At 47.8% G+C, this 127,247-nt stretch overlaps 5 protein-coding genes across 8 annotated transcripts; all 5 read right to left on the bottom strand.

Moving 5' to 3' along the window:
- Nucleotides 1-9,698: 9,698 nt before the first annotated feature.
- On the bottom strand, nt 9,699-16,428 carry TXN2 (thioredoxin 2). Its single transcript, XM_054278015.1, has 4 exons — nt 16,352-16,428; nt 15,694-15,878; nt 14,572-14,695; nt 9,699-9,847 (listed from the first exon to the last, which is right to left on the bottom strand). Exons 2-4 carry the CDS (start codon nt 15,876-15,878, stop codon nt 9,731-9,733), a joined length of 426 nt encoding a protein of 141 aa, XP_054133990.1. The 5' UTR covers nt 16,352-16,428; the 3' UTR covers nt 9,699-9,730.
- Nucleotides 16,429-17,273: 845 nt separating this feature from the next.
- On the bottom strand, nt 17,274-26,046 carry FOXRED2 (FAD dependent oxidoreductase domain containing 2). Of its 2 annotated transcripts, XM_054274992.1 has the most exons (9): nt 26,005-26,046; nt 24,998-25,543; nt 23,304-23,555; nt 22,608-22,877; nt 21,754-21,920; nt 20,950-21,115; nt 20,208-20,449; nt 19,201-19,371; nt 17,275-18,426 (listed from the first exon to the last, which is right to left on the bottom strand). In XM_054274992.1, exons 2-9 carry the CDS (start codon nt 25,519-25,521, stop codon nt 18,164-18,166), a joined length of 2,055 nt encoding a protein of 684 aa, XP_054130967.1. In that variant the 5' UTR covers nt 25,522-25,543; nt 26,005-26,046; the 3' UTR covers nt 17,275-18,163. The 2 variants fall into 2 exon arrangements, with proteins under 2 accessions (XP_054130960.1, XP_054130967.1); XM_054274985.1 differs by lacking the exon at nt 26,005-26,046 and having other exon boundaries at nt 17,274-18,426; nt 24,998-25,569.
- A 273-nt stretch (nt 26,047-26,319) lies between these two features.
- On the bottom strand, nt 26,320-33,741 carry EIF3D (eukaryotic translation initiation factor 3 subunit D). 2 transcript variants are annotated; one of them, XM_054274161.1, is made up of 15 exons: nt 33,664-33,741; nt 33,232-33,365; nt 32,978-33,023; nt 32,464-32,600; nt 32,284-32,369; nt 31,726-31,798; nt 31,475-31,590; nt 31,135-31,267; nt 30,411-30,558; nt 30,052-30,182; nt 29,521-29,606; nt 29,165-29,294; nt 28,543-28,685; nt 27,491-27,771; nt 26,320-26,480 (listed from the first exon to the last, which is right to left on the bottom strand). In XM_054274161.1, exons 2-15 carry the CDS (start codon nt 33,352-33,354, stop codon nt 26,467-26,469), a joined length of 1,647 nt encoding a protein of 548 aa, XP_054130136.1. In that variant the 5' UTR covers nt 33,355-33,365; nt 33,664-33,741; the 3' UTR covers nt 26,320-26,466. The 2 variants fall into 2 exon arrangements, with proteins under 2 accessions (XP_054130136.1, XP_054130145.1); XM_054274170.1 differs by having other exon boundaries at nt 31,475-31,587.
- A 14,707-nt stretch (nt 33,742-48,448) lies between these two features.
- Nucleotides 48,449-100,262, bottom strand: CACNG2 (calcium voltage-gated channel auxiliary subunit gamma 2). Of its 2 annotated transcripts, XM_054279369.1 has the most exons (5): nt 99,957-100,262; nt 99,267-99,412; nt 53,258-53,341; nt 49,464-49,604; nt 48,449-49,041 (listed from the first exon to the last, which is right to left on the bottom strand). In XM_054279369.1, the coding sequence occupies exons 2-5, from the start codon at nt 99,406-99,408 to the stop codon at nt 48,506-48,508; spliced, it is 903 nt and encodes a 300-aa protein (XP_054135344.1). In that variant the 5' UTR covers nt 99,409-99,412; nt 99,957-100,262; the 3' UTR covers nt 48,449-48,505. The 2 variants fall into 2 exon arrangements, with proteins under 2 accessions (XP_054135344.1, XP_054135335.1); XM_054279360.1 differs by having other exon boundaries at nt 99,267-100,262.
- A 15,112-nt stretch (nt 100,263-115,374) lies between these two features.
- On the bottom strand, nt 115,375-124,563 carry IFT27 (intraflagellar transport 27). Its single transcript, XM_054273418.1, has 8 exons — nt 124,464-124,563; nt 120,780-120,859; nt 119,664-119,723; nt 118,959-119,018; nt 117,908-118,025; nt 117,483-117,592; nt 117,180-117,281; nt 115,375-116,558 (listed from the first exon to the last, which is right to left on the bottom strand). The coding sequence occupies exons 1-7, from the start codon at nt 124,495-124,497 to the stop codon at nt 117,183-117,185; spliced, it is 561 nt and encodes a 186-aa protein (XP_054129393.1). The 5' UTR covers nt 124,498-124,563; the 3' UTR covers nt 115,375-116,558; nt 117,180-117,182.
- Between the last annotated feature and the right edge of the window lie 2,684 nt (nt 124,564-127,247).

Below are 127,247 nucleotides of genomic sequence, written 5' to 3'. Positions count from 1 at the left end.
AGCAGCTCTGCACCTCAGCAGGCACAGATCCTCCTTCCCATTATTGTTGGAGAAGATGTTTACAGTCAGGTTTAAATCTGGTCAGGTAGCTTCTTGATTACTCATTTCTCAGCTATTACTTTGCTTCAGTAACCCTGAAGCTCAGGGAGACAGGGTGTACCAGTCAGTAGCCACGTCTGGAAGACAACAGAAATCATTTTCTGCTCTGGTGATGTTGCCAGAGGGCAACACACCACTGCTGTGATGTCATGAGCATGAGGCACAGCCTTCAAAGCATTAAAGAAACCACCCATTACTGAAGGGGCCAACAGGTGTTTTTGAAGGAGGCAAGTGAAAAAGGGACACCTCAAAACTTTTATCTGCTTGCTGTCTTGGGGTATGGTAGGCAAAATGTTGTGTAACTGTGAATCAGCAGTGCCTTTTGAAATACTGGGATTGTGGCTAAATGAGCAATCCCTCTGGTGTCTTCATAAGTCTTGGTACTGTGGTGTTGGTGGACAGGGCAGGGTAGAGCCAAGGCTGGGCCAGTGACTGCCCCAAGCTACAGAGGCAGCAGCTGCAGAAGAAAGCCCTGAGGTGCTGGTTTTTAGCTGGCCACATCCACTCCTCATTTTACTGCAAGAACTACATCAAGTCTCCGTCATAAGGAGCTTTGGTGCTGCAGCTCTGGGTGCTTGGATGCCTGACACAGAAGGGAAAGGGGTGTTAGGTAAAGAACTCCTTGGTGTTAATCTCCAGGCTGGAGCTGTAGTCTTACACAGAAGAGGAAAGGAAGCAATGTAGTTTGCTATGGGGAATGGAGATGTAAATCTAGGCTAACAGAGGGTGAGGTGCTTGAAGGTCTGACCCAGATCAGAGCCAGGCAAAGTTTGTTCCCCAGCTATAGAAAATTATTACAGAAATGCAATAAAACAAGGTTTTACTATAAGTCAAGGGCAATAATCACCAGCTGTTTATGTCACCCAGCTCCCTTTATTCTGAAATAATTTAAGGACTGCTTAGGTGGCATGAGGAAAAGATATTCAGGTCAGATTTGAAAGGCAGAATTTGTTTCAGGGATCAACATCTCCTTTGGAGACCCTTTTGTAAATACCAAAAAGCAAGGCAGAGAGGTGAAATACAAACTCAGCTGATCTTCCCTATCAGCTCCACATCTGGATCTGCAGGATCCAGCTAGGATGCCCTGGGATGTGTTGGGACAAGAAGCTGTGTCTGCACCACAGCACCACGTGTTAGAAGGCCCAAAATACGTGCACAGCCACCATGAGCCATGGACCTTGTGCTCTGCCCAGGCCAGGGTGGCCAGTCCTGCCCAGCTTGGCAGCCTGGAGAACCTCACCAAGGCTTATCTGGTTCTGTGCCCTCCTCCCTCCCCGACGTATCCCCAAGGCCAGGTTTTCCTGCTTCACCCCAAAGGCTTATTTTCCTTATTTTAAAACAAACAGAGTTGTGTCTGTTTTGATTTCTAGAAGAAGGTTAGAGGGAGGTCAGAGCTGACATCTGGGCTGGAGATAACATTCCCGTCTAATTAGCAAGCCCTGGATAATGAGGGCCTTCCTGTCCCATCCCCCTGCCCTGATGTGCTAAAGGACAGCCAGCTCAGGCTGGTGCAGAAATGGGGCAAGAGAACACCCTGTAGGGCGGCTGGTGTCCCCAGCCCAAGCTCCTGGGCTGCTGATAGGTGCCCGTGGGCAACGGCTGGAGGCTGCTCCTCCTCCATCTTTATGAGGACACCATCATTTATGAGGTGCTCAGCCTCTGCAGATTCTTTCCAAGGCAAAGGCCATGGCTTTCCAGATGCTGCCATTCACCTCTCTGCAAAGCAGGGTTTATGGATTTAGACACCTTGGGTACTGCCTGTGCTGCTGTGCGTGTGGCAGGAGAAGGCACCGGGAGACACAATATTGGTGGGAGACAGATGAGATGAGGACAGTGAGATTCCTGAAGCATGGCTGGGCTATCTGCTGCTCTCCCCTCAGCGCAGGGAGCTGTACATTGGCAGCTCCATCCCTGCTCTCAGGAACTGGGTCATTTATCAGGGCAGTGCAGCCCGCTGGGCTGACACGATGCAGCTGTTTGTGCACAGCAGTCCCGCAAAGAGGAAGCGGCCACAGCCAGAGCCAGCTTTGGCTGGGGTGCTGGGCTGGGGGGGAAAAGGGGCAGGAGTGCTGGGGAGACCCAGTTTGTGAGGCTCCTGCAATCTGCAGACACAGCCCCCTGCAGCAGGACAGGGAGATGCTGGAATAAGGCCTGACTCAGCTGACAGAAGCTCCTCGGCTGAATCACCCGAACGCCGTGCCTTCCCTGCAGCTCCCCCGCTGCGGGCTGCCGGCGCTCTTGCAAAACCCTGGGACATGACAGGCACGGGCAAACGTGGCAGGGCTGAACTGCAGCCAGGAGCTCTCCAGGTGAGAATACACATGGGCACACCTGGTCCTTGGAAAACCCCGGCTGACACCCCTTTAGCAGAGCCAGTGACACACCAGCCTCCTTGCCTCGTCAGCTCCATGGCAGAGGGATTTGCTGCCAGCAGCCTCAGATTCCGCCCTCAACGGAAATGCCACAGCCTGTTGATTCCTTGGAGGGGACGTGACCATCATTCCTGGCCTCAGTATAAAACCCCAGGGAGGGAAGGAAAAAGGAGGCAGGGAAACAGGGCTTGGGATGTAACAGTGGCAGACCTTAGGCATCATGACCCCAGCTGCAAGCTAGAGAAATGAGGCTGGGAACAGTGCCCTTGGGTCAGTCATGTGCTGCTGGCCACCACAGGCTGGACACAGTGTCACAGGGAGGCACAGCATTGTGGGGGAGCAGCAGAACAGGGAGATGACAGCAGCCTAAGGAGTTTGCTTGCAGACATGGCCACATGGTGCCAGTTTCTGTGCTGGAGGCTCCAATGAGACCAGCAGTGACGGGTCCCTCACGTTCCTGCATCCTTTCATCTCAAGGATGCTGCCAGCTTCTGCCTTCGTGTGCGATGCCAGACAGATTAAGAAAACCCCAAACGTGCTTCCTCCTGAGAGCTGACAAAAAACTGAGAACAGAACTTGATCCCAGGGTCAGGGAAAGGGGAACAAGAACTAAACAGGGTTCAGACAGGTAAAAGGGGGTTGGAGTGCTGGGCAACTGCACAGTTTAGCATGAGAAATACAGTAGTAGGTGTGATAGCAACAACTTTTAGTCTTTCCTGAGCTCTGTGAAAAGTTTCCATGCTCTTGCCAGGATTTTAGGATGAAGCCCATGGGACCTGCCTGGCTGGGAAGGGGAAGCTGGATCTCCTCAGGTAGCAAGCTGAAATAGCTTAGGCTGAAGGATCAGCCCCTTGAGAACAGACCTGGCAAGCAAGAAGGAAGAATGTAGAGTTTTTTTCTTGTAGCTTCCTGCCAAAAACTGGCATAGCCATAAACACAAGTGCTGAACAATAAGGTCTCCTGTCCCAGCAGCTGCTAAAGCTGTCACCTGGGAAGCTTCCTGCAATCAGCCAGTGGTAGGACAAAAAGGAGCTCCCACATGCTTTCCTGCAATTTGTCATATGTCTGATCTCTGTTCTGCGCAGTGCCTGTCATCCTCCCTTCCCCCAGAGCCATCTCATGCTCCAACAGGAGGATGTGATTATGAAGACCAACCTCTGGCTCATTGTTCAGCCTTGCTTCTCCAAACAGCAAGAAGTGCTTCTCTTTATGGCTTCTGAGTCACCCTATAGCCTCTCCTCAGAAAGTATTTCCCTTGGGCTGGCTCTGCAGGCACTGGTGGATTTCCCTGGTGCCTCAGAGATCCACAGCCCTCTGCAGATCCTCTCTGCCTGCCACGTGTTGAAGCTCCAGGGCTTACGGTGACCGGAGTTGGCAGGAGACTGCCACTGGCTTCCTTTTCAGACCACTGCACCCTTCCAAGGCGTTAATCTCTGGGTCTGAACAGTGCCATGCTGGATCTCTCCTCACGGGTAAGTATTTTTAGAAAGTTTGAGCTCAGACTATGCAGTCACTTCTGAGCTATGCCAGGACAAAAAGAAAACAACCACTTCTGCCTGAACAATACCAGCACAGAACAAAAAGCTACTGTAAATGAGGTTTTTCGGCATCACTCAAAACTAGCCAAGCTTTGAAAGATGAAACTTGCAGTCAAAAAAATTGAAAGAAAAAGGTTCCTAATGAACAAGTGAACAGAAAGGGCTTTGACAGTTTACTTAAAAAGCTGGATTAAAGCAAAATGATGTTATATAAATACCAGCGGGCATGCTGGAGCTTGCATCACTCCTCCATCCCGTCCGCTGTGACAGCCAGAGCCAGGGCTGCGTTTGTTACCTGCTGCTGCCTGTGCCATGGCCCCGTGGGTAAAACCACCTGCAGGGAAAGGAGCCCTGCAGTCCCTGCGCCCTCGGGCGCTGCCTGTGGGGAAGCGTTATTGCCTCACCATGGAGCAAGACAGCAGCCCCGGGGCACAGCTCCTCTCCTTCCCAAGGCCATGAAGCTCCATGTGCAGAGCCTGCCGGGACAAACACCCTCTCACTGACAGCTGTGTGGGGCTGCCATGGAGGAGCTGCAACCACGCGGGTGACCAGAGGTCACCATCTCTGGAAAACACCGAAATCTCTGATCCATGCTGTACCCCCTGGATGACTTGAAGTCAGTGTTTCTGAGGACTCTCACTGCAAAAATTTCCTGTTTTTCAGGAAATTGCTCAACCACTTGTCCACTCGTAAGAGAGATTGAGCCAGAGTGCCTTTAGCAGCAGAGTGAAAGAAGCATGGAGGGGCTCAGAAAGGTACAGGGAGCTCAGCCTTGCCTTGGGTGGGAGCAGGCTGGCCCCTGTCCTTTTCTATCAACAGCTGCAGCTGCTGGGCACATCTGTGAGTCACAAAAACTCCTGGCACTCTTCACAACAGAGAACCAGAGTATGGGAGTAGATAAACATGTATGTATATACACATACACCTGTAGGGACCTACCTTATTTCATGCAGGCCATGGGGAGAACCCATCCATTTTAGCGCATTTTTATTGTGACTTTTGGATCAGGAGAGCCTAGGAAGTCAATGTGAGGTGGGAAGTTGGGTGCTGCCCTGTCGCCTGCAGCTTCCAGCTGTCCTCCACCCTCAGGACACGAGCGGCTCCAATGTCCGCCTCTGGCCTCTCCCTTGTAGGCTGTTTCCCTGTCTCACTTCCCACCCTTGGGCAAGGGACCCTTTGCCACCAGGAAGGCAGCCACAGGGTTTCTCCTCACTACATTCCCACTGGGATGTGGGCCGACCCATTTTCAGTCTATCCCTGTAGGCCTCTTGTTTTCACCCATTTGGCTCCTCTGGTCTAAGACATTCAGGGTTTCCCCTGCTGTTCCTGCCTCCATCCTTCCCTGGCTGGTAGAATGCACAGAGAGAACAAGCAACCAAGCACGCTCAGCACAGCCTCTGCCTCCAGACTGCATCTAGCCTGGGACTACCACTTTCCTGAGAGCTGCAGTCTTTGGTTTTTGCCTACAAAAGGTTTTAAGGGGAAAAGTGTTGCCAAAGTTACAGAGCTGCTGAGGCAGAGAAACCACAAAGCTCACACAGGTACCCCACATCCTTGAAAAAAACAGGACATGGCAGAACATCACCCCTATGTGGTGATGGACAGTGTCCTGATTTAGACTGGGACAGGGTGAATTTTCTTCCTAGCAGCCAGTGCAGTGCTGTGTGTTGGATTTAGTATAATACTGATAACATACCAATGCTCTACTTCTTTCTAAGCAGAGCTTACTTTAAAGCAAGGGCTTTTCAGTTCCCTATGCTCTGCCAGTGAGAAGCTACACAAGAAGCTGAGAAGAAGTGTGGCCAATAGAGCTGATCCAAACTGGCCAAAGGGATATTCCATGTCATAGACTGGTGGAGTTATCTGGAAGGAGCCAGTCACTGAACAGGCTGGGCATCAATCAGCCAAATGGTGAGAAATTATGTTGTGCATCACTTGTTTCTCTTGTGTTTTCTTTCTTTTTGTACTTTCCCTTTTCATTACAAGTATTTTTACGCTATTCGTACATTTTACTTTATTCAAATTATTAAACTGTCCCTGTCTCAACTTCTGGTTTTGCCTTTTTCCCCCCAATTCTCCTTCCCATCCCACCAGGAGAGGTGTGAGTAAGCAGCTGCCTGGTACTTAGTTGTCAGCTGGGGTTAAACCACAGCTTGAGCCTGGGTGTGTTGCAGGGGCAGGTAAGGAGGACAAGAGACTGTGTAACAGGTGATCTAGGCTGGTTTTGGCTTGGAAATGAAGCCTATGGTAGCTTTATCTTATCTTTTTATTGACTAGACTATTGCAGCTGCTGTTATTCTTTAACTTGCAGGAAAGTCACACCAAACACCTGCTACCATTTAAGCTCTGAACAACACAGAACTTAACATTGCTGCTAACAGCCTTGCAGGGCTGGAGAATTTAACTGCTGATTCTGTCTCAATCCTATAATTACTTGGATGAGAAAAATGAGGTGTGTGAGGGGAAGCTCAGAGTGATTAACAAACTGTTTGGGCCAACAGCCTGGCTGGGCTGGTGAAAGGCCCTGCCTAAGGCAGTGTCAGTGGGGGCCATTTCCCTGTTGACACGGAGCTGGTCTTTGTTTTCTTCTTTGCACAGGAGAAATCTTATTTGTTGATAAAGCAAGGGATCTACTAGTGAGGCTGCCAAGGTCAGACCTTACTGGAGACAAACTGGCCCAAACTATCCCCTTCAGAGAACCATATATACACAGCCCACTGTGTGCTGCAAGCCAAGCAACCTGAGTTTTCCATCCTCTACCAGTCCTTGAAGCTGGTCTTGGCATAGCACCTCTAGTAGAGAAGACAGCAAAGCTCTCCCTCCCTCCTTGCAGATATTCACTGAGCCAGAGCAGCTGGAGATGAACTCGGAATTCAGCAGGCAGGCACAAACATCTTCGGGAAAGGAGCAGCTGTGTTAGGGCTTGATACAAAGTGTAAAGCCAACAGAAATGAATGGAAAACCTCTGCTTGCCTGGAATCAGGCGCCTTGGACAAGGCTGTGAGGACAGAGGCACTGTGCCTGACCCTTGGCGTTGGCTTCAAAACATGCATGGGGAAGAGACGTGGGCTTAGCTGAGCGTTGCTCCCCTTGGGAAGGCACTGATTGCCATGTACTCTTAAAATAGAAACGAGGAACATTAAGAGCTGAGAAAGCTGCTGTTAAATAGACAGGCTTGGGTAGGAGAGAGCAAATGCTTGACAGATCAGAGGAGGATTCAAAGTGCTTAACTCCAAAAGGGAAAACAAACTTCATCCTCACTGGAGAAACATTCTCCCAGCTGACATGGAAAAAAACAACTACTGCTGAGGAATTACCCATTGCTTCAGCTCCCTTCAATCAGGAAAGGCCAACATCACATTCAGGTGCCATGAAAATTGCTGTGCAGCCCCTCTTTAACCACTACATAAATACACTGCTGGCACTGCTTCCTGCTTGCACCTCCTGTTATTAACACCGCTGTGGGAATCCCTGAAGCCTTCTCCAGCAGTTGGCAAACAGGGAGCTGAATTAAAAACCTGGCAAAGAAAATATCCTTCTGCTCTGAGTCCTGTCCTGTGGTAGAAACCTTGCAGGCTACTTGAGGAATCTCAAGCTGTCCCCAAACCCTTCCTCCTACTGTCCACCTGTTACACTGTTCTGAAGGATTCCCACAAGGCATCAAGTATGTGGGTCTTCAGCATTTATCTCAAAGAAACAGTTGTGGCTTTCCCATAATGCACCCTAAAATGTGCTGGCACTTTAACAGCTGAGTGACACTTCAGCTCTGCTTTTCCTTAGAAGGAAGCAATAAAATAACTATTTTACACTGCCCCTTAATCACACAATGCAAAGTCACTGTGTTTTTTCCTGTTCTGTAGGATGGTAAGGCAAGAAAGTTCATTATTGTTGGGTATGTGACGCTGTTCCCCTACTTTTCCTGCTTGTGCAGGAAAATGGAGAGTCTTTACTAGAAGTGTTTACTGAGCAGGAACACTGAAACTGCAGGGGAAATTGCCCAGCCTGAAACCCGAGGAGGTCAGGAGCAGCACAGCCTCTGTGATCTCTGGAATAAAATGAAATGCCAGTTTTTATTGATTGTAACTGACCAACAGTTCTTTACCAGATTACATTCAAGTGACATCACCTCTAGTAGCGTGCCAGGGGTGAGGTCAGCCCAGCCCCAGTGGGAGGCACCCACCTCAGAGACCAGTACCACCTTGTGCTGTGGCCCTGGCTCCAGGGGGACAGAAGCAGGTGGGAGCAGTGATGCCAGCCAGCTGCACTGCAGTTGCAGCAGGACTTGGATCACCTCTCCCCTGGTTCCTTCAAAAGTCATAAACTGTTACTGCAGAGGTGCAGAAAAAAAATTACCTGGCTGCTCATATACCAGGGAGGTAAAATGGAGCAATGCCAAAGCAGATTTAAGACTGACTGAAGGAAACAGAAGCTGTGGTAAAAAAAAAAAAAAAAAAAGGTAAGCTTGTACATAGTTATTAGGCATTTACAATGTTCTCATGCAGCTTAGATAAGCAGCTGGAATTAAACAGTACAGTAATCATCAGTGCTGGTGCTGTGCTCTGCCTGCAAGCTCAGGAGGAGGCTGGGAGCGCTTAGAAGCCAGGTTGACAGGAAACAGGTGTATGTGAGGAGGAGGAGGAAGAGGTTAGAAGGGCTGAAGGCTGCTCAGATAGAAGCCCACAGCTGGTACCCTTAGTCCAAAGGTCAGGGCAATTGAAGTCAAAAGGCTGCCTTCTGGCAGGGCTCACCCGTGTGGCCACATTGAATTATTCACGACAGGGAGAGGGAGACTCTCAGCTCCACCGACAGGGAGGGGTGAGAAAAGCCCAGGGGGAGGGAGCACAGCTCAGGTTCCCTGTGTGCAAGGAGTTCATCTGTGCGTGAGAGGTGAGTCCTCCCTCTGGCCCCCTGCATCCAGCAGCACACAAAGGGGGCCCTACAGGCAGCACTGGAAGTCCCATGGAAGGAATACCCTACTTTGTTTTCAGCACATTACCTTTTAGTAGGGATCAAGTCATAACCTGCACTTTCACAACTCATCATTAGAAACTGTGCTGCTGATACTCCCAACTCACCTCTCTGGACAGACAGATTTGTGAGAATCGAGTTTTATTCTCCTGGCTAGACAGTAGTGACTGATAAAAGTTCTCTACCGCTGCAGACAAACAAAAGGAGATCTATAAAATACTTCTCCCTATTTTCTCTTATTAAATTATGGTGGGAGCCCATGGATTTGTGGAGGAGTTGTACCTGTCCCATCAACACAAGGACAGAGGAAGAAAGAGACAGGTTTCACAGACAAGGCAGAGGCATTCTCAGCTTTAAAGGAACCCACCCAGGGCAGGTATGTACCATCATCTTGCAGGGAGCAGCTGCCCTCTGCTCTGGGCTATCAGATGTGAGGCAAAGACAAAAACATTCCTCCTCTTAACTCAGCAGCAGCAGCAGCTCTGCACGTCAGCTCTTGGCTGATAAACACAGGTTCCTAATTCCAGCCACATTCCCCGTTTTGAGAATAAGCAGCCCTTTGCAACTACTGCCGCTCATGAGAAGGGGGAGAAGGAGGGAAGGGTTACAACATTTTCCATCTCCTAAAAACACCAAAACAGAAGAAACCCCCGGGTTGTACAGGGCAGGCAATTGACCTGCCCACAGCCCTCCCAGGCAAGGAATGCACAACATGGACGTGTCCAGAGGCAGGGGTACAGCCACCCTTTTACTTCAGGCTCCAATGAGTTTCTTGAGGAACGCCTCCAGCTGATCCTCGTCCTTTATGCCCACAAATTTATCCACAACGTCTCCGTTCTTCATAGCCAGCACAGTTGGCACTGCTGACACCTGGGGCAAGAGAAACGGGGAGACAGGTGAGCAAAGCCTGCAGGAAGCCACCTGCCCCTGGTCTCCCAGTGAAGTCTAAGGACGTGGCTACAAGGGAGCTGAGCACACACTGCTCTAGGGTAAGATGTCCACTCACAAAACAGGCCAGCTGAGCTCCGTGTTCCCCCTCTCTGCACTGACTTACACCACTCTACTGGGAGATAAGGCTGAGCTGCTTTCTGAGTTTAAATAAGACCCAAATGTTTAAAGACAAAACCACAACTCATACAAAAACAATCTCCAGTACAAAATCTTCTTCTCCTCCTTCCCTTTTGTCCTCTCATAAACGAACACACCTAGGACACATCTCAGACATAATGACCTTTGGACATTTTATGGCCAGAATAGCATGAGACTGGACCTGTGTTCTTCTCCAGACAGGACTGGAGCTCTAACCCCAACCCACCCCACCACTGCACAGGCAGATTTCCTGCTCATATTATGGCAATGACAATCCCCTCCAAGCCTTCTTCCTTTCCCCAGTTCTGTTTTCAGTTATTTAACTGGTCACAAACCAGTGGTCATTCAGTGCAGATCCCTGATGATTAGGTAAGAAGTGAAAAAGTCCCTCTGACCAGAGCTAGCAGGCAGCTGTGCTGCTCTGGGCGCTGCATTTTTAGCTCAGAACAAAGTTTGCTGGGAATTATCCAAGAGAATAGTGTTGGAAATGACAACATTCCCCAGGGACTTGCTGGTTGACTGGTGACAGCAGAAACCCCAGGGACATGACTGAAAGAAGGAACAACCAGAGCTTGGAGAGCTACAGCAATGGAAGATCTGATCACATTTCTGACCCCACAGCTTATCTCTGCAAAGTTTTCCCCCCAAAACACATCCTGTCCTTATCTTGCCCGCTGACTCTTCTCCAGCCTGCAGGGCCTTCCCGTGTGCACTGCCAGCCCTGCTGCCAACAAAGATCTGTAAATCCCTCTGGAAACCCATCAGAGGGCTGGCTTTTCTCCCAGTGGGAGCCTGAGATGAAAGGGACATTTTGTCTTCCCTTCCCACCCGGTCCCAGTTGGGCAGTCCAGCGTGGCTCCCCACAGTGTCCTTCAGGGCTCGTGCAGTCTCATCTGAAGGGATGGGAGCGTCGGGGCTGCTCAATGCACAATCTTCAGCTCCTCCTAGTGACTGCAGGGAGCAGATCCAGAGGGCTTGGGCCACCGATGGTGCCAACACATTCCCTTGTGATTTTGTGAGAGAGAAAAGATGCACTGCACTCAGCTGCTCCGTCCCTGAGAAGGCAAACCTCCACTGAGCCTCCCTCTGGTTTGCACAGTGGGTTAATATCCAGCAGAGTTGCTCCAGTCCTATCCAAAAAAACAAGCGCTGGCCCCTGTTAGGGCTGGGGTGAGGAACAGGCAAAACTCCTGGAAGCTCTACTGAGAAGCAGCCAACACCACGTTGCCAGGCCCTGCAGGCTGACCAGCGCACCCACGAGTTTCACATGGCCTTGATTCCTCTGTCTCTTTCCCTCTTTGTGCAGGTGAGCAAATCCAAAGAAAGAGTGGAAGGTCTGGGGCTGGTGCTGCAGAGCCAGATGAGAACTGGGGGCACAGAGCAACTTTCCTCTGCTCAGAAAACACGATGTTTTTGTCAGCTTCCTTCCTGCCAGCTGCAGTAAGGGCAGCCTATTAATGGAGCATGTACTTTGTTTTGCTGGTTGAGAAGCAAATATCATGGGAATTTCTAGAATGCAAAGTTGAGGGCATTTTTTCTTTTTTTGGGTCCCATCTGCACTGAACCTAAACAAACTTTACTCCTCCCTGAAGAGCATTTCTATAGAAAAAAATCAGTCTGCTTTTGATTAGTGTTGACCACAGATAAATAAACAAACATGCCCATCCAGGTTATTTGTGGCAACACCCATACCAAGGGAATTCTCCCCCATCTGAAACTTTTATACAAGCTCAGATGCCACACAACAGAGCAGGGGGAAGTATTTCACCCAGGCCTCTGAGTGAGGAGGTAACAGGATGGAGCTCCACTGATGAATGACCACCTCTGTACCCAGTGGCTCTCCTGAGCTGCCCACCCACAGTGGCCACAGAAGGGGCTGCCCTTTCCTGGTCACCACACACAGAGGCAACTGGCTAAGGCAAGAGATGAATCTAAAGAATTTTAAGAGACTGCAGATAAACAAAAGTATTTCTTCTCCCTTTCTGCTCTTGGGGCGAGAGGTCAGGATCTGGCTGGAGCAGTGGAGAAAGGCCACAACCAGAGATGAAAGGTATTTGATAAAACAGGGAGTCCCCAGAGAAAACACTTTTGTGCTGGGCATAACCGGACAGGGAAGGGCACAGGGGACATTCCTAGTTGCAGGAAATGCATCCGTGCTTTGTGCTAAGCTGGGATGGCCAATAGCCAAGGGCTTGTATAAAGGAATGTGCCAGCATTCCTCAGCTCTTCCAGGGGGCCTCCCCCTCCCACTGCCTCCCTCTGCACCCAGGAGGCTGCTCAAGAGGACATTGTGCAAGCAGGCAGCAAGCTGGGGGTGCGTGTGTGCGGGGGCAGGGGAATAAACATGGATGGAGTGAGACTTCCTGGCAGCTAGTGAAGGAGTTGTGGGGGTGGCATGGACACTGAAAACCCCAAACAAAGACTTCCTCAGCGTGCAGACATCTGATTCCCTAAAGAATGACTTTAAAACAAATGTTTTCTGATTCCCTCTAAACACCACCTGTGGTTTTCCTGATCTCTCACAAACGCTCTGGTCCCTCTTTGATCTCAACTTAACTGCCTTCGCATCAGCCCTTACATTTCTCCTTACATGGTAACTTCCCAGAAGATGAAGCAAAACCAAGCACATGCTCAGCACATGAACAAAACTTCTGCCTCAGAAAGAATGCTCCAAACTTTGAAGATCGGAGCACAAAATTCTCCCATCCCCCTACCTGTCTGCAGCTATGGTATGTGCAGACAGTCTAAGGACAGTGTTGTAGCCACGGGGATAATGGCCAAGACAAGACACACACGCATCACTCCAAAAGTGGAGGAGGGCTTCTTGCAAAACAAAAACTTCACCATGTTTATAAATAAGGTTCCTGAATGAACTGCTAGAAGCTAACCCTTCCCTGCAGCCTCAGCCCTACCTGCACACAAACACACAGAGCAGGCAGTGCTCCCTCAGCACCCGTGGGGAGAGGACACCCAGCACATTATCAAAGCTGCACAACTTGGGACTTTCAGCCTTTTCACAGACCTTTCTCTGCATGCACTCACCCTGCTTGTCGTTTTCCACTCATCTGAGATTATCCTCTTGTAATCTCAGCTCATTCTCTCTACTGGAAGGTTTGGAACAATACATGAGTTGAGCTAATAATCTCTATTCTCTTCTCCTTAGCATGGTTGCTACCAGAGCTTTCCCTGCATCTATTAGGATTTACACACTTTCAGATCATCACTAAAAACACCTCAGCCTCTTCAACTTCTCACCAGCACCCTCTGAACTATGCAGGATTTTGGGCTTTCAGGAGCCAGCAGCCATCTTCCTTGGCCTGGGGTGTATCTGCCAGCACGCCTCCACCCTGGAGAGCACCCTGGAGGCTCTCATGCTGAGCTTGTGGGAACGGCAAATCATGTCTGTGGCCACCAGCTGTGTGGGCACTCCACCACAGCACAGCAGAAAGGTCTCCCTGGGGAAAGAGTGGGAGGGAACAAGCTGTTCCCGCTTCCATCTGCTTCTAGCTCAGCAGGGTGCAGGAACGGCATCTTCTCCAGGCTCAATAAATTGACAGCTTGCTCAGGAGACAGTTCACACTTTTCAGGGCGGTTTGAGGAGCTTGCTGTGCTAGTTGTCACCCTGGGAGCAGGACTTCATCTGCAGAGGGGGAGCAGATCCATCTGCATGATACCCAAGTGAAAATGAGGCATGTTTTTCCCCTGTAAAACATAACAGCAGGATGCCCAAACTCCATGGGCAGAGTGGTTGTTTGCAAGGAGAGACAACAGAGGCAAGCGCGGCCCTCAGAGGGGCTTTTGTGTTTCTTAAACTACCTAACTATAAATAAATGAATCATGTAAACTAAAGCCATGACCTTCTCCAGTCATTCTGCTTTTTCCTGGGAGAAAGGCAGCACAGGGAACACACCCAGCAGTAATGTCACACACTACTGTAAGCACCAAGGTCCTCCCCTTTCAAGAGCAGGATGTGTGCTCCTGTTATTTTTTCTGACCTGGCTTCTACCTGTCCAAACAAAACTCACTGTGTCTCCTTGTGCTGCAGCTTAAGGATGGGGACGTTATGACCCAGCTCAAGATACTGAACAAGGAAGGGAAAGAGAGGACAGGCTGGCTGCACAAAGAACCATGTTCAGTAGCACAGCAGAGTGGGGTTTGTAACTTCGCGATCTTGCCCTGCACCTGAGCACCCCAGCTGGCAGCAAAATGCCATGTGTACTCCAGGCTCCTCGAGGCCAGGGAAGTGCTTACCCTCACAGCCACATGCAAGGCCTAGAGACACCTCCCTGCAGAATCAGAGGTGGGGATGCTGGGCACGACCAGCAGAGCTGGAGCAGAGCCAAGCAGCAAAATCCACCTACTGACAAGTGACCCAATGGATCAGGAACCTGTAGGCTCTGGGCTTCCCCTCCCCTCCCGTGCTGCTGCTGTGCAGGCACTGTTCTCCTTAGGGAGGCACCTCTGCACTGCCAGCCAAACAAAGTCTGTGCTCTTCCACCTCGTACCTCGTACTCGATGGCGAGGTCTGTGTGATCGTCAATGTCCACCTTGGCCATCAGCACCTTCCCCTCCTGCTTGGCCACCAGCTTCTCTAACCTGGGGCCCAGGATCTTGCAGGGACCACACCACCTGATGGAACAGGAAAAGAGAGGGCGCATTAGGAGAGGCAGGTGCAGCCATGGAAGGCATGCTGGAACATCAGTGCCTTTGCCACCACTGCTGTTCCACTCAAGAGCCAGCCTGGAAATACAATTCCTGAACCACGGCTTAGAAAAACACTTCTCTCACAAAGGAGCTGTCAAAGGTTAAGGAAGCTCTGCATCCAGCTTCAGGCTTCAATCAATTGTCCTCTCCTCCCTGGATGATCCCAACTAGTGCTCACTGTGCTTTGTCACTTGGTTTATTTAGAGCAGAAGTTTTTTGGCTGTTTTGTGTTCTCTTTGCACCAAATCAGGTGTAACAGGCTCACATAACAGTAACTGGAGTACTATGAAAATACGTGAAAAACTCAAAAATAATCAGTTAATATTGTTAATTATCTTCATCAGTTAAGATAATTGTTAATAGAGCAGATAGCATCTAGGAATATTTTTACTGGCAGGTGGATCACAGCATTTTTATTGATGACAAATGCTGTCATTGGTGTCACATGGCTGTTATTAACACATAAAACATTTGCTATAAAGAGCCTCAAAACCATGCAGCTTTAAGAAACATGGAATGATACACCATAACAATGGTGAGGCATAGCAAGTGCAGAGCCCCCTGAGGACATTGCATCCATGAAGCCAAATAGGGCAGATATCAGAGCTTTTTCCTGAGGAATCTTTTGTAGGATGATGCAATACTGGGGCTGGGGTGACACCTGGAAGGTGCAGCTGTGCCACGCTGGGGAACGCCTTCCTGGCACTGCTAGACAGTGCTGCAGGGTGTAGCTGTGAGGGGAATCTTCATGGATTGAGCCTGACAGCAGAAGCATCTTTCAACACTGGACTACACAGCTTGGGAAGCCCTCAGGCATGCTCCTCCATGGTGAGCCCGGAGTGCCACCACATCAGGAAAGTCACAGGGATACACCTGCACGGGTGGTGGTGGAGAGGGGTGCAAGAGCCACGAGTGGAACTTACTGCGCATGGAAGTCCACCACAACGGGCTTGGGGCTGTTCACCACCCGGTCCTGGAAGTCGCTGCCATCCTGCACGTTGAAAGTGTTCCTGCGGCCGGCTGAGGTGCCAAAGGCCCTGCCGTGGGATGGCAGGGGGCCCCGCGTGGGGAGCGCCAGCAGCCGCTGGAGCGCCAGCCTCTGGGCCATCTGTGGGGAGAGTGGTTGGTGGGGCGGGTGCACCCCACGGCTGCTCCCCCTGCAGCAGCGCCCCGATCCCGCCCCCAGGCAGGAGAGAACCTTATGGGGTATGACGGGATTGCTTCCTGCCCCCTGCCCAGCCCTGCCCGCTCTGCAGCTCCAGCCCAACGGGCACGGGGCTGCCGGCTGGAGCCCGCCTGCTCCCCGTTCACAGGGAGACAGCCCCAGGCACAGACTCCCCGTTTCGCTCAGCCCTGCGGAGCATTGCTGCCCCCACGGCCCGTTCCCCCCCACCCACAGGGCAGAGCCAGGCCCGCTCCGACACCGCGGGGCTCCGTCAGCCCTTGTGCAACAGGTGGCACAGGGCCCAACGCTGTGGGGGAGAACGGCCCCAGAGGCCGGTGCCCCGTTGCTCCCCGAGCCCGAGAGGGCAGGGCCGGGAGGGCCTCGCTGCACCCGCCGGGCCCGCGGCCCGCCCGCACCTTCGCGGCGCGGAGGTGACCGGACACACCGAGCTGACCCGCACACACCGAGCTCCGGCCCCCCTGCGCCGATTGGCCGCCGCCGCCGGAAGGCTCTACGGACGGGCCGGCCGCCCTCGCAGCCCACTGGCAGTCGCCCGGAGGGCCGGGTAGCTCTGATTGGCTGCCGTGCCTGTCCTTTAGGCCGCTTCGCCCCGCCCCCGGAGGGACGGTGGGATGTGTCACGTGGGGCGGACCGTGGGTGCTGATTGGCGGCGGAGCCCTCCCCTGGGCGCGCTGGCGCAGCCCGAGCCGCGGTGCCGGTGGCACAGCCGGTCCCTCCGGCTGGCGGCTCTCTTCAGCTGGAGGCTGGGCAAGGGGCTGCCAGCGTCACCTGCTTTAAGCTTTCCTGGCACTGCACAGCTCTACAGTCCCCCCGACAGCAATTAACTCCGTTCCACAACGCGCCCGCACGGGACGGGCACCGGGAGCAACCTGGAGCCCTGCACTCAGGGGTGGCCACAGACCAGCGGGCCCATGCCACCCTCTCCAGCTGCATGCGAACAGGCACTGCCTTCCAGCAGCAGCATTGCCTGCAGAGCCCAGCATCCTCAAAGAGAGCAAGAACTCCCCTGTCACTGCCTTGACCTCTTCTGCTTCCCTGCCTCTCCAGGGAACTGAGGTTTTAGGGAAACAGCAGCTGAATTCAAAGCATTGGGAGAGCTTTAGGTACATGTAAGGTACAGCCTCCCCTCAGTTTGGAAGCAATAGTGTGCATTTTGCAAGAAGCTAGAGAGTTGGAAAACGTGTGGAGATAAAAGCCTGTTCCCTTCATCCCTCCTCTATTTCCTAGAAATCACAGGGACATCATGAGGTCAAGCTCAGAACTGCTCTTGCTTTGCAACTCCAGGCCCATGGAAGGAGTCCAAAGGGAGGTGACAGCCAAGCATATGTGGCTGACAAGGGGAGCAGTAAAGTGCAGACAACCTCCCCGTCAGTCCCTCTAAAATCTCAAGGTGACTGGAGGGGAATAAAACAGAGAAAGAGCATTTTAACAACATCAAACTTTCTTGATGGGACATAGTGCAAATAGGAGAAATATTGGTCATGCTTTATAAAAGACAGGCTAACCTTCTAGGCTGCTTGGTGTGGGAGAAAAAAACCATGAGGACAGCAGACCCAAACTCTGTAAGTCTGTGTCCCAGGTATTCCAAGCAAGCTGCTCATCTGTTGTGGAGGAAAGAGTCTCTTGTAGTGTTCTCTAGAAATTATAAATTATCTGACCTATACAGCAACTAAAAGAAAATAATCTTTCCTCACTCAAGCTACACAACTGCCCTAACTCAAATGCAGGAAAAATACCAGGAAGTTTGCCTGGAGTACCACTTCAGGATTCAATGCAGAAAAAAATCTTCAAGTATACACAGCATAGGGCATCCAAGGACCAGAGAGCCACAGGCTGTGAGCAGGCCATCTCTGAGGGGGACGTGACATCTGAAGTTTCCCAGGCATTCCTGCGCTCACTTCTGTGGCCTCTGTACATCACTGCAGATCCTGGTCAGTGAGATAAACACCAACACCATCTTCAGGCCACTCTGAACTCTGCAAGGACAACATGGGAACCTCAGCATCGCTGGGTTTTGGTCCCTCAGTCCTTCGGAGGATGTTGGTCCTCTTTGTAACAGCAAGATCTGAGCAGGTCTTTGGCAACTGACGATCAGTGGGAGGCATGGGGATGGAAAAGGGATGCTGGAAAGGGCAGAATCCTGCTGTGGATCTCTGTTACAGTACTGTCACGAGAGCACCTATGGATTTCAGTGTGCAGCAAAAAGGTTAAAGCTCATCCTTGGAATTAACAAGATGCTGCAGAGGACGAAGTGGTATCCCATGATCTCTCATCAAGTGCTCCTGTGAGCCGTGGTGGCTGTCAGGGGGTCTGTCACCCAAGTCTGTGTGAGTGTAATCCTGGAGCAGCCCAGCCTGTACCGCGTGCTGCCGGAGCTCCTGGCTCCCCAGCAGCCCCTGCATTTGAACGTACCCCTGCTGGCAGGAGGGAGGCAGCTTCTGGTGGGTGAAGGCAAATAGGAAACAGGACTCTGCAGCGGAAAGGAGCAAAAGTTAGAGTCAGCAGAGACACCCTGTAGGGAAATACTCCCATCAACTATCAGGGACTTGTTCAAAACAAAAGGCAGAAAGGATGAGGGAAGATGGCTGGAGTTTCCCACTCACTCCCCTTCCCTGGGTGGCAGCACAGTAATTGATGTACTTCTGCAGAGCTCAGGAGATGCAGAGAGGGATCCCCAGTCTGCACACTGAGAGAAAAAGGAGCTGGATTTGAGCTTGCATCCATCTGGCATATTCTTTGTGCTACAAGATGGCTTCCCTCTGTGTGCCATGTGGGCTTCCTGCAGGAGGGTCCCACACCAGTGTTAATACCAGGAAGGGAGGCAGCAGAGGCTCTTCACCTCTCACATCACAGCACTCCCATTTCCCATGGGAAAGCAATCCAATCACCGGTACACGAGAGCTAGTTCACAATGGCACAAAGACATGTTCAGATAATGAAGAAGAAAGGAAAGCTGCAGCTAAAAAAAGGATTGAACCCAACCTTATATGCCTTTCTCTAAGTCCTGGCATGCCTGGGCCAGTCTTCTTCTAATGGTGACAAGAGCAAGGACTCTTTGGGAACATACACACAGAACAGCACTTTGTACCATCTGGTGAGTGCCTTGAGGAGGTGTGACTGATGGTGAGACACAAGCAGCTCACCGCAGGGAGATCTCAGCTATTTGCATACGAGATCACTCCTGTCCCTTGTTCCTCACATTGCTCCTCCTCTTCCTGCCACTTCGACCCTGTGCACAAATTACCTGCAAAGAAATTGCGCAGGTCGGTGCCGAGGCAGTTCTCCAAAAACCGCCTCAGCGGCAGGATGTGAGCATTCGGGGCTGTCCAGTCTGTCAGAAAGTCCTCCACAATGTGATGGATGGCATTTGGCCGGGGCAGAGGCCAGTCTGGGGGATGGAGTCTCATCTCACGCTCTGCCAAGAGAGCATTAAGGGAGTCTCTTAGAAGCAAAATGGCATTAAAAAGAGCTTGGGGAGTGGAAAGCAGCTGTGACAGCTGTTTCCGCTTTTGTCCTGACCTTTCAATCCATTACTTTCATTTGCAATCCCCTCTGCTAGCTCTGTCCTCAACAGCCCTGCCACTCCACAGCTGCCCTCTGTCCCTGTCTGTAGCATTCCTGTCATTTCACTCCCATTCCCCCTGGGCAGGGACTGCCAGATGGGCTACGTTGTGTTTAGTGCTGCTACCCATCATGCTGATTTCCGAGAAGGCAAGCTGGACCCTAACCCTAGGTTTCTGGAGATGAAGATTTCAACACTCTCATTTCCCGAGGAAGTCTACCCTAAGCTTGCTTGCTGCTGGATTGAACACTCCTCTTCAAATCCTTGCCTTTGGCTGCCTCTATGTCTGTGTGACCTCTCAGACCTGGGCCTGCCAGAGAGCAGCTTTTTCTTTGCAGCAAGATGGCCAAACAACAACACCCTCATCTGTCAGGTTCTGCAAAATTCACATAGGGTGCCAGCCAAAGGGAAGAACTGTTCCTCTTTTTGGGCATGAGGAAATTTCCAGCACGCCTGTTTGTTCATATTTTCAAACGTGAGGTCTCTGGTACAACCCTCCACGCCCCGTATCGGTCTTACGGATGGAACTTTCTTGCCAACTCTCAGCTTCCTTTTCAGCTCATACTGTGGTGGGAGGTGTCTCACAGGAAGGGGGAATAGTGCTTTCAGGTACCACCCCCACCCTGGCTCTGATTTATCTTTATCCCTCTTTGTTTTGGTTGTGTCACACAAGTAGCAGGAAAGCTTACCTGTTGGGAGGTGTTTGTAATAGTAAATAACAGGATGTAAAAAGTTGGACTGCCAGGCATGCTGCGCCTCCCCCACAGCACGGTTGTAGTAGAAGACATCCTTGTCAGCCCCAGAGAAATTCCTGCCATACTCCATAATGATGACAAAGAGCCCATTGCGAGCCTTTCTTCCCGTCTGCATTTCGAGCTCGGCCAGGACTCCAACAGGGTACTCTTCCAGGTATTCAAATGCTGTGGCATTCCTGTGAATTGAAACACCACTGGAATTTTCCACCAGAGAAAGCCAGCTGGGATCCAACCCACCCTCAGCTGGTCAAGGCTAAAGCCAAAAAGTCATCAGATAGTAATTTTGTTTGGTCATTACAAATCTGAGCTGGACTTGATGCAGAGCTTATAAAGGCTGCAGTTACTGTTACAAGACACCATTATTTTCCTAGATTATGGGAGTCTCTCTACAGTAGCACTGCTCAACAAAGTTGTTTTCCTGGGGTCAGTAAAAGAGTACTACACTTCTGAGCCTAGAGGGAAGGTCTGGACCATTTCAGCCCTTTAAGAGGGAGAAACAGAGTGCACAATTGGGCACCAGTTGGAGCAGTAGTACAGGTTTGGGGTGGCTACCTATGCAATGGCAACATCCTTAGGCAGGAACAGCACAACTGGTGTAGGGGCAACATGGGAGGCAGTGGTAAAGAAACAGAAATGAAATTATGGAGCGCAGTGCTGGGAATAATTACTCACTCACTCTCTCAGCAGTATGATGTCAGCCAGGACACTGAACATCTGGTAGAGGCCTGAGGCCTCATTCACCCTCTTGATGATGGAATTGGTCAGCTGTGTAATAGGGTAGACTGTGGATGGCCAGGGGACACCATGGTGACGGTTTTCCAATAGGCGATGGACTGCCCGAGCTAAGACATGAACAGAAACAAAGACGGCTTATTTAACAAGGCAAGCTCATGCTTTAACAAATCCAATCTCTGTGCTGCAGCAGGAGGCAATAAACAACCTTTACAGCTCCTCTGAGCTCAGGATCTCCCACCCCAATCGCCAGTAACTGCAGTGGAGATGCCCTCAGAAAGCTGATGTGATGCTAAGTGGTGGGGGAGGGGGTGGGGGGGTCCTTGGGGGTATTTCATTACTTCTCAGCAGTCCTTTAATGATAAGGATGGGCACACACACATAAAGAAGGAAATTCTCTCTACTGCCCACAGCTGCTGGGTTTTAACTCCACAGCACAGACCTCTCACCCACAGCCTGTCACAAGCCAGAGCGTCTGGCAGGAAGAAATCTATTGTGTTACATAAATAACAGACAGCGGGCAAGAGAGATACAAGACAAAACAAAGACAGATAACCAAAAACTTCATATATGACCCCAAGTCACTTCTCCTCCACTTCAGATGATGCAGCTGCAGCTTGACTGTGTTTTGTCCTTTTTATTGCCAGAACAAGACTAAGGGCAATCTCTTCCCAGCAGTAAGCTATGGATTGTTCCTTTGAAGGGAGGGATTTCCACCTCTGCCCTTTCTGTACACCCCAGTACTCACTTGTATACCGGAATCCATGGATGAAGCCCCCAGCAGATTTCCTGAAGTCAACTGAATGGCTAGCAGTGCCAAGAACAAAGAGCCCCCGAGTGCCTCTAGACTCATAGCTGGGTTTGATTTGAGGATACTTCTTAATATTCCCTTTTCCTGGCATCATTCTCAGGGATCTGATATGGAAAAGAGAAGAGCAGGCTATCAGGAAGGACAGGAGTAGAAAAATAAAAAGGGTTTCTGATACACATTATTTTGCAGCCACTGCAAGATTCTGCTTCATACCCCTGCTGCCTTCAGTGGAGTTTACTACTAAAATGAGGATCTTTGGAGGGTGTTCATCTCAAGATAGCCCTGGACAAGGTCTAATTCTCAGCTGAGCCACTAACAATGAATTTTGGAAGACAGTGACGTTAGCAGTATCATTTTCAACTGCAGGATGTACCAAGGTGGAATGAAGGTTGCATCCTCAGGGAATTTTTTTTTTCCTTGACAAAACCTTTTTGTAGCAATCTGCACCTTTATCATCCTCATTTCATAAAAAACCCCCAAACATTGCTAGCCTTGTCCATGTGATCTGGCAGGTCAGGATGTTAAGTTCTAAAGCTACAAGCTTTTCTGTGTCACTCAGGTCTCATTGCTCCCATCGGCACAGCCTCAAAGCCTGTTGGTCAGAGGGCAGTGACACACATTCCCACTGGGACACAGCCTTACCTGCAGGATAAACAAAGGACTGTGCAGCAGCTCAGAGCACATGGAGGTCCAAGCAATGCTGCCAGGAGAAGACCTGTTCTTCCCTTCCTCCCTACCCAGGCCCTTCATCCTAAATACCTTTTTTCATGGAGATCCTGGTTCTCCCTCACCTGTTATAGATAGAGAAGTCAAACTTCCAGCCCAGGCAGCGGATGACACGGTCGTAAGGTGCGCGGGTGGCAAAGTTGTCCAGTTCATCCTGAGGGAGGGTGATGGAGTCGATGCCTGCACTGATGTTCCTGTTCTCCAAGTAGAACCGCAGCGTGATGTGCAGCTTTCCCTTTTTGTCCTTAACGATAGCCAGATCTTCCAGGTCGCCCTCCAGAAGCCCATCCAGAGATTTCAGCTGGTAGGTGTCCAGCAGGCCATTGTTAATTGCTCTATGGAAAATACAAGAATGTAAAGAAAGGAGATTCTGTCTTAGCTTCTAAAAATGGGATAATTCATCAGGCATCCCAACTCCTCTTCAGTGTAAGGGTTACTCCCAGAGTCTCAGGGCTCACAGGAACAGCAGAGGTAACATTGCCTGGCTGTCCTTGCAGGATGTAGCCAACCTCCTAACTTTCCTCTGTAACTAGAAGCAAGAGAATAACTTGAGAGCCAGTACATTTTAAAGATTATAGTTTCCAAGCAGACATGTTTCTATTTTAGGTCCTAAAAAGCTCTCACCAAGCCTCTGTGTTCAGCAAATGCAACCTGGATTGCTCTAAAGCAAGGACCTACAGAAAGCCCCATGTTTTCCCTATGGCCCCCATGACCAGAGCACCAGTCCAGCCTGGTGCCTGGGAACAGGAGCAGTTCCTTACCTCAGATCCCCGACGTAGTGGGTGGCCCAGGAGAGGCGCACACGGGAGCGGCTCACCATGTGGATGAAGTTCGTGACACCCAGGATGTTCTCTGCTGTCTCGAAGGCCGAGTTCCCTCGGCCCAGGATCAACACGGTTTGGCCAGTGAAGTCCTCCGGGTTGATGGACACGGTCTCGTAACCCTCCACATACTCTGAGCCAGGAAAGTTTACCACGTTGGGAACCCACGTCCCAGCAGCAACCAACAAAGAGCTGCAAGAACAGGGATAGCACACGGAAATGCAGGAATTTCAGGAAAGGGGCTCCATCTCCTCATTCCTTCCTCCTCCCTCCTCCCACTGTGGAAGGTGGCTGCAATGTGACCCCCACAGTGACACTGGACCAGCTGCACAGGCCATGGTTTCAAGAGAAACCTCTACCTAGCTTCAACTAATGACATGCTCCTCTCTTCCCTATCCTCAGGACAACCAGGAACACTGTTATATATAGCAACAGCCAGTGTGGGTGCTGTGTACATATGCATCTCCCTCGCCTGTTCATGAATGCAACTTCTACTCGTATGAACTCACTGACAGTATCACAGGTTGATTATACGTTGCATAAAAATGACTTGGATTTAAAATTTGAGTTGACATTTGGCAGAGCAGAAGTCATTTTTAAGACAGACAGGAAATAGTTTTGATATTTTGAAATGTAACTGCCAGTCATAAAAATACATTAGCAACATCGCTAATTGTTAACCCCAAAAATAACTACAGTGATCTTTTTATATCACTCCATAAGAGCTTTTACTTGACTCTTGAGGAAGTTTTTGTGACTTAGATGGAAGCACCAGGCGGCTGAGGCAAGCAGCACTGCCTGCTGTCCCAGCCTTGCTTACACAGCGTCCCGAGAGCAGCTCGCTCGCGGTACGTGGGTGTCCGGGATTGCCTTCTGTCCCCTCGGAGCCTGCCAGCAGCACACCGGCAAGTGACAGCCAGCACGACCTGCTGTCGTAGAGCTGAGACTCTCAGGAGAGGTGAGAAATATACTCCGTATGTTCACACGAGTAACTTCAAGGTTTTTAGGAACGGAGCTCAGTGGTGGTACGGGATACACACACGTAAATAGCACGAGTGGAAGGGGAATTCAGCGACCAGCAGCCCTGAGGGTTATTCTCACAGTCCTTGCCCCTCCCCAAAAAATTCCCCACTTTCCTCTGCTTCCCTGCTGCCTGTTCCAGCTCTGGGCTAACCAAGGGCTTCACTTGTCTGGGACACACCCCTGAGCACATGCGGGAAAACGGGAGCAGGATGTCACTGCTCTGACTCAATCCAGTTTGTAATAAAGGCAGTGCTGGCTGTGAGTACAACTGAGTTACTTTTTTCACAGACAGCAATTATCTAGTGATAAAACAAAAGTGCCTTCAAGCATAGTTATCAAGGACAGACGCTGCAGTGATGACCATGGCAGCCAATTTGTGTCTGCCCTCGCAACCTCCTTAGCTGCCCAAACCAAAACACTGCTCGTGAAAGGCAATGCCTTCCCAGGAGCAGTTATTCCACCCATCTGCCTGCCAATTCCTAAAAAATGTTTTCTGCCCCTGATGGTGATTAAGGTTCTAAGAGGCTGTGAAATCTCCATCCTCAGAGGTACTCATGCCTCAACAGGGCAAAGCTCTGAGCTTAATGTCAAGCCCCAGGTTTGTCCATTACCTGCACTTGTAGTTCTTCCTGTCCTGGTCGGTCAGGAGAAAATAATGGCCGTTCCAGGCCTGCTCATTCTTCTCCAATGTCACATGGATGATGGCTGTGTTGTACTGAACCTGCAGCTTCAGCAGGGAAGCAAAGTCCTCCAGGTAACGCACCATGGCGTCAGCGTTGGGGAAGAAGTCGCGAGAGTAGCGTCGGAAGAGCAGCCGCCGGTCGTGGCTGAGGAGCGAATTCCAGTCGTGGCGGAGGTTGAACTCGCTGTTGGACTTGCCCGTGTACTGCTTGTTGATGCTGATGAGTTTGCGGTGCCGAGGGTAGAGCGCGAAGAAGCTGCCGGGAGCATGGCTCCGCTCAAACACGATGTAGTCCCGGCCGGCTCTCTGGAGGAAATAGGCCGCCTGCAAGCCCGCGGGCCCGGCCCCGATGACGCAGTAGTCGTGGTACAGGAACGCGGCCCCACTCACCGCGCACAGGCCGCTGGCGTACATGGCCAGCCCCAGGAGCGTCCCGCAGACCGCCGGGGCCATGGCAGGGCTGGTGCAGCCGGCCCTGAAGGGAAGAGGACCGGGAGGCATCACCCCGGGGGCTGCAGCCTCCCCACAGGAGACCCCCGACCGCACCTGTCTTGGCCCACCGCCGCCCAGAGCCGGCCGCCATGACGCCCCCACACAGCGTGGGGAGTTGGAGCAAGGCCCTGCTCCCTGCCAGCCAATAGCAGCTGGAGTCCTGGACCTTCCAGCCAATGGGCGCACAGCGGCCCCGACCACACCACACAGGTGGCAAGGTGGGGCAGCACCTGTGGACTGCTGGTCGCGAGCGCCTCTGCGCCTCACCAGCCAATGGGGACGGGCGGCGCAAGCCCCCCAGCCAATGGGAGAGGGGGTGCCCTGCGCTGCCCTCACTCTCCCGCCAATACGGTCCCGGCCCTGATGCCCCCGCCCCCGCCAAACGGCGCACGAGGCGCAGCGCACGTGACGCACGGGGCCGCGGCCGCCCGCCCGGGGCCGTACCTGCACCATGGAGCTCCCGCCGCTCCGCTCCGCTCCTCCCGCCCGCTCCCTCCTCCTTCCCGCGCCGCCCCGGCAGGGCAAGGCGGGGCGGGCACGGCGCTGCCTCCCGCCCGCTGCGGGGGCGAGCGAGGGGGGCGGCGCGCTCCCCGCGTCACGTGACGCCGCCACCGCCGCTTCCCGCCGCCGGCACCATGGCGGCGCGCGCACCACGTGTCCGGGGGCGGGCGGCGCTTAAAGGGGCAGGCGCGGGACGGAGCCGTGACCGCGGGGGACACCCGAACCAGGCACACACACACACACACACAGAGAGCGCCGGCAGTCGGCAAAATCAACTTTATTCCGCTTTCCCCCGTTTATGATCGATGTGCAGCACAGCCGGGGCAAAGGTACAGCCACAGCCCAGCCCCGGGACTGGGGCTGCCCGGGCACTGCAGCCCCTCCCCTCGGTGCTGGTTGCAGGGTTCAGCTCTCTTCCTCTGAAAAAGAAGAGAAGCAGAAATTAAGCGAATGCAGCTGGAGGAAGAATACCCCAAAATTAAACCCTCGCTGTCAAGGAAATGCCACAAGGAACACAAAAAACCAAGGCTGTCACTTTGGGAGATTCACCCCACCTCCAACTGTCTCCTTGCCTGTGTCCAGCTTCCCAACAAACCTGCCCATCAGCCAAGACCACACACTCGTCATAAACAATTTACATTCCTAAACAAATTACGCAGCAGCCCAACTAACATTTCCATAATAAAATCCAGAGCAGCCGGGCTAAGCTTGCAGCCTAAAAATAATCTGGGAGATATTTTTCCTATCACAGAATCAAGAGCTCTAGGATAAATGGTTTTCCTCTGTCAGTGGAGCACATACAGATCTCACATCAGAGATGGTTTCAGGCAGCAAAGGGAAGGCAGCAGTTCTCCACTGGGCACCGCTGATGCTCCAAAACGCGCAAACAGACCAGCCAGTGATTGCTCAGCTTCAAGAGTCACTTCAGAAAAGCCTTCACCACATTACCTCAATTGCGCTCTGTCACCACGCGTTTGCAATGTGTCACCTTATAGTCACTGCCATTTCTAAAACTGCAGTCAAAAAATATCCCAGTACCAACAGAAATCAGCACCCACCCACTCCTGCAGACCTTGGGGCTGCTGAATGAAGGGCTTCTTGGCAGGCTTCATTCTGCCAGGCAGTGCTCTGGATGTGGGACCTCCCCCCAAACTGCTAAAATCAGTCCTCATCGAGTATCTGTACAGAGGCACAACATCTGCATCGCCAACTCTGCGCTGTTCTTCTTCCAGCTGAGTACTCCCAATGTCACCCACACCTTTTCAACAGAGTCCCATCCTTGGGACCACACATTCTCCAGCCTTGTTCCTCTCCTGCCATTGCACTGGTCAGATCCGACCCTTTAACTCTGGTCTTAATCATACATAACTCCATTTCATCCAGACTAGAACATCACTTTAAAGCATAAAGCACCAAGTAGGCTACAAACCTTCCTCTTCCTCTTCTTCCTCCTCATCCTCCTCATCTTCATCAGAGCTAAAGGTGCCATCAGGCAAACTGTAGATGCGGATCACCTGCTTGTTGGGGTCCTTGAGGATGAGGTACTTCCCCTCATCCAGCTTCATGCAGATGTCAATGACACATCGCAGGATGCCCCAGGCGTTCTCTATGCTCAGATTAATCTGGCTGGCAAATTCATTTGGCTTGAACTGCTGTGTGCCCAGGATCACGTGGCGGGCAGAATCCTTCACGTGGTAACGGGATACGTACCTAGGGGGGCAAGAAGAAACCACAGGGGCATCAGGAGATTACACCCAGACAGCAGAACAACAGCAAGAAAAGCAGTGTGATCATCTTATTTTTGTTTTCTGGGCTGAAAAATCCTAATACTCCAACACTGAAAGCTAAGAGGATTTCTTGGCTACAAACTGTCAATCTACAATGCACCTGGAAATCCCCAAATCGGATGGAGAGGTACAAAAGATAAAGAAGAATTAGCCCCACAGATAAAATTAAGAAATAGCATGATTAGCTGGGAGTTTGGAATGAAAAAGACAGAAAAGAATCAATTCTGTGTCTGTGGATGGAACTGAGCGTGGCAGAATCGCTAGAATTCATTTAGCAAAAGCCTCTTGTTCATTACCTGCAGTACTCAACTGATTTTAAGCAGACAGTTTAAAAAAAGGTGTGGCTGTATCTCCCCCCACCACCTAATTTCTCAGTTACAGGGCACTGAGGATCTCAATCAGATTCCTGGCAGGCACCACAGTCACTGTATTTATTTCCCTTGTTGGTGACCACAGCAAAGAGGCTGAGAGCCCACACAGGCCACCTGTCCCTCGTGTGTGGGTCAGTCACAGCTGGATGCTGAGAGGAAGCAGCTTACACCAAGGCTGGTGCCCTCACCACAAGCTTTCCTTTTTTGGCCACTCAAACACTGGGTGATTTTAGCATTACTTGTTCTGTAAACGCTTCACTCAGCCATACACCAAGTTTAATACTAGAAAATGCACCTGGAAGACATTTGGTGTGAACCCTTACCCGAGTTTAAGGTACTCTGATCCAGCCAGCAGTGCACAGCATGTCCAGCGGGCCAGCTTGTAGCTGTTGTTCTTCAGCTCCGTGGCAATGACAGCCCCTCTCTGAGAGTCCAGCTTCTGGCGCCAGTCCACCCCATTGCAATACTGAGAGGAGAATCAGAACCAGGGTCAGCCTGACAAGCCAGCAGCAGCCATCCCTTCAGCCACCTTGTCATCACATAGGGAAGCTGTCTAGCCTATGGTACCACGTGAGGGAGTGTGAAGTGCAGCCTACAGAGAAAGCTCTTGCACTGGGAAGGGAGAAATGCAAACAGCTGGGATTGCTCAACATTTGTGGCACTGGTTAGAAGGGGCAGTTTGTGAGGGAAGAATTCTAGAGAACCGTAAGAACAGACTGGCTACTATGCTGAACACCCAGGGAAACAAGAGGGTTCAAGCCAGCTACCTCACATTTAGAGGAGAATCTCATCAGCATGGCTTGTCCACCAGAGTTATGCTCCTTAGTGGAATGTAACACCCGGGGAACATGGCCAGATGTTTGTCTCATCTTCCCTGCTGTACCTGGCATGTCAGGCAGCAGTGAAGCAGTTAAGAGCTAGCTTGGGGATCCTGTTCTTCCTCACCCTCGAATCCCACTCGTTCAGTGTTTTGATGTTGATGAATGACACTTCTCCATTAGCTCCTGTCATCACTCCATCGTGCTCACAGCGGACAATGAGATCTATATCATCTCCCAGCTTCCACCTTCGGTACCTGCCAATAAACAATCCAGCTGGTTATTTCTGACCTTTGTTCTCTTCCAGATCCATGTAAGCATTCAGCAAAATCCTTTCCTCCTTTATCTTTTCACTGTGAGGTCATCCATGGATCCCTCTCAAGGTAAAGCCTCTATCAATAACACTCCCAACCTATATTGCCTCCGTGCCACACTGACATCCTGCCCCCCTGCCAAATCTGGGCATCAGAAATATCAACTTACCTGTATGCAACAGAGGCTACTTCATTTTTATCCATGTCATCCTCCACAAAGGGGTTTGGGTTGGGAAACTTGTACTTCTCCTTTCCCTGAAGATGAAAACAGCAGAGCATGTTAGGAGACAGCTTTCCTCTATTGGAAAAATATTCTTTTACAGCAACAGTAGCTGATTTCCCTTATGTAGAGAAACACCAAAACATTAAGACAGCTGATGAAAGCCTCATGCCCACATTAGTCACAGCACTATAAGCAGTACTTGTACTGGCACTTAGGCTTCATTAAGTGTTCTGAGAAGCCTGTCTACATCATCAATGGGAGTAGGATGATTTCTCTGTGAAATCAAGGTGAAAACCTTTCAACAACAAAGTCACACTGCTCACCAGAAATAATCCCACCTCTTTCAAAACTGAAAGACCACTGGTATAACACAACTGTCAATTAAAATGCTTCTGTTCTGTATTAAAGCAGCCTCAATGAAGTCTCCTCTTGAGACTCTGGAGCACAGACCCACTACTCATCACAGTTCCACCTTACCATCCTCAGACACTGCTGGGAGAAGTTATGATTGATGTAGGTAGCTTCCATGGCCAGGTTGCGTGGAGAATTAAAAGAGTTGCCTTCTTCCTGTGGTGGTTCATTGGCTGTTTCACTCACTGTCAGGAGGTCTGGGAAGAAAACCAGATGCAAATGGTTATACGTGGGGGAGTAACTATGTCAGTTTTAGTGAATTTCTAGCCCCACATCAGAGCAGATCAATACTGAAGTTCCCCACACAGCTATCATACATACTGCAGTAATAAGCTTGTTCAGGAGGCTCAGTGAAGACACCTAAATAAGCATGAAGAAAATTAGACCCTACAGCTGCAGAAATTCCTTTCAGGACTTTTTCTCACCAAAATCTGAGTTGTCCCTCTTGTCAAAGAAAAGCTTGGATCCAACTCTCTGGACAATGATATCCCAGGAATAAACAGAACGAGTGCAGCTCATCAGTGTGGCCAGGATGGCATCTGTGGCAAACACATTCCCTTGTGTCTTGGCCAGCTGTGAATATAGAAGGAGGATAAAACTGTTTCAGCAATAAGAACAGATATCCCTTCCCTAGGTAGGACAAGAAGTGCTAGCAAACCAGATCACTGACTTCTTCTGCTGTTCTGACTGAGAAAGCTGTACTGGTGAGTACCCCATCGACTGCCAGCAAAGTGTAAGGTACTACAGAGCAATCCTGGCCCACCCTCACCCACACAAGGGGAAAGTAAGAAACTGCTACGAAATATTAGTTCTGTTGGAAAATGCACAGCTTCTCACTGCAAATCAAGTCACAAAAAAGAAATGTCTGAGCCTTCCTCACCTTCAAAAGCAAGGCCCAAGGATCATGTTTCTGACCTAAGTTTTCTTCTCAACATACCTCAAGTACTGGTCTGCTTGCCCTTCCAGAATTTTAGCTTTTCCTTAGCCAGTGTTCCTACCTCTGCATTAATCTAGCTCTGCCTTCTACTTCAGAAAAATACTGGTACCATTAATGCTGGTACTAATGCTTCTTGCTTTTGCCCTTTGGTCTGATGGTGACAGCTGGTCTCCAACAACAGCCCACACTGAGTTTCACAAACTGCTGGATACCTTTCGGATAACTGGGTCATCCGTAGTGGTGACGGTATGGAAGATACGCTTAATGCTCCTCAGGAGCTTCTCGTTCCTTGTTGTAATGCGGTCGAAGGCTTTGTCGTAGTACTCTAGGGCTCCACAGCACTCTCTGCAAAGATAAGAGGACCATCTGGATACCCCTCTTACAGATAACACCACCCATGACCCACACAGGGCCTGCTGGGTGTTCCTTTACCTCCCCTTGGTTTTGGTACTTCAATGAGAACATTGGGACCAGGCAGGAGACCCCTGAGCTCCCGCTTTCCAAAAATCCCGTCACCTCAAGGAGCAAGCAAGGGCTGTCTTAGGAACTCACATGTCCTGTGGCTCTGACACCTCCAGATAGCGCATTTTCATCAGTCGAGGGAAATCCATCTCCTCCTTCACCTCCCAGTCGCTGCGAACTTCAACAGAGGAGTCACGAGGTTTCTGCTGCGCGGCCAGAGGGGGGACACGTACAGAGAGAAATGGAGACACATCAGGATTTGTGCGAGAGGAGCTGCCCTGTGAGTGCAGCCACAGAAACCTAACCATCAGAGGGGGCACAATGCTCATCAGTTTGTCTACCTGTGATTTCTGGTCCCACTTCTGCCTCACTCCAAACTGCTTCTGAAACTTCTTCTGTAGGCGCAAACGATCTCTAAAATGACAAATGTGAGAAAAGCCGTGATTCCTATATGCCACAGCCACTCTTCCATTTCCAAACCACTACCAGAGGAGCACTGCTTTCAGACACTGAGCTGCTGAAACATTTGTTGAGCCATCTGTTGATCAAGACGCCCAAGGCATTAAGAAGTCTGTTCTTTGCTCTGAGCAGCTCTTTATATAGTTCTACCTGAAGACTGTAATGCAGTCTATCCTTTTCAGAAAGGATATTCTCTCTTTAGAATGCCACCATTACTTTCTAAATACAACTAAAAGATTGTCCTAAATTATTAGGCAGCCATTTGAAATCCATGCATTCAAGTACTACTGACACTAGAACAATACTGGACTCAAAACACCCTGAAATTCTTTGCTGACTGTTTGCTCCAGCAGATTCTGTTACTGTAAGTTTGCAAATTCATCAACAGTGTGTTCACACACTCCAACCCGAGCTCAGTATGCCCATCTCTGCAGGCTCACCTCTCCTTCTGCTTGGCACTCTTGGGCAGTGTCTGCATGCTGAACTGCAGCATGTTCCGACGGTCCTTGTCTCTCCGAAGGTTTCTCTGCAGAAATGACAGAAAGAAAAAGGAACAGATCAATTGGGAAGAATCCTATGGGGCTGAAGCTCCCTCTGATCCCATCTCAGGGACACCCTACCTGTGCAAACCTCATGCGGTTCCTCTGGTATGCCGTTTTCTGCGTCCGGGCCGTGTCCACCAGCTGGAAGCTGGTCTCATCCTCCTCGTGGAAATAGGCATATTGGCTTCCACCACCAAACTGTGACGAGTACTTGTCTGGGGACAAAACAAAGCAACTCAGCACCAAGGTCCTAAGGAAAACCCCTGATGCTTTGCCTCTTTCTCTCTCCATCTGCCTTCACCAAAGTCTGATATTGAAACTAGGACTCCTGCCTTATACCTGCACGTCTACTCCCCCTCCACACCTCCCGTACAAGCCCAGGCAGTACAAAAACCCAGAGTAAACCAAAAGGACAGGGAGAGTCCCACAGAGCTCTCCCAAGGGTAAAGCACACTTCCTAAAGTAAGCTGCCTGTCTTGCTGAGGTGTGCAGGTAATTACAGGGTGGGTATGAGACGTGAAAGCAGGAACGACGCTTGGAAGGAAACTTTGCAGAAAATAAACCCCAGAAACAGCCAGCAGACCACACGTACTTGTGTATCTTTTATCCTGGTATGTGGCTCCTGTCCAATCGGCCACCTAAGAACGAGCACAAACAGTTAAAAGTAAGCATTAACACAACATATGCTCCATGTCTAATCCTTTTGACTCCCAGCTCTGCCTGCCAGCCCTGCAAGGTGTTCACAGTGTGTCAGGACACGCTGCCAAGGGTGCCGGAGGAGCAGCCAGGGTAACAAAAGCGAGCACGGCAGGCAGTGTGCAGGGGGGCCCAGCAGGGCCCAGGTACCTTGCCCAGGCGGTCTCCTTTGCTGAAGGGCTGGTAGGGCATGTCCTTGAACTGCTCGGGCACAGCACACGGGCCCCAGCCGGAGGGGTTGTCCTGGATCACGGGTGCCACAAACTTCGCCATTTTTTAATTTTCTAAAAATGAAAAAGTGAAAAAAAAAACTCTCAAACACTCAGCTGCTGCATGGTGTGGCACCGCGACCTGAGGCCTTGCTTCGGCACAAGCCACCGCCAAGGGAAGGCGCCTCCGCCAACCAGGCCCGGGGAGGAAGGAAGGGTCCCGGTGGGCGCTGCGTGTGCCGGGGAAGGGCGGGGACGCGGCCCCACCGGAACCGGCGGGAGCGGCGGGGCGGGGCCGGGGGGTCTCGGTACACGCGGGAGGTGCCGGCGCGGCAGGCGAGCGGCTCTGGTGCGACCCCAGCGCCTCCCTCACCTGCGCGGCCCCGGCGCGGCCCCGATGGCGGCGGATCCAGCGGCGGATCGGGAGCGGCTCCGGCGGCGGCGGCGGCGGCGGGCGGGGAAAGGGCCGCGCGCAGCCCCGGCGCGCCCTTAGCGTCAGCGCCGCGCGACGGCAGCGCCCTGCCGTAAAGGCAGAAAACCGCCACCCCCGGAAAAGCGAGCACCCAGCGCGGCTGCCGTAAAGCGACAGCGTTGTCGCAAAATGTCAACTATTAAAAAAAATTTCTTAAGAGAAGTTGTTCTTTAATGTTTGATCTTTGTGTACTTTCAACTCTGATCAACAAAGAAAGAGGTTTAATGTGTGGAATGGGAGCTAACAAACAAGCTCCAAGTGATGTCCAGGTGTGAGAAAGACGAACTACTTGACAGTAGAACTGCCTTGTTAAGGTTTAGGGATCAACGTTTTTCAGTGACCTCAGGGGAGGTTAACAAAGCTTGGGAAGAGGGATGTACCACTGATAGTGGACACGAAGAATACAGAATTTACAAGCCACAAAGACATTTGGCAGAACCTCCAAGGTAAGGAAGAAACTAATGAAGACAGCTCAGCAACTGTGCTGAATCAGCTCTAACAGAGAAAAAGGTAATTCTGGCAGAGGGAGATCATGGCCACTGACCCAGGAAGCCACCATCTCGAAAGGAGAGACACACTGAGCATGCAGACTAATTAGCATGAGCAGGGAGAGGCCCATTAACCAATAGAAGACAGAATACTAATTTAAAAGATACCTAGGTAACTTGTAGCCAACGGTCATTAATGCCTTCGTTTGCCAAAATATATAAAGAGTGAGAAGTTTTGGTAGATGTTGTGCTGGCTTTGTGGATTTGCCAGCTAGCACCTCTTTCTATGCAGAACTGTAAATAAATCAAATATCTGGATTATGTGTGTGGATTGGCCTCTTGCAGACTGGGTGAAGAAAACAATTTTGGGACAACACTGTCATTTACCAAAGTTTCGTTCCTGCTTAATCGCCACTTAATAGAGAAAAAATATGCAGGAGTGGAGGAGAGTATTGTTAAGGATAGTGTAAATTTGCCCTACTGATTAAAATGCTTGAGTTTGGCTTTTAAGTGTAAAAGCTGGGGGTGAGGTGTGACAAAAGTCATTCACTTTGTACCCAGATGTCATAAAGAGGAGGAAAACTTGGCTTTCTGTATGTGCTGAAGGCTCAGCAGAGCACAGCAGCTCAGAAAATGGTGGGGTCAGAAACATCTCCAGTGCTAATGGTGGCTACACTTCCTGGAACTGTGGAACTTCTCTTGGCAGAGGTATTCAGCCCTATGGTAGGAAAATGCCTGTTGGGAATCGTTTTGGTGTCAATGACTTGCCTTTTTGGTTTTTTTTTTCCTTTAGAAAAACTTGAGTTCAACTTAATTTACAAATCATGTATTGGAAAAATATTGATCCTCAGCTTAGTCAAATACAGATTTCAACTATTAATGTGCAGTTCCCATCTGGTTAAGTTTGCTGTACATACATATGATGGAGTTACTGTGAGGTCTGGTTGGTAAATTCTTGTTTTCCCAGATAAAAATGGAGATAGAAGTTAAGAGATTACTTTGATAGAGAACAGACTTACAGGACTCTGGACAAGAAATATGTCAATAAAATCACATGCTAGGACAGGAAACATGACTTAATGGTGTGCTTCTTCCTTTTCTCACACACACAACTTCTTAAAATAAAAATTCATTCCAAACTCTGCAATGATGCTGTGGAAAAGCAGGTACTTTTCAGGCTGTAGTTGTATGATCATTCAACCAGCATTTTGTTTTTAGAGGGTGTTACAAAAACCACTTGACTTTGAGAGTTAAAGATGGGTGAAGAATGGGAATTGCAGTTGCCCTTGCTGTGTTCACAGTGTGATATTTGAGCTTTGCCATTGTCCCTGATGGCTTCCTTGGACCTGCTGGAGGCAGACCTAGGGCTGGAAGTTGGATTCAGCCCTACAGCCTCTCTAGCAGACCATGAACCAGTGATTTAATACAGCAGTGCCTTGCGTCCCTGTCTCTGTAATTGGGTTAGTATTTCTTCTCAGGGAATGAGGACAATAAATCATTAAATCCCAAATGTTCTCATGCCAGAGTGATTGAAATTTTCTCTACCCCTAAAAAGAGCAGGATCTGGTTTACAAATCTCTTCAGCTCACAGGCTAAAAAACTCTTTAGAGAATTTTACTGAGTATCTTTTGCCTAGGAAGAGTCCAGATCAATATTTTCCAGGCAGAGAGGTTGTGCATTTTCTTCTTTATTTTCCACTTGTGATTGCTCCTCGAGAAAGAACTGAAGCTGCAGCGGTCTTTGCTTTGACAAGACACCCTGCCATTAATCACAAGTGGGATTATTAAAGTGCCTCTTCCCGCTAGCAAAAAAAAAAAAAAAATCCACTTATAGAAATACAGTTTATAAAATACAATTTGTAACTGTCTCACCTAAACAGCCTTTTTGGAGACAAACATCATTAGAGCTGGAACTGCCTGGCTTGTCACTTGCAGAGGCTCAGTGGGATGCCAGCTCCTCAGTGCCTGTCCCTTGTGCCCCCAAACTGGCTTTGTGGGCTCAGAGGGACTCAGCTCAGGAGATGGTGAGGAAAAGAGGAAGAAGTTCCAAAGAGAGAAATAGACTTAGGAATGAAGGAATGAAGAGAAATAGACTGATAAAACAAAATCCTGTGCTTTCCTCCATTTCCTCTTCATTCCCGGGCCTGCGTGAGGTGCATGCAGAGAAAGTAGCGCTGCTGCCGTCTACCAGAGATGGCAGATCATGTGCAGCTTGGTGTCAGCCCTTCAGATTTCCTTTTCTGGTGACACAGTTGGATATAGGTGTGGATTGGAGGAGATGGCATGCATAGGGAGTGGCTAGTGCCACTGGGATAAACACTCCCCTGGGCATGAATCCAACCTCCCATTTTCTTAGCAAGGAGAAGAAGAGTTCTATGAAAAAAAGAATCCAGTTCTTAAGCAGGGGAGATTTTCTGCCACATTTAGAATCATAGAGTGTTAAGGGTTGGAAGGAACCTTAAAGATCCTCTAGTCCCAGCCACCCTTGCCATGGGCAGGGACACTTCCTACTAGACCAGATTGCCCAAGGCCTTATCCAGCCTGGCCTTGAAGACTGCAAGGGTTGAGGCATCGACAGCTTCCCTGAGCAATCTGTTACAGTGTCTTCTCACCCTCACAGTGAACAGTTTCTTTCTAATATCCAGCCTAAATTTCCCTCTTTCAATTTGTAGCCATTAATCCTTGTTCTATGAGTACAGCTCTTGATGAACAGCCCCTCCCTGGCTTCCTGGTAGTCCCTCTTCAGATACTGGAAGGTTGCTATGAGATCTCCATGAGACCTTCTCTTCTCCAGGGTGAACAGAACCAACTTTCTCAGCCTATCTTAGGTCACATTTCCTAGGAGAGGGAGCAGGTCTGTCCTACTTCCCACTTCACACCAGGCACTGCACCTCCCGTGTCCTGCTGGGGCCCTGCAGCTCCGTGTGCCTCTGTTCCTGTCCTGCTGACCCCACACTCTGCTGATGCTGCTGCAAATAGTTCCCCTCCTGGCCTCTGGTTTTCATGAAAGGCACGTGAAATACATTGCTTCCTGGAAAAATACTCCAAATACACTTGCCTTGCAATCATTTGATCCTTGATCCATAATTTCAGTTCATCAGTTAATTAATCATTTAATCAGTTAATAAGACTAATCACTCTTCCCTGCAAGATGCTCATGAGAACAGCCAGGATAAATTGCTCCCATCTGTTTCTCTGTTCTTGTCTCCCACTTCTCTGGCTTTGGGCTCTGTGCTGGTGTTTGCAGGCCCATAAAACAGGGACTCATTCCAGCACCTTAGATGTTCCAGTCCAAAACCTTCTCTGCCATCCATCTCCTCTGCAGTTTGGGGCTCGCTGGAGAGCTGTCACCCCATGAGCTGGCGCTGCGTTGAGCAACCTCCTCCTGCTGAGAGAGGATAATACACAGCTCAGGCCATGTTAGCAGGGGCTTGCCAGGTTTAAGTGAAGGAGAGCATGTCCAAGCACCCAACCTGTTAGGGACCTTTCCTAGAAAATAGATCACCTCTGCCTTGAAAAAGCTTTGGAAAGCCTTAAGACGGGTTGCTTTCCAGCTTGTATGATGGTGCTTCCAATCAAAGAGGCAGCTGAGGATTGGAAGACTAATGTTCACATTAAAGCACCATTTTCCAGTAGTTCTTTTTCTCATTCTTACAAGAAATGCATCAAAAATAGACAGTTGGGTTCCCGTTCCTCACTAAAGACCAAACACACCGTATGCCCGTGCCATATGCTTAGTCTCCACTGCCCCGTGCTTCTTGACAAACCCAGAAACCAAGGGAAATAGTCTTCAGCCTCAACACCTTCCCACTGTGGGGAACCCTGATGTTCACACACACCTCCTCAGGTCAGGTTCCTCTTCCGCAGTCATTGTCACCATCTTTAAAGCAGCAAAGCTTACTCCTGGCTCCAGGGCTTTTGTTGTAACCTATTTTGGCCAAGTATGAACTGGCTCATGCCCCAGACTGATGTTCACAGGCTGGGAAGCCCTCCTTCCTTCCCTGGCCCTCCCCTTTGCATCCTGTCTTTTCCATGGCACTTTTATCTGCCTCCTCAGCCTGCTGTTCTCTCAGGCCAGGTCTTTGCTGCAATGCTTGGCCTCCTTTCCAAGAGCTTCATTCCTCTTGCTGTTGTCCTGGTTGCTGAAATATAAACCTGTCCTCTTGTCTGGTGGTTGCTCACCAGCTTCGTCAAGGAAATTCTTGGTTGGATTTCCAGGAAAATTCTTGATTGAATTTTCAGGAACCCTGGAAAAATGGCCACGAAACAGTGTTACAGTGTATGTGCAGTGAATCTGATTTTTAATTTGCTGCCTGTGCAGTCTGGTGGGGCTGGGAGCAGGTGGCACCTGGCAGACTTGCTGTGTGTGTTCAGACCAGCCCTGGCTGTCCAGTAAGGTCCACACAAGGAATGTGCTGAGTTTATTGTTCTTGGTAGCAGATAGTGCTTTCACTGTGAGGCTTTTCCCCTCTTCCTCCTCCTGCTGTGCTGAGCTCTCCCTGACTGCTGGGCTGGATTGTCTTGTTCTCACAGACAGAGAGAAACTGAGCAAGGACAGACTTCCCCTTCTTAAACCACACCACTTCTGTAGGCTGGGCTCAGAGCTGTCTGCTCCTTCCATGCTACCAGGAAAAACCACAAAATTTGGTGTATCCAAAAATTGTCTTTCTGTGAATTAGTGCTGTCTTTTGCCTTTTTTTGGCTATTTTTGCCACCAGTGTCAGACCTCTCCCAAGGTTTCTGTAGCTTTGACCCCCAGGGTCTGGACCACATGAATTGCCGAAGAGGCAGTGTGTTTGTCATGCTGCATCCTCACCCTTGGCTGCTGAGCACTGCCCTTTCCAGAGCTGCAGAAGGAGCCCAGGGCCTGCTGCCTCCCCTCAAACTGTCAGCAAGATTGTCTCCTTTGATCTGCACTCAGTGCGGGATTTTATCCTAGCAGCCAACAGGCTAATTCCACAAGTTTATTCTACAAAGCTCAATTAGAGCAGCTGGCGCCAGCAGCATCCCTGCTGGCTCCAAGCCTGCATCAGGAGAGGAAGGCTGGTGTACTGGCTGGGGTATGAGCTTGGGAGTCCACAGGCTCAGCTGCAAATCCCTGCTCTGTGGCTGTTTTCTAGGCCACACCAGTGAGCTTCTGCGGTGGGAGCTTGTCACTTCCATGCTGTGCAGGGAGGGACAACATTCCCTGCCTGACTGGAGGAGATACAAGCTATGGTGATGGGGAACCATGTCAACAGAGGCTGCTGCTGCTGGGAAATGCTGCATAGATCCAGCCAGATCTACAGCAGGGAGGAGGATGTGGCCCTGGGCAGTGGAAGGCACACAATACCTTCTCACCACTGAGTTAGCAGTTTGCTTTTCACCTGCTGGAGCCACGCTCTGTGCCCTGTGATTATCCAGTGCCTGAGTCGTATGCTGCACTGGGCAACATGGGTTTTCTTCACAAGGGCCCTTGCCCAGCACAGAAGCACTCATGGTTATTTCCTTCAATATCATCAGTGTTAGAGTAACTTCCATGGAAAATCAGAATCTTCTGGGGCTAAACATGCTGTGCAAATGCTCTTGCCTGGCTGGTCTCTTCTCTGGAAGGCTTAATGTTTATGCCAGCCAGGAAAAGAGGTCTAAGCAGAATATCAGGAGGCAGAAAAAGAGTGCAAGCAATTTCTGCTAGGAAACACAGTTGAACCCTATTTGCACAAGACCTACTTTCAAGGCAGTAAGGAGCCAAAAGCAGATGCTACCTCTGTATAACATACTGTTCCCTTCCCAGGGACTGTCAGGAAGGTCCCCACAAAAGAGAAAGGCAGCAAGGGATAAGCAGCAGCCCAGCAAGTCCATGGTAGCCATTCCCTTCTCTGCTCCTTGGTAAGTCAGGGACAGGGCTGGCCGACACGCTTGTCCGCGGACAAATGTGCCTCTTGGGGTACAGGGAGTGCGGAGGGTACAGGGAGTACGGAGCCTCGGGGCCATTCCTTCCTCTCCTTTTGAGCAGATTTCAGCGCCATCTGCTCTCTTCTGTCTTTGGAGGAGTCAGCCGGGTGCTTTTGTCCCTTCTGGCAAAGCTGTGCTGCGTATGTCCCCCATTGGGTGGCAGGTACCCCGAGGCAGCTGGGACGGATGCGCACTCTCAGCCTTGCTCCAGAAAGCTCCCACTGCAGCAGTCCAAGGTCTTTCTTTCTCTCCTTTTTCCTGTCTGCAGCCTGTTCCTCTGGATCAGGCACTTCCCAAGGTCACAGCTGACTCCCAAGGTCAGGCCTAGGCTTTGTACTTGGCCCCTGCTGTAGGGGATGGGAAGGGATTTGGGCTGGGGAGGAACCTTCCCTTCACCCCTTTTTCCCCAAAGGATCCACAAGCAGCACCAGATACTCGAGGGAGAGTGGCAAGGGCAGAAGGAGACATGGGGCAGCCATGGGGCTCCCTGTCCTTGGAAATGCTTTTGGAATTACTCTTTTCTCTGCATGCATGAAATATTACCCTATTAAACACTCCTAGATGATCCCTGGCCAGGCACCAGTCAGAGCTGCAGATTTTAGAGTAGAAGTGGGGGGATTTGCTGATGATCAGCAGCTTCCTGGGCCATGCTGTCTCCTACCTCATGGCCACACCAAGCTCACACTAAGAGCTTTGCTGTCTGCCCTCCTCTCCTAAAATAATACCTGCCCCTGTGCTGGCTGGAGCCCATCACGGATGGGTCTAAGCCGAACCCCCATGTAAATTATGTCCCTGCGTCCCCTCTGAGATGCTGTCAGGAGTGGGGGAATGAGGGAAAGCAGGTAGTGAGGAGCCCTGGAAGAGTGGAAGAGTCCGCTGGCCACCCCTGTGCGCCAGGGGGACACCGGGCAAGGGTCCCAGCGCTGCATCTTCCCTGGAAGCTGTGGGGCTGCTCCAGCTCCCGCACAGTGCGGCTGTGAGGCTGCGCTGCTGTGCCGGGCTCGTCCCACGGGATGGCACTGCCTGCTCAGGAACAGGCAGCCCGGCCAGTGCTCCTGGCAGGCATAAATGCAGCAAATTAAACCGTGCTGGCAGATTCTGATTGACAGGTCCCTAGAGAGCAAAGTCCCTTGTTTTTTCCATCCCCGAGGGGATCAGGGGCAGCAGGAGGAGCAGCAGCAGAGAAAACCCTTTCCCGAGCCCGGTACTTTGCCCTTGTCGATCTGTTTCTGGGACTCAGCCCGCAGCCGTGCGTCTTGACCCCTTTGCTGAAGCCGCGGGTGTCGGCCAGCCGGCTCCTCCGCTGCGGGCTCCGCAATGTCAGCCGCTGACCGCTGCAGAGGATGTGCCGAGCCCGCCGGGGCCCGGCCCTCGTGGTGTGCATCAGCCGCGGCACCCTCGTCGCTCCGAGCCCAGGGTGCAAGGCCCGGAGGTTTCAATAAAGGGCAGGCGAAACGAGGCCAGCGGGGTTTGGCGTCATTCGCACGTTACTCCTCTCCACGGTGTAAAATTGGCACAAGTGACAACGCTCTGCCAGAATGGTTCACGTCTGTGTTGGCTCTGCCAGAGCCAGGTCAAAGCTGGGATTTGCAGCCAGGAAGATGGAGGCAGTCACCCAGTTTTTGCTGCTGCAGTTGTGGGAAGCAGCATGGCCCATTGGGGTGTCCTGGATCCTCTGGCAGGGTTCTCAGTGCGGCTCCCATGTTTGGCAGGTCCTCAGCACCCCTCTACGGGCCAGCGGTGGATGGCTTGAGTAAGACATAGTCACCATGGACACTGGGACATCACAGATGTCCTCCCTACCCTTGTGGGCACAGATCCCCAGCTAAAGGTCTTTTTATGGCCATGTGTGGTGGCAGGACCCTGTTCCCTCTCGGGCTGGAGGGGAGTTTCTCATCTCCTTGGGGCATCTTGGTTGCACAGCTACACTGGAGCTCTGTGGAGCCAGCAAACTGTGGTACAGGTATGCTTGGCTTGATCAGAAGTTCTGTAAATGCCCTGCCTGTGTGAGGAGCTGCACACCGCACAGCAGCTTATGTGTGGTCCAGCTCCATGCCATAGCTTAGTGTGAGGGGTGACTTGTTCCCCACTCTTGGAGGTAAAACTCAAGCTGGTGGCATTTAATTCACATTTGCTTAATCTGCATAGGTCCTACTCAAATTTTTTCCTCCATCTGCCACTCTTCCTTACTAAAACTGTTGCCTCTTCTTTCTGTCTCTCCAGAAGATGTCCAGAAGAGCCTGGGGAGCGGAGGGGAGAAGGCCCCAGCAGCTGGAAGGCCCCTGGGAAGGAGATGCCAAGATGTCTGGACCCACCTCTACCTTTGGGGATACTTCCAGGCCATTCAGATAGCCTGTCCTTTGCTATCCTTGTTCCCCTAGCAGCTTTAGTTATGTTGACTGTACCTCTTCACAGACCCTCCTCCTCCATCAGCTCTGCTTCTCAAACCTTTCTGTGTCCTTGGCCTCGGTGCTTGGCGTTTGAAAGGCGAGCTGTGTGGCTGTCTCCTTCCCCCGTGGCAGTCCTCACACACAAGCAAGACAGCAGGCTTGCGTGTCTGACGCTTGGCCTCTCTCTGTAGTCATCTGGCACTAAAAATTATCTGCAGAGAAAAATACTGGGCTCCATACCTGGGACTTAATATCCTCCCTCACCAAACCATAATTACTAATTACCACTCCTGGGTGTTTAAACCATTTGAATGATGCAGTTAAATGCCCGATGTTAATTTAATAGCCAAGTATCTGGGTTTCCCCACATGAGGAGCTCTCAGAGTGTCTCCCACTGAAGCAAAGCACAGCCAGCTCTGGCTGTGGTCCATATGAGAGAGGCAGCAGAGGAGCAGCAAGCACATGTTGACAGCAGACCCACACACGTGAGGACCTGGCCATTACTCAGCAGCAAGTGCTCCCTTGCCCCACACCATCCCCCAAAGGGAGCCCCCTCCCCAGCCATGCTGTGCCTTCATGGGATAGAAGACCTGGCACTGCTGCCAGTGCAGCCAGCATCCCTTGGGCACTGCAGGCCCTCTGGAGCTCAGATCCTTTTCCAGAACCATCCTTGCAAATTGCTCTGTCTGAGTAGGGCAGCACTCTCTCTGGCAGATGCCCTGCCTGCCTTCTACCCATCCCTGGCCAGCATTTGAGAGTGTGTCCTCAGGTTTGGAGGGGCACTGTCCAAAATCATCCCTGTGCAGGGCCAGACACTGCATTCCTCTGGCACCCGAAAGCAGGGAATGACCATTGGCCCCAAAGAGGTCACGAGGCCGGGACATGACAGGGACCTGGCTGAAGGCATTGGACCAGACTCTGCCTGCTCCATCTCCACTCTGGCTGTGTTGCAAGGGGCCTGCTGTCTCTCCTTCCCCACTGCTGGGACTTGGGACTGGGGCAGGAACTTTTCCAACCCAAATATTTTAACTGACCTCTCAGTCACGAGGCCTCAGTGGCTCAGTGCTGTGGAGGAGAGGACCCTGGTGCCCTGCTCACCCCTGGCATACTCAGGGCCTGCCAGAGCACACAACCAGCAGTGGGAGAGGCAAGCATGTGGAATGGGGAGCACTGAGAACTGGGAGGGGAGCAGGAAAACTTATTAGGGTCTCTCACCTACCTATGTGTTAACGTGACTGGGGAGAGATGGGGAATGAGAGCTTCTGCCCACGCACAAGTCGTTTGCTTTCGATGCTGCCCCTCTAAGACATCACTTAATATGACATTAATTAGTTAATGTTTGCAAAGTGCTTTGAACATGAAAAGTGCTGCATAAGTGCTGAGTATTAGTACTAATTATTATGGCATGGAGGCTGGCACAGTCTGAAGAGAATTCCCCACACCTAATTTCAGGCTGGAGTTGCTTCGCTGCCTCATCCCCGACAGAGAAGGGGAGAAACCTCTGCGCCCTACGAGGAAGTGCACCCCTCATGGAGTTGTGTGGAGGGGGTGAGCTGTGCATGCCCTTGACTCCAGGCAGGATATTGTGTGGGAAGTGTAGCCACATCTCCCCAGTGCCTCACTGGCACTGAGGAGGATAAGGGAGCACGCTCTTGCCCCAAGCTCTGAAGCAGGCCAGGATTGGAAACATCACAGGGTGGATGGAGGATATGCAGGGAGGTTCCTTCAGCTTATCCCACCCATGCCCAAGCAGGAGCACTCAGCATGGGGGGAGGCTTCAGAACCAGGCAAGGAGATGAGGAGGAGGTGAGAAGGTTTTGGGGTCTGTGCACTGGACGGGGTGGGAAGACAGGTGCCTTCTAGATGTGCGTGTGGCAGGGCCAGGAGCTCCCTGGTGTCCCCCAGACAGGCTCCTGGCCTGCTTTGCTGCCTCTCCCCTCCCTGTGCCCTCCTTCTTGGTGAGGACGCTGCTGGGAAGGGTCCCTGGAGGAGGAGCAGAAATGGGTCGGCGGGTGCCCCCAATACCTTGGCAGTGGAGCATCCTGCCAGCTGGAATGCTGGGGTGGGTGTTAGGTGCTGCCAGGGGCCCAAAGGAAGGGGATGAGCTGGAGGAGCTTGTGCTAGAGGGGATGCAGTGAGGGCCAGAGTGGGGACCCACTGGTGCTGCCCAGGGGATAGAGATGCTGAGCACAGGTATCAGCATCTCTATCCCCTGGGTGTGAGGTGCGTTGGGCAGCGGGGAGAACTGCAGTGCTGTGATCGCACTGCGACCCAGCAGCGCCTGCTGGGACTCCTGCAGCCAGCTGTGCCTTCCTTGTGCTGCCAAATCAACTGCCCTGCTCTGACCTGCTCATTCAGCTCGAGGGCTCACTTGTCTGCTGTGGGTCACACACAGAGAAGCTTTGTCACTCAGGTGGCTGTACTCCCACGTCATCCCTCTGAGCTAGCAGTCACGAAGTCTGATGGGGATTCTGGTCTGCTTCAGAAAGGCACGGAGGGTCTCACGGGAAGTGAGAGCCCAGTGCAGGGGGAAGGGAAGCTCATTGGTGACACCCTTGCTGCCAATGGTGAGTGGGAGGGGAGGTGCCTCGTCCTCTTTGTGGGGATCTTGCCTCCCTGCTCTGCTGCCGCCTTACCTGTTTCTGGGTCTGCATCTCCAGCTGTAAGTTACTCCCCCTCTCCAAGCTCCTACCTGAGCATTTCTACCAGGCACCCACTGCCAATCCAGCTAGTGAGGAAATTGCCATGAGTGGCTGAACAAAACCCCAAAACAATGCTGGAGTCACTTTCTTTTTCCTTTTTGAGCCCTCCAGTGTGTATGAATTCTGACCTTGCTGGCAATTCTCGGCTTGCCATGAAAGCCACTGTTTGCAGTAGGAATTGCAGCATCAGCCTTTGTGGTATCTCCACCCCAGGAAGAATGGCACAGGAGGGGAGATGCTGAAGCTAAAGAGAGGCTGGAGCAGGTGTTTTGGAGGGCAGCAGAGAAAGCCCATGAATGACTTGAGTTTACCCACACTTACTTAAAAAGTTTTGGCAAAACACTCTTTTCTTGCCTCATCCATTCCTGTATCTCAAAGACTATCTTGAAGCAAGCCCATCCTCTGAATTTCCAATGAGGATGAAATTGTCCACAGCGGTACCTTCTCTTGCTGGGTTGTGAGGTACTCTTCAGGCACTACAAATCCCCCCCCAAGTAAATCCACGTAAACGAGGACCAAGTTATAAAAAAAAAATCTTTATTTCATGTACCAGGATTTTTTTTGTCATTTTCTCTTTTTAAAATTTTTTTCTTTTTAACAGTCTGAAAAAAACTCACGAAATAAAGGAAATGGAGGTTGGTTTCTTGTACTGGTTTGAGCTGGACATGAGCAACACTCTGGGGAAAATTCTTCCCCTCCAGCCCTTGCCTCCTGCCCACGCTCTCCTGGCGCCCTCCCGCACTCTCCCCGTCCCTCCTGGCCCCGGGGCGCGCTCAGCCCTGTGAATGCTCCGCAGCTCCGAGCAGTGTTGGGTGGGGATGGAAACCCCAAGGCCACCTTCCCTCTACGCTGGAATATGGGGACTGGCTTTGACTTGTTCCTCGGGAGGCTTTGGAGGGGGTGAATATCCCCTGTGAATCGTTCTGAAAGGGCTGGGGGGCCACGGGAGGGGATGTCATTAGTGGGGTGGGGTCCGAACAGCCAGCCGAGGCGCTCGCTGCCGCCTCTCGCCCCGCGACGCCGTTTCTGGGGTGACCCCGTCCCTGTGCTGCCCCCGGAGCGGGGAAGGGGGTGAAGCAGCAGCGGGTCGGGGAGCGGGGAGGATCTGGCTGCTTTACAGCAGAACCCCCGCTGGGACCTGGAGCGGGGACTGCGCAGCTCCTAAAACTGGAGCAGCAGGAATGGGGACGGAAAAAAAGTCGAAAAGTGGGTCTGAGCTGCCGAAGGGCTCAGCGGCCCCATCCTGCAAACTCTCGGCTTTGTGCCTGCCCCGGTCGCTCCTGCTCTCGGGGAGCAGCCCCAAAGGGCTCCTGTCCTGACCCCGGGCTGGCCGCTGTCTGTGGGTGTCACAGGGGCACCCCATCACCCCTGTGCCACCTCCCCTCCCGCCTCCATCGGCAGGGCTCCCGTGGAGGGAGCGGAGCAGCATGGAAAGGAAAGCTGGCACCCCGGTGTCCCCTTCCCTCCCTGAGGGGCGCCAGGGAGGGAGGGGGCGGCAGCCAGGGGCCGGGGGACTGGGAGGCCCCGCTGGCCTTGCCCTGCTGCTGTGGAGGGCGCCATGGCCGTGGGGGACCCCCAGGAGGAGGAGGAGGAGGGCGCAGCGCGGCGGGCGTGGGGACACCCGCTGGCTTGGCGCCTCTCCGGCACGGCTCGGGGGCTCTGCCGTGGGCACCGGCAGGGGCGCGGGTGGAGGCCGGGAGCCTGTGGCCGGCTTTGGCTCAGGGTGTGCTCACCGGGCCCAGGCCAGGACGGGAGCGGTTTCAGGGGCGGCTGGGCGGCCTCACCGTGCCCCTGCATGGCTGCAGCCCCGCTGATGCGACCCAAGGGGGATCTGGGCAGATTTGAGGGGTGCATGGCCACCCTGGGGAGCCTCTGGAGCATTCACAGGAGAGCGTGCGCCCACCAGGGCAAGAGTGTGTGAGCATGGACACACGTGTGCGCGAGTGCTGTCCCCCCCACAGCATCCCATGTGTGTCCCCCCCACAGCATCATCCCCCTGAAAGGATGGGAGCCCCGGCTGCCCTCCGCCAGCCCCCCCCACCCTCTACCTGTGCCTCCCACACAGCTCCCTGCCGCCTCTTTTCTTTTTGTTCACAGTTTAAAGCTGAAGAAAACAAAAATTAAAAGAAAAAAATACTATCTGTTGTTCTTGCAAGTAAATCCACTTATTATATTTACATTTATTTATAGCTGTTGTTTTATTAAAAAATTGCCACTTTATTTTTTTAAGAAACCTCTTTTGTCCTTTTTTTTTTTTTTTGTCTCTATGTGTGTGTCTTTATTTACTGTGTCTGCTTGTTTTTTGCACTGTCACCGTTAACCCCAGGGTCCCCAGGGCAGGGGAAGTGGGGACCCCCCTGGGGACACTGTGGAGGGTGACTCAGCATCAGCTCCTGCGCTCCCTGGGGTCACTTTAAACCCCTATGGATCTGTGGAGGATGAGCAGATCCCCACGGATCCCAGGGGAATGGAGTGGATCCCCGTGGGTCTCAGGGGAACAGAGCGGGTCGTGGCTAACTCCGGCACCCAGGATCCTCCATAACTGGCCCGAGGACACCAAAGTCACTGGCAGCCGAACCCCCATCCCCTGTTCCCCAAGAAGCCTGTGCTGGGTTAAAGGTAAGTGGGAAACAAACCATAAAATAAAAGAATAAAACCTCCCAAAATTAAAAAAGCTGCCTCCTCCTCCTCCTCCTCTTCCTCCCACTTGATTTATTGTCATTTGTTATTTCTTTGTTCCCTTTTATTTTTTAATCTGTTTTTATTAAATGTTAAAATAATGGTACATGGGAAATCATGCATTTTCTTTTAAATTTATTTCTATTTTTTAAATCTCTTTCTCTCAGTTTTAAGGATTTTCTTTTTTTTCTTTTTTCTTTTGCTTTTTTTTTAAAGATTTTTTTCACTGTTGTCTCTTTCCTCATGTTTCCTTTTCGTTTGTTTGTTTTTTTTTGTTCACTCGCTTGTTTGTCTGCTTATCTGCTTGTTCCTTCGTTGTTGTTGTTTGTTTTTTTTGTCAGTTTTTTTGTTTGCTTTTGTTGGTTTTTTTTGTGGATTTTTTTTTTTTTTTTTTTGCATTGGGAAGGTCCCCACTCCACCAAGGGGCGCTTCCACCTCCTCCTTCCCCACCCCCCTGCTGCCCCCTGCCCCCTTCCACCCTCCCCACCCTGCAGCCCACCCCCGTCTCCTCCTGCCCGTTCCTGCCCCATTGTCAGCTCCTGGCGACGGCTTCATACCGGGGTGGTCCGGCGGTTGGCTGTGTTGGTGTGGATAGAGTCCTTGTTCTCTTTCTGGATACAGTTGTGAACCTGGAGGAAACTGTTATCCCTGTCGGAGTTGTAGGTGGCGGTGGGGGTGGTGCTTGCCTTCAGCGGGTCCCTGGTCAGGGTGTACATCGAGATCTCTGTTGATGGCAGGGTGTTGAACCCTTTGATCCCGACGGGAGAGGCATCCCTGGAGTGTGAAGGCTCGGTGGAGCGGGAGCTGGAGCGACTGCGTCTCTGATAGCGGTACCGGTAGCTGGGGATGCGGGTGATGGCAGAGGACTGGAGGTAGTCCGTGGCACGAGCGTTGGCACGCAGCTGTTTGTGCCGGTCTATGAACATGTGGACAGCCAGCACTCCCACCATCTCGGCTATAATGAAGGACAGGGCCCCGAAATAGAAGGACCAGCCGTAGGAGTAGCTGTTCTTCTTGGAGTCACTCTTGGAGGGGTCTCCAGCGTTGGCTGATATGTATACGATGATGCCAATTATATTACTCAGACCTGCAAGTCATCCGGCGGGGGAGAGAGAAGGAGATGTCAAGAAGGTCACGCATGGCAGTGGTGGGTCTGAGGGGTTGAATCCCCTCCTGGATGGGCAGTTTGCCTTGGCAAAACCCTCCTCATGGGCCTGCCACTTCCCTGGACCACACTCCCGGTCCCTGAGAGATGTCAGATATTAGAGAAACTCTCCCTCTGTCAGCTCCCAAGCGGGAGGAAAAGCCTCTGCCTGCCTGCCTCTGCTGGGTGAGCAGGCAGGATGGAGAGGCGTTCTTGTGATGCTGCTTTCAGCCCAAATAAGATTTAACAGGGCTGGGAAATGCGCACGCTCCTGCCTAGGCAACTGTACCCCAATGTCCTGGCTGGGCAGCCCCCCAAGCCCTGGAGCCCACCCCCCGGACATCAGGCCCTGTGCACCCCTTTACCTGCAGACACGAAGAAGATACCGGCACTAAGGATGATGTTGTGTCGGGTTTTGTAGAACTCGCTGGCTGCAATGCAGAGTCCACCCATGAAAAGCAGAATCACACTCAGGATCGGGAAAATACTAGAGGCTCTAACAGCCCCTGCAGAGGAGAGAGGGAGGGCAGGGCAGAGAGAACAACACAGGTGTGAGAGAGAGGAAAAGGGGCATGGAAATGGCACCGGAGCGAGGGGGACACGCAAGCGCGTTTAGTGGGTGGGGGTGAAGGGGAGAGGCAGAGGGCAATGTGCAGTAGGGGAGTAATTTAAGGAGAGATAAAGGCATTGGGGGATGGAGGGAGGGAGGGAGAGAGAAACAAAGTGTGTCAGAAAAAGAGAGTGGTCCAAAGCAACTCTCCCATGCCCCGGCCACTGCTGCTGCCACAAAGCTGGTGGTTCTGCACGGCGAGGCAGAGGAGGCTGTGGGCTGGTGACTGGGCTGGGAGCCTGCCTGCGTTGTCTGTGCCCCCTCACACTGCTTTTTCCTTTGTTTTTGGGGGGACTGTGGGCCGGAGAGGGAGCCCAGGCACCATTCAGCTTCTCCTTCTGCAGGGCTCTGCTGCTCAAGCCTGCACTTCAAAGAACAGCAACCCAAATGCTTCCTGCAGAGCTGCTCAATCTCGAATCCTCCCAAAAGGGCATGAGCATCTCAAGGAGATTTTTTTTTTAGGGCTGAGAAGGAGCTCGTGGTGCCATGCACTGCTCTGCAGCTGCAGTGAGGACTGAGAAGAAACAGTCCCAGCCCTGTGTGCTGAAATGCGGGGCTTAACCTAGTGATTAAATGACTGGGCTGCTTCCAGAGGGCAGTGATGGTTTGGATGTGCCAGCTCCCACACACGCACACTCTCCATCGGTCGATATGGGAAGAGCTCAGCCAGCAGAGGGCAATGGCATAGATGCACAGATGCGCGTAAACGCTCATATGTGCATGCAAAACGTACCCCAAAGCTTCTGGGGGGCCTGACTCGTGTTCCTGCAGTGAAAGGCCACGTCTGTGTGTACGCACACCCACACACACGGGCACACACGCACACACTGCTCGTGGGCGGCTCGGTGGGAGCCAGAGCTCTGCCTGAGTCTGCGTTAGGAATATTCCAATTTTTTTTTTAACTAGGAAGGCCTTCTCTCCTCCCTTCACAAGAGAAAATAAGCTGTTAAAGTGTGAAATGAAGCCTTGCTTGATAAAGAAAGGTATCAGACGGGCTGGTGCAATTCTGCTTGTGGAGCAAAGATCTGGGAGGGGGGATGAAAACTAATCCTTCCTTGCCTGCAAGAATGAACCCAATGAAGCAAATGTAGGACTTTTCCCTAAGTGAGCAGAGATCCCATTTCAAAGACCCTGTTGGCCTCTGGATCCTGCTAGGTGCAATCAATCAGCTCTTTGAGGGGGGCCTAGCCCACTGCTTGTGCATGGGGAATGCAGAAGGCAGGGAGAACCTCTTTTGCTTGCTTTCCAGCTCTGCCTGGCTGTGTTTCAGGGAACAGGATAACAGAAATAACCATCTTAATAGCTTCTGGAAAACAAGGTGGCATTTGACGATGGGAAGCTTAAATGGCAGGAAGAAAACGTCAAGCAGACACCCACTGTTGAGAGGCTTTCTAGGGGGATGCTTGGTCAGTCCTGCAACCTGGTCTACATCAGTTTTATCTGTGTCTTAATTCTGAAATTCACGTCTGTGGGGAGAACACAAAGTTGCTGACTGACATGGGAAGCTGCAGGTGTCATGCAATGGAGAAGGACAGCAGTCTTCCTCAGCCTTTCAGGAGGACCATACCAGCAAGAGAGGAGGAAAATATCATCCAGCCTTCCTGGCTCGAGAGCCTGTGGCCTAAAGAAAAGGGGCTGGTGGCATATGCTCCCTAAACTCAGCTGTGTCTGCTAGCAAGGAAACACAGGGATGCTTCTGCTTCCTCTCTGATAACAGGCATTTGATTTCAAAAATCCTAAGACACCTTATGTGGATGGCTGGCAGAAATAATGGCTAAAACCTTCTAGCCAGGCCATGGACCCTGCTCCATCACTGTCCTGGTCCCCTGGGGCATGAGGGAATTGCCTACTCTGACACAGATAAACAACTTCCTAGCTGTTCCTGATGGCACCGCCAGGCATTGCCCATGCAGGGCACCCAGGGACTCCGGTTTGACAGAAGTTCTGGGAAGAAGCTGTTCAGTGGGGTCCTTCTTCAGGCAGGTCTAAGCCAGCAGAAATCCCAGCTCCCTCAGGAATGACCCAAATCATCCTTTATTGACTTGCCAAATCCCTCTTTGAACCTGGTTCTTTCTTAAAAAGGGCTCTACCCTGGGGACACTGTCAGGTCCTGACATTGGGCCAATTTTTGTCTTCAGATCTTGTTCTCTCTGAGGGAACAAACCCATCCTTCTTGTGATGTTTGGCCCCTTCCCCAAACTCTTTTTTCTGAAGTGCAATTGATGCTGCAAGCAGCTTCTTTGCTCCCAAGCAGCTCTGCAAAGGCTGATTTGCCCTCGGAGGCAGCCTGCAAACCTTTGGCATCCCTGTGCCAAACCGGATCAAACCTCTGTGTTCAGCTCTGCTGTTCAGGGGCCATGCAGCAATTAAGAGACCAGTGCTGCAGAAAAGCAGCTGAAAGAAGCAATCTCCCTCAGTTATTTACAATTTACAGTGGATGAAGGACTGTTTGAGAATCCAAGAGGAAGCAGCATAAGATCTTTCTCTTTTCACATACAAATGAGCCTCAGAGATCCGAAATTATCTCTCTCATCCCTGCCGCAGGGCTGGGTTTCCACATCTGGCTTGGAGCACACCCGGATGACAAGGAGCTATTCTGAAAGACTCCCGGTCTTTGGAAGCCTCTGATGATTAACCTTGGAAGGTCAAAAGCACTTATCTCAAATTTCTGTTGGGAGAAGATCTCATGATGTCAAAAGACATTGGGCTTGTGGAGGGAGGGCAGGATAGCAAGGTGGAGACCTAAAAGGAGTGTTCCCTGTTCAGCTGTGCTGAAGGAAGAGTAAGCACCTACCTCTAGGGTGGGTGGAAATGCTGGTTCGGGAGGGCAACCAGGCAGGGCAGTGCATGATGTGGATCTGTCCTGCTGGCCAGAGTGCTGCTGTGCAAAGCTGTGTGAGCTCCACTCACACATCTCAGGTGGGACTTGGAGCTCAGACTAGGTCTCATTACAGACATGCCTTGTGCCTAGGGTTCAGCACCTCTCCTAGGGGCTCTGGGTGAGCACCAGGTCTTTCCTTTAAAGGGCTCTGGCTGTCCTGCTGCCTGCTCCCATCACTAAAACCAGCAAAGGTCAGATCTGCAGCCTCTGTAGGGAAGTGGTGTTTGGGGAAAGGTGAAGACAGCAATAAGAGATCCTCAGACAAAATCCAGCTAATTTCTTAAATCTGGTGCCACCAGAGTATCAGATAAGGAAATATAAACTTTCTCTGCTTTAGGAGGACATGCACACTCACACACACACACTGCCCCAGCTAGGCCAGTCTGACCTTAGGCTCAATCAGCAGCTTTTCAGTGGATTTGAATTAAGACTCTGATTTTATATCACAGTTAATAGCTGCGTATAAAAAAAATGCCATTGGTTGTTTCTGTGAGCGCAAATTTACACTGTTTCATGGGCAGAGCCCCTGGGAAGTGAGTGGAGTAATTTTGAGGGGGTGATGAGGCTCTGGGGTTTCCACTGAGCCTCACAGGTCCCAGTGTCTCCACCACCCTGGGTTCAGAAACAAAAGGCACCCGAACCATTGCAAAAAGAGCCTGCGGACTTACGGAGGAAATATTCTGCTGTATCGGCTTCATAATCTGCATCCTCAGGGAAGTGATCGATTTGCTTACACAGACCTTTAAAATTCCCTAGGGAACAAGAGAGAAAAAGAACAAATGAGAACACCAAAACCTGCCTTGCAGGAACAGCTGCCCTCTGCGTCACCTTTTGTGCCCGCCTGCCTTCCTCCCAGGCAGCATGCCCGCTCGGGTGTGCACGCCCGGGAAATGCCCGAGGCCTCTCCTTGCACACTCGCACGTGTATTTGCACAGGAATGTGGGGTTTGCTGTCAGGCTCCGGCCTGATGCCCACCCAGCCCAGCACGCCTCACTCCGAGAGGAGAGCCCCAGGAGCTCCGTGACTCCTGCACTGCCCGCCTGCAGGGAGGCGGGATGGGAACGGGAGCCAGGCTCTGGGCAAAGCACAGGTGTCAGCGTCCCCTCCCTCAGCATCACAGGCACAACTCTGAGTTGCAGCATCGGACCTCAGTGTTTCCTCTGGTGTGAGGGCATCAGGGCAGGATGATTAGGTGTGGGTTGCAACAGTATTTGTTTCTCTCAGCTGTGAATTCACTGCCCTCTAATTCTGTGGGCAGGATACATCCTTTTGTTCGGGTTCGGTGTTAGAACAAAAGTCCTTAATCTACTACATCTCCATATGACTGCTTGTTTCTGCATACCTTTGTCAGGCCTGCTCTTGTGTCCTCTCACAGACTGAGGCTACAAGAAGCTCGGTGCAAGTGTGTGCCTGCAGCTCAACAGCAAAACACCTTGGTGCTGGGGGAGGAAAATCTTCCACCATAAGGGAGGGAAGCTGGGCTGGACACAGTTCCATCAGGATGGTATATGTAGAGGGCCCTCTGCCAGTTTCAGTTATGGGACACCCTTTTTCACACACTCCATGACCAACAAGACCATCCCAACAAGGGGCCAGTGACATCTTCCAAGTCTTTTGTTAGCTGGGATGTCTACCAGGCTCTTATTTTCATCACTCATATCTCCTCTTGACATCAGGAGTACCACTCCAGAGAGGTACTCCTCAAGCCACATCATAATTTTCACCATGACCACTGATTAATTAGTATCTCAAATGATCAGGTTGTCCATTCTTGTACAGGGTTGCCCATGTGAAAGACAATTTCATTATGTCTCCTGAGGTTCCCACAAATGTTTTCTCCTACCCTCCATTCCATTTCCCTCTGGACACTTGCACTGACTGGCCATTAACACAGAACTGATGGACACAGTCTGCCCAGAAAGGAGAAATACATTGTCTGCATGATGTGCGTGGGTAGGCATGGTGATCCTGTGGGCCTCCTCACCAGATGTCAACCCACAAAGGGGCTCAGGCTCGCTGGTGCCTCAGCAGAAGCATTTGGAGCCCAAGTCTGAAAAGTGACAAATGCTGTGGCAGCCTGGGTAAGCTCCTGCCACCCTGACCCTGAACCCAGCTTCTGGACCAGCTGGGTGTGAAGGGCAAGGGGAAAATGCAGCCACCACTCTAGAGGCTGTTGCCTCTGGGAAGAGCAAGAGAGCTCTTCCAGACCAAACCTACCCAGGCTGAGACCTGCAGTCACCATGTCATGTCCCCAAGTCATGTCTTGAAAGGTCTATCCCAGATGGATTGGAATGAACTTCCATTGCGAACACACAGAAGAAGGACCAAGCTCAAAGGATTCTCCCCGAGTTGCTTCTTGAGGCCAGCCCTTGACGGATTAATGTTTGGGATGCTTTGGGAGGCATTCCTGAGTAAATATCTGAGTAAATGGAAGGCAGGTAGGTGGGTTCCTTTAGATCTACCTCCAAGTTTGGCTTCTTCTGCATCCATCTGGCTTGTGTCTGATGCCTCCAAGGTACCTATTGCATTTAGCTACTCATTTGAGGAGCTTGCATGAAGAGACTGGAGACAGCAGAGAGGAGTGTGTGTGTGCATTAAGAGGTAAGTAATAGGAGAAGAAAGTAGGAACAAAGCCTCTCTGTGTAGCTCTGACATACTATTCCCACATTGAAACTGTGGGTTATGAAAGGTTATTAATCACCCATCCCAAATCCAGTTACCTTGTTCAAAAAGTGTCTGCTTGTCAGCCATGGCTCTTCTGGAAGGAAAGCTTCATTGCCAAGTAAATTGCCTTGGCATATTTCCACCCTGCTACTTGCCCACTAAAATCCCTATGAGGCAGGCAGATACAGCATGAAGGGGGTCCTGTCCCTGCCTTGCCCCTGACTGCCTGGGGCCATCTGCCTGTGACATGAGCAGCTCCTCATCCTGGTCCTTTGGCTGCTGTCACTGCTGTACAGTGCATGTGGACACTGGCACATTCCGGGGCACTGGGGAGGTCTCCAGCTTCAGATTTCAGTTCCTTACCCAGCAGATCCTGAACACTAAGTTCCTCCTGCCCGTATATGCTGGGGGAGCAGGCAGAACCTGCATACACCTCCCAGGTGATGTTCCTGGCACACAGCCGGAGCCTCCCAGTTGGAATCAGCCAGGGAGGGAAGACGCAGTGCATCTGGAAACCTCCTCACTGTGTGACATCCTTTCCCTGCTTCCTTTTTGCTCCCTCTCCCCCGCTCTGTTTCTTGCTGAATTTGAGGCTGATTAATTCCTATGTAAAGAATTGAGCTGCCTGGGGAAGATGCTGCATCTGGTGCAGGCTGTCTTTTTCTATGGACTTGCGTGGGATAGCTGGTTAGAGGTTCAGCCGCTGAGGCAGGCTGAGGGATATGCAGGCTCTTTGAAAATCTGCTCCTGGTGCTCAGTGTCCCACAGGCTTTGCTGACCTGGCTCCGCAGGGAACTTGGCCATTGGAGTGTCCAGCCTTGGCTTGCTTAAAATGCTGTGACATTGTGGAGCTGCCCTTCTCCACAGGCTCGTATGCTGTGCCAGGCTGATTCCCCTCCCTGGATCAACCCTACTGGGATTCATGAGGGCAGTGTTGGTGCCACTTTAGCCCCTGCTTTGTCTGTGCTCAGCACAGAGTGCTGTGGGTTTGGATGCTGACTGTTTGCCTGTGCTACCACACCCGCTCCTCCAATGCCTCCTAGCTCCTCTGGGCGATGGATGGGGAAAGGATGCAGAATTTAGGTCATTAATGCGCTAACTGGGAACATAAGAGAACAAGATTCAGTTTTTGCTCTGCCACAGGCATGCTGTTAAAACCACTTCTCTCTGCCTCAGAGTCCCACCCTGTAAAATGGGGGTGACAGCGCTCCTCTGCCTGGTGCCGTACGGGGACGTGTTAAACAGGGCACGGTGTGGGTGTGCTGTGCCAGCGGCTCCCAAAGCGCACAGAGTGAGTGAGTGATGGATGGCAGCGGTTCAGGAACCCGCTCGGTGTGGGGAAGGCCTTGATGTCACTCCTCGTGCCAAGGTCACTCGGCAATTCTCTGACGGACATCTGTGGCCTGCTGAGATGGTACAGCAGCTTCCCTGGCACCTGTGCTGGTGGAAGCACGGAGGGGGGATGGAGCAGCTCAGCAGGGCTGCTGAGGTCTGACACAACAGCCTTTCCTTGTGCTGCACGTGTGGTCTGCGGAGCCAGCGATGGTGAGAGCCCTGTGCCACCCTACAGTTAATACTCCTGAATGCCTGAGCAAGATCAAATCATTATATGGCTCTGTGACCCGCCCCCCCCCCCCCCCCCCTCAAGGAAGCAAGAACCACATCTCCTCTCTGCTTGAGTCCCTTTGCCCTTCGCATTCTTCCCAACTAAAGATATTTCATGCTGTGAACTTTGAAACGTGGGACGTATCTCTGTCTTCTCCCACACGCCTCTCTGAGACACTTAAGCCACATGCTTCCACCTCCTCCCTGTAGCTCTCCCAGTGCAGTTTGGGCTCTCTCCTCATCCTTGCTCATGTTGACCCATCAGATCTTTCTCCTGTTTCTCAGTCCCTCTCATTCATGCAGCCACCTCCCTCTCTGTGCAGTATCAGTGTGGCCATCCTTCCAACAACCTGCTTTGGGGTGTGCAGGCTGCAAAGAAGGTGGGGATGAGCATCAGACTGTCTCAGGAAAGGAAGGCTGCAGATGCCCAAGTCCATAGAAAAGCATGGAGCAGTCTCCACATCTCTTGTGTGTTACTGGGAGTCGTTAAGCAAGACCACCATCATTTGCTTGTTGCCCGTCCCAGGGAAGAGCCGTCCCTGGCTCTTCCAAACTGAAAATGCAGTTTGGAAGAGCCAGGACTGGTGCAGTAGGCACCCCTCCCGTGCCTGGCCAAGGACAGAAGTTGCCTGGTTGGGTCATTAAGAGGAATCTCTCAGACTGCCAAGAGGGACTAAATGGCTAAATGTCTAAGATGAAATTCAGCATCAACTGTGTGTTCATCTGTGAGAGAGACCTCCTCCAGTGTGGCAGGATCATTGTTTGGGTATAAGCTGTCTATCCAGGACAGCTGGCAGCCACCAGCCCTGCTGCAGCAGTACTCAGACTGAGCTACCCCTGATGAGAACCCGGCTCCGTATTGTTGGTGATACAGTTTATTTTTGTGCCGCTTTGTGCAGCCCTCTCTCTTTCAGAAGTCTTGCTTGCCTGCAGAGTGCAATCCATTGCAAAATAGTAAGTTCCAAAGAATGAAAAGCTACTCCTTTCCTGCGAGGTAGGAACACTTTTAAATGGTCAGGACCATACATCTGAAAACTGTGAGCCAGAAGCAGAGGAAAAGACGTCCAAAAGGAGAGAAGCAGACAAAGAGGGATGAGAACAGAAAGACCTGTTTTCCCAGAATGATTTGTGATATTTCCATTTATGGAGAAAACCAATCCGCTGAAAGCTTTCCTTCAGTCTCACTCTCTAATTTAGCAGAGGTTTTGGCATGATGGCTTCTAGAGAGATAAATAAAGGGGACTGGATATAGCTGTTGTCTCTAAAAGCTGAGAAAGATGGTTTGGTGTTGGCCAAGGATTCAGTATCACTTTTTGTCACACACTCCCCATATCATTTTAGGCAAGCCACTCACCCTCCCCTACCCACCTCTTCTTTCACTCAAAATGGGAATAATGTGTTTCCCCGCCTCAGGAGAGTAGGCTGAGGATATTTGTATTAAAAATATGAAAGTGATCAGACACTGGATCATTTGGGCCAGATAATTCTTCCCACCATCTAGTTCAAATGTGACATGCTGATTTTTGATGTGACCTTCTGTGCATGAAGGCTGTGCAAACATGAAAGTTCTTGGCAGTTCCCACTTGTGCTGCCTGCCCTAGGAGTAAACTTTGGTGCAGATTAAACTGTTTGCTATCTGCCCATGAAAGAGATACAAGAAATGGCACATGACGGGCAGGTAGTGAGACACAAACACAAACGATTCTGCTCCAGGATTCTGTTTCTGAGCAGTGTCCCTTTGGTACCAGGTGGTGAAGTGGGGCTCAGAGCCAGCCTCTGGGCTACAGAGACAAATTCCACAGCTACATGGCAAACTGCTGGCATGACTTTCTTACGCACAAAAGGCTTCCAAACCAGGAGAAGAGGTCTGCCATCCCTGTCAAAAATTGACACCAGTGACACTGAGTTGTTAATGCCCAACCTGACATGACTGCAAGAGGAAGGAGTGAGGTTTCATGAAGTGACAAAGAGCGCAGGAAAAGCCTTTTGAAGGCATTTTGATTGCTCTCCTCCCTTCCAAGAATGAAGCACTTGAGAGCACACACAGTTTTGGGGGATTTGGAGCTGATGAAAAGTGCGGTGGCAGGGAACACAGACAGGGCTTGTGGGCATCTGCTTTTACCCAGCTGTCCTGACGCTCCCAGAAGAAAGACTGGCCCTTCAAAAGGGCTCTCTCTGTGGATCTCTCCATAGAGAGCACCTTACAGAAATTAGGCCATCTTTTCACCTGCCTCAGTATGCAGGTTACAGGGTGTAGGGCTAAACCAGCGCACAGAGCACAAGGGATGGTCATTCTGGGGCTGAAGCAGGTGCTGCTCTTGCAGCTCTGGCCCTGCACAGTGGCAGGGGATGCTGTGCTAGGCTAATACCTTTTGACCCAGCTGGGTAATTTTAAGAGTGAAGAATGCTCAGCTAGAATGCTCAGCTGTCATTAGGAACAAAGGGATTTTCCACCACAAGGTGAAGGTCAGTGGGGCAGTAAATGTGGTCTGAGGAGTTGACCCTGGGACAATAGCAGAGACTCCATGGGAACTACAGGCCATCAAAAATCTTGCCACCTTCCTGTCCAAATCCAATGCACCTGCTTTGATGTGGTCTTCTTCAATGCAAACACGCAGCAATGCATATGCTAAAAATCCCAAACAAAACCCTAGCAACATAACCAGTACGTGGCATACATAATTCTCTCCCTGGGGAGAGGATAAAAGAACAAACCACATGTGACTGATATCAAGCTCCATCACTTAATGTGCCAATGGAGTTCATTCAGATATTGTGCTGAAGAAGCCTGTAAAAGAACTGGTGCAAAATAGAAATTGATCTTATAGTTATGAAAACATATCCGCCCCTGCCTATGAGGTAGAACCATTATACCAGCTCTCCTCACCTTATTATTAATAATCATGTTTATTACAGCTGTTGCCAAGGATCAGATGATAAAGAGAGTTGCAGTAAAAATGTTACAAACACTGTCTTACAGACCACTGCTGCCTTGATGAGCATGGAGGAAGAGGTGTATCACAGCACATTAGCAATGACCAAAGCTACAGCAGTAAAACAGCCTAAAACATACTGGTTCTGAGGAGATTAATTTATTCAGGAGATGGCTGATAAATAGGGAAAGAAATGCAGACAGAGAAGGGAGAAATAAGTGGGAGAAGCCAGTATGGGGTAGCATTGAGGAAGAGATGATGAGATGGAAGGACAAGGGTATAGGGAACTGCCAGTATCGAGCAGAGGGAGATTAGTCCCATTCAAAAAAATACCAGGCTCCTGTTCTGCCTTTTTCAGCTCTTCTCCTCACTTACTCCCTGCAACCATCCCTGACAATCACCTGGCAAAGGAGAGGGGGCTAATGACAGAAGGATCACAGAATCATTTAAGTCAGAAAAGATCCCCAAGATCATTGAGTCCATCCTTTGACTGATCACCATCGCGCCGACTTAACCAAAGCACCAAGTGCCATGCCCAGTTGTTGAATGAACTCTTTCAAGGATGGTGACTCCATCACTTCCCTGGGCAGCCCTTTCGAACACTTAACCACCCTTTCAGTGTGACAACCACATGTGCTGCTGGAGGTGACTCAAGTCCCTCCTGCAGAGCCTCAGCAGTGTGGGAGTGCAGGAGAGCCCATCCCACCTTGGCATTGCCCGCATGGTGCCTTGCAGAGCTCTGCTGCGGCAGCCAAGGGGGCCCACGCTGTGCTAGGGCTGGACTCTGCAGTGCTCTCAGCCTGGAACCCCTTTGCATTTTTCCTTGGAGGTGGCAGCCTCCCCTCCTTCCCACCCTGCTCAGTGCTGCTGCTGCATGCTGCTAAGTAGCCCATAGACTGTGCCTCAGAGCTGGCTACAGCTATTCCACGTACGTGGGTGGAGATGCAGTGGTAGCAAAACCTATTATTAAGATTATATGAAGATTTCCATTTATAAACACCCTCTTTTTACAGGGTTATAACTTTCAAAAATATCCTTGCTGTGGCTTGAAATTTCCTGTGCTTTGTCACAGGCGGAGAAGTGAGATTGGCTGGGAAAATTGGGCAAAGGCTCTTGAATGCGTTTTGGTGCAAACGCAAATCCAGCATGTTTGAGCTTTACAAACTGAAACATTGCAGATGATTGCATTTCAGGGTCTGCTAAAAATCTGTCCAAGTCACAAAGGAAAAATCTCAACACAGCAGTAATAAAAATCATTCAAAAAATCCTTTTTTGCAGACACCCAGTACAAATGTCTCCCATGGTAAACAAATGCCTCTGTTTCCTAGACTTTGCCAGAATCAAACCTGGACTGAATTTTTCCTGAAAATAGTACTTAACACAAAAATGTATTTGGCTCATCTGAATCATTTAAAGCTGTGGATAACTGTGCTTCTCCTAATGTTATATTTCTCACATTTGCCTTCAGCACTGACATTGAAAATAATTTTACATATACATATGTAACAAATGCGTGATTTCATTTATATGTCAATGAAATAATTTAGTTCTCAAATATCATTATTCAAATAATGATATTTGCCTGTGTGATTCAATGAATGAGTAAAGCATGAACAATATCTCTGGTTCCTCAACAAAGAGATTGGAAACTATTTCTACTGCTGTTAGAGTGACTAGTGTCACTCCAGGAAGGAAAAAATACATGAACCTTCTGGCTAACAAGCCCCATAACACTTTTCAAGGTATATTAGCTGAGTTAGTAGAAGTACTGCCTTTGCCTTGCAAGAAGAGACAGAACTAGATTTGAAATGAGCTGGGAACCAGAAATAGAATTGAGAAAAATGTTTCTAAGTAGTTGTGCTCAGATGTTGTAGCATGATGTTGGGTTTCAAATTTGAAGAACATAAGTGCTGCACCTGCTGCGGTGGAGGATAAAGAAATAAAAGCAGAAGTTGATCAGGACGTGGAGAAAAGTCCAAGCAAAACAGGAAGGGCAAGTAAAAGAAATCAAGAAATTATAGATGATTAAAAAAAAATCTATCAATTTGTAGCAAAACCATTTATATGTGCGTGTATGTGTGTTTAACGAGTCAAATGTGACACTACAACTGTGAGTCGAGTGACAGGAAGGGTGATGCAATTATCTGCAGTGAGAGAGAAGTGATGTGCATAAGGTGTGGGAGGAGAGGAGATGCTCCATAGCTACCACAGGCAATCCCAATCCATGGCTGCACATCCAGATGTGACAGGAAGGAAGACAGTAATGTAAGCCTGCATGGAAAGGGGTGAATGGGATGGAGGAAGTATTTAAGAGTTGGTTCTTCTGTTTTCTTGTTTTGTTTTTTTTTTCTTTTCCCTATCACGGCAACAATATTGTAACTAGGACAGTTTTTGCATATAGAGTTACAACATCAAACTCTCAGAAATCAGAGCATGTAAACAACATCCTAGCTGGATGAGGGCATAAGGACTGAACCATCTCGAATTTGAACTCAAAGATCCAGAGCTCAAATGGATTAATCTTTCCCCAGAAGTATGTAGAGGAAAACCATGGGCTAGAAAATTTCTGATTTAGTTCATCCTATTGTGTTGCATTTTTCTGCTCAGATGTAACTGTGTTGCTGATCTATGAGTGCGCATAAGAGGACAAAGCCAGGCTCACCTTGTACAGTAGGTCATGTTTTGGATCAGTGATGAGACTGTAACTCTAGCAGTCACTGGAAGTAACTGTGCACAGACATGGATTTATAAGCAAGAAAAGAGGGCAAACCAGCCCTGCTTACAGGGTGAAAAGTGTCCTGCACAGCCTGGGATGAGCCACAAGCTGCGCATGCCTTGGTACAGTTATGAGCTGAGCCCTTAACTCAGCAGGAACCAGGACTTAGCTATTCCCAAACTCCAAATCTTGAATCTTGCAACTGTAGTGCTGTGTTCACAAGGCTTTTTGAATGCAATTTCCTTAGTCATTTTTAAATTATGAAGGAGGAGAAAAGGCACTTCAAATCTTTCATCTCCAGCTCCACATTGCATTTGTCTCTGACATATCCAGCTGGATCTATAGGGAGACACTGTCCTCAGTTAAACTGGTGTAAATCTAGTGTGACTCTGAGCTGCTACTTCAGCATTTAGGGCCACAACCAAGAGAGGAGTTAGGCTCTCAGCTGTTAATTAGCTTATGAAGTATGTGGTGTGCTTTAGGGTCCTTCAGAATGCAAAGCGCTATATAGAAATTATTATTAGTTATTAATAACAAAAATACCCAAGAACCCCAGGGAAATAAGCCAAAGAATGGAACAAGTCAATGACAGAGGCAGCCTTTAATCCATCCTCCCTCTTCTGTGGCACTTAAGCTCTCCTCCCCCTTCCCCTCCGAGGCTCAGACACATGGAGGAAGGGACAGCCCACCATCACACATGTTTAGCAATTTGGCAGTCTCAGCAAGTCTCCTGTGTTCTCCCACACAACATCATCAGCCTGCAGTAGGAATTGTGAAATCTCTAGCAGAACTGACACCCAGCAGTAAAAATTTTGGGGAATAACATTGTGTGGGAATTCCTCAGCTTGCCTCTCATGGAAAATTGCAATCCTGCTCAGTGGTCTTCAGGACTTTTCATTTCATTGCCCTCCCTTCCTCTGGGAAAACGATGGAGAAAGTAGGCACCGCTTTCTTTAAAGGTGAGAGATGCGACCCCCCCTAGATGAGAACTGGGGGTCCATTTGCTGTTGCCTGAGTTGAAGCGAGTGGCTCCACTGGAAATTGCCAACCTGTTCTAGCCATTCCAGCCCAGGAGATGATTGTGAAGTCTATTTCAGGTGAGGAAACAGAACAAGGGAAGGGCTGGACTTTCTCTAGCTCTTTTTTGCCCCAGGGAGCCCAAGGCCCTTCACGCGGCGCTGACAGAGGTCCCGCGGCGCGGAGCTCTGTGGAGGAGTGTGGCAGCCATTACGCGCTCACTGAGCGCGCACACGCTTGCCCTTGGAGAGTGGAGGCAGCTTTCCCCAGGCAGGGAATATTGGTTATCCCTTAGCCTGTTCAGGAAGTGCGCTGGGATTTTTGCTGTCCCTCCAGGCAGCCCACCAGAGGTGGCCAGGAGGGAGCTGGGCGTAGGATTTCCTTGGCAGGAAGCCCTGCTGACTGCAGCGCTTCAGGTTGAGCTGCAACATTCAGGGCCAGGCACTCACGGAGCTTTTCTGCCCTGTGTCCTTTCTGCCCTGGAATGCACCACCTACAAATTAGAAAATGAAAGCCCTGGGGAAGAGGTCAGGACTTTCCAATTTTGCAATTTCCTCTGGCAGTTGCTATATCTCACCCTCCAGCACTGGTGTTTTGGGAGAAGCCTGACCCAGAACAGATACCCTGCTGTGCTCTGGGGAACATGCTGGGATGAAGGGAATGTGAGTATGTTGAAGGTCTTCAGGATGCTCACTCCTGATGAGTCCAGTCCTGACCTGGACCTCACTCACAAAATTATCCAAAGCCTCCCAAATGTTCCTAAATCAATAAGGAATAAGAAACATGAGGGGAAACAGGGCAGGAAGAGCAGAGGACTGATTTGATGTATAGCAAGCCCCTTCCTACTGACAGCTGAGGAGGAAGCCCCTGGTCCTGAGCTAGCCATTTGCAGAAAGGGTTAGTCATGTCTTCAGGATGGGGACAGCCTCCATTGCAGTCCCGTCCCAATCAGCCTGAATGCTGAATCCAACCATGGCTTAATATTGTTTCTTGCATTTCCCAGCTATGCTAGGATTCGGGATTTGAAGAGTTGTATGGATTTGCACGTATGGGTTCCAAAACATTTTAGGCTGATAGCTCCCTGTGCTTATTTAGGTGCAATTGCTGGCAAGGCAGATATCCAGAGTAAGAACAAGACTGGTCTGTGAAAGTTGTAGGAAAGCATTGCCCTCTGTTCCGAAAGAGCCAGGACACAGAGTTTGCTTTGTTACACACATTACGCTTATTTTTCACTTGGGTCACTGAAGTTCAGAAAATGTTGGTAAACAAAGATTATATCCCACAGGGCCATGCAGGGTAGCTGTGAGTCTGATCAAATTGCCTTAGCACAGCTATGCCAGGGCTCCCAATGTCTCCAAACAAGCTACTGCTGTTCTAACTTGCTGCTTTACTCATAATCCACATCAAACACTGGGTGTTAAAGTAGATATTGCACAGATTTGATTTTAGGTCCCTTTCTATGCAGCTGAGCAAAAAAGGAATGCCAAGCCTTGCAAGTGTTACTAGCTTTTAGAGGCTGCTATTAGAACATTAATAATTTTATTATTGTTATTTCCTCAGGGTTGCAGGTACCCTGGTGATTTACAAGAAAACAAAGTGATTTGGCCCTCTCCTTAAGCTCTTACAACAAAAGTTAGACTTAAGCACAGCACTGGGCTTATTTAACAAGCAAACAGTGCCAGCAGGGTGTTTGGAAAAGGGAGGTTTATAGCAGCACACGATCATGAGACATTTATGATTGTGTGCACGTGTATATCCTGTTAGTTTATGCTGGCTTTTAAAAAGAAAACCATAGAGGGGAAGGTGTGCTGGAGTTAGGGATAATGCCTACAAGAAAAACAAGTGGAAATCAGTGAGGGAAGGATGATTTGGAAAGGGGAGGCTGAAGGGAAGGCTGCAAAGGAGGAGTGTGACTCTTCCTGTGGCACAGCCAGGGAAGGCATATGGGGGAGCAGGTACTGCTGCTCAGTCATAATAACTCTTTTGAAGCTTGACTGCAAGTCGTGCTGCTCCACCAATATTTTTTCATCCACTGAGCACACTAATTTATTGCAGAAGAATCTGTAGGTGTGAGCTATGTGCTAAGGCTAATCTCTGAAGCGTTTTCAGCTACTCTACACGTAACATTACTCTTGCGTCCCAGGGAGGAGGCTATTCATAATGGAATAAAATTTACTCACAATACTAGACTGGGGAGTATTATTTTTAATGTGATCTGGTCCAGTTACACTCAGTTAGAAACCTGAAAGGCCGTTTCAGGGTTTTGAATCATGTCCAAGCAGGTACCAAGCCACCTTCTATGTCCTGGATTATAATGCCTGGAGATATCCATCAGAGTTTCTTGTACCAGATTGTACCTCTGTGCTCCCCACCTACACCACACATGGAATAATGTAGGTCTCAGAACTGAAACTTCCCTGCTTTAAAGTCTTTAACATGAGAACTTGTCTCCTAAGACTGCCAAAACCCAAATCCATTTCATATCTGCCCACTTTTCCTTGGAAAATATTATCAGTTCTCCACTGGAATCACTGGTCTGAAGTACCAGCCCCTTTCTCAGTTTCTAATTTACTGCTATAGCTGCAGCAGTCTGTGAAGTAACAACAAAAGTTGTGCTGCATCTTAGATCTTAACCTCATTCTCTTACCTTTGAACTCAGTTGCCAGACAAGAAAAGTGCTTAGATCAAAGAACAGTAGCATCTCAGCCTCACTGTGTGTTTGTCTCTCCATGAGTAAATCCCTTTCCTTTTTTGTCTGTGCCACAGCCACTGCTGTAAGTCTTTCTGTCTTGAAGTTGGTCAGCATTTTTCATTGAACATTTCTCAGACGGGTGCAGGGACTTTGATCTGGTCACCTGAATCCCAGGGGAATAAAGTGAATACCTTAACTGTTGCTTACTGACAATTTCAGTCCATCTAACTTATGGTTTTGGTTTAAACAAAAAAAAGGCATAAAAACCTATCTTTTTCTCACCCCAATGTAGAACAGCAAGTTTTGTAAATCCAGAGCTCTGTGGGATGGGAAAGTAGTTGTCCATGTTTTTCCAGGCTGGTCTCAGCATCTGCTTCACATCTCGTCAGCTACTACACACCTTACTCAGCCCGTGTTTGCAGCTTCTCTTTGGGTCCTGCTGGGACAGCTGTGGCTGCTGAAGACACAGCTGGCCAGCTGTTCCTTGGGCACCACTTGGCCACTTTACTTACAGTTGCCACACCTCAGTCTACCAGTCTGCTCCTTCAAAACTGACTTTTGAAATCCATTGTGCACCAAGACCTCTTGATCAGCACAGCCTTGGAAAGGGGTGGCCTCGGTTTTGCTGAGCCAACACCAGATTCAACCTCAAAAATGGAATTCAGTGTGTGTGTTAGTCTCTGGTCCAAACTGTCTCTCGTGGAGCCCCTTTTATTGAGTGTCTAAATGAGTTTTGGCCAAGCTGGAACTAAAACCATGCAGGTTTTCCTCTTGTTTCCCGTGTAACCTGACATAACAAATGGATTGTACCTCTTGAGAGCTGCCCTCCACTCCTCCTGAAGGGCTCCTCTCTTTCTGTAGTGCACTTCACAGTGCACTGCAGAGCAGAGGCCATCGATACAGCAAAGAGAGAATGAACAACTTTGCCCAACCCCGGGATCCTGTAACAGCCCCAGCACTGGAGATTCCCCAGCAGGGGGTGGGAGGGGTGTGGGTGTGGAGAGAAGAGAGAGCATATCCTGGCAAGCTGGAAGCCTTGTGTACAGAATACCTGTGGAGACTGGCAGGGAAAGCAAGCAGGCTGGGACTGGATGCCTTCCAAGCATCAGAGCAAAACTGAGTCTCTCAGTGGAGGATGCTAAATTTTGACAACGGGAAAGAAACAGATAGACAAGGGGTGAGTGGGAGGGGAAAGGCTTTTCCTGATAATGCTGTCTGCTTGTAGCTTTAAGCATTATTATGTATTCCAACATGCCATCGTGTGCACACAGCATTTTACTGGCAGCTAAACAGGCAGAATTTTGTCCCCAGGATTTTGCAATGCAAAGACCCCAGCATGTGGGGCACTTGCAAGTGAGGGTACCCAGCTCTTCACAAGAATCTCTCAGCAGCCATTAGGCAGCAGCTACAAGGCCTGGATCCCCCTCCTGATGAGGTCAGTGGGAAACAGAGGGGCAAGATTGGGCCTAAGACTTGCAGGATGAAATGAGGGAAGGAAGTGCCTGAGAAAGGTCACAGGCTGAGTTACGGCATGTTCATGTCTTGTTTGCTCCTGGCTTTGGCTGTGTGTATCTGAATCATTCCTCATTCCAAAGATGTAACATAGTAAACAAAGTTAATAGTCAGAAGGGGCAAAGCTTGCCAAGGGCATAGGAGAAGTGGAAGTCATTAACGCAGGGAGACTAACTGCAGTAAATGAGTCCTGAGGGCAGGCACGAGGGAGGTGAATAAGGCTGTGCAGTGAAGGAGGGGAGAGGACAGCAGGAGAGGAGGAGCAGAGTCATTGCTGCAGGGCAATGGAGGGGGCTGGGGAGGGGCAGATGTGCTGAGTGAGCACACAGCAGCATGGGAGAGGAGACAGGGAGCAAGCTCCAAGAGAGCCACGTGAGGCCTTGAAGATGAAATGAGAACTGAACTTTGATGTAGAAGGAGTCTGGAAGTCAGCACAGGGATTCAAGAAGAGGGAATGACACAAGTAGAACAGCAGGTAGGGAAAAGATAATGTAACTGCTGCATGCTGGGTGTTTTAGTGTGAGTATTAAGCCTCCCCTACAGTCCAGCTGGGCCTCTCTGGCTCTGAGAATTGAGCGGGTTTGTGCTTTCTTGATCTGGTCTAAACAGCTGGGTAAAACATTTTCCCTTTATTGCTTTTGCCTAATCAGTCATCCACACATCAGGAGTGTTCATTCGTGAGGGAGGCAGTGGCAGGGAGAGGGCTGTCTGTGAGTGGTGGGATGGGTACCACCAGAGCAGCAGAGCAGTGTCACTGAGGGGCTGAGGATGTCCCAGCACAGCCCACAAGCTGTAGGGTGCAGAGCATTTCTACAGAGAGAAAAGCTGTGGGATTTCCTTCAATCTCATGATGTCCCCAAAAGTTGATCAAGGGGATAATCCCAGCAGCAGAACATTTCCCACACTCTGCAGGTTCCAAAGAAGATCAATATCATTGTCTCTGTTGTTTATTGTATCTTCTCTAGGTCACGTCTTGTCAAGGGTGTTTCCTGCAGGACAGAATTCCCAGAATAAGCAAGAAACATTCTTGTTCCTGTGGCTTCTTCTGGGACAAGCTTCATCTCCCATCTCTGAAACCTTGAGTACATTCTATGTGTTTTTTTTCAACAGCTCATCTCTCCATTCCCCTTTGAAACAATTTTCTACATGTGAATTTCTTCTATTTTCTTACCTTCCCTGATCTTTTCGACTTCTTAGTTTTTAGCTTATTGTTCCAACTCTGGTGACTTTCTTCCTGCTGCCCCTTCCTCTTTCTTCTCCTTCCTTCTGAACTATTGGCATGCAGTTTCTCAAATGCAGCTTCCTGATCTCTGGGACTCAGTCCTAATAAGATCAACTTTTCCCACCCTACCCGGTGCTGCTTTGCTTAATTTGCACCAATCCCTGTTGTCTCTTAATTTCAGAATTACACTGAAACTTTGATTCCCTTCAAGCATTTTCCTCATATGCCTGTTAGTGCTCATCTGCAGTTTGACTGGCTCCCTCCTTTCATCTCTCTGTCCATTATGGCAATACCTGCAGTGCTGAGTTAATCTTCATTTCTGTCCAACACCATCTGCATTGAGAACTAAACCCAAACCTGAACAAAATCCATTACTTCAGGATCTTCTTCAGGATGCTTTAGCAAGTCTCTGATTCTCAATAGTTTGGGTTATACTTTCAGGAACAACAGTGTGAATCCATGTTCATATCTACCAGGAGACTTAGGGCAGCTTATAAAGCTTGCTATTCCTTCTCTGCTGCCCTTCCTCCTTGTTCCTCTGACACCACTGTTATTCCCAGCACACCCATATTGTCTTCACCTCCTAGCTCTTTTCCAGACGATATACTTTTCTCATCTTTCAATCACAGATTTCCCAGATTTAAATTGTTCAGACTTAACAGTCCCCTTTCCTGAGCCTTTCTCATGCCTTTCCTCCTACTCCCTTTGCAGGCCTGGAAGCATCTGACAAAATTCAATCGCTCAAGAAAACAACTACTTCTCTTGACCCTGGTACCTCTCATCATTTAGGCCTATCTCTTTACTCTGTCTTTTTACTTTACTCCAGTGTGTGTTTCCAGTAATTCCATAGCTTCTGGTACTCTGCTCAGCTCTTTGAAAAGAAGCCATTATCTGCTGTGTCCTCAGGCTCCTCCATCGACACCGCCGCTCCACTTAACAAGCACCCAGAGCCTCCTTATTCTTCATAGAGCACTTAAGAGAGTCACTCCCTGCTATCTCTCCTACATGACTGTCCTCATCCATTTTCACTCTAGGTTCATGCAGAACGCAGTGCAGGAATCTAATGATCTCCTCTTTGCTAATGATGCCTGGTCCCATTTCTTTTTTTACCTCGTGGCAGCCTTGTGAAATGGTTGCCCACTCCATCCGTCTCGAGGTATTCACTGCGATGAAGGCACTGTCGTTTCTTAGCAACTGCTCAACTTTCAAGTGGCTCTTCGGATGGGGATGCCTCTTCCGTGCTGGGATCCCTTCCCCAGGGATAAATGATGCTTTTAATATTTCTTTTTCTTATATTATAATCATACCTAACATTCATACTGCTTTTCACTCATAGAGCTCAAAGAATTTTGCAAAATCAGTAAGCATTGTTTTCTCCATTGTAGGGACAGAAAAGCTGAGTCACAGAGACACTAGGGCCAATATTTTCATGTGTTCATTCATTTTATGCATCTTCATTTCTGGGAACTCAGTCTGAAATAACCTAATTGCTTTGCTGTAGGACATGAAAGGGAGCAGTAGGTCTTGAGCACCTTTGAAAAATACAGAATAGAACAGTAGGTGCAAAATATCTCAGATGAGGCACAGAGAACTGAGTACCTATGAAAATGTAGTTGTATACCATCTGATCAAGACCACAAAGAGCTCCCTTACTTCTGACATCAGAGCCAGAGACCTCCATTCATGAGCCTACTGCTGCTTCAGGGTCTTCTTTCTGCCTTAAGTGGTGGAGAGATGTGATGGTGCAAAGCATCAGGGTATTTTAGAAGTTTCAGAGTAACTCTTCATGCTGTGACATATTCATACCTCCTCAGTTGTTTTTTATTTTTTTTCTTTTGTGAGGAAAGTAGAAAACAACCCTGTCCTAGAAGAGCTGGTGGACTAGTAGCTAGACTTAATATTGAAATGGTGGAAACTGGTTCAACATTCTTATCAGCCAGCAAAGACTTCACCCTGGCCTTCCCATATTCCAGATGAGTTCATTAAATATTTGGTTCTTCTGACTGCTTCTTCTCTCCTTCTGGCCATCGAGTCCATTTCAGATCTAAGCAACCTTTTCCACTGAGACTAGAACGTATGTTCCTGCAGAATGTCAGCTTCAACAAACTGTCATTCACAGACAAAAAATGTACGAGTAAAAAATTTCTGTGAGCTCTATTGGCCACGTTAATGTCAATAGTACTCAAATACACACAGTTTTATAACTGCATTGGCTTGTCTCTGCTACCTGCAGCCTCTCTTGCCTAAGGAAGTATCTGGATTCATATCAGCTTTTCTCCGTTAACTTCTTCACAGGTAGAATAGTTCCTCTTAATCTAAAATCCTTCAAATAATCGATATAACTTTCCTGTCCCTGTTTGAAACCCATTCTGCTTATGTTGTGTGATGGCTGATGAACAACTCAACATGAGCCAACAGTGTGCTCTCTCAGCACAGAAAGCCAAAGGAATCCTGAGCTGCATCAGCAGGAATGTGGCCAGCAGGGCAAGGGAGGGGATACTCCCCCTCTACTCTGCTCTTGTCACCCCACACCTGGAGTGCTGTGTACAGTTCTTGTGCCCCCAGCACAGGAAGAACATGGAACTTTTGGGCCAAGTCCAGAAGGGGGCCATGAAGTTGATAAAAGGACTGGAGCACTTCTCATACAAAGACAGGCTGTGGAAGTTGAGGCTTTTTAGCCTGGAGAAGAGAAGTTTGTGTGAAGACTTCATTTATTTTTTCAAATCTCTCTCCTTTATTTTCCAATCTGGTTTGTTCCAGTCTGTGCCATTATTCAAATTTCTCTGCTAGCAGGGGCTCCTTAGTGTCCCACACCTCCAACTGTTGACATGTCTGTTTCCAATACTGCTTCCTTTGCCTGGACTAATATCTCTCTCTCTGCTTTTTAAATTCTCTCTCTCTCTCTCACCCTCTCTCTCCCCTGTCTTGATTTCAATTGATAACAGATTTGTTTTGCAATTGTTTTTTTAAACTTTAGTCCTGGGTTTTTCCACTGTGAACCCAAGCCAGCCTGCACTTTTCTAACACTCAGTACAAATGTTACAAAATATAGGATTGGTAAGTAATGTAAAACTGCAATTCCATGCATGATCAACAGAAAGTCGAATTTCTCTTGAAGAGCCTGGGAGATACCCATTTCTCAAAGCCATTAACAGTCTCTCCCATATGTTTTAAAATAATTCTTGAAGGAACATAATAGTTTCCCTTAATTTGTTTGTTGATTGACTTTTTTTTTGACAGCACAAGGGCAATTCAGCCTCTGACTTGTTTGCTAATCCATTTCTGCCAGCATGGCTTTAAGTATATGAGATGTGAATTCCAGTTATTTTCTAACTGGAGACATGTATTCAATTACTTTTATCCTATGCCATCAATTGAAAATGTAAAATATTTGGGTTTCCAGTTCCCCCTCCAAAAGAAATAATGTAACAAAAATATGCCCAAAAAACCCACATGCTTTTGCAGCTTTACCCTCATACAAAAAATTTCTAGTAACAATTTGGTAGTTGCTTTAACTTGTTAGTAGTAGTGCCTCATCAGAGTGAATACTTTTTGGTTATAGAATCAACATTTGCTTTTTACAAACATGTTCATGTAAATGTTGCCATTTGAGGGAAAACCCATGCCAGTAAATATGTTTCTGGAACAGTCACAGAAGGCAGACAAATGGAGTGGGAGCACAATTGAAGCTAATTTGTTTAAAGTAAACTGAATGATCATACATAAATATTTTGTGTGATATTTACTAAAACCTATGTTCTTGCCCATCAGATGACAACTATGTAATTTTTGCAAAGTAAAACAGGCGTGTGAGAGCCTAACCTGTCCCTTCAAATGGTAGGAATTAATCAACCCTGGGAGATGTATCATGCTGAGTTTTTGTTTAAAGGGTAGTCTTAGAGGTTAGTCTTAAAATTCAGGTCTCACACACTTTTCACTCCAAATGCATGTATACACTCAGCCAAAGTTTGGCTGCATCCACAGACTCCTTCTTTGATGAAGAAAATGTGACTACAGGATCAATACTTTAAGGTTAATGACAGGTAGAGGGTATGAAAATCTGCCTTCTTTTGGTGGAAATATATCAGCTTTCTTAATTATTTGTCTGTCCAGCTATGTTTCTTTCCTTGGCTGCTACAGGAATGCTGCTGCTGTAACACAGGAGAATCTTACAGGTGCTATTAAGGAGCACCACATCTCTATCTTGTTTATTGGACAGCAAGGGGTAAGTGTGGAGGAGTCAGTCCAGCAGAAGTTAAAGTGGTTTAAGCTGTGTGAGTTACATGCTGGCAGGACAGGGAGAAAGCCACATTACAGCAGCTCACACTGCTTTGGATTCACTCAGTTCAAGCTGTGAACGCAACCAAATAGATACATTTTGTTGGCATTTTTATTAGTTATAGACTTCCATCTTTCCCATCCAAGCCAGCGAAACAGCTCGTGTAGCTTGCTGGGTGAAAAGCCTTTGCTCCTGAGTGGGGAAGTCCCAGAATTACACCCCAGATATTTTATGCAGTGAAATGGCTGCAGCACAAAGTAATGGCTGTGAATAAATAAAGTTTGTATTAGAAATTTATGTTGCAAACATCTGATGAAGTGTTCAAAAGAGAGATTACAGAGATGACAGTGTTGTCACATCTAGCTCTGGATCAATCATGCCACTGTACACCATTACATGCCTAACATATAGATTATAAACCAGCTATGAAACTGATGAGCAGCCCTGGGAATTACACATATTCCAAAAGGAGCAAACCACTGAGGGCTCAGCATGGTGCATACTGGTGACTGTGAGCAAACAAATCTGGGCCTGTTTGCAGAGCCATATGACTGGGTTCCTCTCCTACACAGCCTCAGGTTTGGAATACTGCATCTCTCTCCAACATAGCCCCATTTCCCAGCTGGCCTGAGAAGCCAGCTCCAGGCAAGTGGGATTAATGACACGCTGACACGCACACGTGCAAGGAATTAAGGGAGGCGACAGTAAAGAGGAGATGCCTGTGACCAATGCAGCCACTTCTATGTCAAAGGGGGAAGCTTCTGATCATACAAGAGGCCCAAGCTGTTACCAGGGGTCTGCACAAAGCTGTCTGCAGCTTTGTGTCTGCAGCATCACTGTGCAGTGCCCCGAGGTGCAGCCTCACCGGGAGCTCGGGGTTTGGAATGGCTCCTGTGGCTGCGGGTTTGAGTGCCCTGACCAGGCTGATCCAGTGGGCAGCCTGGAGCCTGTTTTGTGTGTTTGTCTAACATGTATCACAGTAGGAGGTACTGCTTTATGAAATACAGCTTCTAATGGCAACCCAGGGTTTTCCAGACCAGTGGCATTGGCTGACAGACGTTCACGTGGTCCCAGATTGCCTTTTACTGTGTTTCTCATCCTCCCATTTATCCAATAGACCATTGAACTATTGAACAGCTCTGGCTGACACATTTTTGCAGCTCTGAGACCTACAGCACATGAGCCTCAGTATATGGAGACTATGATCTCTTGTCACATTAAGGGAAAAAAAAAGGATAGTTTTTGTCTGAAAATAGCTGGATTGGTTGGTGTTGCTCTTAAAACTTTCTGCCTACTTGTCACTGCATGATGAGAGTTGTATGATCCTTGAGCTGTTGTGCAATTTCCCAAGTAAGGAGCCAAATAAATGGGATTTCAGAGGAATATTTTTTCTTTGTTCTTTCTGGCAGGACATTATACCTCAGCGGAGGAGTTCAAATCTGGTAGCATCCATGCTGACCAGAGACGACTTCCCTGCCCCTGCTCCTGGACTCGGAGGATGAGCTATGATATGGTGATTTATCCAGCCTGACCCTTTGCCAACAGTAAGCAGTAAGTTCCTGTTTCATGCTCAGAAGCCTGTAAGAGTTTGCTCACAAAGAGAAGTCCACCCATCCCCAGGACAGAGGGGAGCCCCCTGTGCATTTGACTTCAGGGACTAGAAACAGGGTGTGTGGGATTTCACCAACTGGTGCAGAGAGGCATCAGACATGTTCCCACGGGCTCAGAGCCTTCAATTCCCACACAGCGAGCTCCCAAGGAGCTTGATTCTGCAGAGCACATTTTCCTACATCTCTTACTCTCTGGCTACTCTCTTGTTACTGCGATAAGGTAGATGAAACGCTGCTATCTCTTTCCTTGTGTGCACAACCTAGGAAAAGCCATACAAGGTGCTTCCTTTAGCTTTCTTACAAGCATGTGGCCCAAGCAGGGCTATCAATTTTTATTGATTTGAGATCCAGGATGGGCTATTTTCAATTCTTGATGAGTACCGACTGAGAACTGCCAAAGTGAGATGGGATAAGTCTCAAGGTGTGATGCACAAACCACTAAGATGGAAGTATAAGTTTTTAAAAACCCATATGTCTCTGGAACTTTGGGCATAGCTGTTCTTCAGTGATACACCACATTCACTTGGAGCTCTGCTGGGATGTGATATCCATGAAACCTAGCTGCAGCTGAGTAAAGCCCTGAGCAAACTGGCCTGGCCTCACAGCTGACCTGCCTTTGAGCAGTAGCTTGGACTAGAGAATTTGTGAGGTTCCTTCCCACCTGAATGTTCCAGTTATCCTATGGTTCAAACTCAAATACCACACACAAATGCCTGATCAACCTTTTCTTTATCCATAACCCTTGTGCTGTGTCTAGAGGGTGTATATAAACAAGCACAACTGGAGGTGAAAGTCAGTGCTATGCCATTGCAAAGCCTGTAAATAGAGTGATTCAATGCATACACAACGTGGTAATGACCAGACTATAAACACCTATGGAGCAACTCTAAAATTTCATTCTACCACAGGATCCAGCTGCTGAAATTTGTGTTATAACTAGAACTTACAAGGAGAAAAGGAATTGGATTGAAAAAACATACAGGGAAAAACAGACTTTCTCAAATCAGCAACATGTTGACAGATTTCTGTCAGTGCAACATATATTAAAGTAAAAGAAGCTTCCATGCTAGTTCAAACATAGGAAATGGGTGAGTGCTCCAGCAGATCCACCCCATTGGCTGGTTATGCTGTTCTTCAAAACTTGTTAAATCTCTGAGAATATTTTGGGATGGAAGCCCAGGCTTCCAGGCTAACCTAAGATTTATGATGCGGCATCATTATTATTATTATTATTATTATTATTATTATTATTATTATTATTATTATTACTACTATTATTATTACTATTATTTCCAACTTACCAGGGAAACTGAATCATTAAAAAAACAACTGAAACTTAATTCTAACTCAGGTCAAGGATACTTTATTCAGTTTGGGTTGGCCATGGATCTCCCCACATTTGAGAAGAGCAGGAAAATTGGAATCCCAGAATCCCAGTGAAGCAATCTCAACAGCCAAAAAACAATGCACTTCATTGCATGTTACTGCATTCTGATGGGAAATAAAAGAAACAGCTTGTAGTTTACATAAAAGTGTAGCAAAAGTCCAAAATCTATGGACTTCTAAAACCACCAGTAAGCCCCAGTTCTTCACCTAACCAGCCTGGGGCATAAACTTCCCTCAGAGGCACATTCCTGTGCACGCACTTACTCTAGAAGCAGAATTGGGATTATCAATTTTGTCCCTTCTCCAGTGGGGCCTGTACAAGTTCATTCCATTGCTGCACTGATGAGAGTGGTGCAAGCAATGAGGTCATGACTGCAGTTACCTTGGACCTTCGAGGGTCTCTGGGGAATCATAGCCCTTTTCTCTAGGAATGCAGCTGCACGCTTTCAACCTGCATTTATCTTACAAAGCAGCGTGTCTCCATTTGAAGCTCTGCACAACAGGATCCTTCATAATGGACTTGACAAATCTGGGGCAGTGCACAGAAAATCTCCCTTCAAGGGAACAGGTTCAGGTGCACCGACACTGATTTTCACTCTTCAGCAGATGGAAGGCTATTTAGAGGTGGAACACTGAAGATGGCATTATTTGCCAAGAGTTGCATTCCAGAGTTTAAAGGAAAGGATCTGTCAAAGAGAGAGGTTTTGCTGGTAAGAAACTCCAAGACCACCCCAACTCCATTGCATCAGGAGGATTGAAAGATCAGTGATCTTGAGCAGATGCTCCTCTAATGGGAGCAGAGGCCATAGGGAAGGCTTTTTGTAGCTGTGGAATGTGTCCAAGCAGAGATACGAGGTGTGTATAAGGAAATAATCTAAAACAAGAAAGTGTACATCCATCCAAGCATCTGGAAAGAGGTAGCACTGGCTGACCTGACAGACTTGTTTGTATGTGCATGGTGAAGCCTGAAGATGAGCTGCCAGGGATGGCTGAGCACATTCTCTCCCTGAGGATTTCTGGATGGGATTCTCAGACTGGGATCTATCTCCCTGTGAACTCACTGAAGCATACACCAGTTCCAGACTCCGTTGCCATGCTCAGTAGTTTGTGGGAGAGGAATAGTGTAAAGTCAGTTCTTGCCACGCTGGACTTAAGAGGTTACTCTGAGAAGTGGGAGCATGTCAGGATCTTCATTCCTCTGCTGCAATGAGGGAAATGTCCCAGGCAGGAATAGAGTTCTGTGGATAGGGGTGTATGACATACAGAATAAATCTGAGGTGCTAATATGACCATATTTCAACTTCTGATGAATGGTAAAAGGAGAAGGATGAGCAGGCTCTTCCTTTTTTTGTCCTATCATGCTGTCCTATCCTCTAAGGCTGCTGAGGTATTGCTAACTCACTGTGCTAGAATCTGCTTGTTAACTCTTCATGGAGTTAACAAGAGGAGTGAGAGCACATTTGGGAACAGGTAGAAAGAAAGAGAGTAGGGGAAAGATTTTGGAAGAAAAGCCAAGGACAAGCAGATAAAGTCATGATGCTTTGACTGGGACATATATTTAATAATACTTCCGAGTTGCCCATAAAGTCAAGCTTCTGGCAGAGGGTGGATCTGGATGCTAACTCAGCATTTGTATGCCATGAAGAGAATAGCATGGGGACTCAGTCCATTTTCCTCATTGAAATGATCAACTCAAGTGAATTAACTTGGTTTCCAACTCATCCAACCCTAATCATTCTCCTTTGAAGTTCTCCTTCCTCATTCATGCTGTAATTGTGCCCTATATAAAAAACCCAATGTGTCTCAAAGGCAGCTGGAGTACAAACCACAGAAGGGATGTGGAGGCCTTTTATCCAAGACAAACCTACACTGAAAATTAATCCTGGTTTTGGACACAGTAATAGCTCTCAGATTAGAGAGACAGGAGAAGGTAGCATGGCTGGACTGCTAACTATGCCTCTGCTTGCTGCCCTTGAAAGGGACTGATTCAGGGGACTTTGTTCACCCAGACTAAAATACTTGTTGAGTTGGAGGAAGGTAGAAAACCTTGTTCTGGTGTTACATAAGAACATAATGTAAATTAAACTGAGGGATCAGTTCAACTCTGTAATTCTGAGCAAGCATAACTGTAGTGAAATAAAATTGTTACAAAAAGGAGTGAGAAGGGCTTTAGAGACTGACTTTTCTGTCATATCTCTTGGGAAGAAAATCTCAATGAAAGCCACCAGTATTAATGAAAGCCAATTGGAACTTGATAGGAATTATTTTGCTATTTTGTCAGCGTTGGTTGGAACACAGGGATTTAGGAAGATTTCCTTTGTAGAAGCACATCTAGGAACACTGTGCTGTCTCCTCTGAGCTGTGAGATGCACAAGCCTTTGGGAATTTGTATTTCTCTCAGGATCTGGTTTGTAAGCAGTTTTTCAGATTTTCATGGAAGACCAACAAACCCACATTACTGGCATCTGTTAACTGAATGAGAACACACAAGCCCAGACCCAAATCCTGCCTACATGCTGTGAAGGAACTAGAAGGATAGAAGGGAAATTCAGGTTGCCTGGAATCACTGTGCCTCTTCTAAAAAATGTCCCCATAAACAAATACCTTATCACAGTGGGGTAAACTGCCGAGTCCCAAAGGCCCCAAAGAATGGGCTTCGAGAAAGTCTTTCTCAGGTGATTAAACAGGTCCTATCAAAGAAATGGCAAATGAGAAAGTGGCCTTTGTTTTCCACAGTCATGATGGGTCTAGGGACTGGAGTGGTAAGGGGGCACGGTTAGTGGGGACCAGCACAACATATAGGGGTCCCAGAGAATGGAGCATTCTACAGTTGAGTAATTTCCTAACTGCATTTGCTGGTACTGCACTTGGCTCTGACCAGGGCATTTCATTGCTTTTTATTGGAAGCACACAAACATTCTGTCCCATTTGAAAGGGAAGGAGAGGGAAGAGCTCAGCTGCAGCAAAGAATAGAGAAATCAGAGAGTGAGGGAGGGAGCTGCAAAGAAAAGAGCAGGTACAGTGCATGTCCGATGAGGTCCATCTGTTCCTCATTAACCAGATGTCTCCCACCCACCTCCTGAAGTGCCATTGACTGCGTATTGTCAGGACAAGAAGGGGATAACAATGCCACCATGGTGCAGACATTCATACACCAACAGGAGTCCTGCCATGGAGCCATCCCTCCCTCTACTACCCTTCCAGATTGGATGCCAAGTCCCTCTTTTTCATAATCAGCTTTTAAACAGTTACATCCTCATAAAGCTTTTGCATTATAATTGCCATTTGTTTCATCCCGCTCTGAAAATGGCAAGTTATTTCAGCCCACTTTACCAGAATCAGACCTTACTTCCTGTAAGTGTGTCACAACTTCCTGCAGCATTTAAAAGAGAGAGAAGTGAATACTCGTTTTAAAAAGTGGTTTCTACTTGCCAGACTTCATCATTTTAAGAGTCAGAGAGTCCTTGGATTCACACCTGTATCCAAAGTACAGGAGTAAATTTATGGACAATTCAACGTACTAAAGATTATTTAGAAATGCAGGAAGAAGCATAAATTACTTTCTCTATGCTGTTAGCCAAGGATCATTTATAATAAGAGCCCATTGAATCATCCTTACTCCAAGGGTGATCTGTGCAGTGGTCCATGTGTGGGCATGTCAGCCCACACAGGAAAACTCTGTCTTATTCTCTAGGCTGTATTCACAGCCTGTTCATGGCAAGTCTTCCTTTACCTCCATATCCCTGATGAAAGCAAAGCACTTTGTCCTCAACCCTCTAAATCATTCTACAGCACAGCTCATAAATTGTAGTGTGCAAATGGAGCATCTGCTGAGCTGCAGCCACAGATAATGTGATGCTTCCACCTATTTTCCTTTGTAAAAGCATGCAGACCATGCTGTGCACCGGGCCCCTGACTCATGTAACAGTTAGAAAATAGCCTGTGTCATAATCTTGTCATTTTGGTCCGAGCTCCTGCACACTGAACTTGAATGGCTGGAGGAGATCTGGGTGGGCATGTGCCCTCCAAAAGCAGCAGCTCTGAACACTTGCCAGATGAGCAGCTGAAGGCCTCAAGAGCTTGTTGAGATAAATATCTGTACCTCTTTCAGAGTCATTGTACCTAGTGAGCCTATAACACTGCTAGAATAGCACTAGGTTTAAATGCCTGTTGAACAGCTGGTGCTGAGCCTTATGTTGATGTGAGACCTCTGCATGAGCTGTGCACTCTCCTTGATGTCACGGTGTTATTACATTGCTGTCACTACGAGAGTAACTCCAGTGTGGATTCCTGCTCAATGTGAGGCAGAAGAGTCCTTCATACATCAACAGCAGTTGGTCCTTGAACCCTGGTGGGTGATGACTGAGACTGCACGCAGGGGCAGTAGGATTGCTGAGCCCTGTGCATGTTGCAAAAAGCTGAACAAAGCCAGGTAAAGATGGAAAGGAATAAAGAAAGACTTGATTGAGCAACAAAACAGGAAGCTTCATCAAGAGACAAGAGAGAATGTTTTTTTAAAGAGAAAAGGCTCATTTGGTGAGGGGAATAGCCATGAGCAGAAAAGACAAATTATGAGCTGGCATTGACGGCAGGAGATTTCCCATTGAGTAAAAAAGAGAGGGAGCTGTTGGGGGGAACATTGTTTTTATTGCTTTTTCATGATCTGTTTTTCCTGAGAGGTGATGGGTTCAGACATTATATGCAAATTTCATTTTTACCACAGATGTGTTACATCTAGCAGTGACTGTAAGTGAAAGGGTAAGCTCATGCCTCATGATAGGTTTCTGTGAAAGGCTTTACTTAAGCTACCTGGGGAAGTTGTGTGAGCCTGCAGGGAGAGGCAACTGCAGTAGGAGGTCAAGTTCTCAAGAAGGAATGGTCGATAGAGCTTTGTGCCCCTCAGACATCCCTGGAGATGCCCAGTCAGGTTTTGTAGTGCTTTTGTCTCTCTTTACACTCCAGAGGCTGAAAGCATGCTGGAAACTCAGCAGCTGGATTCTGCAGCAGCAATCTGATTAGTGTCCAACAAATGGCTCCTAGCCAGGTTTGTGACAACCTGATCAATCAAATTCAGAAAATCCCTTTTTAAACTTCACAGCTGACATTGGGAAAGATCTGGGAACATGTTTGGGAATTGAAGGCATCTGCTGAACATGAATGAGAAAGAAAAAAACCAGACAGGAGGATGGAGAAAGAAATGAATGGAGGTTTGTGTGATGATTCCATGTGCTGGTGTTTGGAAGAAAGCAAGCCACCTTAGGTGCCAAATAATGCCCTTGCCTGCATCACGTGGCAAACACGAGACTGCATTGTGATGGCAACTTAATGTGGATGCATTTCCATGTCTTGCTTTTGCAATAGGAAAACACACCTGAAAGTTTCTCCAGGTGACTTACAACTGACATGGAAAGCCTGAGGAGAAAGCTGGGATCCAGCAAGACATGGGAGAACATATCCAGATTGCCTGTTGTTGCTATTAAACACCATCTATCACAGACCTACGCAGGAATTCAGTATTGGATTCTTCTTCCATCACAAAGGCTACATGAAATAATCTATGTCTTAGCCTCACATGCATCATTGCTGAACGTAAGAATTAGTAGTTCATGCTCACTTTTAGTAGCCATGGATTGGACCCAATATGTCAGCTTCATGACTTATTTTCCTGACACTGCCCAAGACTTAAACAGCACGGATTTTCTTTTTCTTTTTCTCCCTTGTTGTTTTCTTCGCACTCAAAGCATTGTAGAAATGGTTTGTTTTTTTAATAAAACCTTTTTTAGGTGCCAAGTAAGCCTGCAACTGCAGCAAGAACAATATTCCAATGTTCTCTCTTCCCCTTTGGTTCTAACAACGTCTGAGTATCAATGGAGCATTGCTTCATAGAGGAAAAAAGATAATAATGAATGACTTAAAATACCTCTGCTCAGGAAAATATGAACTTCATTTCAGTTTCAGAGGGAATAACATTTTTCCTGGCTCACTCACTGACTATAATTGAAGACCAGCAAGATCTGGTGTGGCTCCAGCAGAGACCTCCTATGTTCAAAGTATCTGGGAGCTTGAAAGAAGTACCGTAGAGTTTGAATTGGCTCTAATATGCTACTGATTGCTATCCATGACGTTTCCCTGGAGCTTTAGAGAACATCTGCGTACTTCACACTTGGAAAACAGTCAATATCCTTCCATGGTGTGACAGGCAGTGGGGCCAGGTAAACAGCACTTAGGAAGGAAGGCAGAGTGATCTAATAGGGACTTATGGCTTGGTGAAAAGTGAGTTCAGCTCTGCTGCAGTCTTTGTATATACTTGGCTTGGCACTTAAACTTCCCATGTCTGAAAATTTCCACAACTAGAATGGGCATGGGAGTATTTTCTTGTGCTCCAGAGACACTGGGTGATGGAAAGCATCAAGGGGTGAAAAACCAGAATGGCTTCCATTGCTTTGAGCAGAGGACAGCAATTGCATGCATGGAAAGCACAAGCTGAAACCTCACCCAGCAGCACTGGTTTTGCAGCTGCAAATTGGGATCTTGCATTCAGTACTTTATCTGTTAGCCTTTGTTTACCTGACCAGTGATGACACTAGTGGGTTTGGAATGTCATCTTGGTTGGCGCCAGTAAAACTTTCAGACCGTGATCTGCCACTCTCTGTTCTAGAGGGGCCATGTGTGTAATGGAAAATAAATTTATTTTGAGGAGTTAAAAAATGTTATCGAGACTATTCTTACATTGCTTTCCTGCAAAAGCAAGCATCAGTTACTTCTCAGATAACCACACAGACCTCACAGGAGGCTATAATGGTCCTTTAAAAATGCTAAAATAGTCTCTCTATGCATAAAAATGCCAACATTTTCAACTCATGCCATTCAAAGTGACTTCTGGAGGGAAGCTGTGGATTTCCAGATTTTTCAGTGGTGTCTGAAGCAGGATGGTTTGTGTGGGGGCTAAAGGTGGCTTTGTGCTGCATTTGTGTTTTTCTGATCACCAGACCAGAAGATATTGGCTTAGTCTCTGATACAAGCTGGAGTACCTCAAGGCTGTTGCAACACATACCTGACCAAATCCTAACTGAAAACAAGGGACCACTGTAGCAAGGGACTCCTGGAACGTGATGTCTTGTACTGTTCGTCCTTTGGCCACATCCTCTCTGTGAGGGAAAGCTTATGCATTTCTTGGCTATGTGGGAGTTCCTGATAACAGGAATTTAAACAACCAATGTGCAGCAATGTTAGCAAAGGGCAGGATCTGACTCCATGGAGTCAGGCAGCAACAGAATTAACTGAAATAGCATGATGCTTTCTGTCTGAAAAAAGGAAACCACTGCCTCAAGACTAGATATTATTCGTTTTGGGCCTTGGGCAGGTGTTGTTTCGGAATTCAAAATCACAAATGTCACAGTGTCTGCTTAAACTAATAAATGAGAAAAATGCACATTTTCCAGGGAAGAGATACTTCAGCCATGAGAAGTAGCTTTAACTCAGTGCAGTAGAAGGTTACATAGCAAGCCCTTCTCATCATTTCCCTGATGCACTCCAACAGGGCTCCCAATGAGCATCTGAAGAACGCAGCATGACCTCGAAAAAACCTGTGTGACACAGCAGTACCTGATAGAACCAGTGCAAAATCCCACGATAACCTAGCATGACCCACAGGACTGACCCTGTGACAACATCTGATTTATGGCAAATGACATGGATTTAATCACTCACTGGAGAATGCTGAATGACGCAGCACAGCGTTGCTCACTGTGGCTCTAGTGAACTGGCACGCTCCAATTGGCTTTGGGAACACACCCATTGGGGTGATTCATACAATTAAAGAGCTGCCAATCCTCCCAACACTAATGAAATGCATCTCGTTTTACTGGTAGCACTTTCTAGCAACCCATTTAGGCTTTTCTGCTGCTCTCATCACCCTAAGGTATGAGCACATCACAATTGATGGACAGCTGGTTTGCTGTTGAGGTTAAAAGGAAAACCTGGCTCCAAATAGGATGGAATTGAATAATTAATGAGTTAGAAGCAGAGTACAAATATTCAGTCAGATAATTAATTACTATACTGACTTAGAATGGATGGGATGAGGTACCCCCACCTTGGGAGGGAGACACATTAACATTAATCTAGGAATGCTAAGAACTGTGTGTTGTAAGTAAACCAGCCTTACAAAATTGTTGTAGTGTATAAACTATATCTCAAATGTGGTTTGAGATTTCCTGCAGACTGTTGGAAAGACACTGTGGTTCTTCTCCACTGGAAGGAAAAGTAAAGATAGCTTCAAGGTGCACAGCAAGATGCCTACTAAGATCACTGATGTATGAGCATACATCAGCCAGAGCACGTGCATAGGGGTCAGTCCTCAAATTCATTCCAGTTGATTCAGCCCATTTAATAGCGCAAAACAACAAATAATTTTGCTTACATTCCATCTGAAGACATTCCATATATAGGAGAAATCCTGGATGACATTAATAATGAGACATGTGGACTCTGCTTAAGTCTCTTTTCTCTTCCTCTGTCATTCTGGACCAAGCATGACCCAGACATGCTGGAAGATGTAGTCTATCTAGGACAGCCAGTCGGGTCTGTCATGAACTAAACTAGTTCAATAGTATTCTCTCAAACCTTACAACAGACCTAAATTTCCTATTGGAGCCTCAGTTTCCTTTACTTCCTTTGGTTTAACACCCATGAGGATCCAGCTCACTTCCTTCCCTGCGTGAAAATGAAATTTTCCCTTGCCGTAGGGTCAGTGCTGACTCCCCACACATTCACTCTCCCCATCCTCCTAATCTAATGCCCTGGTGTTATCCTGATTACAGCATGTAGAGATGTGAACTGATCTGCCTCCCATCTTGTCATCTTCTCTCACATATCCGACCCAGTTCCCAGGGTCTGATTTTGTACAACTACGAACATTTAGTCTTGAAAATTGATCACTGGCCCAGAGGCTAGATGTTTGTTACCCGGAAAAAGAAAGATGACGTTACAGTTATTTTAGGTCCTGAAAAGGGCAGGAAGTCCTACTACATTAGCAGTGAAAGGATCAAGAGTGGCTCAAGAAGGTCTTGGCAGGTTCAAAAAGTCACAACATTTGAAAGCATAGTCCACATTTGATCACCTATCAACAATTTATCAATAGCTCAGTGATTAAAAACAAAGCTCTTTCACTTCATTAAACACATTCAGTGCCGTTTGCTCTACATTCCAAATGGCTGAACTGATGTTCCAGTGCAGCCTATTTTTAGTCTTTCTGATTAGTTCATTATTTAGGAAAAGCTACTGACTGTGTATCTGTTGCAGGGATCTAATTCTTCATGTGGATCCCAAGGAAGAGAAGAGCTTCACATAGGTCTTAAGAATTTATTTGAATGTGGGTTTGACCACTGTCCTGCTGTGGTGCAGCTCAGTGAAGTGATGAGCATAGAGCTTTCCTCTCCTTGAGTCTTTTCCTTCATTTTTGTTATGGGAAGAAGCCCTGTAATATATTATAGTTTTTTTCCCTGAGAAAACAAAAATACAGATTGACAAAACTAGCAGTCTCAGTGAGAATTAAACAAGATACTCAAAATAAGTGATCTCTTGGGTGTCTGAGTAAATCACCACCTCCAGATCAGATTTTATTTATTTTGAGAACAAACTATTTCTTTGCTGGTAAATCCTGCAGTTTTGTCATGAATCCAATGAATTTTTCTCTGGTAAGTGACAACCCTGGAGACAGAAGTGGCCGTGTATCCCCAGGGCAGATACCACATGGGCAAAAGCATTCCAGCATTGCCTCTTCAGCAAGCTTCAGCCCTCATGTGAAAGGACAGGATCTGCAGGTCACATGGAGATTAGTCCCTGTGTCCTTCAGCCCTGCCTGCTAAAACTGCAAGGGAGAAATCCAGCTGTGATGGCATCTTCTGGCTCCCGATTTCCTTGCACACACGTCTGGGCCAAGCTCCATTTCAGAACCCCAAATAACACAATGCACCTCCCATAGGGACAGATGAGATAGGATCATTCCCTGTGGTTACCAAGCATGAGGGAAAACCCCTCCAGTCACTTAGGTATGCCTCTTTGGGGATATGGGAATTAGATCTGGACTGAGAACTGAGAGAGGCTCTTACTACAAGTGCCCATGGCACAATGGAATGTGACCTTGCATGGGTTTTGGAATCTGCACACCTGAGTAAACACTGCATCCTGACAACTCTCAGATGCACAGCTAATTTGCCTGTGCAGGGCACCATGCTTGAGTGGCCATTAGAACTTGAAATACCTAAGCTAGCTTGCTTAGAGTTATTTGTGAATCTCCTCCTGGCACTGCCCAGTGTTGGGCAGGCAGGGTCTGTTCTGCATTCTGCCTGGAGAAGGAGATGAAGTAAGTTCTAGGTGTAATACCCTCTTAGTGATGTGAAAAGCAACAACACAGAAAGAAGTTGTACACTTTTGCTGTCTTCTGCTTTGCTGCCTTTCACATGTCATTTGTCATCTTAGCATGTCACTTCTTTGATGTAGGGACAACAGTTTTGTGTGTGCACAGTGTCTAGCATAAAGGTGTTTCCACCCTATGTGAAGCATTTTTGTGCAGCTGCAATGGCACAATGGCAAGAAAAGGTAAAATTCTCAGAAAATCTCCACCAAAGAACAGCGGCCAGAGAAGAGCATTAAGTGTTAGTTCCTGTGCTTTACCAAAGATAATCTAGCCAAGACATGGGTTCTTTGCCATGAAAACTGTACCCAAAGACTCGAGAAGGAGGACAAATTCATGTGCTTCCAGTGTGAGACCAGCACAGAGCCTCAGTATATGAGGTGGCCGTGCCTGCCTTTCTTGGCATCACCAAGTCAAGTCTAAAATGTCATGCTCCAACTAGTTTGTTTCTTCTTTCCTTTTTGAAACTTCACTGTACAGAGTCAAAACCACTGGTCATACTTTCCAAATTGCTGGAGGTCCAAGACTGGTTGGTCTATATGATTGATCCTGCCCAGTCTTTCTACGTCTGAACCCTTTCTCCCACAGACTGGGGCAGGAAGGAGTGAGAGGGAGCGCTGTTAGTGGTGCTAGATGTTGGCATCAGCAGGTGAAAATCCATCCCATTCCACAATTCAAAGATGGATGAGGAGGTCTGTCTCTCCATCCATCCAGCTCTATCTGATACTCCTGCTTCTCTCAGCAATTCAAACCTCTCCTACCTCTGAGTCCCAGGATTTCTTCTGTCTCATCTTCCTCTTTCAGACCATGTATCTCAATTATCTCCTTCCAGCACACTGCATTCCTATTACCACCTTCCCTTGTCATGTTGTGGCCAAGTCCTGGGTCCTCTCTTGCCTAATGTTTCCTTCTGGCCAGCTGTGCTTTCCAGCTGTCACAGACTTTTCCAGCCCCATATGTCCCTCCATTTCCAGCATGCAGAGACGCTTTCCTCCACATCTGAGTTGGTTTATTCCCAGACACAACCCATCCCTTCAGTTTCTGCAGAAGAATAAAAGTCCTCCCTGGTCCTGGTGCCTTTATATTGTCACAATGCTCTTTCTCACAGTCTTGCTTTGCTCTGAATGCTTTCCCCCTCACTGTTCCTGTAAATGTGGGCCAAGCTGTAATGATGCAGCACACAGAAAAACACCTTTCTCCTGTGATCTTAGACAGCCCCTGGAATTAATTCCTGGAAAGTCATTCTTGTCCTTTCTGAGTTATGCTTTCCTGTGAACAGATGGACAAAGTGATGGATGAAGAGGGGAAGAACGGAACAATGATTGAGAAAGAGTTGTGCAATGATTAGGTGCTCACCCAAAATTTAGAAAAATTGTCAGTCCCATGCATTTTTCTGTGCTGTGCTGCTGTTTGCATTGCAGTTCACTCAGCAGGGTAGACATATTATTTTCTCTTTTGCTCCCTTTCCCAACAGCAAAGCAGCTGCACTGCTCTGCTCTGCTCTTGGCAGTTGTTCCCTTTGAGGCTATTGAGTACAGTTCCAATGGAATCCTCAGCTAAAGGACACTGTGCAATGTTGAGCTCCAATTATCTCCAGCAGCAAGCCTGTTCACAGCTGCTGTGTTGCCCCAAACGCTTGCATTTCATGAGAGACCCTATCATCCTCCCAGGCTTCCTCCCAAATTCTCCTATTGAACTTTTTCTGTGTATTTTCTCTTCCTTGAAAGAAATACATGGCTCCTACTTTTGGAGACACATGGGCAGCAGGAAAGATTAAAACAACTCCATGTTTGGAAGTCTTAGAGGTCTAGTCCATTGTCCAATTCCCCCCAAGCCTGGAAGATATGAAGGAACCAAAGCCTGGTTATTTTTTAGGGAGCAGCTACATGTCTCCACTTCTGTTATTTCACAGGTCAACTTACAATTTCTCTCTGTGCTGCATACACTGAGATCATAGGGCTCCAGGCAGGCATTTTGAGGAATATCTGGGACAGAAGCTTCTACACCAAACTGTAGCATCCCCCATACCAAAAGCATGCACTGCAGTAGTGCTTGGAAGTAATTGGAGGAGAAAGGAGCCTGGAGATAGCTATTCCTGGACCTTTCCTCACTCCTGCCCAACTGCATTTCCACAGTGCAGTGGGGATCTCAGTCTCTCACTCAGTTGTTTCCACTGGACACTGGCCCCTCTTGCTGTCCCCAAAATAAACTAAAACAGCTCTTCATCCTGCTTAAAATGTTCCTACTGTCTGTGGCCAATTAGGAATTCCCAAATACAGGGAAACCATCCATCCTGTGGTTGTGAAATTCAGTAAAACTTCATAGTGGCTCCAACCCATTTCCTGTACTTTTTGTCTCTGAATATTTGATTTCCGTCCCCCTCCCCCCTGCCTTCAGGCAGGATGACATTCTTTTCTGCTCAAGTCCTTTCAGTCCTTTCAGATCTTGAAGCTCCCCAATTACAACCACTTTTCTTGCGATGGTGACACCTTAAGAGACAACAGCAGCTGCCTATAAAGGGCCTCTGCCATCTGTTTCCTCTGCCACTTCTTTGAGACAGCTCTAGTTATATACAGAAAAATATTTATCACAGTTCATTCACTCCTCACTCAAAAATGAGCAAGAGAAAAATGCCTTCTTTCATGGTTCTGCCACTGCCCTTCAAAAACCCATGACCCTCAGCCTAAGGAAAAGGACAATGCTTGAATCTAAAACAAAGCAGCAGAAATTCCTGAAGGTTGGTCCCTTGAGACCCTGTACCCTGAAGGCAATTCTGGGGGGCATCTACATTTGGGAATGGCTCCTCATGGCTGCCTGAAAGGCAAAAGTCAAAATCAAACCACTTCATCTTGAGTGCCAGTCTTTCATACCAATCATATCTGAAAGGAGATGCACATGTGCACATGTGCACACATGCACATTTGAACAGACTTAGTTGTGAATCCTTTTCCACCACCTCTCCAAAGAGGCTGGATGGGATGGGATTAAGTCCTCCTCCTACCCAGGAGGACTTTGGGCTAGAAATGTAAAGGGAAGAGGGGAAACATCATCAAGGGTTAGGACTGTGGGAGAAAAATCCACACATGAGAGATGATGTGGAAAAAAGGGAAAAGATGAAGAAACAGCGAATTCTGAAGAAGAATGATGAAGAGAATGAAGAAAACTGAAAACCAAAGGTGAAGAAAAATGAAAACCAAAGGTGAAAAAAAAATTGAACTAAGAAAGAAAAATATTATGCAACATCCTCAGGAAGAGATGAAGCTTTAGGAACAGGTTCTCAGAAATTTACTGTTTACAATGGACAGGTCACAGTAAGGTTGCAGAAGTCAGCAAATAGGGTTGGATGCAAAGTCGCTTGATTCACAGTGATCTGTGATACTGAATGAACACAACCATAAACTTGGGAAATATTCAGTGTTCAAGCATTATCCATCTCACTGCAGCTACATTGGTGATATAAACAAGACCTGAAGAAAGAGAGAAGTTCCCTGAGTGATAGCAAATTTAAGAATGAAATGTTGTTATGAAGGAGTGGGAGGAGAAAAATAAAACCAGCACTAAAAAAAAATATCATGTTCAGAAGGAGAATGAAAACTGAGAAATAGGAAGAGAAAAATCAGAGAGGGATAGAAAATCCAAGGAACGGAGGTGGATAGTGTTATTCTTTATTTGACAGAATGTATTCTTTATACAACAAGCTAAATCAGAAATTTATAGGTGTTTGCTTCTAGCAAAAACACACATCAGAAAAATCCCTACCCATGAATAGGATGACATTGCATTCTCAAGTTTTTGTATACCATCCTCATTTTCTGTTTTTCACAGCTAGAAGATAGGAGTATATGCTCTGGGGGAATAGGAAATGCAGCATAAAGTCCATATGCTTCTCTGGGGAGTTATAGATTTGACAGGAAGCTAGCACAAATACTTTAGTCGCCTGTGCCACAGAAACAGAAGTGGATTTCACCTGTCCTGCAGGGCTTGATATGAAAACTCTGATTGAGTAGCTTGGAATTTTATGGGAGAGCTTTTCTTTAACACAAGGAGAATAAGCAGGTCTGGGAGACAGAAAGCTGTCAATAAAAAAGAGAGATTCACATAAAGATAGAAATGCAGAAAGAAGAGAAAGAGAAATGTGAATGGCAGCAAGTTCATGATCACCTCTGCCATTTTACACACTCACCCATCCAAGGTGAGGAATGTGTATGAGAATTTGCCCCACAGGAAGAGCAGCCAAATCGAATTTTCCTAATGAGGGTGAAAGATGATGTTAAAGAAGGAACTGCTGGGCTTGGTGAACAGCTGGCATAAGTAAACGCAGAATCTCATTACCTTTGGGGCTGTCGCACCCACTCACACTAGAAGTGAATTTAGCCCCTGGTTGGTTGGGTACGTCACTGGCGGAGCGGGGACACGCGGTGACCTTGGGGGCATGGATACTGGAAGCACGCACAGCCCTTCCTCAGCCTCGCTCTCCCCTTGCCTACACGGGCAGTGTAAGCAGTGTGGCTCCGTCCGAGTCCCCGAGGTCACATCAGAGCAACGAGGGGAGAATTGGCCTCCATCTCTTGTGCACAGAAACACTACAGTGCTGTACGTCATTGCATGCCAGTGTAGTCATCATTTCCACAGATACAAGAGGAAAGAGACACCCTTGTTTCTAATTTCGTTGTGATAGCATCAAAGAGACCCAAAGCCTATTGCTTTCTGGGAAGCAGGGACTTCAACAATAATAATTCTTTGCATATATATAGCACCTTCATTGCCAGCTACTTACTTTATACCCTGGGGTGTGAAGAAAAAGGACTCCACTTAATTCCATATGCTCTTAATTGCTCTCTATCCCAGATCTTTCTTAGCAAAATATGATAGAAATACCTAAACTTACTGTTAATTTGTCAAATTAGGGCAGTCATTGACACCAGCAGAAATGCAGGCCTAGTTTGCATCTTACATTGCAACTGCACAGCATAGCATCTAGAAACAAAAGAAATGCCAGACTAAGTAAATCTGAGCTCTGTTTAATCCCTAACAAATGTTTCAGGGAAGAGGCAAGAACCACATGGCAGTCAGATAGGGGATAGACTGCCCTTGTGAAATGTTATCCTAGTTTTTTATGGAGACTGGCTTAATTGCTGAATTACAAAACACCCAAAATGCTGTTCACATCCATTAGGAGGACGCTTAATTTTCGTGAACTCTGTCGTAAATGCCCACTTGCTTGCTAAATGTTGTTAAAATCTTGGCCGTGAGAGCTCCAGTGGCAGTGAGCTCCACAGCCCTGATATGCATCAAATGAGAAAGCTTTAACTGGGTCTCCTGTGACTCATGTCAGGTCCTCTTGTCTGTGTGTTACAAAATGGGGAAATCAAGAGCTACTGATCCACCTTCTCTAGTCCATTCATTATTCAACACAATCCAATCACTTTCCCTCTCGTTTACCTCTTTTTCCAGGCAAACATGCCTAGCCTTCATACACAACCTTTCTACTCTTCCTTGTCCCTGTCCCCCTTTTATGAACCCTATTCTGACTTTGCAACATCCCACCTTTGAATAACCTTTGCTTCTGCACTCTTGCTGTCCCCTTTGCTTCACTCCTTATGCTTGGGGACTTGCTGGTGGTGGGTTTTCTGTCTGCAGCCATGTGCTGCATTAGACCATTAACAGCAATGTCCCCGTTTCTGGCATCCAGTGAGTCACCACGGTTCATGTAGAGCCCTGCATGGCACACAGTCCCCCTTTTCTCACCAGCCAGTGATACCCTCTGCCCCTCCTCATGTAGGTTCATTCAGACAACCATGGGGCTTGGAACCCCCAGCCCCATTCACCTCCCCACCTTAGGTATTCCTGAGAATCTCAGAGAAAATAATTCCCCTGAAAACAGTTTGAAAAGGACGACTGCTCGCTGAGACTCTTCTCCCTGACAACCAGAGATCCTTCACTGTAGTGCACAACAACTGCCCCAGGGTTATGGCTTGAGAGACCCTTTTTTTCCATTTGGATCCTGGCCTGATCCATGTCTGAGGGTTGCCAGGGAGGGCATTTAGGGCTGCCATGAGCTCCTTCCAGCCCAGTTGCTGGCTGCACGCAGATGAGCCAGCTCATCAGCTGAGCTGCCAGTGAGCCCTCCGGCCATGGGAGGTTGGAGGCAGCAAAGTGGAGGGAGCTTGGACTGACCACAGGCAGTGAGCAATGAAGGGAGCAGAGGGAGGGGCTCAGGTTTCAGCCCCCTCAGAGGTAGCTGGGCTGCGAGTAAGAGGAGACAGTGACAGCAACCGGTGTCATACACTGCTTTGAGGAGGGGGTACTGGCTGGAGAAAGGAGGAGGGGGACAGCCAGAAAGAGGATGGAAAAATGTTTATTTAGAGCACACAGGCAGCACAGCTCCAAAATAATGGGGTCCTTTAGCTGGAGGGAATGACTATATGAAAGACAGGGGGAAATGATGGCAGGGAGAAGAGGAAAGAGGATAGAGAAATGCGACAGCAGCAGCAAAGGGGACGGAGAGGAGCAAGGACAAGATAATATAACAGAGGATAGGATAATATAAGATAAGATAGGATAATATAACAGAGCAAGGGGGATGGGCCTCAGAGAACTTGGAGACAAACAGGGAGAAATAATGAAGAAGATGCTTTTGAGAGAAAGCACAGAAGAGACATAAAGATGAAAGGGAAAAATAAAGAGGAAAAACAGGGGAGGGAAATGAGAACAAATTAAAATCGAGATGGATAGAATGAGTCAAAGATGGAGGGTGAGGAAAAGCTGGGGTTATATAGGGAAGGGAAAAATAACTTTTAGGTGTATTGTATTTACACTGCGTTCTGCATATGCCTAAGCAGAGGCTGCCTAACTGGTTGGCTGCTGCCTTGGACTGGGGGCTGAGCAGGGAGGACATGAAGCAGGAACCCTGCTGTAAGCCATTCCTCCGGCAGCAGCCCCCTTCTCTCCTTGAGAGCCCCCTGCAAGGGGGAAGGTTTCGTGCCCGTGAAAGGAAGCAGCAGCACATCCCCTGACAACGAGTGCAATATGGAAGGGAGAAGCAGCGCAGAATGGAGCAGCGAGGGCTCCCCCTGGGATAAACCGGGTATGCTTGATTGGGAATCTGCTCTTAAAACAGGGGCAGGGGGCAGAGCCATCTGAGAGCCTGAAATGTTCCCTGCTCCCCCCGGCAACCGCCTCGCTACTGCTTTTAAATTAAATAAATATGGAGATTCTGCTGTCAAACCTCAGTGGTTCTCCTCCCCCAAAACTCTTGCTTAGATCATACCAAACCGCAACCAAGTGAGATGGGGGCTCAGAGGGCTGCATGGGGAAAGGGATGGGTTAAAGTGAAATGTTAGATAGGAATAGCTCCTGGTCTCCCTGGCAAAGAGACATTTGTTCTATCTCTGTGTAATTTCTTTATACATTACTGCTGCCACACTGAATCTCCATGTCCCTCCCACTGCATTTCACTCTCACTCTTTTCAGCAAGGCAATTTCTGGTGCATTTCAGGACAGTATTAACCCATTCCTCTTTCTCTGTCAGCAGGAAGATTCATAATTTAAAAGCAATTTAGAAGTCTGTTCTAGCAACTCACTAGTGAGGAACAGCATTTCTTTGTCAGATCTTACAAAGGAGCTGAGCTTGCAGGTCTCAACCCCTCACATCCCTGTCTTCTCTGTGACTTCAGTCAGGTGTGAATTTAAGCTGAGAGGAGAACCAAACCCACCCAAGTCTGGGATCCTGAGTAATTCTTCCTCACCATCTGCCACCCCACTTTTTAAAATCCTTTATCTTCTTCTTCTTCTTCACCCAAGGCCTGTCCAGCTTTGAATCCTCTTTTCCCCGTCAGATGTAATGCCAACAACAATCAGCTCTGTGCCTGGTCATTTCCTTCTGCTGCATCTCTCGGCTGGGCTAGGATGCTCCTGGTCCTGAACTGTGAACACATGGAGACCCTGATTTAATCTACTGCTACACACACTGAATTTTCAGACAAGGCCCTGGATTAGGTCAGCAAGGATGAAAGGAAACGACCCTTTGTAGATTTATGGATCCTCGGAAGTAGGACGGCAGGCAATTCTGAGAGCAAAACTAGGGACACTGACAGGAAACAACAGCTGAAAGAAATAAAATCATGAAAGGTAAGAAGGAAAACGGAAAAAACCTGGATATAAAATGGATTTGAAAGGAAAGAGGTGCACCAGGAACAAACAGCAGTGGGAGAAGGCAGTGAGAGGAAGCGACACAGTGCCAGAATCATCTGGCAGAAGCTTGTCCACTGCCTATGCCCTGCCTCACTTTGCTGTCAGCTCTTCATTTTTGCAAACACTGGATCTGCACTTAGCTCTCATGCACTGTTCAGATATAACAAGCTGGAAAGGGAACAGATCAGCTCATTAATTCTCCTTGGGAAGGGTCTCTAGGCAGGAATTATTTTCTCCACCAACATCCATTCAATTACTTGCCTTCACACCAGTCAGATCTACAGGGATGTCTAACCCCATGTGCATCACTCATGCCTGCCTGCCCTGGACTCTTCTCTCCCGCCTTCTCAGTACAAAAGCCTCCCAGACCTATCCGTTTCTTAATAATAATGACAACATGACAAAACCAATAACCTACAGATATGAAATACATTTCATTTGCTTGCTTCATAAGACCCTGATAAGGCACCATCCCTCACTTTTTGAGATCCTGTAGGAGATCTACAGGAGCTAATGAAAGAATTAGACAGGGCATCACTCATAATAAAAAGCGGTTTTAAACATTCAGTGCCAGGAAGGAATTAGGCTGGAATATCCGCAGCCATTTCGAAGTTGTAAGAGGTGCAGCATCCATGTGGGGCATGAGCTTGCAGATCTCAATTGTTCAGTGCTCGTGTGTGTTTTGTGTCTATACAGCTAAAGGGTGGAGAAAAACCATTTTTCTTGAAGGGCAGAGACTTTTGAATGGCCCAGAGACACATTTGGACAACCCCAAAGTCTAAGAGAGAATCATCTGGAGGAAGATTAGGGAAAAAATTCAGAAGCATGATCTGCAGTAATGTGAACTGACACCACCTGTCTGCTTGAGTCCCACCATGGAGCAGGGGCTCACTGTAGGACACAAGAAAGGGGGGAAAGAAATCCCAATAGAGGAGGAACTTCCCAAATTGCACTCTTCTTTGAAGTAATACAAAGATCTGAAAGTGCTGACTGAAAGTCCATTGTAGGGAATAGAATGACTAAAGAGAGGGAAACCCCAAAATTGAAAGCCTGGGAATGAAATTTTCCAAGACGAGCTTGCAATTCTGACAACAATGTATCTGTGCATAGAACCCAAGATAAGTACTCACATCCATTTTTGCTATGGGATCTCTTGGTCAAGAAGAGAAAAGACAATTTAGTATGATAACTTGAACATGAGGTGTCCACCATCTCTGACAGCCTACAGTGTTGACTAATGCCAGCGTTCCTCCACGTTTCCAGAAATGAAGGCAACATTATCAGAGGCTTCCTACCAGTAGCAGATGGCAGTCTGAACTCCTCCTTTGATTATTTTCTTGTTACAAAGCCTCCTGCCCTCCTCTTCACTACCTCCCTCACCCTACAGACCTGCCCTGACATCTACCCCAGGGAGAAGAGTGCCTGCCCCACATCCTTTATCATGTGCCTCTGCCACACCATGGGGAGGCTGTGCACAGACCAAGGTTTTTGTCCTTTTTACAGCCTCCTAAGACGAAGCTCTTTTCTCCATAAATCTACCCACTCTATGTATCATGGGGGAAAGGTGCCTTTGCTGCATCCTTCTCTCTCCTGTTCACCAGCAGGAAGATTTCACCAGGGAGAGGAAATCAACCAGGGACACAGTTCTGATTCTTTATGACAAGAAAGAAGATACCCCCATGACTAAGTTGATCAGACATGACAGTAAGAGCCCTGCCATCCAAGGGCTGGTGGGGATATTTGGCTATGCTGTCCTGGGACCAAGGGAGTGCCAGCCACCACCCTATGCAGGCTATGGGGCTGCAAGAAGCCAAGCAGAGGCATCCCAGCAGTGCCAGTGCCAAACCTATGCTGTGCCACCTCACGAGGCAAATCCATGCTCAGGCCCTGCTCAGCGCGTGCCCATGGGGATGGTTTTGCCTTCTGCTGAGATGCTCTTGAAACCAAGTCTTTATCCAAGTTTTAGTGCAACCTGTGCCCTCAGGCATGGCACTCAGAGCTGGGCTCAGCTCCCCTGTGGTGCATTGCACCCTCCTACCCCACTTGCTGCTGCTGCCCAGCATTGGGGGGCTGAGGGATTGGGCCAGCCCGACCCTCACGTGTGTGGGGTGAGTGAGAGCACCCTGCCAGGGCCATGCAGGTTGTGCTCAGGCAGAATTTCATGCCGTTCATGCAGGGCTGTGAGGGTTTTAGCCCACTGAAGAGCATCAGCAGGGAGGGCAGGGAACCTGGGCTGGCAGCACAACATTGTGGGGGCTGGGGGCACTTCAAAGCTTTTAATTGGAAGCATCCTGGCACATTCTTTTGCCATGCAAGCCACTTCTCAACAGTGCCTGTGGGGTCCTGTCAGATGTAAAGGAGAAGGAGCCCCGAGCTCCTCCAATCTGACAAACCTCACCCGCCCCTTCCTCCTCCCCCTCAGACCGCGTCCCTCTGGGTACGGCTCTGTGGGCAGATAGACATGATCTGAATTCACTGCCTCTCCTGGCTGGGGTCCTCATACCTTCTATCTCAACCCCAGCCTCCCTCCGCCCTCCAGCCTGGGGACACGGCTCTGGAAGGGAGTTCATCCCTGCAGCCTCTCTTCCCTGCATGGCTTTGCATTTGGGCTTTTTTTTTTTCCTCTTTCTCATTAATTTTTAATTAAGGAGATGTCTCCTTCCCTGATTGTAATGAATATCTGTGTGAAAGGCTTTTCATTTTTTATTAATATATACCTCTATGTATTTATCTATTTGCAGGAAATCTGTGCGTGTGTGTGAGCAAGTGTGTTTAAAACATCCCCCATTAATTTACTGCTATTGATTTTCTGGCGTGGATACAGCATATAGTATTCAGCATAGAGCTCCTCTGCAGGATATGTTAAAAGGCAGCAGTTTGGGTTGACAAAGGGCACTAAATGCAGTATGCGTCAAATAGACCATCGCTCAATGAAGTCACTTAGCTATTCAAAACATGTCCAGCCATCACTCAACCATTTGCACCAAGAACGGGGAGGAAATTCATGCTTCTTCCTGGACACAACCATTTCCAAACAGCAGCTTTAGCTTTCTTTGGTGAGAGACATCAAAACATACATAGTTTATTTCCCCCTTCCCCCTGCCTTCCATCTCCCAGTGCTGGGTTAAGAAAATAATTTCTGCGGTACCCACTTGCCGTTCTCTCCTGACAGGGAGCTCCAGGCACACCCAGCTCCAGTGGACACCGGCAGGCACCGATCTTATCCCTGCATGCCCATGAACCCCAGCAGCCCACTGTCCAGCTGGGAGCTGATTCACAAACAGGGCTTTCACAACGGGCTCTAATGTGCGCTCCTGTTCTCTCACTCTCTCCTCACTACGTGTGTAACACAAACCATGCATTTACATCGCTTGCCCCTCTCCCTCCAGTGCAGGCTGGAGACCACCTCCCCAGCCCACATGTACGCCAATAGCAGTACTCAGCAACACATATTTAAAAGCGAATCACTGGCCCCTCTTTTCTTTCCCTCTCCCTTTAGAACGTCTGATTCCAGAAGTTGGCTGCAGTGGTGTCTCTTCTGTCATCAGACATGTCACTGAGTTGCTGTTCAGTTTCACCACACCAGGCTTCAGCTGATTTCTCCATTCAGAGACTCGTTTATTTTAAGCCTTTACCATAAACCTTAAAAAAAACCCAAAAACCCCAAAACCAACGCCAAACAAAACCCACCTCCCAACAACAAACGAACTGGGCAAAAACCCCAGCCCCAAACCAAACCAATCAGCAGCAAACTAGACCCCTCTGCATCCAACCCAGTGAGATGTGGTTGCCTACAGACATTACAAAATGCTCTGAACTCTGTTTGAGATGACTGGTATCATTCTGTATGAGACATTTTGGATATAGCACGGTTGCTTCCCTTTCTCTCTTTTTCCTTCCTAAACTACACTAAATTGCATCCAAAGTGCTTTGCAATCACCTCCTCCCCACATTGCCCCTCACTCACAGCCTTGTCTTTGCAAATAAGCCTTGTGCAAAGAGAGCAATTATTTCACTCTCTGGTTGCAGTCGGAGCACGGCAATAACACAGCATTTTGGCATTGCTTACCCAGGCAATACAAACAAGCTGAAGACAGGCAGACTGCACAGTTGCTATTTGAAAGGATCTCTCGGTGGTTTTGTAACACACACATTATTCTAGTTGGAGGGAGGAAGTGAATTTTTGGAGAAGGTGGGAGTGGGGAGGGTGGGAAAGAAGGAGAAGGGAACAGAACAGTGAATGTTTTGCCTGTCTTCTTGCCTCTGTGCTCTGAGTAACTGAGCCCACCACTCTCAATCGACCGTGAAAGGAATGAAGTGAGAAAATGGTGGAATGTGGAGGGATTTATTGGGGGGAGGAGGGAGAAACGTGGGGTGGTGGGAGAGGAAGGGGTGGGGGGGGGGTGGGTGTGGAGGTCCAGAATCAAATACCTTCTAGGCAGCAGGTTCTCCATAATCCAGAATGGGTCATGACTTCCTCGTTCTTTTTGCTGGTTTCGTTCTCACTGACAGTTTTAGTCTTGCAAACCCCTCTGGAGTAAAGCCAGTAGTCGGTCCCCACAGCTATGGTCATCAGGCTGAAGGCAGCGAAAGCACCAACGGTGGTTAAAAGCATCTGAACACCTCTGTCAAAGAGCCCCATAATTCTTCATTATACAAATACCCAACCGCCTTCTGATTCTTGGGGTGTGTGTGTTTAATAAAATAAAAGAATAATAATTCCGACTAATAATATAATGGGTATAGAGAGAGAGAGATAGATATCAAAAAAGGGAGGTAAGAAAGCCCACGGAAAAGAGTGTAAATTAGAAAGACCACACGGGAAGAGGCTTGCCTTTTAAATCGGAAACGTTCTGGTTGAAATATAAAAAAAGGAAAAAGGAAAAAGAAAAAAAGAAGAGAGAAAAGAACCAAGAAAAACCAAACAAATAAAGAGAGAACCCCCCCCAAAATGAGACGCCTTAATCCCTTTTTCTAAAATTCTGGTCTCCAGTTTCCATATGTAATGGCTAATTTGGAGATGGCTTCCACAGTGAACAGGGGAGCAGCAGCAGCATCCTCAACACAATCTCTCATTATCTGGACCTAGACAGTTAGAGACTGTAAGAGCAGAGATGCAACCTTCAGTCTTCTTGCTTAGCTCTGCAGCCTGCGCCATGAAAATCCTTTTCCTTCTCAGTTATCTTCCTTGGGTTTTTATTTTTTTTTTTCCCGGCAGCGGCAGTCGCTCCAATCCTCTCTCACTTTTTCTTGCTTGCTTCTCCTTCCTTTTGCTCGCTCCTACCACCAAGCCAGAGTGCCCAGTATACTGTAAGCCCTTGATTTCAGCTGAACAGGTGCCGAGGTCTTGCCTCCCATGGCTTTTCCGCACAGCCGCGGCGCTCGCTCCCGGCGGAGGTGGGCGAGGAGAGAGGGGGGCTCCTGGAAGGGGGGGTTGGGGAGGGGGAGGAGGGGGACAGGCGCGGCGCCCCTCCCGGGCGGGGGTCGCGGAGCGGAGCCCGGCTGCGGCACCCCCTGCCCCGCGGCGGCCCCCGGCGACTCCCGGGCCCCGCTACTGCATCAAGCCGGCGGCGGCGGCGGCGGCGTTGGCGGCGCGGCGCTGGACGGCTCCCCCGCGGCAGCGGCGGCGGCGGCGGCGGCGGTGTCGGTGTCGGCGCTGGCCGGCGGTGCTGCAGGACAGCTCCCCGGGCGGCGGGGCGGGCGGAGCGCTCCCGGGCCGCCGGTGCTGCAGGACAGCTCCCCGGGCGGCGGTGCGGGCGGAGCGCTCCGCGGCCCGCGGTGCTGAAGGACAGCTCCCTGCCCGCGCCGCCCGCCCTGCCCGCGCCGCCCGCGCCCCAGCATCCGCGGGCGGCAGCCTCCCTCCTCCTCCGCCCCGCTCCGCTCTGCGCGGGCAGGCACAGGCAGCAGGCAGGCAGCGAGGGGCGGGGGGGCAGCCTGCCCCCGCCCTGCGCCTCGCCCGCCGCTGCCGGCTCCGGCAAGGGTCGCTTCCCCGCGGCCGCCGCGGAGCCCAGGGGAAGACGGCGCTGGGTCTCTCCCTCGCCGATCGCCTTTCCCCCCCACCGCCGCCCCCCAGCTCAGCCTCCTTCGCGTCCCCGCCGTAGGTACCCGGAGCTGCGAGTGCGACCCGCACACCGCAGTTAGACCCGCACAAAACTTCAGTCAGCCGTTTCTCTCCCCGGGAGGCGGGTGAAATGTAAGGTGGAAGGGTAATTTAAAAATAAGCATGTATTTCTGCTCTTATTGCTGTTATGATTTTTAAGTGCTTGCTCTTCACTCTTCTCGGGTTTGCTGCAAGTTGCATATGTCTTGGTGTTGCTCGTTTTCCGTCCCTCTGCCTCCCCCTGACCAGTGTTGCGTCGATCCCCGTGTTCTTACTTTGTCTTTGGGGATTTCACTGAAATCCCAATGCCTGCTCCAAGAAGCAGACATTTTGGGAAGATTCTTCATGAGAAAGGACGATTTATGATAATTAGTATCATTTTGTTAAGGAAAGACACCACCAAAATTTAATACCTCCACCCCCTCAACCCTGGGAAAGCAATCCACCTTTCACATCCTCATTTTACACAGAAAGACGCATGAGCTGAATGGATGCAGACTGAAATCTATCACTGCTTAAGTTTTCTGTGTCAGACACAACCTGATAGTACAGGGAACACATACAAAATTGTGCAATACTGACATCTAAATATGTCATAATCCTCTCTCTCTTCCTCAGCAGTATCATTACACCAGGTTAATTACATTAGTCACCTCCTGGTTCTATACATGTAGCTGCTCATTAATGCAACAATCATGAAGAAAAGAAATAATCTAATTCTTGATACAACCGATTTTGTTTCTCTCTGATCAGATTCATTGTTCAGTGAAAAATTAGACCAGGAGATCTGCTTGAGGTTCACTGCTGCTCTATGCGGGGGAGCAGCGCTGGGGGAAGGGGGTGCTGGGAAGTTGAACCAGTTGGAGAGCTTCAGCCATGCTGCAATTTCATAACTCCAGTTACCTCTTCTCCCTACTCCGTCTCTGGGTGCAGACTGGGACAGGCCTTCCAGGGCAATCTGGCCCAGGAGTCATGAACATTAAGGGCTCTATAGCAAGCAGTCAGGGGGCCACTGGCTGCCCTACAGACCCGGGGTCATTTCCTCCATTTGGAGGGCACAATCCAGGCTGCCCTCACAGCTGAGACTGAGGTAGAGGTGTTCACCAGCAAGCACTCATGGTGTCCAGCATCAGCTATATACAAATCACCACCAGCAGGCAGAAGAGGCCCCAGGGAAGGCAGAAAAAGGGAGAGGTCATAGAAGACAGTGCAGGTTGAGATCACTGAAATTTTCTTTGTGGACAAGCATAGTACCTAGTTCATCTGGGGGAATCCTAGCCTTGCCCTCTGCCATTGGAGCTGGGGGGGCTCTTTCTGTAACTTGGAGCTCCTGAACAGCCAGGGATGACCAAAGGGGCAGGTGCATGCTGTACTCTGCATTTTTAGTACTCTGAGTACAGCCTGCTGCAAGAATGTGGAGGATGGTAGTTTGTGGACAGGCTCTCTGAACTGTTGTCCTTGGTGCAAAGGAATTTGGGAGGCAGAGGGATGTGGAGAGCACCCCTAAGCTGGTGGGAGATTATGGCTCTATAAGGGATGGCCTGTGCTGAGGAAGCTCCATGAGGCTCTTAGCTTGAAAGCTAGGGAAGATCACCCAAGGACCTCTCCTCCCCTTATGTATCTCCTGAAAGAGGGAAGGGGCCTTGAAGAGGAAGGCATAAGGGAAGAATAAATAATTCTTGGAGCTCCGAGCATTTTGTTTGTGTGTTAGTGGTTGTTCCTTTCCAACCGCACCTCAATATTCAAATCTTCTCATTCTTCAAAGAAAGATAGAAAGCCTGGGCCAGGTGTCTGAAAGATTCTGAAGAAGAAAAATCTTCATTTGGCTATTCTTGCACTTAAATCCATAGGCACAAACATCTCATGTGTGGACAAGAAAACCACTCTGGAAATCTGGACCTCATCCTTCCAAGGAAGGCTGGCTCTCAGTTACTCTGTACTCTCAAATACTGTATTACAGCAACAAGACAAGGCCATGTTCTCTCCAAAGAAATTGCCAGTGTAAGAAGGCCATGTTTGCAGGGTGGCAATTTCTATAATCTCTGGCTAACAGAAGTCAGACCTATGAGAGCTCAGTGCATCGCAGGATCAGAACTAAACATGGCTTCCTGCCTCACACTTCCCAATTTCCAGAAATAATTCTCTTCCTACTACCCTACTTAAATACTCCTAGACCATTCACAATAATCCCTCTACAGTTCTAAATGCCACAGGAGAAGAATGGAACAAAGGCAATGCAAATGCCAGACTGTCCTGTGTGACTGCTTGTGCTGTGGTTAGATGCTGTGCTGAGATTTCGTCTTTCCTACAAAGAATAATTAAAAATTATAATACAAAACAAGAATACAGAATAAAATCACTGTGGCAGATTTTTACAACAGTCGCATCTTCTGAATAGCGCAACACAGAATGACATCTATAGAAGAGTAAGGAGAGAGAAATTAATAGTCTGGAGGAAATAGAGAGATTTTAAATTACATTTTAAATTACTTGAAATGAGAAGCTGATGAGACAGGGAGCCACAGGAAGTCTGCTTCCAATGGCAAACCAAGAGTGCTGCTATTTGTGGAGAGAAGGGGCAGTGCTGTAGGAAAAAAAGGGGCACGAGAAAGATGCAGGAAGCGAGATGAAGGGCACAAAGTCGGAAGCAACTCCATGGGATGGTAATGAGACTGAATAGTGTTTGTGGATTGAGTGCTGCAGTGGAGCTTTTTGGCACATAGGATAAAATCAAACAGCAATAGTGTATAAAAATTTGATCCAGGAATCTTCGTCCGGGGGAGGCCAGCTGAGAAGGAGCTGTTGTAATGAGCTGTAAAAGAGATAGAGTTGGTGCAGTTGCATTTGCAGGCAGAGCAGAGGTGTTAATAGGGAAATGCACCAGCAGAGGAGAAGTTAGAAAAAACAAACTGGGGTTAGGGTGATGATCATACAACTGGAAGCCAATGGGGCTGAGAAGAGAGAAATGAGATATGGCATATAAAGAGAATGAAAATGTAAGATATTCTACTGCAGAAGAAAAAAGTCACATATCTGTATTGTTAGAAAAGCAGATGGGGTGATCAGAGCAGTCATCACTGACATCCAAAGCAGAGGGTCTCAAAGCACTTAAGAAACATTATTCGCATCATATCTTCATACTGGTGCTTTTCTTAGCCCAGTTCAACAAACTAGAAAGCTATGGAAAGATTTGTGGGTTTTGCCAGAGACCTGCAGGTGAAGGAGCTAGAGATGGAGATGATAGACATAGGGAGATAAATGCAGATGGAAAAAGCCTCCCTGGGCCTCTCTTCTTATCTTCAGGTTCATGTAACTTGAAGATGAACAACATAGTTTAAACATCAGACAATCAATACTACAGCAAAATAATCTCTAGTGTAACCCTGTGACCAAAAATTAAAGAAGAAGGGAGATACAGAATATGGAGGTCTATCAATTTAAATGAGCAGATTTCCATGCAAAATGGGTGCAGGTTCTGCCCTGGGAGTGCCTTAAAAAAATCTTATGATAGGCAGGAGTGGACTCTGGTAGACAACAAGTATGAGATTCTAATGCTGCCATACAGAAGTCTCTCAGTTTCTCACTTATGTCCTCTTCCAAGAAAAATCTTGTACAAATGGTTCATTTAGCTTCACAACACTCCTACAAAGTAACATGTTCATTAGTTTGCAGAGGCATTGGAAAATCCAGAATGTGTTCAAAAAGCACACCAAAGTGAAGGTGTTTGTGCTGATTTTAGTGGGATCTGGGTGCTGCTATGAATGAATTGTGTACCCCAAGATAAGCTTCAGATTAAGTCTTGAAGCTACAACTCCTATGCTTTCCATGTGAGACTCCTTTTCCCCTTTTTCTTACACACCTTTTCTTCCCTTGAGTGGTATATTTGAAGATGGTTGGGAAACAAAGAGTGTCCTCTCATGAGCCCTGAGGGTTGATTTCTGCAAAAAAGGAATGCCTTCCTTCTCTACTCAGAAGAGATAGTTGGAGAAGACTGAGATACAGGATGAATTTTCCGCCATGATGAGTTGCTGCAATGTGAACTGTTTTGCCTCCCTTTCTCTGTCCATGCTATGCTAAGGTTTGTATGTACAGCAGCCTCCTAATCAATAGAAATAGAAAAAAATCAATACCTGCAACCCATTAGCTCTAACAGAGGGCAGGCTGCTAACAAGTCATCCTAGCTGGAATTCTAGTATTTGGTAAAGCACTCTCAGTGAGCATATATGCATATGGATATATATATATACACACACACACACAAAAACCGAATATGACTAGCAGAGAATATAAGTTGTGAGAACATTCCCCCTCCCACCAGCCCGTCTATCCCTGTGTATTTACATAAGTATGCTAAACTAAAGACACTCTTCTCCACTCAGATGCTGTGCCTCATACTTATCCTCCCCAGAACACACATTTTTCTACACTTAATCTATAATCCCAGCTACCTTCATGTTGGACTATCTTGAGTATAAATAAATACATGCCTCTACACTCTCTTACCCCTGCCTTAACCATATGCCATAGAAATCCAGCTTGAGATCCACTTATTCACAAGCATACAGTTATTGTTTTGCCTTTTCTGTATCCCTAGATCCTTAATGGAAATTCTCTTTTTAGTTCACATTCATATCCAAAGCCAGGCACAGACAGTTCCCACTGACATCTACATACATCCAACCGTCAAAGCATATTCCAGGTAACAAAAAGTTGGTGAAAATTTTTGGCACAGGTTTTGTAATCAGAATCTGCTCTAGGGCCTAAGTCACAGGGAAGAGTCTCCAGAATAGATCAGAGAGGCAATGGGACTCACTGCCCTTTGTGTCTGAAATATGGGCACCAATAACTATGTTACCCCCAGTAAAGCCTTTGTCCATTTATCTACTAACTGTAACTAGATTAGACCATCACTCCTGATTTGTTTCTCATAGAATGGGTGGTTTCTCCTGGTCAGAGGACTGGATTTCAGAAAGTCCAAAATCCAAATTAAAAGCAGTCATCATTTCTTGACAGTTTTATGAAACTCCCCTGAGGTAATGTATATGGGCTGTGGTTTGGTTCTTAAAGAAAAAAAAAAAGCGTGTAATCAGTTAATAAATCAAAAAAGAGAAAGGCCTTACTTTTTTCTAAAGGCTTTCAGAATCTTCTTGGAAGCATCAGTGCAATGATAAATGCTGAGGTAAAGGTGAGGCATACAGTGAGGATGGTTTGTGTTGACACTGATCGATATCCTGGGATATCAGTCTTCCTTTCAGTGTAAAGGGCACAGATGGGGACAGACAAGAGGATCTTGTGCAGCCGCATCTCTTCAGCATCATAATTTAAAGCCACAATCTGGCCCGAATTTGAGCTTTTGCCATCTAGACCTCTGCAGCCACAGAGGTATCACTGGGGCTTCCTCCATGGACAGACTTGGTCTCCTAGGTCTGGCGGTACTGACACAGACAGTACTGCAGGACAGCTATGCAAACTTTCATCTTTAGGATACCCCAAGCTTTTCTTCTGTCAGATAGTTTAGGGTATCGAGGCAGGAATATTGGACATTTAACTTCTCTGATGCTCAATTGGTATATCAGGGTTAAAAGGATTCTTGAAGGAACATCCCAAGAAAAGGAAGAGAAATGGTTAGTGTCTAGGATAGGCTATTTCATCCCTCTGAATTTTCCGAGGGACAAATCAAGAGAAGCACATATCACAGCACCTATTCAGGAGTTCAGTGAGTTGGCATTCTAAGAGAATTCAGAATCAGCATATCCCACTGATGCCAGAAACAGGCTACCAATTTTAATGTGAGAAGGATTTACTTCTGTAGTCCCACATAGTCAGGGAGGCATCCCATGAGGTGTAAAAGCACCTAAGACACTGTTTCTGAGCAAGTCAGCTGATACATCGTGACCACAGAGCTCTTGTATTGTATGAATTCTTAAGATTTGTTTTCACATTACCATTGTAATGGTTTAGGATCCCTCAAGTGAATTCCTATAGAGGAAGTAGGTTAAACACATCAGATTAAGCCAGTAAGATGCTAGACTGGAGCATTATGGTGATGCATAGAAGAGTATTCCATGGATAGAAATTGTCAAGAGGTGGTATTCTCTGCCTTGGGAATAAAGGCCTGCTTTAAAAAAGGAAGCAAAACACATAAGTCTATTTAGGCTTCTAACTCCATGTTTAGACAGTGAGGAACTGTCCTGATTTTCAGTTGTGCTAAGGAGTAAGCATCTCATGTCGAATTTAGAGGGGCTCTAAACACCTCTGAATATCCAGATTTCTGTTTTGATGTTTTAATGTCATTTAATATAATAGTTTTGATCTCATGAACCAACAAATTTCTTAACAGAAATTAAATCAAAAATTCCAAGGCCAAATAGTGGGTTCATCAGTATTTGACACTTTCAGTCATTCACTGCAGCTACTGACCACTTTTAAAATTTTCTGGGAATGATCAGAAAGCAGCACTCATTTATATGGTGGCAAATCACGGGAAGTGAGAAGCCTACTGCAGAGCAAAACAATTCCCAGCAGTGCACTTGGTTCATACAGCCCCACCAGACCACGCTCAGGGCCCTGATGATGCCTCTCTGCCACTATGTCTTTGGGGTCTTTGGCAGCTGACCCCAGCAGAGGCTGACCAAACACTCCAGCCCATCCTCCACGAGTGTGGAATTATGGCTCTCCTTTGTACTTCTCTAATTTATTTGCTCAGTTGTTGTGCTCTTTAACAGAGCGAGCTAGTCTGGCAGAGGACACAGGGAAGCATCTCTCAGCCACGCTCTGAGTCCATAGCAGAGACATGGGAACACACACAGGAGTAGGCAGCTCAGAGCAGGAGAAAGGCTGTTTTTTCCCTGGGTTATGGGGGTGGCTGGGAGATGAGCAATCCCCTACGCAGAGCTGGTCCTCCTCCCATGCTCATCACTACTGCATTCTCTGACAGGATCCTTTTCCTTGTCTGTTAGATAAAACTATTCATTTGCCATCTTTCCACTAGCCAGTCTGAAATGACAAAACACTTCTCTATTTCAGAGACCATTGGGACTCTTCTCTGCAACTGACCTATATTGGTTATAAGCTTCATTTGTTCTGGCCTGCACTCCTCTCTCTTCTCCCACATGGAGCACATGCACTGCTCCTCCCCCTCAAACAAACACCTTTACACATCCAAGGACATTGTAAAAATAAAATTATCACAACCTGGCCCTCCGGGAACCTCGGTTTTACAGTTTGTCCCACTCTGATGCCAACAGAATTCACAACCCAGTTCAAGAGAGACAGACAGTGAGTGAGAGAAAGCAGGCAGACAGGCACAGACACAAGGAGATGGAGGAATCGGGGAGAGAGAAAAGGAGCAGAAGGAAAGAAACAGGGCTCCTAGTTCAGAACACAATGGAGAAAGGGGGATGGAGTTATAGGGCAAATAAAAAACTTAAAATCCTAGAAAATTGAAGGAGGAGAGAAATAAGTAGATAGAAAAAAAAAGCAGAGGAAAGTACAGAAGAAAACAAATGGTCAAAGGGAAGAGGGGGATGTCAAGTCAGGCAGCAAAGCAAACTGGTGTCTGTGAAACAAGACAGAAGAAATAAGAAGGTGCTTGTGAATCTAGGCACTAGTTTTTCATGTCTCCTTTTCTATTATGAGTACACTGTGAGGAAAAGGGCAAGAGGAAAGGGAAGGAGAATAAATAAATACCTGAGCTGCCATCTTAAACAGTTTCTAATAGTCAAGCAGATATGCTTGAAATAGGCAGTCCACAGGTTGCAAACACTCAGGTACAAATTGCAGTTCAGCAGGTAGGAAACTGTCTGCACTAGCATTGTGGCATTTACAGTTCTGGGTCCACTGGGTCTCTCTGTGCACTGGCAGCAAGCCCTGAATACATAAAAATGCTTCTGTTTAGTACTGGGGAATAGTGCTCTGATGGCTGCCCTGTCATCTCTTTCAGGTTCCAAGAAGAAAACCTCAGCCCCAAACATACGAGTGAAGTTAGTCTCCCTTCTTGTAGTACAAATCCCTTCCTCCCCACTGCCTGATGCCAGCTTGTTTGCATTCCAAGGGTTGATCTCTATCTAGCATTGTTCTTTTGTTGCTCTGCTTTCACTCTCCTCTTTCCTTATGGCTCCCCTTTCTCACTTCCATTCATTCAGCTCACCCTTACACAGGCCTGTATAAACACACACACACAGAATTTACCTCTGCAGTTATCCACTTATCTATGAGTGTAGTGCCTGGCTGGCACACATCTCTCTCCCACAGACAATCCATCGATTTCCACACCACAACCCTGCCAAATCTGCCTGTCTTTCCTTCCTTCAAAGCCTTTCTCTTGCTGCCCCCAGCCACTCGGTTTCTTTGTCTCTCCCTGCACAGCTCTGTATGTTTTTCCCTCTCTTCAATCCATTCTTCTTTCTTCCCAACTCTGCCCATCTGTCTGTCTGTGCCTCCTTCCCACAGTTCTCTCCAGCCGATACACATGTACCCCAGTGCCTCTCTCCCTTTCTCCCCCTGCCACATTTCATTTCTTTGTGTCTCCTACACACCCAAGCCCACACTTGGTCTCTCCCATACTGAGAGGAGGCAGCAGCAAAGAATTTGCTGCTGACCGCTGCATTGCTAGGAGGCAAACACATGGCTGGCCTTGTGCAGGCCAGTTTCTGCCTGAGTGCCCCAAGTCACATATCCCCAGCATCATCTCCAGCACTGGGAAAACAGATGGTAAAATAAATGAGCACAGTCTGATAAAAGGAGGAAAGGGTGCCTGCCTCGGATGCTCCTCACCAGCACAGAGATACACATCCAGCATGGGCACAGCCCTCTCGCTCCTATACCAGTCCAGCTTTGTGCCAGAACTAGCCAGCTGAACAGGGCACAAGCTCTTCCCTAGCACCAGATGGAGAGGGGTAAGAGAGGGTGGTAGTAGATAGAATGACCAGTGGCTATTTTTCTGACAACAGCTTCTAATCCTGGAAAGCAAAGTACATGGGAGGACATAAGCAGTCTTAAAGTCACGGGGATGGCTGGTTTCATGGGAGGTGTAGCAGAATTGTGGGGACATATAAGACCTCCACATGCAGAGATAGGAGGAAAAACACAAAAGGCATGGGCAGGGAAAGGAATCAAGTATCAAAACAGCTGTGGACCAAGATGGCATTCAGGGATCACTTTTATCTCAGCGAAGAGGGAAAGCCAACCTACTGGCACTCTTAGCTGTGAGGGTCATCTAGAGGAATGACATACTCTGATGAAGGGAAATAGCTCCACACCTCAAAAGGGACAGAAACCAGAGAGCAGGGTGTGCATTACTCTGCTTTTGCTCATACAAGAACCATCCTCCTGCTCTTATCCAGTTCCACAATACTGTCCAAGACTGTTCCTTTACCTCCTCTACTACCTCCCCAGGTACCTCCATCCAGTGACTTGTAGCATCCTTTCCTCTGCATTTACCTGTTAGAAGAAACCTATACTTGTTACCCTTTCCAAACCCACCAGAATTCCTTCCTAACATTTTCACATTCATTGCAGCCTCTCTTTGCTGACAACAGCACTGAAAAGCATTATCTTAACCCTGCAAGACATCTTTCCTAGATACTCTGTCCTTCTGTGCCTACAAGCTGATTTTATGCTTGATGCTTCAACTGTAACCTGAATCTCAACACTTTCAGTTTTACAGTCCTCAAACAGAAGCCACCCAACATCACAAAGTCCTATAACTGGCCCACAATGGCCACACATAACTGTTAGACTAAGAGAGAGCAATCCTTCACAGGAATAAAAATGAATTAGCAAAATCAGAGAAGGAAAACCAACACAGAAAATATTCCTTCCATCCCTTTTGCTGTATGAACTGATTGTGAAGTTTCTGTTGTGAGATATCAATGCTGAAGTAGCAGCAGGCATTTCTGCCTGGTCAGGTGGAGGTGCAGGTTCTCTTTCCATTTCCTGAATGTATTCATGATGCAGCATCACAATTAGGCGTAAACATATGTGTTGTTGTCCACTTTCCCCCTCCCCCTCAACAAAAAACAAAAAAAAGTGTTTAAGCAGAAAGATCATGATAATTTTTGGCAAAGGAAAATAGAGATAGCATATATAGCATTGGAATTATTTTGTGTTTTAAATGTATTTATGAAGATGTGTGGGTACCAGTTGTAGATATCTATTTCCCTTCACTCAGAAATTCCCTCAGAAGAGCTGTACTCAAATATGAATTTCCAACATCTCTTCACACTCTTCCACCCTGATAGTCTGATAGTGCCCTCAGCATACCTACTCTATTTTTTCTGGTCTCACCTAGGTACGCTGTCTCCAGCCACTGCTGCTCACAGCATCACAGCTTGCTGTGCTTATCTCCCCACACTATTCCTAGGTTTACCATTCTGGATCCTTGCTACTGCCCTTTCAAATTCCAGTGTCAACCCTGTCACACAGTCTTTAACTCTTCCTGCCTTGCTCTAATGCAGGCCCTACATCTTAAATCTAAACTGATGGCTACCAGTAGCCTTCCTCATCATGGCTCTGAACTCCCTGTCTGCCCTTGGCCCTGAGAGCTTGGCCTGGAAAATCTCCTTTCAGTTATTTATTCTTATCACTTGCCCTTCCACCTGCAAGGTCATCCAGCTCTACCCTGTATCCTCATTTTCCCTCAGTGGCTCATGCAAAAATTACTTTCCCTCCCACTTTATTTCCATACAGCATTCTAAAAGACAGGAAAAGCCTCAGGTTTTCCCATTCCTAAATCCCACCCTCCCAATCTGCCTCAGCAAATCCTTTGGGCTCTTCATGAAGGAATACAGCCCTACATATTTCCTACATATTCCTGTTCCCCTAGTGCTCCTGCATTTTCCCCTGTCTGGGTCACAGAAGCCGATTCTTCTGCCTTTATATCCTTTTCCTCACAGTCCCTAACTGGCAGCCCTCATATTGGCTATTTTTCTAGTACTTGTGCAGAAGGATCACAGGCTCCACATATCTCCAATTGATGTATATCTGGCTGGAGGGAAACTCATCAAACTGACCCCATCCCTGACCCCAGCTTGACATGTAGGTTCTGTCACATTTCCCTTTTAAACATTTCCAGATTAAATCTCAGAAACCAGGAAAGGGAGCAATTCTAAGCTTCTTTTGACAAACAACTCTAGGGGAGGAAATACGTGAAGCCATGACAGATAAATGAAAGACCTCCAAGAAGTAAAAAACCCCTATCAAAAATTCCCACCAAAACCCCAGGTTAGAAGGAGAACAGCCAGTGTCTGACAAAGTTACACTGCAGCAAGCTCTGAAGAGCCCAGATGAGGCTGCCAGGACTCTGTTAGTGGTCTCCTGCCAGGAAATTACACCCTAGACTGAGCAACACTCCCATCTCTCAGGTGACTTCCACAAGGAGTCACAACAGCTAAAGAGCCCTGAAAAGACTCAAGACTGAGTCTAGCTCTCTTCTTCCTCCCTCCTCCAAGCATTGTTGTTCTGGGTCAACAGCGCCAAGGGCAAGTGGCACATAAGACATTGTTCTCCAGGCAAAATGACAGCAGGAGGAGGAAATAGGACACGAGGAGTAGAGAGATGATGTACCCCTAGGCCAAAAGGGATGTTGTGGAGGCCAACATGGCCCTTGAAGTGCTCCTGCTCTGACTCCACCTTTGAGATGTCCCTCAGCCCTAGGTTCCACAGAGTACCATCTGCAAGATGGAAAAATTACTTGTTAAGAGCAAGCAGAGGTGGATACTGTCCACCAAGGAGCAGATACGAGATAGGAAAAGGACTGAGAATGCATGGGGAGAGAGGGGTCCCATCATGCAGGTGTCAATAATAGGGATGTCTTCCTGCCACCAGTGAATAATCTGACATGATGCTGCTGACTTTGTGTAGGCAGATGAGACCACAACTGCAAGCAACTGCCACCTGAACATGAGAGATACAGTAATTATTAAAAACAGAGCACAGCCTTGAGTTGCGTAAGGACCCCCACAGATCTGCATAAGCAGCAGCAGAAAGCAGTTGCTGCCTCCAGAACAGAAATGCAGAGTTTTCCCTGCTGTCAGCACCTGCGTCAGGCTCCCAGTTTCTCTTGAGATACAGCTCTTAATTGGGATAGATTGTACGTTTTCTGCCCAGCTCCCAGTTTAATTGCTAGTTTATGGCTTAGCCTGTTTTGTGCTTTCCACGCTACTTCTTTCCTCACTTAATCTAATAGAATTATAGAAAGTATTGCTGGGAGGACCTCAGGAGGCCACACAGTTTATCCTTCTGCCCCAAGGCAGTATTTCATTTTCAACAACATCATGTGTCTTTTGCTATCAGGTCAGATCGGTCCAAGATGTATAGTGGGTAAAGAAATGAAGCTTACCCAGGGGACTCAATTGGCATAAAAGACTAAATCCAGCTCTTCAAGTCACTGAAGTTATATCAGAAATAACCCTGATCCAAATGGTGTCATTTATCAGATCAGTCTTTTAAAAGATGTCCTTTCTTAAGTTTAAAGTCTTTAAAATGAACAAATCCCTAGAAGAAACTGTTTTGACAGCCCCATTTCAGTATATTTAATGCTTCATTATGAACAGCAGTGACCACTCCATTGTTAAGACTTAACAGATCTTATCACAGTGTGATCAGCTTTGAAACTCCTATTAACTCCCACAATAAAATATGATCTTTCTGGAATTTTACATCCTGAATTTCACTCCACAGTAGACTATGTCTGGCAAGACAAAACAAAACCATTAAAGCATCTTTAATATGACAACTTTACACAAATGAATTTCCAGTAAAATTTCAGAATGTCAGACAGCTTCTTAAGGCTTTTTCTTCCAAGACAATTTGACTAAAAATTCCACTTTTGTTTCCTTTTGTCTATTAATCTAAGAAGAAATGTCTTGCAGCCTTGGGAATAGATAATGCAGAAATTAGAAGGATAAAAAAAAATCAGCTGGTGATGTATCAAGCTAAGTAAAGCAGGGCACAAGTATAACAGAGATTTTGTGCAGACCCATGAGGACCAAAAGAAAGGTAAGAAGGAGGGACTCCAGGGAGGAAAGAAATGGTTTTGTCTAATCAAACAAGCAAGCAGGAAAATGGACTATGTATCTATCAAATCCAGTTAAAGGCCTCTTTGTTTCCTTCTCCTTCTTTTGAAATTTCAATCCTGGTTGAGCTGAGTCTCTTCTGTGTTGTAACACTCATGCTGAGCACCTGCAGCACTGCACAGCTGGACAAAGCAGGGGAGCTGTAAGAAGACAACAAGCTTCCTGGTCAGCAGACAGGCTTTCTGTCTTCCTCCCACTGTTCTCCACAGCATCTGTAATTCAGACTGATGCTAAGCCTATAAGCAGCAAACACAAATCCTCACTCTACAGATGTGACTGCCAGTAAACAGGTAGGAGAAACTTAATAACAGCTCCAGACTCTTACTCATCCTGCCAGTCCAGCTCACTTACTCACCACCCTGAACTCCTTCACACGGAGACAAAACTATTTCCCACTATCTTCCCATGTTTGGCTTCCATGTTTTTTACCCCCTCTTCACTCCTAGCCTCTACAACCAAGGTCACAATTAAGCCAGAAAAATAGCAACAACCACTAGTTGCATCAGGCTGGTATTATACAGCACATTAGCCAGGAAGGACAATATATTACGCTGCTAAATAGATCTGAAAGGGTTGAGATTGTTATTGTCAAACACACTATTTCGAAGGACATATAAACTGTGTCCACACTAGTGCTTGAAACAGTCCTGTAAAAAGCAAGTTGGACAACATGCTTTAGACATGACTTCTTTTCTAACTGTGGTTGGGGCCTGTGGAAAAGAGAAAGGGGCAGTGGGTGAATCCCTACTGTTAGCTAATTAGATCATACATGTCCTCTCTCAGGCAATACATCTTTCCCTGCATGGGCTGCATTTTTCTTCACTAACTTCTCAAAAGCAGCTTCCCTATAAATCACAAATCACCACTGCAAGCATTCCATTAATGAGCTCCTCCAGCCTTTGCATTTATTTTATAAAACAGCATTCACCAATCTTCATCTAACAGGTGCATTTAGAGTGTTTATTTGAAGTTACGGGAGGTCCTTCAGGTGCAGAGAGACAGACTCCCTGGTTAAAGATTGCACAGAATTCATTTTATTACCTATTCCCAAGGCATTCTTCCCCCTAGACACACCATGTCACAGGTGACATACACATCTGGTATGTTATTTTCAATATGAAAAAATACGTGTCTTGTTTTGTGATCACATTGTCAATAGAACCAGAGGGAAATGAGATACCAAATAAAAACAAACCTTCTTTAGTTCTTTAACTGGATCAGCACAGCATCCAAAGTAGCTTTTATTCTTACTAGTCAGAGTAAGAATAAAAGGTGCAGATACCAGCACCTGCAAGGAAGAGTCTATAAGGCCTATGTAAATCAACAGAAAACACCCAGGATTAACACAGAAAACACCCAAGAAAACCCGTGCTAGATACAAATGCCAGTAATGCGAATCCGGTTCAAAAAGAGTGAGTCTTCCAGTTACCCTAAGTCCATACAGGACTCCTTCCTTGTTTGGGGAAAGCAGGAGCTTTCCCAGCTTGTTCAGTCATTTCTGAGTTGGCTTTTAGCAAAAGAACCTCTTGTTTTTACTTCTTTTAGATTGAGCTGCTACTCATCCTCTTTAACTGGTATTCATGCTCCCTAGTGAGTTCTCAGCATCAACACACTGTTGCCAGTGAAATGAGGCCACTGCTTCTCCAGATTATTGAAGTGCTTCATAAAGTCTGCTACAACATCTGCAGCCATATTTCTTACATTCAATTTAATGTACATTTCCTAGCACTGGGCATAAAGATGATTATAAACCACACATATTGAAGTCTTGAAACACAGATTCCTGAAAAGGCTGCCTGAAAAATCACTCAGTGCTCAGTCTTTACAAAACTCAGTTTCCCTTGCCCAAGGGAGTCTACCATAATCGGGAAGATAGTGGTTAAATTTTTGAAACTCTTGGTGTTAGGCTCAGTTACAAGGCAGTGCCTTACCACAGATGCTTTTGCATACTGCATTAGCAAGGACTCTACACATGGAACATCAGTACTCCACACAATAGAGCAACTCTCTCTAGGCTTTTACCCTTTCTAATATGAAACTTCTAGCCAGACACAGCTGAGTCAGAGTAACTTAGCCAGGCTGTCTTTCATTTCCTTAGTTCTGTTTCCACTAGCAACATCAGAACCGTGGTCTTTTATCTGAAATTCAATGACAAGCAGAGAGACTTTAATAAGAGGACTCTGATTTTGAGATTGAGAGCTGAACCTAATCAGAACAGTATTGCCAAATTCAGCTGACAGAAATGACACAACAATATGTAAGATGATAAAGACATGAAGAAGAAAAGGTAATTTTTTGTAAGTTTTAGATTCATCTTTAGAATAGAAAAGGTATTCTTGCAATTTCACTCCATTTTGCAGCTAAGCCAGTTTGGATGTGCCTGCAGGAAGCCCTTCCTGCTCACTTCAAGGGAGGTGGCAGCCTCTGGAGAACTCCTGTGACCTGGGACCAGCAGAGGGCACTGCGTCACCAAGTGACAGCGGTTGGACGCGACACAGCTCCCACCAGGCAGGGACAATGAGCCACGCCGAAGGAAAGAAACAGATTCTGGAAATTAGAAACATGCATTAGTCACCAGCATATCAATCCTACAATTGATAAAGGCAACACTGCTAAAACTGGCCTCCAACTCTGGGTGCTCCTGGAAACACACCGAAATCCATCTCTGCCTCCACACATCTCAGTCTCTAGGTGTTGATTTTAAGGCAATAAGCCTCCTCCTGAAAATACTTTTCAAGGGGTAGGGCCAAATCGGTCCTGCCCTGCAGTATATGCATCAAGGCTGGCTTAAGTCGAAAAACATCCTGTCAGCTTCCTCTCTCCTTTTCCAAACCTCTAAATCCCTGCTTGTAGCAGCAGGAAGTCTATTCAGACAAAAAGATACTAAAGCAAAGAGCTGGCAATTTCCATTCTATCCTCCCCTTTTACTCTCCGCCTCCTCCAACCTAGCAGACTTTCAATGAGCAGAGAACCAAGTTAGAGGACATGAAAGGAATGCTGAGGTAGCAGCTTTAAAGAGTGTCTTTCTACTTGCCTATTTCTAGTTTATTTTGAATTACCAGAGGATGACCATGAAGTAGCAAATAGCTCATATTTTTTCTTCTCTCTGTATTCAGTCCAGCAGGACTCTCAGTACTAGAAGAAGCTTAGAGGATAAATAAATCATACCAGTCAGGCTAGTGAGTGAAAAGTTTCCACTTTCTCTTTGTACAGTTGGTGGAATAACTTTGCCAGGATGTGGAAAGGGGCCTCAAAATTTTTCATTTCCTTCTGTAAAGAAATAAGAAAATTGTCAATTGCAGATGGAATAAGCATTTGACTATTTCTGCTCTGTTTCACCAAAGAAGGATTAAAACTGAGTTAGATGACAAACAAGGTGAAGAGAGTCCCCAGTTATCTTTCTCTGCCTGAAAGAAAAGATAACTTTACCAACATCCCCTTGCACAGATGGTGAAAGGAGCAGATACTCACCACTGACATCTCACAGTATTCCAGGCCATGTTTCTCAGCCCACTCCTGTGCTTGTTCCTGCTCCACAACTCGACGATCAGCTAGGTCTGTTTTATTCCCCACTAAGACACCTACAAAAAAAAAGACATGGAAGGAAAGAAAAAAAACCGCAGCTCATCAATGCTGACTTGTATGCCATAAATACTGGAATATTTGTAGAAGTAACTGAAGAAGTTGTAGACGTGGCAAATAGTCTATAACTACCTAAAAAAGATTCCAAAAAGGAAACATATTCAAGCCTTATCTGTTTCTTGATAAAAGCAAAGGAGTTGGAGGAAGCCATGTCTGACACTGACTTAAAATAAATGCTCTATTCCACAGCTCAGCAGAAACAACTGCTGTCATACAAGAGGGGAGTAGATAACAAGAATCACACTCATTCTTACCTGGGATGTGCATCCCAACTGCTTGAGCCCTCAGCTTCTCCAACCATTTGTTACAGTTGTCAAAGGATTGCTCATTAGTGACATCATACACAAGGCACAGGACGTTGGGCTGCTCCCACTGCACAGCAAGAAAGGAACACTGTCAGCTCTAATGAAACTGATGTGGTCAACAGCCATGCTGTAAACGTAGCAAACACAGCTGCTAAGATGAAAATAAAAAGCCTAACACCCAGGAATTCTATGCCCTGGCTGAGGTTTCACATTTCAATTGACCCAACTAAATCACTGACATTGGGAGAGGTGGTTTTGCTTTCCTCCCCAGTCCTGTCTGTGCAGCCCTGCCCCTTGTATCAGCTCTGGCACTCATCTGGTCCCCAGGGAAGTTGATTTTTTATGCTGAATCAGCACAAAATTAATCCTAGGAAAAAAGTATAAAGGTTTTCTTCCACTTTGAGAAGCTGAGCCAGCTTCTAGAGAAGACCCTTGCAAACTAGTGCAAGTGTAAAAGTGGAATCGCTTTTGTAGACAATGAACCATTAGGTTGACTTAGCCATCTTATGAAAGCTTACACTAATTAACTGGTTCTGCTTCTCAAAATGAGATAACACAGTAGAGAACTGTACAGGGAAGGTCACAAATATGTGAAGGAAAAAACCCAAGGGCAGGATTATGCTCAAGGACAAGAATGAATCCTGTTGGATCAAACACATCACCGTAACACAAAAAAAACTCCCACTGTTGAAGTCGCAGCAAAACAGATGTTTTTCTAAGAAATAAAAATAACTTTAAACAACAGTACACAGAAATTCTCCATTAAAGTTTCCTATTTCTTTTGTAAGAAAACTGCCTATCTGCTTTCCTTTCTCTGGAAAGTATTTCTTCTAGTACTTACGCAAGTTTTAGAGAGGTAGAACAGGATGCGTTGGCAACTGAGGTAATTGCTCCCATTTACACTAAAGACAAAGTTTGCTACATCTGCCAGACTGGGGAGCTCAGATCTTCAAAGCAAAAGCACTTCTTTGGAAGAAGAGGACTGTTACATAAGACTTACCAGTTTCTCCAGCATTTCAGAAAATAGATCTTTTCCTGCAGAGTCAAAAATGAAGAATTCCTGAAAGCGGAAACAGAAAGAAGGCTCTTGCCAAGAAAAATGCAGTGTAGGGAAAGGTTTTGGAAGTAAATACTGCAGCTTGTAACTCCAACATTTTATTCAGTACAGCAGTGTCATGTCCCTAGGGGACAAATTCCCCGCACTGAGAAAACTCCAGATAGTATGAAAAAATAAATAGCCATTTTTCAAGTATAAGCAGTAAAAGAGTTACTTCCAAGGCCTGAAGCCTAGTTTCCAGAATATGTTAAGTGGGACAGTAACTTCTACTATTTATACAAAATTATATACATTCCATTAGTGGGAGTATAGGGCATTAAGGAAAAATAACAGATAAGCTTCGGCTTTTGTAGTTCCAAGAACCACGAACTAAACCTGAGTGTCCTAAAGGACAGAACAGAATCTCAACAAAACTGGCAATAACTTTGGTTTAAAATATTGTGTTGGATATAAGTATATAAAAATTACACTTTTAAGACTAAACTAACCCTGGAGCATCAGCAATTATACATGATCAGCCTCATTTCCTTAATGCAACTTAATTACCCTATGAACATGCATAGTGATCTTCTACCAGAATGAGACTCGTGTGGGGCTTGAGCTCTGGATGTCTCTTTCTTACCCAATTTATGTCACAGAAAAACTCACCACACTATCACTTGTCTCTGGAACTGATACAGCCTTCACCAACAATTCTATGCCCGCTGTCTGTCAAGAAAAATCAGGAAAATGAGGATCAGGAGAGTTTTTAAGAGCCTGTCCAACTGCATACCAACCGTGCATTGGATTGAGGCAATTCTTGTGAATCATTACAATTTCATCAAACACAGACCGCTGGAAACTCAGCAATACTCCTCCCAGCTCTGGTAACCTAATCTCACCAATATGTCAAAGGCTCATAGATTTGCTCAGCTGGGGGAAAAAGGAGGAGAACCAAAGAGATTTGCTTATTTCCAGCTCAGAGTATTAGCTGAAGTCTGCAGGTCTACGCTCACACTCACACCGCTGCTCTAACGCACGCCTTCGAACGTTCTGCACTAACCATGTGATGAGCTAACATATGGGACTGAGATTATTTGTGCTTCTCCCACCTTTTATCTCATTCTGCTTTGTAGCTCATTTGTTTGTTCTATTTCTATCCTTAAATTCTGGTTTCCATCTTTATTTCAATGAATAAACATATTTTAGGGGTTTTTTTCCTCCACACTCATATCTTCCTTTTTTTACTTTACTTATATTTACTTTTATTTTTATCCTGCCTCTGATTAGTCATCACCATTGATTCTTACACTGAAAGACTGCAAACTGTATCCTCTTCATCTGGGAACAGTTTCTGTAGATTATAATTATCTTGGGGCTATGAAGCACATCTTGGTGTTTGCACAGTGATAAGCGCACTGTCCACATCCACATTTAATAGTTGGAATTAAAAGCTTTCTCCTTCAGCAGTGCTTTTTCATAGAGTAGTCCCTAAAGGGGGAAGCTCTCTAACACCACAAAACCTTGTGAAAACATTGGTTCAGTAGGAAAATCACAAGATTAACTAAATTACTCTGCCTTAAGTTTCAACACCAGCACCTACATAATGCAGACTTACAGAATGTTAACCGCTTCTCTTCAGAATCTAGGGTGGAAGAAAGAAAACCCTCTAAGATCCCACCTTGAATGCCTCAAAATCATATTTATTTTGTTCTAGGCCTCTCAGTTTTCCCACTCATCTTAGAAAAAAATTTAGACAGCAGTCTGAGCTTGTTGTATGCTTACTAGTGTGTAGTTCTTCTGAAAATGACCCCCATCACTGCGAAACATCTGGGCTAAAGCACTCTTACCCACAGCTGGATCTCCTGCAAAACCAAAAACGTAAAATATTTTTATTTCATACTAGAGAATCTTATTTTTCCTCAGTTCTGATACTATCAATGTTGTAAGAGCCCACATGCTCTAACTCTGAATACAGGTAATTTGACTGTCACATGAAGCACAAAACCATCTCAAAGGTAATATCCACACAAGGAAATGAATATTGCCATTATTCATACTGGTGGCTGACATCTGATTTCTGACCTATGCACAACAACAAACGACTGCCACATCAAGGTGGAACTGCTGTTTGTTCTAAAATTCATGCTTACTCCACAGCCCTTACCTAGGAATTAAAATTTCCCAGATATGTTATCATGTAGAGAAAACTACAATGTGAAAAGGGACTGGGCTTCCTAGGAGGCTATTTCTTCTCCTTAGGTTATCCATCTCCCCAGACTCAAATCCTTGTTATATACTGAGACAAAGCTGCTTAAGCTGGTAACATTTCTCAATGAACTCTTCTTGCTGACCCTGCTAAGAGAGCAACTCTTGCTGACTCAATGCTGCTGGTGGCTCATTAGTTGCATCCTGGGCATAACAGAAGCAAACGTCAGAGAGAAAGCACATGGCTGGAGAGAAGAGCCTGCTGATTCATCCCTGTATGGAAGGAAAAGCAAGGGGCTTTGGTTTTTGCTTTTCTAGAGCCAAGGCTTTCTGATATGGCATGCACAACACTCCAGGCAAACCTGACAGCTGCCTGCTTTGGCTTGCTCTTACAAAACCCTGAGATCCAAAGCAATCACAGGATCACAGAACAGAATATGCTGAGTGGGAAGGGACCCACAAGGATCACTGGGTCCCGCTCCTGGCCCTGCACAGGACCATTCCCAAGATTCACACCATGTGACTCTCAAGAATATTGCCCAAATGCTTTTTCAGCTCCGTCAGGCTTAGTGCTGTGACCCCTTCCCTGGGGAGCTGTTCCAGAGCCCAGTCACCCTCTGGGTGAAGAACCTTTTTCTAACATCCAACCTAAACCTCCTCTGACACAACTTCAGGCCATTTCCTCAGGCTCTACAGAACTCACATATGCCCATATTACTACATGAAAAAGATGATAAATCACAACCCTTCTAAACAAAGACTTAATGCTTCCAAAGAGCTTATCATTTCTCCACATAATGTCTCGCTAGCCTGGATAGTCAAAAGGACAAGAACCAGTAATTAAAAACCTCAGTGCTTCAAGCTTTACCCTCAAAGGCACACTCATTACAGCCAAGCCTGGAATACAAGTCTTTCACATTATGTTGTTAATAAATAAAGCCAGAAAGGAAGTATTTTACATTAAGTTGTTAATAAATAAACCAAGAAAGAGGTATATTTTTGACTTTATTACAGCTTCCTAATGGTGTTTTGAAGGAAATTGTTTAAGCCCTCTGCTCACATACTATTTCAGAGAAGGAAGGGGGTTTTGGATAGTTGGTTTTGACAATTACCCCTAGATGCATTAACCAAATGTAGTTCTTGTTTAAACATTTTTAGCATGCCTGCTTACTTTGAGCTGAGTTGGGCTCATAATATTTAGACAGGAAAATCTGGTAAGTCAGCTTGTTTGTTCTCTGATCAGCTCAAGCCTGTGCGGAAGACAACACTCTGTTCTGAGTGGAAGCTATTCTGTATTTCAATAGACAATTAGATCTGTCTTTGTAAAATGAGATAGAGAGGCACACATTGCTCCAAACTGCAGGCATCAGCCAGCACAAATTCTTAACTAATGCATTGCCTTTCTTTCACTTGACAGCCCCAGGTGTTCTTTCCCTCTTTATTCTCTGCCATCCTCTTAAGCCCATCACACCAGTACACTTCCTCAAAGTAAATTTCCTTGCCCTTTTCAGTTTAGTCTGGCGTGCCAGTAGTGCATCTCACAGTATATATTCTATCCATATTTCTGTTATTCTGCCAGAATCTGTAGAGTCTTTTGAAAATGCCTGCTACTGCCAGCTGTTTCTCTACAATGAAAACCTTTGTGTAGTGTCTCCATAGTAAGCTCAGACAACAGATCTTTTTACTTTGTGCCTGTAAATGACCCTTGAGCTAACACAGGAATCATCTTCTATTGTCAATTCAATAGTCTCTGTTTTGCTAATAAGAGCCCTTTTCCCCTGTTCTTTTTGACCTTGGTGTAGCTCCCAATTCTGTGTCACTGGCTTTTCATAACCATTTCCTTAGGTCCACAAGAGCTCCCAGTTCCACTTCTGATGGGTTTGCTCCTATTTATGTAATTGCGTGTTCTTGTTCCCTTTAGGTTGTTGTGGTTACTCATGTCTTTGGTCCCTTTCACTTTAGTGGCTTTTTCTGCAACAGAAAATCTATTTTTCCTAGTCTGCTTCACTAATTTACTATTTTTAATAATACATGGATATTATTGTGGCACATAGAAGAATGACATATGGGATAGGACATTCCTGTTCTTTGTGCTGTGAACAGAATTGAAAAGGCCACTCCAGATCCAATAAGGATTAAGGACATAAACAGGTCATCTAAAGAAAACCTATGTGATCTTAAAATGGTTGTGGAATTGGCCTTTGGTAACACTAAACAACAAAACTGGATAGACTTCAGCAAAGCCAGTGTACTGGGAGCAGGAAACTTCCAAATTGGAAATGATGCCTATGTTTCAAATGTAGAAGATGGGCAAGATATTCATGCTGTTCACAGCAGTAGAACCACAGGGGAGATCAATTCTTTTGCCTTTGCCAAAGACCACATCTGGCTTTGTGTGAGTTGATGGCCAGCTGCTCCTGAGGTTAAAAAAGGCAAACATTTTATTCCAGACGAAATAATTACGAACAAAGAGTTAAACCTGGGAGCTGACTGCACACAAAGGTTTTATAGATTTGTGCTTTTGGCTGAGGCTGCACAGAGCTTCAGTGTAGAAGGAGGGACAAAAATAACAAGATTTTTCACAAAGTTCTAAAAGCCAGCTGTACTCACTTTCAACACCTCCATAATCCATCCTGACTAAATAAACTGGTGTCTTCACCTCATTTTTTTCTCAGGTTAGCCTCTAAGTTGTTTGGGGGAAAAGATGCCACTGTGAAGTGCTCAACTTTCTACTCTTTATTTAGGCTTTACCTTTCTATCATACTCTCAGAATCATCCTAATTTCTAACATGAACTTTTCACATAAGCCCAAAGCACGGCTCACAAATGAGGCAGGACTCAGCTGCCTAGCTCCCTTCACGCTTTCTCCAGTCTCTGCGCCCACCTTTCCATACTGCCGAAATACTCTTTTTGGTTCGGGTTTGGTTTTTTTCCTCTTTCTCAGGTCCTGTCCTCGCATTTCAGCCGATCCAACTGCACCTCACACCCTCCCTGGGCACCGCTCACTCCACGCGCTAGGCGGGGGCGGGTACCGAGTGCTAATAACACACACGACCGCCGCTGCTCCCGTTCCCAGGCAGCCGAGGTGTTCCCTTCTCTCCCACCGCCTCTCCCCCCACCTCTTCTCCGGCGGGGCGGCCCCGCCACGAGGGGCTGTGGGAAGCCGGGCCTCCTGCGCTGCCGGCCTCGCCCGACCCCGCGGCGCCCGCTCTGGTCCCGTGTGGGCAGCGGGGCGGATGGGAGCGGGCGGGCCGGACTCACCTGCCAGCAGGCACTTGGCAGCGAGCTTCACCATCGCGCCGGCCCGCGCCCGGACGGCGGCGGCGGGACCGCCACCGCGCTGAGCCGAGGCCTTGGCAACCGCGTGGCCCTGGCAACCGAGCGACCGCCCGCCCGTCCCCATTGGCTGCGGGCCCTGCTCATCAAGGCCACCCACAGTTATTATTGGTTCTCTCGTTTCTCCCCGCCCACTAGTCGCGCTGTCAATTAAAAAAGGCGCTCCGCCCCTCCCGGTGGTGCCGCGGCGGTACGGGGGATGCTATGCGGAATTCTGCCTGGCAACTAAGGACGTCATCGAGAGCCGGCTTGTTATTGGGTAGAACACAGGGCCCTTCATCACGGGGCTGAAATGACCCTCTAGGGGCACGGCAGAAAATTATAAAAGTTACGGGCAAGGAGCTGCGGCAGCCCGTAGGCGGGAAGAGGCGAGCGGGCAGAGAAGCCGCCACTTCCTGCCTGTGAGCCCGCGGAACGCGACCGGCTCCGTGCGCCTTGCTGCGCATGCGCGGGGCGGGAGCGCGGCCTGCACCGGCCTGCGCGTCCCTCGCGCCGGGCCCGGCATTCCCGTCACGCTTCCCTCAGGGCTCGGGGAGGAGCGAAACTGCCCCGGGCCCGAGCTTTGGGGGTCACGCTTCCCTCAGGGCTCGGGCAAGAGCGAAACTGCCCCGGGCCCGGCGTTTGGGTCACGCTTCCCTCAGGGCTCAGGCGGGAGCGGAGCTACCCCGGGCCCGGCGTTTGGGTCACGCTTCCCTCAGGGCTCAGGCGGGAGCGGAGCTGCCCCGGGCCCGAGCTTTGCTGCGGCGGCTTCAAAGTCGGCCACGAAGGGGGGTCAGCGCGGCGGGATCAGGCCGCTTGTGAGGCCGCTGGCGCCCTGTGGGATCGGAGCTGCGCTCCTTCCCTGGCCGGGCAGCAGCTGATCCGCTCTCCTTTGCTTCAGTGCACGCTTTTCCTTTTGTTTGGCAGTGTTGATGTACTCACGGAGATAGTTTCTCTTGCTTGTTGATCTCTTAGCTGCTTTCTCCTTCGCGCCCCCCACCCCTTGTTAATTTTTGGATCCTTTCACTCTGCAGTGGGTTAATTTCTTTGTTTTTTCATATTTTAAAAATATTTCTACAAAGCTCTCCCTTGGCTACTATTAAACTATTTCTGTGCCTTATTTTATTCTTTGAACTGATTTTCTGTCTTCCTTAAGCAGTCCAAGTGAGTGGATTTGGGTAGGAGTCGGAAAAGAGGACCACGAAACTTCCTGGGTTTTCCCCTCCTTGCAGCTTCTTTAAAAGATTTGTGCCACCAAAAAACATACCATTAATAGCAATCCATACCTTTTTTAGGGTATAAACTTTGCTTGGCTGCACTTTGGGTTGTTTATTCTGGAACACAGAATGTGCTTAGTGTGGGAGACGGTGAGTAAGGCTGGGAAGAACAGAATAATCAATAATGCATCTGTATTTGGGTTATAACACTGGACATTCCAAGGGTCAAAAAGAAAATTTTCCAAGTTATATTTTAATGGCAACATTTTATTTTAATGTGACTGCTTAGAAGGCAGCTCTTTCACCTTTCCTGGGATAAATTGCCTGTGACATGTCTGGCCAGGCAAGCAAATAACATAAAATCAATGAGAACCTATAGCTGAATCAAAGGAGTCTTCTATATGCACATAAAATACCATTGGGTAGAACATTTTTATCTATGTGATAAAGACATGAAGAGGTCTTCACTAGCCTGAGTGGGCAGACTTCAATTGTAGATGATGACTTGTAGTAAAATATAGTGATGGAGTCACTACTGTTCCTTTAAAAGGGAAAAGAAAAATCAATCCCAGGTCTCATTATTGTTTTCCCTGTTTTCCATCCCCAAATCTTCCATCACATAAAACAGATGTGGGCTATTGATGTTCTCCATCACTTATGTCTAAATAGCTTACCTCCTCTTTCATCTTTTCTGCCTTCCACTCCATCCTCTGAGAAATTCACTTGTCTCTGCGTCGTTCCATTTTTGCAATCTTTGCATTATCCTTTGTTGTCTATTTGTAATATTGCCCCAGTTTACTGACAGGTCTCCAAGCGAAGGCTTTGAGGCTCTATGATGATGTGCTTGAGGTTTATTGATCGTGGCTGCAGCGTGGTGGGATCCATCAGCATTCACAGGTCACAAACATCCCCGGCATTTTACACTGGGACTGCTGCAACGGAAGGCATAGATTATGTTGGAAGTGAGATTTTCATTGCTACTGAAAATTTTTGCTCGGAATCTGGATATCTCCTTCCCGCTTGCTACTTTCATATTAGCACTCTGTTCCTTTATCCCATTCCCTCATTTCCTGCCTCTGCATGCATGTGTGCACAGAACTCTTAATGGATTTGTATCCTCTCTATTTCTTCTGTCCTTTTACCCCACAATATTTTTTTTTTGTACCCAATCTATCTTTTCCTCTGCCTGACTTCTCACAGGTATAAGTTGTTCCCCTAGCAGCATTGACAGTGATAGATTAAGGATGGAATTACTTATCTGCACCTTGTAATCCAAACAGAATCGCAGTCTGCTGTTAGCAGTCCACAGGGGTTGCTGCTGAATAAATTGGAATGCTGGTAGCTGTGCTCGCTGAAGCTTCTCTCATCTTGAATACGTGAGAAAGAGGAGAAGAGGAACCCTGTGGATTTAAACAAAAGAAAAACCCCAACAACAGAGGGTGATGCCCTTATCCTAGAGATGTGTTTATTAGGTTCAATCCTGTATTTAGCAGCTAAGGAGGAATAGAACATT

This window comes from Melozone crissalis, unplaced genomic scaffold, assembly GCF_028551555.1.
Source record: "Melozone crissalis strain CALT ecotype California unplaced genomic scaffold, PUWL_Pcris_2 ptg000004l_1, whole genome shotgun sequence".
NCBI lineage: Eukaryota > Metazoa > Chordata > Aves > Passeriformes > Passerellidae > Melozone > Melozone crissalis.
This window is presented reverse-complemented; position numbering and strand designations above follow the sequence as displayed.

Coding starts and splice junctions, on each gene's coding strand:
- FOXRED2 (XM_054274985.1), bottom strand. CDS start 25,569: ATGCCTCCCGGTCCTCTTCCCTTCAGGGCCGGCTGCACCAGCCCTGCC. Junction 22,878..23,303: donor CACTACGTCGGGGATCTGAG/GTAAGGAACTGC, acceptor TATTTTCCATAG/AGCAATTAACAATGGCCTGC. Junction 21,921..22,607: donor GACTTCTCTATCTATAACAG/GTGAGGGAGAAC, acceptor TTTCCATATCAG/ATCCCTGAGAATGATGCCAG.
- CACNG2 (XM_054279360.1), bottom strand. CDS start 99,477: ATGGGGCTCTTTGACAGAGGTGTTCAGATGCTTTTAACCACCGTTGGT. Junction 49,605..53,257: donor TACAGCAGAATATTTCCTCC/GTAAGTCCGCAG, acceptor TCTCCTCTGCAG/GGGCTGTTAGAGCCTCTAGT. Junction 49,042..49,463: donor TATCTTCTTCGTGTCTGCAG/GTAAAGGGGTGC, acceptor GATGACTTGCAG/GTCTGAGTAATATAATTGGC.
- EIF3D (XM_054274161.1), bottom strand. CDS start 33,354: ATGGCGAAGTTTGTGGCACCCGTGATCCAGGACAACCCCTCCGGCTGG. Junction 32,370..32,463: donor ACCGCATGAGGTTTGCACAG/GTAGGGTGTCCC, acceptor TCATTTCTGCAG/AGAAACCTTCGGAGAGACAA. Junction 31,268..31,474: donor GTGTCAGAGCCACAGGACAT/GTGAGTTCCTAA, acceptor TTATCTTTGCAG/AGAGTGCTGTGGAGCCCTAG.
- IFT27 (XM_054273418.1), bottom strand. CDS start 124,497: ATGGTGAAGCTCGCTGCCAAGTGCCTGCTGGCAG. Junction 117,593..117,907: donor AGTTGGGATGCACATCCCAG/GTAAGAATGAGT, acceptor TTTTTTTTGTAG/GTGTCTTAGTGGGGAATAAA. Junction 117,282..117,482: donor AATACTGTGAGATGTCAGTG/GTGAGTATCTGC, acceptor ATTTCTTTACAG/AAGGAAATGAAAAATTTTGA.
- TXN2 (XM_054278015.1), bottom strand. CDS start 15,878: ATGGCCCAGAGGCTGGCGCTCCAGCGGCTGCTGGCGCTCCCCACGCGG. Junction 14,696..15,693: donor GTGGTGGACTTCCATGCGCA/GTAAGTTCCACT, acceptor CTGTTCCATCAG/GTGGTGTGGTCCCTGCAAGA. Junction 9,848..14,571: donor ACCTCGCCATCGAGTACGAG/GTACGAGGTGGA, acceptor CTCTTGCCCCAG/GTGTCAGCAGTGCCAACTGT.